The sequence below is a fragment of the Cupressus sempervirens genome, chromosome 7, assembly GCF_028749045.1.
Source record: "Cupressus sempervirens isolate cs-2001-9-10 chromosome 7, ASM2874904v1, whole genome shotgun sequence".
NCBI lineage: Eukaryota > Viridiplantae > Streptophyta > Pinopsida > Cupressales > Cupressaceae > Cupressus > Cupressus sempervirens.
In genome coordinates, this window is record NC_143124.1 from 14543147 (window position 1) to 14687325 (window position 144179).

At 35.3% G+C, this 144179-nt stretch overlaps 2 protein-coding genes and 2 pseudogenes across 3 annotated transcripts; all 4 read left to right on the forward strand.

Annotated features, from left to right (window-relative positions):
- The first annotated feature begins 22391 nt into the window (after positions 1-22391).
- GME (GDP-D-mannose 3',5'-epimerase) lies at positions 22392-27255 on the forward strand. Of its 2 annotated transcripts, none has more exons than XM_089790564.1 (7): positions 22392-22719; positions 23836-24289; positions 24866-24959; positions 25904-26033; positions 26121-26253; positions 26377-26584; positions 26700-27255. In XM_089790564.1, the coding sequence occupies exons 2-7, from the start codon at positions 23874-23876 to the stop codon at positions 26853-26855; spliced, it is 1137 nt and encodes a 378-aa protein (XP_089646690.1). In that variant the 5' UTR covers positions 22392-22719; positions 23836-23873; the 3' UTR covers positions 26856-27255. The 2 variants fall into 2 exon arrangements, with proteins under 2 accessions (XP_089646690.1, XP_089646689.1); XM_089790563.1 differs by having other exon boundaries at positions 22392-22435.
- Positions 27256-33343: 6088 nt separating this feature from the next.
- Positions 33344-34926, forward strand: LOC149545178 (reticulon-like protein B8; annotated as a pseudogene).
- A 2165-nt stretch (positions 34927-37091) lies between these two features.
- Positions 37092-100909, forward strand: LOC149545179 (cellulose synthase-like protein H1; annotated as a pseudogene).
- Positions 49618-76358, forward strand: LOC149545180 (putative pectinesterase 53). The gene is made up of 5 exons (XM_089795129.1): positions 49618-49946; positions 50229-50418; positions 50687-50893; positions 66761-66855; positions 76283-76358. Exons 1-5 carry the CDS (start codon positions 49618-49620, stop codon positions 76356-76358), a joined length of 897 nt encoding a protein of 298 aa, XP_089651255.1.
- Positions 100910-144179: the final 43270 nt, after the last annotated feature.

The following is a 144179-nucleotide window of genomic DNA, read 5'->3' on the forward strand; positions in this document are numbered from 1 at the left end:
TTACCAGAACTAAAGTGCAAGCATTTCTACGCAATGGAGGTTCTTCTCTTCACTACCAGTTTTGTAGCTATAGGGAGTGAGAGAATAAATTTTTATGGGCAGTGATTGTAATGGGGAGGAGGAATAGAAGTTTTATTTTTATTTCTCTGCAACTTGATTGTAATGACAAAGATAAAATGATATTGTTATTATTTTGTTATGCATCTAAAATAAAAGAAAGTTCCATATATCAGATTCTAAAGTTTGAATATGATTTTCTTGGATTGAAAATGGTTATATAGTCATTTATTTCATGTTTTAGGTGCAATTCAACATTATCATGCATAGTCAGTAGAATAAAGTAATGTTTCTTTGCACTTCCCTTGTGATGTGAAAGACTAGATAGATGGTCTTGTGGTTGTTTGTTCGTTTTTCTTTCCTCATTGTCTAGTTTATAAATCTTATAATCATGTTTCTCCCATAGTAATGGGTAAATTCTAGAAAATCTTTGTGTCTTCTAGTAAAAGACATAACCAACCATTTAAATTCTTTGAATATCTTTCTAAGAGGGAGTTGTACCTCTGAATTGAAAGGAAAGCTATTAATATCATGATAGTATTTCCAATTGTTAGTGGCAATTCTCCTTCTATTTAGGCATTTTGAGTCATTCATTGTATTTAATTTTGGAAGGACAAATCTGTTTACTAACATAATGGACCAAGATGATGTGAATGTAGAAGAAGGATGAATGTAGAAGACCTTCCTTAATGACAAGATCCACTATTATCAATGAAGGAAGCTAGATCTTATAAGGTTGAGGCATGAACATGGAAGAGTTGATGAAACCCCAAAATGAACTCCTTTAAGCTCATTGAAAGCACCTTGAATACAAGAGATGTCCTCTCCAATGGTTTGCAAAAGGATATCCTTTGAAGATTTCTTGAATGGTTGAGGCATGAACATGAAAGAGATGATGAAGCCCACAAATGAACTCTTTTAAGATCTTTAAAATCACCTTGAATAAAAGAGATCTCCTCTCCAATGGCTTGCAAAAGGATCTCCTTTGAAGATTGCTTGAATGCTTGAACACTTGAATGTTTGAATACTTGAGTGCTTATTGTATGCGGTGGGTTTATTATGCATGTGAATGATGGATGATATGAGATGCAAAATTAGGCAAATGGATGGGTATATATAGGAATCATAATCAACTTTCTTTCATCGACCAATTGGGCCTTAATTTTAACACCTCAAATCAACAAAATTGGGCCCAAGAAGGGCATAAAAAATGGATCCCAAGAAAGGAAACGTTACATCCTTGATTCCCATGAAGTGCATCCTTGATTGAGTAGGGATACACTACGTCCCTACTAACTAGGCCTAGAAATCCCAAGAAATCCGTTGGGGTCCCAAAATAGGTCCCATTTTCTGAAAATGGGTCCCATTTGCATCATGAAATATGATTACCAAGAATAATCTATTAAATCCTACATTGATTCCATCTAGGAGGAATAAAGAGAGATAAGAAGAAAGTGGGAAACACAAATTAAATGAAAGTCTACCATTAAATATCTCTAAAGAGGCGTTGAATCATCATCTAATTGAAGTTCTTCTAATTTAAGATGGTACAAGTAGATAACATATACAATAGGGTGGGTTTTCTCTCATGTAGTTTATCTTATGAACTTATCATATAGTGATAAAGTAAATAAGTTTATCATTTGATTAATTAACTATGTACCTTTTTACTTTAGTAAATCTAAGATTAATTTATGAGTGATTTCCCTATACTTAATTAATTTAGTCTCAATTCATAAGATGAAAACACTTGCCATGATCCAACTTAATCTTCATGTAGGGTGTCAACTAGATTTATTTTATTTTATAGGCATTCATTTGTACATTATAATCATCCAAGCATTCAATAATCAATACTAAAGTTCATTAATGGAGGTATATTGATACAATGCAAGGTAGGAGATGTCCTAGCCCCCAGTAATTAACCACACAACCATAACACAGAGATGTTGATCTAAAACAATATCAATACCATAATAGAATCATAAGATTTACATACAACATGCCTTGTTGTAAGGCCTTCTATGTTATGGTCAAATACATTAGTAACTAAAATAATACTTTGGCAAGACCTCACAAGATTCAACCACAAGCTGGCCTAGATCCATAATTTGGTAGAGAACTCCAAGAAGAACCTAAACTTGTTCTCACAAGCCACCAAAAAACCTTCTTGTTTCCTAACCACACTTAGCTACTAGTCCTTCCAAACTTCGATCCTCTCAACTACTCCATTCTAATTGAATGACTCTAAACACCACAAAACCCCCTACTTATACTAAACCAAGCCATAGGTCAGCCTAGAAAGTTGCATTAAATAAAAAATCACATTAAATAAACTCTCAAGCCACAAGTCAACTTACAACAGACATTAAATAACTAAATACTTAGAGCATACCCAAGTTTACAATGCATAACTAACTCATATAAATAAATAAGAGTACACACACTTAGACATAAGTCCATGTGCTAGCCAACTATCCAAATCCAAGAGTGTACACACTAACTCCCTTGAATTGAAGCTCACGAATAAAATCTCCCAAAGTCTACTAATAAATCAAAAATAAGTGACCAACTATCACCAAAATGGCTATAATTCCAACACAATTACTCCAAAATTTATGCGCACTTAGGACAAGGTGTTAGAGTAAAGAACTAATTTAATTATATTGATTAAATTAACTTTAATACCTCTTAAGATTTCACTTCATGAACTTGCATTATTCATTTAATAATTAGATCTAATTATTAAATGCCTATTTACCTATTAGGGTTTCCTATTAGGTTTTACAATCTCCTTCTATAAGGATTGATCCATTGTATATTTTGTCATTATTTTGGCTAATAATACACATTCAACATGTTAGAGCAAAGCCCTTGTTAATTTCTTCTCCAAATTTCTTCCTTGTGATAGGTTTTTGCATGCAGGTTTATTAGGCTTAGTAGATTTTATTTTTATCAAATATCAAAGTTGGATCCACTGTGGCTTTGTTTGTGTTTGAAGAAAAATCAAGGAGCAAGGGCTTGACAGAAGAAATCTGGGATTTTTTGGGTTTTTGTGTGGAAATAGGGGGTTATCTAATTTTTGGAGTACTTTGAGAAAAAAATGGACCTCACCATTGCACCTTGAATATGCAAAAAATCCTAAACCCATATATGACACTTCAATTTTGGAGACAAAGAAATTTTGGGAAATTCTTTTTGCATACCAAGGTTGCATGACATCTACATGAATTATGAGGCACACAAATTTAAAAAATCACAAAAGTTAAAAAGGAAAGTTTTTAAAGCACTGCATATTTTTTAAGATACAAATAATTTTTTATAAAGTTTTCAAACTTTATAAAAAAATGTTTGGAGAAAAGTTTGTTTTAATGCATGCATTCAAACAAAAGGACACCTCATGTGCATATAGACTAACATCATCATGTCAGAAGGGTACTGACAACCTTGACAAAAAGTACTGATGCAAGCCTGTAATGTGCAAGTAATGATATCATCTTTGTACAAGCTAAAATTTGGCAGCCATTCAACCATCAAGCACTTGGTTTTCTTTGTCTTCTAAAGGCTTTGTTGGTTTTTTGGTGATATCTAGAGCATACAATATGGTTTTTTGGCAAACAAGATATCATTAGAAAGATGATTCTAAGATAGGCATTAATGAAGGATATTTTGGTTTCTGATGCTATTTGATTACCTATTCTTTCCAGCAAAGTCAGATTATTCTTCTTGCATTCTGGGGGGCATAACTTGCTCAATTTTTCTCTGATTTTTGATATGGAAGAAGAGTTGAAAAGGTCTCTTCAAGAAAATTCCAGATATATGTACCTTTTTATCATAATTTATAAAAGGTACACATGATACTCATTTGAATCCTTTTTTGTTGTCTCTTTCCTGTATTTATATTCCATTGTATTGGGGTGTCATTATCTCCATTTTAAAAAAAAAAATTCGTGGGGGCGGTTAGTTTTATTTTCTTTCTATCATTTATATCAAAAAAATAGCATTCAAAAAAAAAAAACCTTCTGCATCTTCTATCGAGTTCTGAAATATCACATAATAATATTAATAAAATATCTGAGCAATTGAGGTACCACTTGTAGCATGGAAGATTCCACTTTAGTTGAGCCACTTACTCCACATAACTACAATCTCTGGAAAGCCCATATGATTCACCTTCTTTGATCATGGGGGTTATGGTCTTATTTGAATGAAGTACAACTAATGTTGACTTGAGTATTTGAGGTCATGCAATATACAAACAATATGTATGAGGCCATCGGGCTAATTTTCATATAGGTATCTGATAGTTTGTAGTTTCACGTTGATGACTACAATACTCCTCAAGAGATGTGGGTTAAGTTGCAATGATATTTGGTATAGTTAATGAATTCAAGGCACTTCATATTGAGGCATATCTTACCTGTCTTGTACTAGATCATTCTCCATTCTTGAGGACTTCCTGATGGAGTTCAAGAAGCAGAGATCTTTGTTACAAGGATGTGGAAAGGATAAGACTAACACAAAGTGTATCTATCTAATTCTATCCAAGCCTCAAGGAAACTCTTAGATTTTATCCTCTACCTTTCACTCGACCATGGATGCATTGGGTTCGAGATTTTAGATGCCCACTTTTGAGGTGTTCTATGATCAGTTGACTAGAGAAAAAGCCAAGTTTACATAGTTGGATTATTTATCTAGATCTAAGAATCAAGTATCGGTTGCTCAAAATTCCAAGGGGAAACAAAAGCAGAAGAAGAAGCCTAGAATAGATTTAGTTGGTAGTGAGCATTCCTCCAAGCCACCTCCAATATAAAAGTCTAAGAATTTCACTCCCAAAGGTAAAACTTCTAAGTCCAGTGAGTCTTCCTCCAAGACTAGAAGAAGTTCCTAGGTGAACCTTGCAGTTTTTGTGGCAAGAGAGGACATCTAATTTCTAGGTGTTGGAAAGATCTAGAGGCTTTAGAAGAAGCCTTGGAGTAGCACAATATTGTTTCTCCACAACCTTTACCTTCTCCCATAGGGGAAAACCATGCTCTTTCTACACGAGCATTATCTTCCACTACTACATGGATCATTGATTCAGGTGCATCACACCATATAACAGACTCGCCTAGATTGGTTGCCTCACTTGCTCAGAGTGCTACTACACATATTGTAGTTGGTGACTTAGCACAAATTTTAGTTATAGGTTTTGGTACTATTTAATTGGAGGGTGGCTCTCTACAGGATGTTCTCTTGGTTCTTTCCATTTCCATGACCTTCTTGTCTGTCTATCAGATTTGCCATTCTGGTTTTGGTAAGATAGTTGAGTTCACACCACATGATGTGATTATTCAAGACCTTCATGATTCTAATTTGGTTCTTGAAAATTCTAGTATTGATTTAGAGTCTCATTTATACTAGTTTGATGACTTCAAGAGCTCTGATTATATATGTATTTCTCTTGTTGCTCACATAGACATAATGAGCAAGCTTTGGCATGAGTGTTTTGGTCATGTCAACTAAAAATATCTATAGCAGATGAGTAAAGAGGAGTTAGTGATTGGACTTCCTCACATCTACTGGAATAATGGTGTTTATTGAGGTTGTGCACTTGGAAAACATCGTAGAGATCATTTTCTAATAGGTCGATGCTCACATGCTAAGTTACCATTGGAGTTGATACACAATGATCTCATGTCATTTCCCACTACTTTTGTCTGGTTCTCATTATGTAATGAAGATAATATTATAAATCAACGAATAAGTGGGATACATGCTGATACCTTCAACATCCATTAAATAAATTCCATTTTTAGAGGCATCTCATTAGGCAAAACAAAACACTTTCCAACTTAAGTTTATCAATATATCTCCATTCACATAGTCTGATTTCTATATCGGATTATTTTATTCATAACTAATTTTCTCGACATTTTCTTGCAAAATTATTAGGGAAAGTTGTTCCAAATTAACCCTTATAAAACATATCCAAATATAAGACCAATCGAACAAATAAATTACAAATTATGTTCTATGAACCAAGACCCATATTTACTATAAAAAAACCAGAAGTAAACCTAGTAACCCTACCTAGGGCATCAAATAAATTTATCAAGAAAATTCCAAATAATACCAAACTAATCTCCACTCAACCTTATATGAGTCTAGTTTTTGAATCTATAAGCCATAATTTTTTCCAAAGCATAGATAACTACAAAAACACCAATCTTTGCTTGTAACTTCAATGGAGATCCTTAAAAACTAGTGTTCACTCCAATACACATAACTTACACAAGTGTGAATAAAAATGAGTTAAACCAATTGTTAATGAAATTTAGTTCACATAAAATTCCATTGAATACAATTATAGCTCCAAATTCATCCAAATATTTTTGTACCAAACATTTCAATCTAACTATAGTCGGCTATCCTCAAATCTACACAAAATAATGTTTACCAAAACTTCCATAAATTATTCATTTCTCCATGAAATAAACTAAAACCAAAGCTAAAATAAAGGTTATTCATCCTAATATCAAACTTTATAGATTATAAATGGTTTCTAGGCTATACATAAAAAATAGAAAAATCAATCAAAATGACAACTTAGAATCACTCCGGATTTGTTTCAAATGTAACTTTTTCCTTCCATTATGATTTGGTTTGAACATACATAATTTTTTATGGAAAACTTAGTAGTTTAAAACTTCCAAAATAAATTTTGAGCCAACTCCTTACATTCTTTTAATCATGATGCATTTTCATGACAACATTTTATGTATTTTGCATTACAACTTTTACAAGTTTAGCTCTAAAATTGACAAATCTTTGCATGGACATTTAATCACCCTAAAATAGACTTAAATATAAATTTTACATCAATTTTATCCTTTATAAGGAATTCTTTCATATTTTTACCTTCTTGACCACTTTAAGACCTCCTTGCACAATTTTGACAACTGATTACAAATGACAATTCTAGCCTTTACATCTTAACTTAATAGACTCAAACACATCATAAATGATTAAAATAAATTTCATTATTTCATATAAGATCTCTTATCCTCCTTGTGTTCTTGTTCTTAAGGTGCCCTTGCACCATACTCCCAACCTTGAAAAGTTTCCAAGTCTCTTGGAAACGTGGAACCAAGAACCTACAAGAAAAAAATTAGACCAAAAATCCTTGTCTTTACCTTCATTTTCCTTTGCCTCTTCATGTCTTTATCCCCATCATCTCAATTTTTAAGGCACAAGATTGTTCTCAAAATCATCTTCTAAATACTCCTATTAGTGGAGCATTAATGGTTACAACTCCATGGTGCCTTATCAGTTAGAGATCCACCTTTACAATGCTACTTCAAACTCACCACAAACCAACTCTCCATGTGCTTCACCTAGGAGTCCCATCCTTCCTCTTTTCCCTAGTCTATTAGCACCCACTTGGACCTTCCCATGGCCCTGAAAGAACATCCATTTCTATCAACATAACAAACAAACACCTTCTTTATGCAGCAAGATGGATGAGCACCTGCAACCAAAAACTCATTAACAAATCAAAACCAAATCTTCAAGGTCTTGGTGTGTATTGCCTCATTCAGCTCTTTAGCCACACACTCAAGATCTTCAAGCTCTGATACCAATTTGATGTAGAGAGAATCTTACAAAACAACCAATACATGGGATTTCGAAGTTCGAGAAATAATAATTACTACCAATAGTGGTCAAATGGGTGTATTACCCAATCATATTGCAATTGTAACAACTTTGGATACATGTTGATCCCTTCAACATCCATTAAATAAATTCCATTTTTAAAGGCATCTCATGAGGCAAAACAAAACACTTTCCAACACAATTTTATCAATATATCTCTATTCACACAGTCTGATTTCTATATCAGATTGTATTATTCATAACTATTTTTCTCGACATCTTCTTGAAAAATTATTTGGAGAAGTTGTTCAAAATTAACCCTTATAAAACATATACATATCTGAGACCAATCTAATAAATAAATTACAAATCATGTTCTCTAAAACAAGACCCATATTTACTGTCAAAAACTAGAAGTAAAACCAGTAACCCTACGTAGGGCATCAAATAAATTTCTCAAGAAAATTCTAAATAACATGAAACTAATCCATTAAATTTTTCAAATCATAGATAACTATAAAAACACCAATCTTTGCCTATAACTCCAATGGAGATCCTTAAAAACTAGTCTTCACTCCAATACACATAACTTACACAAGTGTGAATAAAAATGAGTTAAACCAATTGGAAATGAAATATAGTTCACATAAAATTCCATTTAATACTATTAAAGTTCAAGATTTATCTAAATGTGTCCATACCTAACACTTCAATCCGACTGTAGTTGATCATCTTCAAATCTACAAATAACAATGTTTAATGAAACTGTCATAACTTATTCAATTCTCCATAAAATAAACTCAAAACAAAGCTAAAATAAAGTTTGTCCATCCTCATATCAAAATGTACATATTATACATGGTTTTTAGGCTTTACATGTTCATACAAGACTTGAAACCAACACAAAAACTGAAAAATCAATCAAAATGGCAACTTAGAATCACTCCAAATTTGTTTCAAATGTAGCTATTTTCTTATATTGTGATTTGGTTCAACCATGCATCAATTTTTATAGACTCTTTGGTAGTTCAAAACTGCCCAACTACCTTTTGAACCAACTCCTTACATTCTTTTAATCATGATGCATTTTCATTACAACATTTTATGCATTTTACATTACAACTTTTACAGGTTTAACTCTAAAATTGAAAAATCTTTGCATGGACACTTGAATCACCCTAAAATAGACTTAAATAGACATTTTACATCGATTTTATCTTTTATAAGGCATTCTTTCATATTTTTACCTTCTTGACCACTTTAAGACATCCTTGTAGAATTTTGATAGCTAATTACAAATGGCTTTTTTGGACTTTACATCTTGACTTAATGGACTCAAACACATCATAAATGACTCAAATTAATTTTTATATCTCATATAATATATCTTATCATCCTTATGTTCTTGTTCTTAAGGTTCCCCTTCATCATACTCCCAACCTTGAAAATTTTCCAAGTCTCTTGGAAACATGGAACCAAGAACCTACAAGAAAAAAATTAGACCAAAAATCCTCGTCTTTACCTTCATTTTCCTTTGCCTCTTCATGTCTTTATCACCATCATCTCCGTTTTTAAGGAAACAAGACTATCCTCAAAATAATTTTCCCAAATACTCCTAGCAGTGGAGCATTAATGACTACAACTCCATGGTACCTTATCAGTTAGAGGTCCACCTTTACAATGCTACTTCAAACTCTCCATAAACCAACTCTCCATGTGCCTCACTTAGGAGTCCCATCCTCCCTCTTTTCCCTATTCTTTTGGCATCCACTTGGACCTTCCCATGGCCCTGACAGAACTTCCATATCTGTCAACACAACAGAAAAACACCTTCTTTATGCAACAAGATGGATGAGCACCTACAACAAAAAAATCATCAACAAATAAAAAACAAATCTTCAAGGTCCCAGTGTGGATTGCCTCCTTCGGCTCTCTACCCACACACTTAAGATCTTCAAGCTCTGATACCAATCTGATGTAGAGAGAATTGTACAAACAAACCAATACATTGGATACGTGTTGATCCCATCAACATCCATTAAATAAATTCTATTGTTAAAGGCATCTCATGAGGCAAAACAAAACACTTTCCAATACAAGTTTATCAATATAACTCCATTCACACAGTCTAATTTCTATATCAAATTATTTTATTCATAACTCTTTTTCTCAACATCTTCCTACAAAATTATTTGGAGGAGTTGTTTGAAATTAGTCCTTATAAAACATACCAAATTTGAGATCAATCCAATAAATAAAATACAAACTATGTTCTTTGAAACAAGACCCATATTTATTGTAAAAACCCAGAAGTAAAACTAGTAACTCTAGTTAGGGCATCAAATAACTTTCTCAAGAAAAATCCAAATAACACCAAAATAATTTCCACTCATCCTTATATGAGTTTAGTTTTAGAATCTATAAGCCATAAAGTTTTCCAGAGCATAGATAACTACAAAAACACTAATCTTTGCCTATAACTTTAATGGAGATCCTTAAAAACCAATCTTCACTCCAATACACATAACTTACACTAGTGTGAATAAAAATGAGTCAAACGAATTGAAAATGAAATATAGTTCACATTTAAAGTCCATTTAATACAATTAGAGTTCTGGATTCATCCAAATGTGTTTGTACCAAACATTTCAATCTAACTGTAGTCGGCCATCCTCAAATTTGCAAATAGTAATGTTTACCAAAACTACCATAACTTATTCATTTCTTCATAAAATAAACTCAAATCAAAGCTAAAATAAAGTTTATTCATCCTAATGAAAAAATTTACAGATTTTACATAGTTTCTATGTTGTACATTTACATACAATACTTGTAACCAACACAAAAATTGAAAAATCAATCAAAATGACAACTTAGAATCACTCCAAATTTGTTTCAAATGTAACTATTTCCTTCTATTATGATTTGGTTTGAAAATACATCAGTTTTTATAGACTCTTTGGTAGTTTAAAACTTCCCAAATACTTTTTGAACCAACTCCTTACATTCTTTTAATCATGATGCATTTTTATGACAACATTTTATGCATTTTGCATTGCAACTTTTATAAGTTTAACTCTAAAATTGATAAATCTTTGCATGGACACTTGAATCACCCTAAAATAGACTTAAATAAACATTTTGTATCAATTTTATCCTTTATAAGGAATTCTTTCATATTTTTACCTTCTTGACCACTTTAAGACCTCCTTGCACAATTTTGACAACTGATTACAAATGGCTTCTCTAGCCTTTACATCTTGACTTAATGGACTCAAACACATCATAAATGACTCAAATTAATTTCAATATCTCATATAAGATCTCTTTTCCTCCTTGTTTTCTTGTTCTTAAGGTGCCTCTGCACCATTATGTGATCACCTTCATAAATGATTTCTTCAGATGCACATGGGTGTACTTCTTGAAGTACAAGTTTGATTAAGATATTTATGGAGAAACAATTTGGTCTTTATGTTAGACAAATACACATTGAAAATGGGGTCAATATGTGAATTAGTATTTTCATGATTTTTTCACTAAGTAGGTTATATTGCATCAACATATAGTTCCCCATGCTCCTTAGCATAATGGAGTTGCCGAGAGAAAGAATAGAACACTTCAGGAGATGGAAAATTGTATGATTCTATCTTGAGAAATGCAACCTTCTTTTTAGGAAGAGGCAGTGAATTGTGCTAACTAGATTCAAAATCAGATGCCTTATAAGGAATTATGACATTTAACTCCTAAGGATGCTTGGTCCCATGTCAAGCCTAATGTTTCTACATTCCAAGTGATTAGTTGTGAGGCTTGGGCATTTATTTTAGATGGCCAGAGAAAATCCATGGAGAGGAAGAGTCGACCAATGATATTTTTTGGCTACCATAAGGATATGAAGGCATACAGGTTGTTTGATCTTGATTCTAGAGAGGTCTTGTTTCAATGAGATGTCCAATTTGATGAACAATATCCTTAGATGGAGACTCCATCACCAGCTTCTCCCTCACTACCTAGTACTTCCTCTTCTCCTATTTAGAATTTTGTATCCTTTGAGAATGATTTAGACGATAATCCACATTCCTCTCATCCACCTGATATTTTGTGAGTGCCCAAGTGGGCTCATGATACTATCAGTATAGCTAGCTCTTTGGTTGGAGATCCTTTAGATACTTGTCATACTTGTGCTTAGCAATCTGGTACTCGTCTTTTGATTCATGTTGTTTTTGACGATCCTTGGAAGTTTTCAGAGGCAACAAGACATCTTGAGTGGGATAGGGATATGGATGAGGAGTACTCTTCTTCGATGAAGAATCACACTTGGGATCTTTGTGCTCTTCCAAAAGGAAGAAAGTTGGTTTAGTGCAAGTGGGTGTACCATACCAATTATGTTGTAGATGGTTCTATTGATAGGTATAAGACATGTCTTACTATGAAGGGATTTTTATAGGTGGAGGGTATTGATTACTCTGAAGCCTTTTCTCCTATTGCCAAGATGAATTATATTTGTGTGGTACTTTCTCTTGCAAATTCACAAGGTTGGACATTGTATTAGATGGATACGAAGAGTCTCAAATAAGCCCCTTGAGCTTGGTATGAGAAGATGAAATCTTTCTTGCTAGCCTCACACTTCATCCACTATTATTTTGATCCTACAGTGTACATTCAATGTCATGGGGCTGATCTTGTGATACTTGTGTTGTATGTTGATGATCTCATCATCACAAGTAGCTCATCTTCTATGATTCAAAGTGTTTAGAGAGTATTGACGAAGTAGTTTAAGATGAAAAATCATGGACTTCTACACTAATGTTTGGGCCTACAAGTTATTTAGTCTTTAGATGAGATTTCCATACTGCAATAAAAGTATGATCTTGGCATGCTTCAAAGGTTCAACATGCTTGATTGCAAGCCTGCCCCCACTCCTTTTCAATCAAGTGTTTCTTTGTCTACCACTTGCTCTACTCCTTCAATAGACTCCACCTTATACATGCAGCTTGTGGGTAGTTTGTCATACTTGACACACACTTATCTTGATATTTCCTTTGTGGTTGGCATTGTCTCTAGATTCTCACATGATCCTCATGAGATTCATTGACAAGCTGCCAAATGTGTCTTGAGGTTTATTTAGGGCACAAATTCATATGGCATTCACTATACAACAAAAGATCCTCACATTGTTGGTTTCATAGACTTAGATTGGGGTGGTGATATAGATGGTTGGAAGTCTACTTCTAGCTTTGTTTTATGTCTTAGTTTTGGTCCTATCACATGGTCTTGCAAGAAGCAGATAACTATTACGTTATCATCTATAGAGGTAGAGTATCGAGCAACTATGTTAGCTAGTTAGAAGGTTTTATGACTTCAATAGTTGATGACAGAGTATGGGTTTCCTCCTAATAGTCCCACTCTTATTTGGTGTGACAACTAGAGTGCCATTCACATTTCTCGCAACCTAGTTGAGCATCAATGAACCAAGCACATTGAGATCCTTATGCAGTTCATTAGGCAACGGTTCTCTTAGCTTGGAGTATGTTCCCACTTGAGAGCAGGTTGCTAACATCTTCATTAAGCCATTTGCATCTCTGCGGTATCTTCAATAGCATTCTATGATTGGGGTGAAGGAAGTTGTCCTTAGGGGGGTCTCAGTGAGGCCTACCTTCCTTTTTTTTTAGTGTTCTACATCTTTCTATTTCTCTTTGGAGGAGGGTTTTTCTCATGTGGTTTTCCCCGTTTCTCTATTTCATAGAGATTTGGTTGTGATTGGGTACCTCATCAGGCCATGTTGTTGGGACCCAAATTTGCATTTAGCATTATAGTTCCTTTGCTTCTTTCTTGCATGGTTGCCCATCTTAAGGGGGGTTGTTAGAGTAAAGAATTGATTTAATTACGTTGATCAAATTAACTTTAATACCTCTTAAGATTTCACTTTATGCACTTGCATTAGCCATTTAATACTTAAATCTAATTATTAAATGCATATTTACCTATTAGGGTTTCCTATTAGGTTTTACGATTTCCTTCTATAAGGACTAATCCAATATATATTATTAGTCCTCCTTTTGGCTAATATTACACATTCATATTGTTAGAGAAAAATCCTTGTTATTTTCTTCTCCAAATTTCTTCCTTGTGATAAGTTCTTGCATGCAAGTTTATTGGGCTTAGTAGATTTGTTTTTCATCAAATCTTACACAAGGTTTCCTAATGTTCCTCAAACACATCCCCAACTATACAAACCATAAGTCAATGAATATGAGATTGATGCTCCTACATATAGGATTGCTAACTACCTTAGGGTGCTTGTGCATCATATATTATATCAATTATCTTCTTAAGATTTCATGAGTAGATTAATGGTTATTTCTCTTTTCATGTGATAGGAGCTTTGGTTGCATATTATTCTTAGAGCTGACGAGGTTCAATATTATCTCCAATATCATATAAGAGCACAACATCTATGAATCTTTATCTTAGTTTTGAGAGATATGACTTTGAGCCATTATAATTAGATCTAGAACTCTAATTTAACCCATAAGATCACTTGTTAATTTTTCAAAATTAAATGAGCTGAAAAAGGCAAAAAGCAAATAGTGTAGACACTAAAAAATGGTCAACTCATGTGACTATCCTTAACTTCCTTTTATATTGTTAGTATTTATGCCATTTATCTATTATTTAAATAATGTTTATTATTTAATTAATTTTTGATCATGTCCTCTAGTATCATCATATCTTATTGATTTTTTCCTTGGTCATTAAGTAAACCACACATTTTTGTTAAATTAGTTAATTAACGTCCTCTTGTCTTTAGTCCATCTTAGGGAATATAATAACTTAACTATTGGACCTCCTTGTCCTAACACGTCTTCTTTAAGATAAATAAATATATCATTTATTTATCTCATTTGTCCTTTTGTCATAAATAAATAAATATCATTTAATTGTAATAATATTAGTATGGGAGTGAATTAATAAATTAATATCTAGTTTTCATTTAATTAAATATTCTTGATTACACTTTAATTAGCTTACATAGGATAGCACATGTACATAGTATTTTTCATTTGAGATACTTAGTTGATTGCACATTTATTTGTACATGGTGTAGGAGAAATCTCATTTTAGGCAATGATACTTGTTATCACATTTCCACTTTATTTATTCTCTCTGCCTTTATTGCACTTATCACTTATCATCCTCACAATATTGCACATATTTACACATACTTTATTTCTCAATGGAGGATGATCCACCTTTGGTGGACATGTGATTTCACTTAGTGTGACTAGTAATTTATATCTTTCTCATATCCTAGTTATCATCCCTTGCCTATATAAGCATATACTTCTACATTGTATCCATTTATTGAGTTCAATTATTTTATCTATTGGATCCAATTAGTCGTATTGTATTGATTTTTTTGCTTGATCATATGATAAGAATAAAAAAATTTCTTGTCCATTTTCTCTTTGTTGTTTCTTCTATTCATTGGTCTCTAGATCTTAGGTTGTTACCTTAGGAAAGTTCTTAAATGGTATCACATAAATTCTTACATTTATTATTTTTATTCCATTTTCTTGTTGCACTTTCTATATCTTCATTTTATTTTGTCTACTCTTCTACCTTGTCCTTTTGGCTCCCACTTGACTTTTCCTTTACGTTTCCCTTGCCCATTCATATTATTTTGGAAATACACAATTTGGGTTTTTAATTTTCATTTTGGGTAATCACGGGTCACATTTTTTTAGTATCTTTGCCTACACTCTATCAAATTATCCTGGATTTATCATATTTGTGCACTTGTCTATATTGATAGAAACATTAAATTAGAGGAGAAAGAAAAGAAATTGAGTGGGATGAAGGTTATTTTTTATAAAATTTGTTTGCTTTTTGTGTTTATTTTATGCAATATTGGTTTCATGGCTTAAATAAAAAGATGAGGATGTTATTTGTATGGTAGATTAACATTTTTTTGTTGGATTATCATGTTTATTTCTATCCCCTCTAATTTTCTTTATCTACAATTAGTAGCAAGGAATTTCACACAAATACATATGGTCAAGTACAAATTTGTATGGTCATACACTTGCTACCATTTCTCCTCCATTACACATTCAAGTATGAGGTTCTACACATTTTGTTTTTCAAATTTGAAAACTAAATAATTAATAGAAAGGGCACCTTTCCATTTGTGCCATTTACTATTTTTTATCTCATTATTTTAGTAGGCACATCTACTTTTGAAGATAATTCAACTCATTACTGATATACAATTCAATGTTAGACCTCTACACCAATCTCTCCATTACTAGCAACACTTCGCAATCATCCTAGTAAAAAAAATTTACATGTTTCGATGAATTAAAAATTCCTTTGATTACTTAGATTTGGTAATTTTCACTTGTTTCAATGAATTAAATGTTGAGAAAATATTGATACAAGTATGAGAATGTGTTTTGTTTTGTCACTGATGTCAAATCTACCACTTGTTGGTAAGACAATTTCTTAGTTGATTTGAGTACTATCATTTGTTTGATTGATGAAGAGGATTTGATCAAATGTGATAACAAGAGCACCTAGAGGAAAGGTTGAGTTATGATATGTAAAAGGAGTACAAAGATCAATTAAGATAGTGATGATATATATAGTGCATTGTTTATCTACTTAAGGCTACAAAGGATGGATACACTGATTAAGTCTAGAAGAACAAGGAAGAAGAATTGTGTTTGCTAAGCTTGACCAAATGCATAGTAGGTACCGAGCAATGTTAGTGCAAGATGAGTAGAAAATCAGGTGGAGCTAAGAAAAGTGAAGATTCAGTGTATGTCGAGTGAATATAGTGTAAGCCAAGTAAAGTTTAGTTGATGTTGAGTATTAGTAAACTTTAATATGTGTCGAGTGAACTACTAGTGGATGTCGAGCAACACAGTATGTGCCAAGCATCAGAGGTTAGTCAATGTTGAGTGACAACATTATGAGTTAGATCATGAATTTGACAAATCTAAGCCAACAAGGTTGATTTCTTGGATTATGTGAACCATGTGGAAGATAAGCTCAATGAGTTGGTGTCACAGAATTCAAAGTAAACCATTTTGAGGTGAATTCAAGGAGGATTGAAAAGGAAGTTTCTAGAGGGAGCAAAATAGAAAGATGGTTAGATTTAATGAATCCTACCTAAACCTAAAATGGATGATTGTGATTAAGTAGCAAAATATCCAAATTCTCTTTATAATGGAATACAAGGCATGGAGCAATGGTTGGCATGTGCAAGAACCGAAGGAAGACAAGGAGTCTAGGGTATTGCTTCATATGGAGATTGAACTATAGGGTTTGTAGTTGGCATGCAAAGCAAAAAAGCTTAAGAGGATGAATGCTTGAAGGGTGAACAAGCTATTAGAGCTCAAGTGAATTAAGCCAAGAAGAATAAAGGACTAAAACAAAGATCTGTAATCTACAAGTGAGTTGTGATTTATTATTAGATCAAGCTTTACTGTTATTCTCTAACCATTGTATCAATTTAGGGTAAATCCTTTGGATTATGGTTGACCTAATAGTCATTTGTAAATCCTTTAACCAAGTGGCATTCTAATGGAATAGCCTAAAGTCCTCTAACAAGGCTCACTCCTAATAGGGTGATTGAGATCATTTAACTAGGTCACATTTAATAATGTGTATTGTAACCATTAACAGGGTTGGTCTTTCATAGGGCATCCCTTTAGAGGAGTGAGAATTAGTAGCATGTTACTAGTGGTTTTTCCCAAATTAAGTTTCCACATAAAATCCCTATGTCATATGTGTGAATGATTCTATTATGTTTCATGTTTACATTTTCGCAAAGTGATTTTGACCTAGGACAGTAACCTACAAGTTTAAGTTTTGAATGATATGATGGATGTATGCAAGATACATGATAAGGAAATATATGTATGAGTTTTTTTAAGCACTGTAAAGTTTAATTAGGAGTTTTTCGACCTTGGATAATTGATTCACCCACCCCCCCGCCCTCTGTTATTCTAAACTATTCCAACATTAAAAATTCCTTTGATCACTTAGTTTTAGTAAATGATATTCTAATAGTTTTGGTAAATGTTATTCTAACCCATAATTAAAATATTTTAGATAACCAATTATTTCAATCATTGAGATTTTTTTGTAGCTAATAAACATATTTGATCTTCAAAAGTATAATCTAGTTGCTAAAACATATTGAACCCAAAATGATGTCACATTAACATCAACATTGTACAAACACCATTGTTAGAGTGATTACTTGTCTAGTACCTAGTCAAGGTATTGTACCTTTTAATTTTCTAGTGATGTTAGACTTACATAGGTCATAAGTAGAATTGTAGAAATTGGATATAATAGGGTCATGTTCACCTCATTTACATTTAGTTTCTTAGGAATTTAGTATTTTCATCATTAATTCAATGTTTGTGTCGTATTAGTTGTTCATACTACATATCACTTTGCCATTATAAGTAAGGCTATTGCCCATTGATAACATTATTTCATATATACCATATCTAATACATCTCAATATACTTGCAATATTATTATGTTTGTACCATGTAATTACCTAATGACAGACATATTCTACATGTTAATTTTAGGTCCTAAGAGACATTTTATAACTAACACACATAATATGAAAATCAAACAAACAAGATATCATACAAACATATGGTTGTGTATACCTTTAAGGATGCAAGTCTCATCACCGCATTTTGCTTTTGTGCCCCATATTACTTGAATTGCATAATCATAGATATGAATTGACCTATTAATGTAAATAATTAATTATTATTACACCTTACTTAAGTTTACTTAGGTTAATGCATTATTTTATTATTTATTAGTTAGACACCTAGGAGCATGTGTACTCATATGAGTCGTCTTGTTGACAACACATGAGTTAGCAACTCTAATTTAGCACATGGTGTCTACAACACAGGAGTTTGCATATTTATCTGAGTTGTTATGTAGACAACACAATTGTTTGCACTCTAATTAAGCACACGGTGTCTACAATATCTTTTTAGGTGACACACCTATGTAAGCTTATCCTCTCATCATCACACCAACTTCTGTGCTCAATGGAGGATAATCCACTCTTGGTGGACATGTGCTTAGTTGTGAGTCTTATCATTATGCTGACTCTTAGCCATTCTAGAGGCCTTTATATATAGGCACTCCTAGTGTGTATGTACATCAATTCATTTTCATATTGTTATTCAGATCATACTTTATTGGTCCATATTGTGCTAATGTTTGAGCTTCTTGATCTTGGGTAATTTTTCCCTAAGGCAAATTCTTACATGACTAGATGAAAAAAATTAATGAAATTTCCATCAACACATAATCACTTTAAGGTAGCATTTGAACCCATTAACTTCATTATCTATTGTCTAGCTCCATGCCCTTGCCATATATGGAATAGAAATGAGCAACAATTCACACTAAAAAATCCTTCAATTCATAACAATGAAAGTGTTGTAATGGTGACATAAAAAAGTCACTATCTATCTACCTTCAAAACCAATACTTGGAAATCCAATGAAATTTCAATATAAAAGAGAAACCTTATATCAACAACAAAGGTGGGTGATGAGTGAAAACTACCCACAATGTTTGTCTAAACATAAGCCACTCCTTATTGAAGCCCAAACATATCTACATTTTGTAAATCATACATATCTTTACAAACCTTGATGTTGAAGATAATTTATTCCATTCATATTCATATCAAGGCAATTTTTTTGCCAATTATTCAATTGATTAATAATTAGCTCCAACTTATATATAATACTCCAATTTTTCAATTAAATGTAATTATTGAAAACAAATTGTACATTTTAATTTCCAAAAAAGAATAAGTCTCAAAAAAATTAACAACAATACCATTAATCAAACATGCCATAACTAAAACCTCGTCTCAATGTAATTATACAATTTTCTTAAATCATTTATACAACTCAAAATATTACATAAAAATAAAAATAAATGAATCTTAAAAACTAGGCCTTAAACTAAATACAAACATTAAGATTTCCCTAATGGTAAATTATACATGTTTTAAAAATTTATCATTATATAAACAATAACCTTATCCTTTTATTAAGGGAATTTAAATTCTTGATGAAATTATCCAATCAATTAAACTAACTAAAAATGACATTTACATATAAATCAAAAAATAATAGTGGGAGGAAAAGTCACTCTCAAAGAGTCACAAGGGCAAAGCCAATATTTGAAACTACTTAAAATCATATGGGCATAGCCTTGAAATAGAAACATCATAATATAAACTGGGCATAATCGAGAAAGAAAGCATCGTCAAGCAACCAAAGTTGTAGGGAGGTGTAGGGTTTTGTCTATCATTCTTTCCCTATCCTAACTCCTAGTTTGGCATAGGGTCTGACAATGTCCAATCAATTGATAAGTAGGAGATAATTTCCATAGCAAGTCAAATTGTGATATTGCTATCAAGATTTAACTATGTGATTTTGAGTCAAAATCCTTGACCCATGTTTCTTGAGTAGTGATTCAACATGAATCCATCTCTCAAGATAATAAATGGAACACTTAGCACTCATTGGATCGAGGTGATGCTCAACATGAATCCATCTCTCATGATAATAAATGGAACACTTAGCACTCCTTGACCCATGTTTCTTCAGTAGTGATTCAACATGAATCCATCTCTCAAGATAATAAATGGAACACTTAGCACTCATTGGATCGAGGTGATGCTCAACATGAATCCATCTCAGCACTCATTGGATCGAGGTGATGCTCACACTTGTGAGCATCACCTCGATCCAATGAGTGCTGAGTGTTCCATTTATTATCATGAGAGATGGATTCATGTTGAGCATCACTATTCAAGAAACATGGGTCAATGAGCTTGACTCAAAATCACATAGTTAAATCCTGATAGCAATATCACAATGTCCAATCATTTGTATTTTCTTCTTCAATGTTCTTTTCTTCCCATTGTGGGGAAATAACTAATCCCAATCTAGGGAAGCCTTTGGAAGACGAAGGTCAACTTGAGCCTCCACTAGACCAACCTAAAGCTCCACCCATAATAGGCTAACATAAGGGTGTTGAAGTAGTATCATTTGGGGACCCATGATGACATGGGGGACCAACTGAACTGTGAGGTGAAATTGACAAGGAGCTTGTGAATGAGAACTATCTAAACAATGACAAGAAGAACTCTGACCATGGTGATAGCCACAGGAAGGAGAAAAACCACTAGAAATAGAAGCATCTAGAGGAACTCTAGCTCTTATGCATGGAGCATTTGCCTAATGTTGCAATTATTCTTGCAAGTGGGCCACCTCAAGGGGTACCTTATCAACTTGAAGATGAATCTGTAACATCACATTATTAGATATGCAAGCTTTAACAAAGATAGAAACATTAATATCAATTGAGGCACATGAAAAAAATTGCTGCATTTCTGCATTTCCAAATTGTATAGAGAATATCCATTATGAAAGTATGCCAAAACAACAAAAACAAGGATAGGAAACCTATGGTTATCTCAAAGGAGAACCATATGCCACGGAGCAAAATGGAGAAAAGAAATCATGGATCCAAATCCAATAGTTTCGAGCCCTTCTATAGAACCAAAAAAAAAAAAAAAAAAAAAGACTCGAAATGACCACAAAAAGGATACAAAATCAAGAATGTCAAAATGATAAGGACATAATCCTAATGTCAAAAAGTGAAATATATACAATTTTTGTCTTATCTTCAACTATTTAAAAAATACACTTTAAAAAAATTGATGCTTTAAATGTTCTCTATATTTTCAACAAAATATTGTCAATTCACATAGATAATTCATATACATTGAAAAGGGCAATTTTTTTAACACATAATTCATATACCATTAAAACAAGCGGATTTTCCATAGCATAATTCACTTACTTTCACTATTATTTATAAAACAAAAAAGAAAGAAAGACAGAGAATAAAGAAGAAATTTTTTTTCCTCTCATTCATATGCCTCCAACGGAACCGGATTTTCCATAGCATAATTCAATTAACTCGTAAAAAATAAAGACTCAATCTTTTCCTCTCTAATTTATTTATTTACCGAGGAGGGACCCATTATTAAAATAAAATTCAGCTACTCCCATATAATTAAGGCAATTGTGAGGCCTCCACCAAGGATCAGAATATTCTAAACACCAAATTCCTTACAAAATTTCAGGTCTTTGAATGTATCAAGAATTCTAGTCATAATACAAGAGAACACCGAGTTGACACGTGAGTTTTTTAATTTTAATTTTACATAATTACAAAGAAATCTTGTAATTCAGTTACTCTACCAATAGCCTATCATTATTTTGTCGTATTAATTCGACATCCAAGTGTTCGTTGTGGGCCTGGCTGCTTCAAATCCAAACACCGATTGAGAGAGAGAAAAATAAAAATTTAAACTCAAATCCATGTTTTTAAATTGCAAATTAAACAGATACCATGCAAGGCTAGGTGTTTCATAACAGATCATGTTTTCCTAATCCAAATTAAGACCTTAATTCATGTTTTTAAAGAAAGACTCATGCCAAATCTAAGTTTAATAGTTTTAGTATTATTTTAATACTAGTACCGACTAAATCTATGCAGTCCACCAATGAGATCAAAATCGAGAGGCCTATATTAGATGTGCGCGCTGGGAAGAATACGTGAATTCTTCAACCGGATTTGAGGATTGTCTTCTTCATTCGAGGTTTGTATTCCGAATTGTGGTCTATGGACTTCGATAGTTTTTTCATTCAATACAGCGATAATGCTTGAATTCACCTAGTGGTTAAGATCATAGGAAGCCATAGCATGTTTATGGGTATTATGGTTTGGGTATTTTTATGGGTCTGTTCAAGGGGAGTTCATGCATGTGCCTGAGCTGTTTTCCCCTTTTCATGGCGGGAATGGGTTTCCTTGACTCATAGCATGGTTTTGTAGATGCAAGTTACTGATTCATAATCCAGTACGTATTTTTCCTTGGATTCGAAGGTGGGTTTAAGGTTTAACTCATTTTCTCCAGTTCAGTTCACATTACTCGTATACCCAAATGCGTTTTACATGTATTCAGAGGTGGGGATTTAATTGTTTTTTTTGTAGCTCAGTGCTAAGTTCAGCTAAGTTATTTTTTTCTTTTCCATTTTTTCTTCATTCTGTCTTGTATCGTGATCTCTCTGCTTTCTCTTGGTACTGAGTTTCGTTGAATTGGCAGAGGGTTTCGTTCGAATGAAGCTGATTTAGGCTTTACTTGACTGTTTGTAGCAGTTCTCATCTGCTCCTGCTATTCGTTCCATGCATTGAAGTATTTTGACCGTAGGATGGGTTTCTGAGTTGTTCGTTCTTTGTGTGATTGGAACTTTAATACTGTAAAGTGAATAGTAACCACTAAAGCCCTTCTTTTAAAAAATGAATCTTTGATTTAATTCCTCGCTGTAGAGGTGAATTTCTGTGAATTATAGCAATATTAAGTAACCTTTGATAATTGGGTCATAAACAAAAATGGTTATAGTCATGGTTGCAGAGGCGAGTTTTGGTGAATTCTGGTAAACGGTTACTCGTGTCGTTTTAGGATTGGGTTTCTCTGACATTGGCAGATTTAACTTATGCTTGTCGCTTTTAGCATCTGTTCTTTTGTCATCGAGACAGGTTTATAACAATTGTTACTATATAATCTCACTGGAGTGCTTTTCAGCTCGTTTCGCTTTGCGTAAGTTACTTTGTGGTGCGTTCTTTCATGCCTGCCCGGCTTTATGTATCTGCAGATCCTGGAATCTTACTGTTAGGGTATATCTACCTTAGGTTTTGCTCTAGCATCCGTTTAGATTTGAGTTCGAGTACCTGTATCTCAAACAATTGGGTGTTCTGTATCCTATTGATCAAGTATGGTCTCTGGTATAAAGTCATACCTGATATATTTACCTCTTGAGCTAATTATGCATCATTTCCTCCTCTTTTAGCTAGATAGATATGTTTCTATCCCATTCTCATTTGATCTGTCGTTAGGACTATTTTGAGACCACTTTATTGGAGTAATTGTCTTACTGTATCTCTCAAAGCCCACCTTAATGGACTAATATCTTACCGTAACTCTCCAATCTGTTATTGCAGAATTGTGTTGTATCTTCTTTATCTCCGCGATCATCATCATGGGCAGCACTGGAACTGATGGAGTGACCTATGGGGCATACACCTACGAAAACCTGGAGAGAGAACTGTACTGGTCTGATGAAAAGTTGAGGATTTCTATCACCGGAGCAGGAGGCTTCATTGCTTCTCATATTGCTAGGCGGCTGAAAACTGAAGGGCACTACATTATAGCCTCTGACTGGAAGAGGAATGAGCACATGAGCGAGGATATGTTCTGCGATGAATTCCATCTGGTGGATCTTAGAGTAATGGATAATTGTTTGGCTGTTACTAAGGGTGTTGATCATGTTTTCAACTTAGCTGCCGATATGGGCGGTATGGGATTTATTCAGTCCAATCACTCTGTTATCATGTACAACAACACCATGATCAGCTTCAACATGCTTGAAGCTGCTCGAATCAATGGTGTGAAAAGGTAAGGCCTTGGTTTTCTTCGGGAGTCATTCAATTTCAATTTGTGCTGTTCTGCCTGTTTGAATTTGACGGGACACGTATTTTAAAACAATCTCCAAAGGGGCTACATGGATAACCATGCTTACTTATGGCTAAATCTGCCCAATGCATACACCTAGCTTCCCCCTTGCATACATCAAGCCTTAGCATTAATTACATTGGAGCGGATCCATAGTAGGCTTTATAACAGTTGGCTTTGTTTGTTCTTTTTTCTTGCTCATTTAAAATTACATTTTCTATTTTCTATTTTCTTTGCTATTGTTGTTGCTCTTTCATGAGGTAAGTGAAATATAACCTTTGTACATGAAATTGGTAAATAGCTTTAGACTGAAAGCATTAGGATTTGAGTGAGAATCTAATTTGTATGATTCTGTGTAAATTTGAGGGTACAATTATCTTTGACTGATGCTGATATTTGAGTGGTCTGAACTTGTGGCTACAATCATCTTAAATTTATGCTGATCGCTGAAGTTGAAATCCTCCAAATTTATTTTAAATTTTTCAACTGTCTCATTAACAAGACCGGATTGCTTTGCAGGTTTTTCTATGCTTCAAGTGCATGCATTTACCCAGAGTTTAAGCAATTGGAGACAAACGTGAGCTTGAAGGAGTCTGACGCTTGGCCAGCTGAGGTATGGAGTCTGTTGCAATTTATTATATATTAGTAATATTGATTGAAGTTGTACCATGCAAAATATTGGACCAGAAGTCCAAGGCTTTTAGGACCGAAATCTGTATAGAAATGCAATGCCAAGGTTTTAGAATTAGAAATGGAATATATTTAGAGTACAAGTTAGATTTGATGATAAACATAAATGCTTGGTTGTATTTTGACTGTGTCCTTACTCATTTCTCAATCTAAAGAGCAAATAGTAGTGAGCCACGGCATCAGGCAGGCCCTGATTTTAACTTGATGTTCTCTATATCTAACAAGACATCAGGGTCTCTGTACCTCTTTTTGTATTTTTATCATTGGGTGAAATTATTTGTGATGGCACCTCCCTCCCTCAGAAAAAATATTCTTCTCCTAGAAGATGACTTAGCTCTTGACAACAAATTAGGCTGCCCAATCTAGGAATATCAATAACTCCTTTCCAGCAATTAATTAATATTAGTGAGCCATCCCAACAGGACAGGGCAGTGCCCAGTTCTAACTTTTCACCCCTACTCAAACAGTACATCAATACCTCTGTAGTTTTCTTATTATTAGGGGAGATATTGGGGAATGCTACCCCTTCCCTTGCTGTATAAATTTTTAGGCTTGAAGGTGTCTAACACTTCACAACTCCATTGGACAGCTCAATTAAGAAGTTACAACAACTTGATTTGCCACAAGGCTATGATATACCAAATTTTGAATTGACAGACAACAAGGCCTTTGTAGTCGGGAGCATGGATGTAATCCCTTAGGAGAACTGATTGTTTAATTTGTAGTTTGCAAATAGCACACTGTACGCTAGATGTATGATGCTTTCCAAAGAGAGAAACAATGAGTTACTAGTCAAAATTGAGTTTGGAACTTATAGCCAAGCTCTCATGAAACTGTTTACTAATTGTTGGATCTGTTCATTTCTAGCCTCAAGATGCATATGGCTTGGAAAAGCTTGCCACTGAAGAATTATGCAAACACTACACCAAGGACTTTGGCATTGAATGTAGGATTGGGCGTTTCCACAACATTTATGGTCCCTTCGGCACATGGAAGGGTGAGTTATGGAAGTGACTGACTTTGATGGTGGTAACTATGATGGATTGTAGAGTAATGCTGATTATTGTGGTTACCTTGCCTATAGGCGGACGGGAGAAAGCACCTGCTGCTTTTTGCAGGAAGGCACTCACATCCACTGATACATTTGAGATGTGGGGTGATGGCAAACAAACACGGTCATTTACATTCATTGATGAATGTGTTGAGGGTGTATTGAGGTATCCGTGTCATACTTCTTTCACCATGGGCATTGGACACATTAATTTTGTCTAATTTTGTAATATCAGATATTTCCTGTTCTTCTAATGATTGTGGAATCTTTCATGTTGGGATATTTGCAGGTTGACAAAATCAGACTTCAGAGAGCCAGTGAATATTGGTAGCGATGAAATGGTTAGCATGAATGAGATGGCTGATATGGTTCTTAGTTTTGAGGACAAAGCATTACCAATTCATCACATTCCTGGGCCAGAGGGAGTGCGTGGTCGGAATTCTGACAATACATTGATAAAGGAAAAGCTGGGCTGGGCTCCAACTATGAGACTGAAGGTAAAGTTCTAGATCAATTAAACAAATAAGTTTTTAGATTTTTTTTCACATGCAATAAAGCAACTTGGTGTAAACTACTAGAAAATGCAATGATGTTTGCTGTTTGCATTGACAGGATGGCTTGAGGATTACATACTTCTGGATCAAAGAACAAATTGAAAAGGAAAAGGCTCAGGGCATTGATCTTTCCATCTATGGATCTTCTAAGGTGGTTGGTACTCAAGCCCCTGTTCAACTTGGTTCCCTACGTGCTGCTGATGGGAAGGAGTGACAGAATCTTGATATTGAGAAAAATAAGTAACTTGCTATTATATAAAAGCACTAATGGAAGGGCACTGGAGGAAGATGCAGCAGTTTGAGTTGGTATTCACATAATTATATGGAGGTGGTCAGGGCTAGAAGCAACTGTGTTAGTTTTCTTTCTGAAATTAAGCAAGCACACTGTGGTGTGATGGTGATGATCACATAGTTCCTCTAATGTTCAAGATGACAATAAGTGTTGATTTCATGTCTTGTGGCATGCAATTAATCATGCTATAGGACTGCATCGTTCTGGCTTAACTAGAAAATAATTTCTTGAGTTGTCAAATAATATTCTGAGAATATTTGCATTGTAGAGCCCATCTTTCCATTTAAAGTTTTCATTTATGATATAAGCCTGTTTTACTTAACAGTTCTGTTGCTTCTGTTGTGTGATGATATTTGCTTGGTTGCCCATTTATCTACCATATCTTTTGCTAAGCTGGAAGTTGTCTCTATCTGTTTTGATGAGTATATTTTAAGTAGGCCCATGGAATAGATAGCACATTGCTTCCATAAAAGAATAGTTCAGGGAAGTAATTAACTGAAATTTCCGTTAAGATCATCCATAACAACTTTTGCTGTGCTAAATTTCTAAGGTAAAATTCGAAGTTCAATTTGTAAGCTTTGATAATTTTTTCTATTACATTTTTAAACTTATAACCCTTAGCTCATGTGTAATATGTAGCTTTTATGCTTGTCCTACCCATTCTCTAAAACAATTTGCTAATTTTCAATTTTGTCAAAATACATGTAGTAGTCAATAGAATGAATATTTAGTGCCCTTTATCTCTGTGAGTTGGGGAAGGCAGTGGCAGTGGCAGTCAACTTGACTGAAGATTATTCTTCTCCTATTCCTCCTGTAAAATAATTACTAAATTTTAATTTAAGCAAAATGCATGCAGTAAACTAGAAAGGAGAACTAGTGTTAATCCATGTGATTGATCAAGGAAGGTGGTGGCAATCTACTAGACTGAAGACTTGGTGTTTATATTTTTGGGATTTATCATAAATGGCAGTTGCAGTCAACAAGAATGAGGATTAGTGTTGGTTTTATTTTTGGGCAATGACAATTCAATGTTTAAATTTTCTGGTTAAAGCTGAGAATAAAATCAGCATTTCATACTGGTCACCATTTTTATGTGATTTTTATTTAATCCTCAGTCGACTGGACTGAAGATTATTCTTCTCCTATTCCTCCTGTAAAATAATTACTAAATTTCAATTTAATCAAAATACACGCAGTCAACTAGAAAGGAGATCTAGTGCCATTTATCCCTGTGATTGATCATGGAAGGTGGAGGGAATCTACTAGACTGAAGACTTGGTGTTTATAGTTCTGGGATTTATCATAAATGGTAGTTGCAGTCAACAAGAATGGGGATTAGTGTTAGTTTTATTTTTGGGCAATGACAATTCAATGTTTAGATTTTCTGGTTAAAGCTGAGAATAAAATTAGCATTGCATGCTGGTCACCATTTTTATGTGATTTTTTAAAACCTTTTCAACTACGTTGTTGCATGAAACTTGTCGGCCAACAGAATGTCTTGAGATGCTATATTCCAACAATTATTCCAAACATGCTGGAGCTTTTTTGCCCTGGAAATCTAATCTACCTTATTGGAGTCACCTGGTATGATAGTGAGTGGAGATTAATGGAGATTGTAGGATTGTAGCAAACGAGTATGCTACATGCTGGAGCTTCCTTGCACTGGAAACTTTTCTTGTATATGTCATTTCAGTGACAACTTAAGATGATCGTAAGTAATCTATTATGCAGACTTAATCTGTCTTGTCAGATTATAAGATTGTGGCAAACTACTATTGTTCATGCTGGAGCTTTCTTGCACTTCAAAGGTTTTTTTGTTTATGCCATTTTAAGTTACTGAATCTGATTGCAAGGGAAGGTTGTAAGATCGTATTAAATAAATATGTTAAGCTTTGTTTTTTTTTTTCACAGGAAGCAATCTATTGTTTCCTTCAATGTTGAATTCGGTTTTAATCCTTATATATTAAAGGAGTGGATTGTGTTATATTTTCATCTGCAAGTTGGAGTTCTGTGCGTAAAGGCTTCACCATATGGCTTATTCTACCAAAGAAAATAGGCAACGAATCTGATCGTAAAGGAAGGTTGTAAATTGTAGTAAACAAATATGTTATGCTTTGGTTTTTTGTTTTACAGGAAGCAATCTATTGATTTCTTAAATGTTGAATTTGGTTTCAATCCTTGTATATTAAATGAGTGGATTGAGTTATATTTTCATTTGCAATGTGGAGGACTGTGCATAAATGCTTCATCATATGGCATATTCTACCATAGAAAATAGGCAAGAATAGTAGGGACCTATTAGGATTGTTCTCCATGAAATTAATGCATAGTAACAAACCAAATTAAAAGGAGATGCTTCCAAGTCCTATGACTACCAGGCCCCATGAAGTACTTCACAATAACAAACCAAATTATTATGAAACAAAAGGTTCCCAGACCCCAGATGTATGACTCTTTTGGTCAGATTTGTGCCACTAGGTCTATGATTCAAATAGTCTACTGATTGAAATCAACAATAAATTTGGTCAGATTTGTGCCACCAGCTCTATGATACACATAGTCCTCTGGTTAACATCAACGATAGCAATTCTGGACACGCACAATCAGATTTGCATCACATAGTCTACTGGTTAACATCAATAATAATTGTTGACATATCCAATGGAACATGTCCATCTAAGTTGTGAGAAAGATGGTTTGGATGTAAATGTGCTGATTGGTGCTGGTTCATGAATAGATGACTTTTTCTGAAAAGAAAGATAAGTGGATTGAGTTTTATTTTAGTTGGTTGCTTTGGTTTCAATCCAAATAATCTCAAAAGTGGATTGAGTTTTATTTTCATCTCCAATATTGAATAGTGTACATAAGGCTTCACCATATTCTGCCATAGAAAATAGACAAGGAAAATATGGGCTGTTACCTAGTGCCCACCATGAAACTAAATCACAGTATGTATGACTTATGGTCAGATTCGTGCCACTATGAAGCTTATGATATAAATAGTCTACTGGTTAACATCAACAATATTTTTGGTTAGATCTGTGCCACTAGGTGGTCAATTATACAAATGGTCTACTGCTTAACATCAACAATATTTTTGGTTAGATTTGCGCCACTAGGTCACTGTTACCTATCGCCCACTCGCCCACCATGAAACTAAATCACAATATGTATGACTCATGGTCAGATTTGTGCCGCTATGAAGCTTATGATACAGATAGTCTACTTTGTTAACATCAACAATATTTTTGGTTAGATTTGTGCCACTAGGTGGTCAATAGTCTACTGCTTAACATCAACAATATTTTTGGTTAGATTTGTGCCACTAGGAGATCAATAATACACGTAGTGTACTGCTTAAGATCAAACAATAATTCTGGACTCAGACGCAATCAGATTTGCATCACATATAGTGATGTAGGAGCATCCAGAGGTATAAGGGCAATCCTGTGTCACCCAAAAAAATGTACTTAGACTTAGTTTCTGTTTCATGTCTTTACATTTTTGGATACCCATTTGGGTCAAATAAAGGTTCCAACTCTCACAGTTCAACTATCAGTGTGCTAGAAAATCTCGAAAAAATAGGAGCATGCAATTTGGCCATCATTTTGGTGACCCAGAAGGTGTGAATTGGCCAGATGAATGTAATTGTGATTTAGAGCATTCCAGAAAAAGAATCAGGTCAAAAGGCCCCACGGTTTGAAAGTTATTGCAGTTTTTCGGGTTTTGGAGACCTACTAAGAATGCTTCAAAGTCAGGTTAGGGGCATTAAATGACCTCGAAAAGGGCCGAAAAATGGGGGATGAGCGAAGCTGGTCTATAAAGCTATAGAGCGCTTCGAGAGCTTTCCGAAAATGTAAATGGTTCGTCAATCGGAGCTACGGTTCAAAAGTTATGCCTTCCGGAAGTTCGGTTACCGTTTCTGGATTCTTCTAGATTTGCACCGACTTCTAACGCAGCTTCCGGTACCTTCTATTTTGTCGGTGGATGCCTACTAGCACTTTCTAGAATGTACTCCTAGTTCTTAACCCTCCGGGGTCTATTTAAGGAGATTTCTGGCATTGTAAAAGACAGTTCAGAGTGGAGTTTGAGAGGAGGTACTGAAAGGAGAAATTATCTCCAGATTTATGCTATTGTAAGCCCTTAGGGCATGTTTTGAAGTTTATTTTCTTGTACTGTTTGAACTAGCTTATTTTCTCAGTTAATATAATTTTCCCTTTTCTGTTGTGTCCATTTTGTCTTGGGTTGTGTCCCCATCATATAGTCCTACCAGTGAACGTAAATAATAGTTTTGAAAATATCCAATGAAACATGCCCATTCAAATTCTAGAAAGATGTTTTGGATGCAAATCTGCTATTGGTGCTGATCCATAAATAGATGATATCAGAAAATAAAAATTACCAATTTTTTGTGCAAATTTCCTCTTGAAAGGTAAAAGCATTGGAACTTGATGTTTAGATAAGTCGGCTCAGAAGCTTATCTGTTATAGAGGCTAACTACATTTACTAAGATATTTTGGGGATTGAGTATTTACTGTAATGGTTAGAAGGCTGACTGCATTAACTGATATTTTGTGAGCTCGCTTTAATATGTGATCTTAGAAACGGTAATTTTTGAGTTGAAATTGGTTATTCGGATAAATCAGAAGCCCCTTTTCTACAATGAATAGTGGAAAACAATGTTTGGAGATTGTAGATGGATAAACAAAAGTCCAAAGACTTGCCACTATCAACAAAAAGTTGGTGATGTAAGAGATGCTCTGCAAGGTGTTGTTCCTTGGTTGTGGTTTAATGGCAATGTGTAATCTTTTTTGGTACATTTTCCTAAGATTGTGTGGTGAGTGCATAATGGGAGCACTGAAACATGGGACACAGGCTCAATTCCTTTGTCATGAATTTGTAGTATAATCATTTTATTACATATTCATTTTTATTCAAGGAGGACTACCATTTCATGGCACAGGTACAATTCTCATTAATGTATGGTCCAAACAATTGTTAGAAAGAGTTGGAAAAAAGTCTTTTTGAAAGCACAGAAAATACCTGGTTATTGGGTACTACCATTCAATTGGCGAGGACCTCATGGCATGGGATGCAACCAGTACCATGGGTGAGAGATTAGGATCAGGGAGAAGCAGGGATGATGTTTGCATACACATAGTGATGGGAATCTCATCATCTCGTTAGATTAACAGTGCTTGGGCCACCACCACCACCACCAGAGCAGGCATGAGGTAGAGGAGATGGTGCAAGAGGGGGAGATGGTAGAGGAGATGGAAGAGGGGCTAGAGTAGGTAGTGGATTGGGGTGATGAGTTTTCTAGTGGGTAGGCTAGGTGCTACCAATGCCACCACCGATGCCAGGGGAACAACAGGGGTCATAATAGGTACCACCTCCAACTCAACATGTATAGGGCCCATAGGTAACACCAAAAGTGTAGGAACCTCAAGGACCATAGGGACCAACAACTACACAACAAGGGGATTATGATATAGTGAGGGTAGAGCAAGATAGTCTCTAGATTGAGGTGGCCCGATTACAAGGGAAGGTAGCAATAGAGGTTGTTAGGGATGCTAGTTCCTAGGAAGAGATTGGCAGATTACAGGTAGAGGTTTCTTGCCTGTAGGTAGAGGACACCCCCTTACAGGAAGAGGTAAATATAAAGAGGGCTAGAGTGGACAACACTTCAGATGCACTGGGGGAATTGTAGGCCAAGGTGGACATTGTGGAGTTCATCGAGGTCATTACACATGTGGATGTAGAGGATCTAGTAGAGCTAGACACCCTTTGCCAGGAGATGGTCACCCTCCGAGCCAATAGAGAGACCCTACAATGTCAAATGGATGAGTACTATGCACAACAAGAATTTTCCATACAAGGTAGACATAATAGGAGGTTGGTAGCGATGATGCAAGAGGCCTTGACCATATGTCGCCATGAGTCTTGAGCCCTTAGGGAGGTGGGATACATTAGTACATTTGGTGTTAATTTTCAAGCTTAGTTTTTGACCTTATGCCATTTTCCATTTGATTTTAACTTTTTTATTGTTAAGATCTTGAGTTGGTAAAAAAGTTGACCAACATGAGTTTGTTTGGTCAAAATTTTGACCAACATGGATTATAAACAAAAAAAGAAGGAGAAAAGTGTGTTGGAGGAGGGATAACACAAAAGATAATGAGGTGAAAGAAAAAATCCCTAATTTCACCAATAACTACAAGAATGATTTCATTGAGAACTGGCACAGTGATAACACAAAATCTGAGTTCTACTCTATACTTGGTCTCTATACTACTGTACCCTTTTTCAAAGTGATACAATTTACAACTATCTAAGGTATCATTGATGTTGTGAAGCATGGGAAGCGAATTCATGTGATTGATATGGGAATTCAAACTGGGTGTCAACGGACAATGTTGATTCAATCCCTCTCTATGAGATCTTCTTCTTCTGTAGTTAAGCATCTCAAGATCATAGCCATTGGTATGAATTATGATAACCTAGAAGACAACAAAAGAAGACTTACAAAGTTTGCTAAACCTCTAGAAGTCCCATTCTGGTACGACCCAATAAAGATCTCAAAGATGGAGGACATTAATGAAGGTTTGTTCAATGTGAAAGTATGTGAGTTTGTTGCCTTGAATGTTCTAACTATTTTCAGAACTTTGTTATATGAACGTAACAAACAAAGCTCATTTCTCTGGTAAGTCATTTGTTTGGGAGGAGCATTCCCAAAAAATGCTCAGAGACATTATTCGAAAGGAGTGAAAAATCATCAGTTTCTAAGTCATTTAATCAGCTCTTTGGATGCCAGAAACTCGTTCATCATCTACTCGGTGGAGGATAATGTAGGAAGAACTTTTTTTTTTTTTTTTTTGAAGCCCTTTTGTTAACATTTTGAGCAATGGTGTATTTTTACAGGGGGAAGTTTTATTGTTTTGCAATTTAGAAACAAAGTGCCTGAGTTAATCTAGATTTTTGGAATTTCATCATTTTTCTGTAGATTGTAAAAATTTAGATACCTAAGAACTTTACACTAAAAGTTGCTTTATAATAATGCAAAATAAGGGTTGTCATATAGTTGTAAAAAATTGCTCACTTGAAATAGGGGTAGGGGCAAGGGCATTTGTTGTCCCAAAAAATAAATTCAAAATTTTCATTAAGCTATTTTCCCTCAATGTTTGGTTTTTTATATAGTTGCCGATGTCTTATTGTGGAGAAACAAGAAAATTTCTTTGAGCGTTCTCACTAGTGCCACATTTATATGGCTTCTTTTAGAGTGGCTAGAGTACCACTTATTGACACTGATTTGCATCGGCCTTGTATTTTGTATGACAATCTCATTTCTCTAGTTGAATGGTGTATTTTTCCTTAATAGGTTAGACTTGTTTTCATATTGTATTATAGGCTAGGCTAATTTTTCTATGTAGTGGCTCACAATGTAGTCTATCTCTAATGGGTTTTGTGGTTTAAAAAATATTTTAGCTTCATATTTATTTCTTTTAAAGTTTGCTCCAAGTGTTCCCCAAATCTCTCTTCTAGAGAATATCTTTATTGATGTTGTTGTTACTATCAGAAATGAAATTAATTGGTTCTTAAGATTTTTCTACAAGATGTTGTAGTAGGGAAAGACGTCAGGACATTCCTTGTGGTATTTTTCTTTTCTTATATAATGTTCTTTCCTACAATCTTATATCATATTCATCCATTAAAATTTGATTCATTTGGATTCCAAAATACAAATTTTGAATTGTGCAGGTTGCAGGAGGTTTGTTTATTGCTGCTATAATTAGTAGTTATTGCAACATTTTAACAATATTTCACATAGGCAAGTTATTAAGAGTTTTCACTGAGTTTCTTTTTACATCATTACGAATAAGTTTATTTCAATTTTTTTTGAGTTGGATTGGTAGTTGGTCTATCTGGAAAGAGAGAAACAATATGATTTTGAAATATATAAAGATGCCAATGGTGTTTTTCAGGTCCTTATCCATAACATCAAGGAAAATATGATGATTTTGCATCCTTTTAGTCATGGTTGTCCTCTCAAGTCCTTAGATTTGGATATCACTAAAAAATGGGACCTGGTGGAGTGTCATAATAATTACAAAAAGTTTATTGTTAAAATGAGAAGAAATATAAAATGCCCCCTAACCCTTTGTTATTGGTTGTTGATCATATGATTGACAATAATGTGGTGGTATCTCATATTTGTGGAGTGTAGTCTAGTGATATGGTTTTAGATATTAAGAAATAGTTGCTACAATATGACATTTATTATCAATGTGTTGAGAAGGAAATGGATAAGAGGTCATTTTATTATAGGTATGGTCCCTTGCTATCAATTAGATCGAAACATGAATGGAGGAAATTAATATCTTCTACAAATATTGTCTATAGTGACATGCCATATAGTAGCCAATTTTCAAATACAATGTGAGTAGATCAAGAATGATCTTAGTGATATCGATAAAACATATAGAATTATTAAGGATTTGAATGGTGTGTATAGGAAAAGAGTCAATGAGCTATAGATTGAGTTTCTACCTCAACAAAAACAGAGGGAAGACTTGATCAAGGTATTTTGGCTTACAATGGATATGACTAAAGTTAGGATGGAGCAAGTTGCCAATTTATTGGCTCAAGCAAAACCACCTGCTCAACACTATGGTATCAATACAAAACAACAACAAAAACTTCTCAAACTTATCCAAGCAATTTGTTTTGCAAGCACTCGTGCACTTGCTTGTACACAAAGAAAAGTCAAAAAGAAAGAAAGAATAAACCAACCATAACAAAAGAAAAGAGTTTTCATACCACACCACAATGGCACATATATATGTATGAGAGTTAAGCTAGTTTATGTTCGCAAGCAATGGACACTTTATACTATAAGGAAATTAACCCTTCCCTAACGATGAGAAGGCAATGCCTACTTATCTCCTCTTTGTGGATTCATTGAAAGTCTTCCCCTTAACATAGGGTAATGGATGCATAAATATTTTTATACTAAACAAAATTATTCAAAAACATTTCCCTACCATATATATATACACAAAAAACACACACAGATACTATATATATAGTGTCCTTGAGATTGGTCAAGGATAGACGAGTGGAAGAGTTTCCATGGGCAAGGAGTAAAATTAGATTAAAAACTAACGTGAGATTACCATCCCATGCACCTCCAAATGTTCTTGATTCTATCAACTCATGGAATATTTTAGCTACTTGACATGTCTAGTGCAAGAGTACAATGGTGAATGAGAAATCAACATCACCAATTAAGAAAATCCTATGTTATCACAGATCTAACTTAAGTTGCTAAACCTTTTCAAAGGAACCTACATTGATACCAACTATGAGGGAGATAGGGGGTGAAACAATATATGCAATTTTAAACTTAATTTAACTTTAATAGAGCTATTATTCATAAACTATAACAGAGCTATTATTCATAAACTATAACAAATACACAATATGAAATCTTTCACAAGTACACAAGAGTAGTAAACTTATGTGAAAATCCAAGATGGGAAAAATCATAGGACAATCAACCTCACAATAATAAGGAATCACTTATGATAAGTAGACAACAACCAACAAGAGACACCAAGCTTAGATTGAATATATGACTACCAACCAATGGATTGCATTTACATCTTTTGCCTGACAATTGAGTGACAACCTAGTGACAAGGACATCAATATTGTAATATCCCCTTATACTAATTCTTAGGAATTAGGGACAATTAACTCACAAAAATTGACAAGAAAATTCCTTCCAAGAAGACTCTAAAAGTCTTTTACAAGACTTGTAATGATGATAATTGAAAACAATTAATATAAGATTGAAAGATTATGATTTACAATTGATACTGCTTACAATATGATGTGATAAGATATATTACACATCAATAAAATAGAGTACCACAACTATCTCAGATATATTGATGAGATTTATGCGAAGATGATCACGACTATATATTAGACCTTCACTTCTATTATAACAATATGAATTGTGTGAAGTCTCCTTCCAATTGCTGCTATTTGTTTCTAATATATCAATATAAGATATACTACAAGTCTTCTCAATGTGTTGATAGCTGACTCTGATATGGCACTAATATGTTGAAGTCTACTTTTATCTCTTATAGCAATAATGTATTTTGTTGTTCCTGATCTATCTTATAAGTACCTAGAGAGGCTTGTAGAGAGGTAGAAATAAGTTTTGTTCATTTACACATTTGTTTTATTATCATAAAAAGTGGAGGTCTTATATGTTTATTTCTCTATGAGTGAAGGTCATATATGTTTATTCCTCTGTGAAACACTACAAAAACTTGGGTGTTGTGTTATGTTTTTATCTTGTAGATATAGTGGAGAATCTGTTTCCAAGCTTCCTGTTGTGGATGTTATGATCACTACAACATATCTGTTCAAGGAGCCTACATTAATAATTGCCAATACAATTCTTTTTGTTATTACACTTGATTATCCAGTAGAAATTTTTTCTTGTTATATCTCAGATGATGGTGCATCTCCCATCACTTTCTACTCTCTTGTAGAAACTTTGAGCTTTGCCAAAAAATGGCTACCATTATGTAGAAAGTTCAAAATAAAGAACATGTCAACCTTTATGTGTTTCTCCAAAGAAAATGAGTCATTTGATCTTGATTTTGTCCAAGAATGGAAAGATATGAAGGTGATGACGATGTGATTAAAAAATACAAAAATCAATAGTTCTTGTGTTATTAAATCATCATGCCTACTTAACATTGTTAAATGATATTTTGTAGGATGAGTATGAAGGTTGCAAGAAAAGGATAAGCAAAACATTGGAAGAAAAACAAGCTCCACCTGATTTTACTTCTCATCACAGTGTTGATGGTTTTGTGTATGGAATCTTGGATGTTAGAAATCATACAAGTATAGTACATGTAATCAGGAGAGTATTAAGTTAAAATGATTGTTGATTATGTTTTTGCAGTATAAACTTTAATCAAGATAGTAAGAGCTTCTCTAGAGGACGAATATCTCACTCTATTAATTCTTTATATGTATAGGTTAATCATGAAAACAAAATGGTTCATGACAAGAAAGATGATGCTCTGCCCCACCTAATATATGTTGCTAGAGAGAAATGCCCCAAGGTCAACCATTTTTATAAGGATGATGCCATAAATGCCATGGTTAGTAGATTTTTGTTATTTATCTTTCTAGAACTTATTTAGAAAGTTTCTAGTATAAATTGTGTTTGAAAAAGTTTTTGAATAATTGTTTGGAAATTTTAATAGTAATGTCAACTATGAAGAATAACATGAAATATATAATATTATACTGTCAACTATGATAGGTTTTGATGGTATTGAAAGTATATGCTATTTCTTAACATGATTTTTACTGATCTGATGTGGTGTTGGGTTTTCAGGCAAGAGTCTTAGCATTGATGACAAATGCTTCTTTCACACCAAATCTGGATAGTGATATGCATGTTACCGATTGCAGAGCTATACAACATGCTATGTGTTTTTTCCTTGAATGTAAATGAGAGAAAGAATGTGGTTTTGTTCAATTCCCTTAAGCGTTCCATGGAAGTCTCAAGGATGATCCCTTTGGAAACTAGTTCAAAATACTCATAGAAGTAAGAAATAATTTACCATATTTTCTAAACTGATTATTCAAGAGCTCTATAGCATTTTTGGCCAAGTTATTACATGATTATAGATGTAACAATGGAAGTGTTGAGTGTATGCAAACTATTGGGAAGGGATCAAAAGCACTCCAAGGCCCTCTTTATGGAGGAACCAACTACTTTCATAGAAGAAAAGGCTTGTATGGGTTGCCACCTGAGATTGATCAACACCACATGAAATGAAGTGAAGACAAAGATAATGTAATAGCAAATATTTTGCATTAAATTGGTTTAGAGATTGAAGTTTAGTAAATGGCATGTTATTTTACCAAATTCAAATATTTCACATGAAATAATGATATATATGTAAGAATTTGGTATAGCTTTGATACCATGTAAGAATTTGCCTAAGGCAATAATTCAACACTAAGATCAAGAAGCTTAATAGATATCACAAGAGAGACAAATGATGATCAAATGAGAATGGATATCAGATAATTGGATGAATGCATTATAAAAGTGCCTTGTATATAAAGGCGATTGATATGACTAGGAGTTAGCAAAGAGATAAGCATAACAACTAAGCACATGTCTGCCAAGAGTGGATTATCCTCCATTGTCCATGAAGGTAAGTGCAACAATGAGAGGACAAGAATGCAAATTTGTATCTCATAAAGAGATGTAGTAGACAACATGTGCTCAATTGGAGTGCAAACTACTATGTTATCTACATGAAAACTCATATAAATATGCAAACTCTGAGGTGTCTACATGAACACTCATATGAATATGCATTATCTTAAGTGTCTACATGACAACTAATATGCTAATGCATTAACCTAAGAAAACTTAAGTAAAGTGTAATTATTAAATACTTAATTACACCAACACCCCCCCTTAAGTGCAACTTAGGGGAATGCACTTAAGCTCACAAAAGCTAGATGATAACGCAATATGGGTTCCAACTACTAGGCCATGTTAGGTACCCATGTACAAAATTTAAAAAAGAATGCAAGATCTCATAAAGTGGAGAAAGAGAGAAAACCCCATGGGAAAAACCCTCCCCCAAAAAGAGAGATGAAAAAATAAGATGCATGGATGGATGGAGTAATTAAGACCCCCCCCATTATAACATACATCATGTATATACAATAGAGAAGTATGAGAAGGAAAAAACCCCATAAGAGAAAAAGTGCCCCCCCCCCCACAATAAGAGAGAAGAAGTAGAAGAAGAAGAAAAAAGATAAGGTAGTCCCCTCTCAATACATAATGCCCATCAGTGATAGTTGCTACAAGATGAATGTAGAAGTTGATCCATGATTGTTCAATAATATTCCTCCCCTTAGGAAGAAATAATGTCATAGGTACATATGTGATGCTTCCCCAATGTGTAGAAAGAATCCTAAAGACAAATGGTATCATTACAAATTTCTCAACTATCACTGTGTTGATACTGACAGTCACCCCTTCCAATACTGCTGAAAAGAAAAAGTTCAGATCTAGAAAGGATGGATGTAGAACATATCCTAAAGAATCAACTGTCGCCTTGAATGATAAAGAGACCTCCTTCAACTATTGTACATAAGGATCCACAATCATATCAACCTTGTAAGATGGATAATGTAGAGAATGGAATAAAGGGTTAGAGTGTTCCCTCATAAAAATTGAAGAAGGATCTTCTTCATCAAAGAGAAGATGTATATCATCAATAATGTTTGCTAGATCTGCTATGTAGGACTCCACAAAAAAACCTAAAATATCTATCAAGTAGTCATCCCTTGATGCTAAAACTGTAAGACAAGGTGTACCCAATTGTACTAAATTACATGGACCTATCACTGTGGCAATATATGCATGTGGAATTTACTTATGTTGTGACCTCATCCTACATCTATCAAAAGGATCCCCCACATCTGAACCTGTTGAATCACTATCAGTTTCCACAATGTATGAAGTATAGAGAGTATTAGAGGATAAGCTAGGTGAACATTCCTCAAAGTGAACATTCCTCTCTATGAATATCTCGTGAATCTCAAGATCCATAAGTCTATATGCCTTAACACTTTCTTCATATCCAATGAAAGTACAAGGCCTTGGTGGTGGTGCCTTGCATTCCCTTGAAGATATGTTTGCCCATGTAGGACAACCAAAAACTCTATAAATATTTTACAACTAGCTTTCTTCTGCACCATGCCTCAAAAGGAGTCATTCCATCTAAGACATTATGAGGAGACCTAATAAGGATGTGATTGGCACTACTTATAACTTCTACCTCAAGTGATGGATCAAGAGATTTAGCTTGAATCATACAACTTACCATTGACTTAAGAGTTCTAATCCTCATTGCTGAAAAACTTGTCTTTTGTGGACTAAATGCTACAAGATTTTGAAAATTGATACCCTCAAGTTCACAAAAGTATCTAAGTCTTGAGTTCACATATCTACTTTCATTATCCATATGAAGAACCTTGATGGCTTTACATGATTTCTTCTCAACATGACTCTTGAAGGCTAGAAACTTATCAAACACTTCATTCTTGTGATCAAGAAAGTATACCCATGTGTAGCATGAAAAGTCATCAATGAAAGTGAGGACATAGTGACCCTTGCTAATTGATGTCACTGAAAAAGGGCCTGCTAGAATTGTATGAACCAACTCAAGAACAACTAATGCCCTCGAAGACTTCCCTTTGTCAAACTTCTCTTCTATTGAACAAGTTGAACATTCACCCTTAGAAAAGTTGATTGTAGGTAGACCTTTGACTATATTTTTTGAGCTAAGTTGATGAAGATAGCAGAAGGCAAGATGTCCATACCGCTTATGCCATTATTTACTTTGTGATTGTGAATGTGTCAACAAGGCACATGAAGGAGACTTAAGCACAAAGTGGAAGAAAGAATAAAGCCTTGTGTCATGATTAACTTTACCCAATACAACCAATGAATCATCCTTAAGATTTCACACCATTATTGAATTAGGAAGGAACTCAACTTTATTTCCACCTCCATAGTGAGTGATTTGGTAAATTGAAAGGAGATTAGCGCTAAGGTTAGGAACATAGAGAACATCTTTGAACTCTCCATTTTCCATCTCAACTTGTCCTTTCCCTCTAACTTCAACTTGTGTATCATTCCCTACAAATATGTGAGGTACCTTAGATTGCTCCAATGAAGAAGAGCATCCTTTTGAAGAACCCATATGATGTGAGGCACCCGAGTCAAGAATCCATTCCCCTGAAGAACTTGAACTTGCCATAAGTGCTTTCCCTTTTCCCTTTGAAGTGGATGGATTTGAATCCTTGGAAGCATTTGGCACATTGATTTTGTTCTTCCTAAGTAAATTTTCCAACTCATCTATTCTCTTAGTCTTGCAATGATGCTCATCATGATTTGGTTTCTTGCAATATGCACAAAATTGTTTATCCTTCTTCTTGTTTTTTCCCTTCTTGATGGAAGAAGAATTGCCTATTGTTAGGAGGAAGATTGTTGTGTCTCTAATTATGATTTTGGCTTCCACTGCTTTTTCTTCTTGTTGGTGAAACTTTTTCCGCCTTGATTTGTTTGGTTCTCATTACTAGCCAACAATGCTTTAGACTTTGATGACTTGAGAATTCCCATATCTATCAACTTGGATTGTTCCAACATAAACATTTCTGCAAATACATCAAATGAAGGCTTAGTGAAGGCACTTCCCATGGTCAACTTGTGAGTGTTGTAATTGAAAACAAAAAATGCATACTCTAAAGGTAGCCTCTTCAACATTTGATGAATCAATCTATCATCCTTCATGGGATTACCACAATCCTTAACTAGTGCTCTCAATTAATTGGCTTTGTTGAGATAGTCTTGAATTGTGTCAAAGTTCTTAGGATCCAATAGAAGTAGATCATCCTCAATTTGGAATCCCTTTTCCTCATCCACCTTACCATACAACCCTTCAAGTTTGTCCCAATCAATTTTCCAATCAACTTGTGCATCAAGATCAGTGGGTTTTACAATCGTACCATCGACATATAGATTTAAACTTTTTTCCATTAGTCTACTCCATACAATATCTTTCCATGTGTAGACACCAAAATTTGTCCAAAACCTGTTCCTAGCCTATTAAATAAATATTTAATATTTATTTAATTCCCCTACCTTAATTAAATAAATTTTACATTTATTTAATTACACTCGCCTTACCTTGATTTAAATAAACTAAGGTTTATTTAAATCCTAACCTATTCCCACTTGCATCTAACCCCTTTCACTTTAATTAAGTATGTCACTTAATTAATTCCCTCCTAATCCCACTAGGAATTAAATATTGCATTTAATCCTATTTGAGCACATGGCTACTACATTTAACCCTCACCTAACCTCACTAGCCTACCTAACCCATCTTGCTAAACCTACCCACTTCCTAATCATGCTTTCTTTTCATAATCATCCTAGCTAATCACCTCTTGATCCTAAGTGTGTTCTCACACATGTGTGAGGAATCCTCACACATGTGTGAGAGATGTTCACACTTTCCTTATCCCTCATATCTTGCATGCCTCTTACAACCTTGTCCCCCTTCACATATGAATCAAGTTGTCTCACACATGTGTGAGAAGCCATGCTTCTCACACCTCATTGATCATGTCACTTTCCAAGGTGTCTCACACATGTGTGAGGAAACATGATCTTACACACCTCTTACATTTGTCATTGACATGTCACCATCAAAGGTTGCTCACACATGTGTGAGCATATTGCCCCCTTTGAATGGTCAAAACCCTAATCCATATGGAGTCTACTTGTCTTCCACCTCATTGACAACTCATTGATCCTGAGAGATCTTAGCCCTCCATCTTGCATTCAATCTTAGCCATCCATTTTCTTATAAAAGGAGAGCCTTCTCCTCATTTCCACAATCTACCATCTACCTCATTGTTATGCTACTGGATTTGTGAGCAACCACATCCCACAACAATGAAATCATCTACACTTGATGATTTCATGAGGTTTGCATTAGTAGTTTGAGTCATTGTAATTTCATGTTGTCTTTATGTTACATGTCTTCTTTCATATTTTGAGGTTTGCATGATAATGTAGGAAGATGTATTAGTTTCTTAATGTGTTTTCCTTTAGTTACATTTTTATGCAACACACCATGTAGTATAATTGTGTGAAGTTAAAAGTGGAGTTTTAGGTGAACCCATGATGCAAAAAATTAAAAGAGAATAAGAAAGAAAGAGAGAGACAAGAACACAAGACACAACCCCCCTTTTCACTCAATCAAAGAACCCCCCTCAAAAGTGATGCTTTTGGCACTTTATATTTAGTGCAGGTACAATAGCCACTTGTCAAAATAGACCAAAGTAGACTTCTAGTTTTGAAGGTTACAAGAGAAAAGATGAAGCTATGACAGACTCAAGTACATAAGACACCAGATCTCCCAAGGATCTAAATTAAGTACAATTGAAAAAATAGGCCAAAAATGACCAAATTTTGAAAGTACTATGTCTACCCAAAATTACTCCAAACTGATACCAGATCTAGAAAGTAGACAAAAACTTATACACTTTCAAAAAAATTGCACCTAAATATGTGTCCATATGAGCCCCAATGAAGCCTCTAAACTTGTAAAAATTGGGATTGGCAATTTTTAGTAAAATTCAAGGATAGAGATCACAAACAACCTGCACCAATGTGTAGATCATGAAATTCTTCCCCAAAATGAAAAATAAATTGCTTGAAAAAAGGAGTCCATATGAGGGAGATATCGTTGTTTGAAAATCACCTTTGTAATTATTTTTCCTAAATCACCACTACCACACCTCCAAAAATCAAATGACTCTAGATTTCACCTCAGATGTCCAAATTTAATGAAACAAAAGTCGATTTGGGGTTTTTTTGAACTTCTGAATGTAATGCTAATATCTAATTTGCACTAGCAAGCTCCAATCTTGACCTGCAAAAAAAAATCTCTCCAATGGTTATGCAATGAAACTCCTATGGCTCTAATACCATGCAAGAATTTGGCATAGCTCTGATACCATGTAAATTTTTTCCTAAGGAAATAATTCAACACCAAGATCAAGAAGCTTAGTAGATAGCACAAGAGAGACAACTCATAATCAAATGAGAATGGATATCAAATGATTGGATATCAGATAATTGGATGAATACATTATAAAAGTTCGTTGTATATAAAGGCAACTAATATGACTAGGAGTTAGCAAAGAGATATGCATAACAACTAAGCACATGTCCACCAAGAGTGGATTATCCTTCACTCTGCATGAATGTATGTGCAACAATAAGAGGATAAGAATGAAAAGTTGTATCTCATAAAGAGATGTAGTAGACAACATGTGTTCAATTGGAGTGCAAACTACTGTGTTGTCTACATGACAACTCATATGAATATGCAAAATCCTAGGTGTCTACATGATAGCTTATATGAATATGCATTATCCTAAGTGTCTACATGCACTAGTACATTTGACCTTATTTTTCTACCAAAATTTTTGACCATCAACTAAATTTTTTTAGGTTGGTTAGAATGTAGAAGGCAAAAAATTCATTTTTTTACATCTAAGCCCCATGTTGGTCGAAATTTCAACCAACAGGGGGCTTAGATGTAAAAAAAAATTAAACATTTCATGTTTGTTTTTTTTAGCGTGTGTAGGATCATTTGCATTTTTTTGGAGTTTTTCGTGCACGCAAAAGAAGATAGACTTGTACATGCAAAGAAGTGGCTTGATTTTGTTCTTCCACTGTCAAGCTCTATAAATCTAGCTTGAAGATTTGTAACCTTTTGAAGGGATTTGAATCTTTTTCAAATTTTGTGTAGTCCATTTAATTCTTTATCATAGGAAATTGCATACCATTAGCTGATATGTGTTTGGGAACGTTTATACATAGTATCAAATTATTGCTAGGTCAAGGTGCACAGTTGTGTCGAGCTGCAGGAACCTATGCTAAAATAGTGAAGAAAAATGAAACTCATAGTCTTGTGCGGTTGCCTTCTAATGCTGAAAAGGTCTTAGACTCTCGATGTAGAGCCACTATCGGTATGGTTTCCAATCCCAACCATGGAGCAGGGGAGCTTTATAAAGTAGGACAAAGCCAGTGGTTGGGCAGACGTCCTATTGTTCGAGGTGTTGCTATGAATCTAGTGGATCATCCTCATGGAGGAGGTGAAGGAGGAAAAAAAGGAGGCCGACCTTTAGTTTCACCTTGGGGAAAGCCTACCAAATCTGGATATAAAACTAGAAGCCCCAAAAAAGCTCCATCTTTTATAAAATCATTTTTAGAATCAACAGAAATGGGTTACACCACCTTTTGGTATGTCCAATTTGACATCTTTTATTTGCACATTCAAAAAACCATGTTTTAAATAAATTAGGTGATTGCTTGTACTCCCTTCTTCGTCACCAAAAACAATTTTGCAGTTTCTGGAAGAGACACTATTTTCTTGGCTTATTCTTGATTCAAAAAAATATAAAGGGATTGGCTTGATTGCATCATCAACATTTTTTGAATACTTTCCTTGTAGAATTGTAAAATAAATCATACTTTTAATTTTAATTTTTATCTAAATTGAATCTCAATTGTAATTTTTTATGTTGTATTCAATTGAATCTAATAGCATATTGGTTAATATTTCCTGATTGGCAGTTAATTAGCTATCTCAGTTATAATAAAAAATTAAAAGGAAAAACATTACTAAATTTTGTTCTTGATTTTTCAAGACTGAAGCTTGTTAGGCTTTTATTGTGAGCTTGTCGGCATGCCTGTCTCTTGATTCCAAACCAACTGATATATGAATGAAACATGTTGGAGATACCTACAAACCTCTTTCTAGTGTAGAATACAACTATTTTGGGGCCCAAAAATATCTGTCGAACATTGCTCAGTGTAGAATGCGTAATCATCCACACAAAAAATTATGGCACATATTTAGTCAACAAATGCCTCATTGTGCCAAATGTAGAAAACTCTATCTTTATTGCAAAAAATTAAGGAACTCAATGTGTCAATTTTGCATATGCAATAACTTTGTCTTGTTGATTCTGTTGCTGCCTTCTACAACAGCTTAAGTTTTGCATTAATACTGCACACTATACTCTTCAATATACCAGCAACCAAGCAACCTTACACACCAATAGGTATACACTATACATAGTCTTTATTCAATCGTTCACATTAATTCAAGTAGTCTGGCATTGTTGAGGAGTTTCTGTCTAAAGGCATGTCTAATAAATTTGAATCGAAAGACCATTCTTTCTCATTAATACCATTTATCAATAACAAACAACTGAGCTTGAAGTAAATGACCATGTAATATTCTTCTTACATTTTTTTTTAGCTACGAGAGCTATAGAGATTTTTGTTATTGCAAGAAGCATTTTACCTTCAACCTGATATGTGCATCCAGGGAAGAAAGATATTTATCTCTTATAATTTCAACTTGTGAAGAGAGTTTGGTTAAATTAGGTTCACAAATCATCTCTGCATGGTTAGTCCTAGAGTGTGGTTTAAGATTCTTTCAAATCACAATTATTGTTCTTGTCAAAAGATAGAACATCCTCTTCTTGTAATTAAACCATAACTTTCATTCTAAGTTGCATATGCACGCACATTAATTTTACATCAAAGTATGGTCACACTTTTTCAGCAAAAGCTTTCCATGCATATAGTTATTAAGAGGTGTTACCTCATCTTTAAAATAAAATGATTCCCAAATAAGATTATTACAACTTTTGGGATGTAAAGAACCATTTTTGTCTATTCTTCCTACAAAACCAAATTCTCATATTCTGGTTTTGCACACAAATCTGAAAAATATTTATTATTAAACCTTTTTGGAATAAGATGGCTTTCCATACCTCTAAGATTAAAAATTTCTACCTCTAGAGTGAAGAAAGACTATAGCAACTCTTTGCCATTTGAACTCTCGTGATCTTCAATGTTGTCTTGGCTCTTTTTAGTTGCTGAGGTCTAGTTTTCTTGAGGTGGAGTCATTCCTTTCTGAACTTCTTTCTCATCCAAGATTTTGTAATTGCAAGAAATAAAATTTGATGAGATTACTAGAGCTTCATTGTCGTCAACTTCCAGTTCTTTCTCAAGTTGAGATACTTTATTTTTATATTCTTGCAGATTTTTTACCTTATGAAACCTGACACACAAACTACTACAATAAAGCATGGATGCATGGTCATCTTCTCATTTCAAGCCAGTTCTCACAGCATGAGAGATACTATCCTTGTCATGATCCATAAATATTATAGCACATTATTGTTGATCTAAAGGATTTTGAAGATGGTAGGAATTGGTGTTATCTTTCTTGCAATCTTTCTATTTGCAATGATTTTTAACAGAACTGTGAAAACGAAAAAATGGGAAGAAGAGTGTTAAGGCACATAGGGTGAAGACCTCAAGAGATAGGAGAAAAGATTTGGATGAGGTTTCAGTTGTTTGTTTGGTTTGTGAGGGCTTGGGAGAATTGAAGTTTTGTGATCAGTGCAAGAAAGGGTTTCATTTGAGCTGCTTGGAGCTGCAGGAGGTGCATGGAATCGATCCTTGGAAATGCCATGATAGAGGCCATGTATTCACTATCTTAAATTACTTCAATCCTCCCTAATCAATCATCGTGTGATTACTAGAATAGTGAATCATGGACATAATGAATTTTTTTCAAATTGCACTTAAACATATTATTTGTGTACAAGAGACTTTAACATTCCAACATTGGTGCAATGCCAGCAATAGCTCCAGAGGACAACGCCTTTCCATGTTGTGGACATTTTGCCTATGTTGTGTAATGCTTTTTCTCTTTTGTGTGTGTGTGTGTGTGTGTGTGTGTGTGTGTGTGTGTCTATATATATATATATATATCTGTGTGTGTGTGTGTGTGTGTGTGTGTGTGTGTGTGTGTCTATATATATATCTCTCTCTCTCTCTCTCTCTCTGTGTGTGTACACATTATATTCAGGATGTAGGAACTTGAAAGTTGAAACTGCTCAATTTAGGGACACATCTCTCGAATTCATTGGGGAAAGGGATGCGATTGTTGGGGAGGGAAGAGGGGGTGGCATTGGATACATTGCATTTGACATAGCATTTTCTTTTTGAAAATATGGTTTGTTATTATTCCACAAACATCCTAAAAATTCCTGTCACCAAAATTTGTTTACTACTATACCCATAGATTTCATTAGTAAGACCTAGAAAATGGTAATATATGAGATCCTCGATGATAGCCAACATCACACCAATGTAAGCCCATAGAATAGTCAGATGCTTTCTTGATGTTCAAGCTCTCCATGCAGGTAGAAATCAGCAATAATTGCATCCTACTTAGATTGCAAAAAAGATTGCCCTCCTATTATGGGGTTCCTTAAAGTTCCACATGTTAGTGAATATTTGATAATTCCTTTTTGATACTCTGCTCTCCAATTGGAATGATAATCCATATCAGTCTGATTCATTTTGATGTTGTATTATTTATCTTATTCTCTTCTAGCTATGCCCTGGTACTCTTGAGTTCATGTAAAGATTTATAGAACAAGTGGAGCCTACCCTGCACAAATCATCTACCTTTGACAAGTAATAGATAATCAAGTCTGAAGCAAAAGAGGCTAGGAGCATGCTTTTGACAAGTAATTTTTGAGTGAATTTAACATGTCACATAATTTTTTTTAATATTCCACCAAATTTGAACCAAAAAATTAAATGCTTTTGACCCAAAATCTGAAAGATTTCTAGTAGAGAGAAGATTTAGTCTTCACATGAACTCAATAGTGACAGTGAACAACTAGAGGAGAAGAGGCTGGGAGCATCCTTTTAACTGGTAGTGGTAATAGATAGCCAAATCTGAAGAAAAAGATGCTAGGAGGATGCTTTTGACAAGTAATGTTAAACTAAATCTAACACGTTACATTAAAACTTGTAATATTTAATTAAAATTGAACCAGAAAATTAAATACTTTTGCCCCTGAATCTGGAAGATTTCTAGCAGAATGCAGTTTCCCCCCAAAAAATTCAATTCAATTCAATTGAGTTTCAAGACTGAAAAATGTTGAAACAACAAATTCTGATTGTTGTTGTTCTTGGTTTGTTATTCACATCTATAGTGGAAGGCGATGCAAGAGTGCACAAAGAAAAGCCTATCCATACAAGGGCATTGAATATAGAGAATGAGTACACCAAATGGATAAGATGGATGGTTACTCTGAGCCATTCATTGTATAAACCAGCAAAGAACAAGCTTCTACCTTCCTCTTACCTTGTGGTGGATCCTATAGATGGAGTAGGGGACTTCACTTCTGCTCAGGAAGCCATTGATTCTCTGCCTCTCTTCAATATTTTTAGAGTTGTTATCAAAATCAATGTAGGAGTATATGAGTAAGTATGTTTAAATTAATGTGGCTTCAAAAATAATTGTGTGAGTTTCTTTGCATCAATGCTTGTGCTTAGTGATATATTAATAAGATGATGAAATATAATTTAAAGATTGAAAAGTTAGCTGAGTTTGAAGATTGAAGAGTTGGCTTACTTCAAAAAGGATAAAATGGCACAATTTTATCTTTTGATCTATTATGATTGTAGTTTACAAATTTGGATTGGATCAACCTTGTGAGTTAGCTAAAAATAATTGGTTTTGGTATTTATTTTGGTGTTTGATAGGGAGAAGGTGAACATATCGATGACAAAAGCATTTGTAACCCTTGAAGGGGGAGGGGCAGATTCTATTGTCATACAATGTGGAGACATGGAAAGAACGTTAGGGCTAGATGGAAAGCCATTGGGCACATACAATGGTGCCACTGTAGCAGTTAATTCTCCTTATTTCATTGCCAAGAACATTACTTTTAAGGTGAGATTTGGGATTTCTTACTTCAAATGCTTTCTATTCAGAATTGGCCTGTATTTTTTGTGCTTGGAATCTTGGATGATTTTGAGAAATATCACAATGTATAATTGATTCATAAGTGATAATTTTAATAGGTATTTGAATATATGTGTGGGTGGTCAGTTTGATATTAGTATGGTTTGATGGCTAAATTGTAGTGTTGTTCTTATTAATAAAGTTCAAATTCTATGAAAGAACATTTTTTGATGTTGAATTTTTTTTGAAAACATAGAATACGACACCTATTCCTCCACCAGGGGCAATAGGGAGGCAAGTAGTAGCTCTGAGAATAACAGGGGACACAACACCTTTCTTTGGGTGCAGCTTCCTTGGAGCTCAGGACACCCTTTATGATCACACTAGACGCCACTATTTCGAAGACTGTTATATTGAAGGCTCTATGGATTTTATCTTTGGGAATGGCCTTTCACTCTATGAGGTACATACCCTTTTTGGAATTTGTGAGAAATATTCTTAAAACAATTTTTCATATTGACCATTTTAAACAGTAGATTCTAAAGTTTCATGAGGTATACTCAAAATATTTTATTTGTTTTAAGTGATTCATTTGAAGTCATAGTAATGATGAATCTTATTTAAAAAGTTTAGTGATTTCTTATGAACATCATAAATAGATTAGGTAGTAAACCTAAAATAGTACTAACTATTGTGATTTATATGAACAACACACTAAGTCCTATCTAGAAACTATTATGGTTTATATGAACATTATACTCTTTATGGACTATCTGAAATTATATTAATAAATAGGTCTTATTGAAGAGGTTATACCAATAAATGGATATTATTGGAGAAGTTAAACATCATACTCTTTAATTAATTAGATTAAGTAGAAATCTGAAATTATGTTAATAGATAGGTCCTATTGAAGAGCCTAGACCAATAAATGGATATTATTAAGACCCTAAACTGTATATCTGATTCAATTAGGTATATTCTCTAGTTTTGTATGGGTGTTTGTAACTTCTGTAATGGCAGTTGTATTAAATATTGGTCCAAACAAGCTTCTAGTTGTATCTTTGTAATTCCTCTTTCAATTTTATTTTGAAGTGTCCATGATAGACTCATGGGTAGAATAAAATCTTATTGAATCTCTTATGCTTGAGATGATCAAGTGATTGATATTGTTTTCAATTATTCCTGTGTCATATTATCTAGAGCATCACACAAGATGGACATTAATCACATAGATAATGTTGCAAGGATTATATCCTGTTTTAAGGATGTCCACTAAGAATTTGAATGTGATGCTAAATGAAACATAGGAATTCTGGTTTTGAATAAATCAAATTACAATTTGTATAATGATGTTTGTTAAATTTTATCTTTTCTTTTAATAGTATATCTACATTTTATGTTGGTACTGTAGACACCTAAATTTGATTACACCACTTTGGTAATCCTATTTAGTTATCTCTAAAGGCATCATTAATTAAATTCCTATTTAATTAATCCTTTGCCATCCCCTAGCTGATTAATTTAATTAATCATCTATAGTCCTAATTGATAAATCAAATAACCTATTATTTATCAATTAAATCCTTTTCTTCTATCTAATTCCAAAATTCCCATTAAATCCTTAGGCAAAGTTTGATTTTTGGACATTTAAGAAACTTCGTTAAGTTAAACAAAAATTTGCAAAAATCAATTTGAGTAGTTCCTTGGACTCACCTCTTTTCTAATCACCCATCAATTTAACCATTGGTTGCAATCTCAGTGCCATTTATGGGGATGGGTCTACTTGAAAAAGGTGTTAAATATTCCACAATCTAACTCACTCACTTGGTCTTTGAACGTTTGCTTTAAACTTTATCAAAATTCTTAAATGACCAAAAACTCTAGACTAAATAGATCACATTTCAAAACTTGGATTCTAAAATTGAACAACTATTGACGTGGAGGGCCTCCGGGCGCGCGCTTGACAATCGAGTTTCACATATCTTTGTTTTGGGCTTAAAACAAACTCACACTATATCTTGAATGCCTAACAATCAATGAACATCACATGGTTTTGACGCATTTTCAATGACGCTCGCATTTCTTATGTTGATGATCTCTCGACTTCCATTATGTTGATGATGCTGTCAAGTTGGAATGAACATTGTATGCCATAATCACAAGTGTCTTCAATCATAACTTGAAAAATCTAAATCATCAATTGGAATGAGTGCGTGTCTTTTAAAACCCAAGATCATGTATGTTGTCTTGTTTTACACTTTTTAGGAGGCCTGCTTGGGGATTTCATCACCCCTTGGACAACCTCAACTCCAGGGTTTTGGTGGAGTATAAAAATCGGGAGGTGAATCCAAAGACACCTCTCTTGGGATCAAAATTCTATCACTTGGGCTAAGCCTCAAGGAACTTTATACCCTTGAGAAGTGAAAGAGGAGAAGTGGGTTACCGCTCCTCTCGGCTGTGTGAAAACTTTTTAGTTTCATCTATGGATTTGGGCCTCACGTACCTTGCGTATATCGAGGACTCCCTAGCTAAACCAAATTTCATCCTTGTAGAAAGCTTTCGAGGATGCTGGTGTGTTTGACATGCTTGCTCCAAAATTTTGTCTGCTTATTTGTTCATAGCTTTTGAAAGAATGTTTTCCAACTTTGGTCAAAATCCTAGAAAAGAAGAAATCTCCCAGCTCAAGGCATACTTAGCATAGTCACTACCTCATCAGAAAATCATCCAAGCTCCCCCGCCACAACTGAATCTATCTAGTTCTTTGCTTTACAAAAATCCCAAATCCAAAGTCCATCCAAATTATCCCCCCAACTAGCTAGCAACCCAATCTAGAATCACACCCAAGCCTTTAGAGAGTTGTTGTCACTCTGCCAGAATTTGCTATCCAAAATCCTACCAATCAACCAATCTCACCAAGGTTATCCCTCTGATAGAGCATTATCTAGGGTAATCCAGCTTTGTCACTTGTATCCCTCATCACCTTGAGCTAAAGGTTGGGATCCACAAGTGGTCAATCTCATGTCATGGCCATAGGATCATTAGTCTATCCTTAAGTTGACACAATCTCCACCAATCCAGCGCATAGGAAAGAAAAACTCTCACTTTTTGACAGCATGCCCTTGAAGTCTTCCATCCACAGGAAAGCCAAAAATCTCTAGCCAATCCTCCTTAGGTTTGTCATACAACTTTGACTCTCCCTAGGAAATCCTTCATCAGCCAATCCAAAATCTGTGCCCAATCCAAATCCAACCATGAGCTTTCGTGCTCATCTATATGCAAGACCCCATCCCCATCTGACTCATCATCAAAACATGAAATCCCAAACCTATCATGATGTGTTCGGTCGTATTGTCCTTGCTCCTGCCACCTCCTATTCCAATGATGATGAAAATCTTGTTGACTATGATGGGTATATTGAAAGCCTTAGAAACATTCCCCCAAGCATCCCCCAAAATTCATGTATTCTTCCAAACTATCTAGTCATGCCATCTGATATCCCAGCTTCTCCTCCATCACCCAATCAACCAAGCTTCCAATCTTCCACCCCCATCACACTAGCTATTCTTGTGAATCCACCTCCACCTCTGACACACGAGTCTTCAAGGAATCTCCTAGAGGAAATACAAGAAAAGCCACCTCCAGCAGTCGATAAACCATGTCATCTAATCCAACCATGTGAAGTAGTCAGTGATGAAGCTTCCCCATCTATAATATCACCTCCATCTCCCATTACTATCATCCCCATACCATCCATCAAATTGCTTAAAATCCTTCCACTTCCCACAAGCATCAAAATCCCAACACCTATCAAATCCCTTCAAATCCTATCCACATCACCTCCAAGCATTTCCCAAATCTCCCGTAATGAACCTTATGCATCCATCTTCTACTCACCCATCTCCACTACCGAATCTCCCATCTATCCATCCATTGCCTTTGAAGAATCCATCCCCTCACCTCCTATCGCACCATCCACTCCAATGCAATCCTATCAAGATCTTGTCCAAAAGCATGTTGACATCCCCCAAAGCATAAATGAAGATATAATCATACCATGTCTTCCATCCATAGTGCGGTCACCATCTCCTCCATCTCTAAAACCTCAAGCCATACCTCCTCTACTGCAGGATATCTTTTCATCCCATCAGCAAAATCAAGATCCTATCCTACCATCTCCTCTGCTCCATGCTTCCATCTTACCACCTATCCAAGCTATTCCACCGTCGATAATCTACCCTCTTGGTTCACTTACATTCATCCATGGTGGCCTCCTCTTACCAGAAGAATTAAGAACAGTATCTCCCTATTGCAGTACATCTGATAAAGAACTTCCACCATTTTTTGCAAACAAAAAGTATCCTTAGCTAGTTCAAATGCTCAATCAATGGCATTATCAAGGTCAAGGTTTAGGAATAGAAGAGCAAGGAATTAGAACGCTTATTATTGCACAAAAGAATCCAAGATTTCATGGTCTTGGATATGTATCCAAAGGCTCACCATCTAAAGGTGTTGGTACACCACACCCTCAAACCAAGCCTATCTCTAGGCCCACCATGCCAGCCTCCCATCACTCCTTCATGGAATCTTATGTCATCCCCCCTCCACCATCTTTGCAACCCAAAACAGCCTACCATATCCCCCCTTCATCCGCTAAATCCATTTTGGGTCCCTATGTCCCAAAATCTACCATCCTCCATCCTCCTATCAGCCATCATTCAAATCCTATTCCCTCCATTCCTACGCAAGATCAAAAAAGGCACATATCGAGGCACATCATCCATCATCATCCCTATACATGCTCTTCCATATCCTCTCCATCTCACAAATCTTCTCCTAACCATCTTCCCAAAGCTTACCACAACAATGTGAATGCCAACTTCAAAATGCATAAAGCTAAAAATCCATATCCTAGGCAATCATATGTCTATTTTAAAAGACATACTCCAAAAAGGAAAAATCCAATCAAAGAATGCTAAACAATGCAAAAGCCTATGAAAAGAAAATCCAAAACCATGTGGATCCCAAAGAAAAAAGTTAAAACCCAATGCATAATGGCATTCACCATTGCTAATACTCCATCTAGTGACTCATGTCCCCCATCTCCTAACTCCATCTTAGGTGCCTATATCCCTAAGCGCACTTCCACAAATCCTCCATCAAGCTCGCATCTACCATCTATCCCCCATATGCTCTGTTCACACCCGTCCCAACATGTGCCAATGTTGATCTTGCAAGCATCCCCATCTCATGCTCCTTTCCAGCCTTTTCATCCCTCCATCTCCTACCATCAATCCCATTTAATCCAATCTATTGCATAAATCACACATCCGGCGTACCAACAGCTAGCAACAAAATTGAACATTCCAACAGCCAGTGAAAAATCCAAAAAAGAAGAAGCCAAAAATAGGTGAAGAAAGCCAAAATCATTCCAGCTAAGTCCAAAGTCAAAAAGTCAAAAAAGAAAAGAAAAATAAAGCGTCCACTGGTGAAAACTTGGCAATTCAAGCGCCTTGGAGAAGTACCATGATGAAAACTTGGGAAACAAGCGTCATGCATAATCCAACCATCCCCAACTTAGCCTATCATCCTCATGCTTTTGGTCACATCTTGTCATTTAGCTCCATCTTCCAATCTATCCACCTATCCTCCAGCTCCATTTTCCAATCTATCCACCTATCCTCCACCCTCCAACTTCCATCTCACACCATCCACTTATTTCCTATAGCTTTAGCCAACCATCACAGCTATCATCCATCTCCCTAGCCCCTTCAACATTTTCTATCCTAGTTTCAATCCTATCACATCCATCATAAGACCTCCTTCCACATGTCATCTTCTAACTGGGGGCATTGTATTCCTTGGAGATCTTGTCTTGTCCATCTTCCCTTGTCATTGGTATCTAGCTCTAGGCTATCCTCATGCAAAACCAATGTCTTCTCTTTATATCCATCATAACCCTAGCTATCTACCATCCTATCCAGCCATCTCATCCTGCTCCTCTAGCTATCCTTGGTCACAAAATATCTCATCATCATTGGGATGCATCCTCCCCAAATCCATATCTTCTACTATCACCCCATTCTTAGCTTTCGCATCTTGCACAACATCGAACCATCCCACTATCCTATCATCCTGAGCTTTTTCCTACTTGTAACTATCTTGGTTAGCTTTAGCTTATAAATATCTTGGTCCGTCAGCTTGTACATCCTCTTTAGCTTAGTACCATTGTATCTATCCAGCTTTTGTGTCAGTTCCTCCTTGATCAGCATCTTGCACACATCGCACATCTTGGTTAGCTATTGCTATCCTTCTTAGTTTAGTTTGCTAGATGCATCATTCAAATCCACCAGCTTAGGTGCTCTTCGATAGATCCTTGTAGGATATAGCTTTCCTCATGTCTGATCTTGGTCTGTTAGTACCTCATCCTACCCATCTCGTTGGCAAACAGTTCTCTTTTGGATTTTCACTTTCTTTTGATTTGGAATCTTCCCTTTTGGGTCTTGAAGTATCTTTTCCAAGCAATCTTTTGTTCCCTCCTCAAGGTTGCCACGATCTTCCATATCATGGTATACTACGACTGGGGAAATGTGAGCGTAAGGTCTTGATTAGATCTTTTGTTTATTTTTCTTTTCTGCTTGTGGGTTACCCAGTGTCGGTTCCACTCTGATTCTTCTGAGATTCATGTGTGATGCTGGGGCAATCCTTGTGTGTTTGTTTCGAGTTAGTCCGTTAGTCCTCTGGATAGTTGGTGAAAATACCTTGATGTTCTTGGTAACCTTGGCAATTAACCAACAATCCTATAGAAAATTTAGTGCTCAACTACATGGTGGTACTTCTCTTTGAAGTATCCCCCTGCTCAAAAAGCTTCAATGGATTCCCTTCCTCTCCATTATCCCCCATCGATATCCAGCATCTGTCTCTCCTACCCCAGCTTATGCATCAGTATCTGTTTGAATCAATCATCACTCTTAGCTTTAGGGATCCATAATCCTAGTCTTAGGGATCCACCAATCCAATCAATCCACCAAGCCTCATCTTTCGAGATCCACAATCCTAGTCCTAGGGATCTCCGAAACCCATCTTCTGCCAATCTGACTCTTTGAAAGCCTATTGCATCAACTTTATAATCCCCTCATCCATCTCCCTATCCTAGATTCTTTTTTATAGCACTCCACTCCTTCATCCTCCCCCCAATCCTGAAAGTCTTAAGCTTGCTTCCTCTTGTGCCTCTGATTCTCCCTTTATCATTCTCTCGTCGTGAGAGTTTGGGCTAACTAAACCTCTTCGCTTAAGTCAATCTGAGTCTCCTTGCTCATCTCAAGTTCTTGTACTTTTCAAGAAGCCGTCAAGCCTCACTTTTTCTTCTTGCCACCTTTTTGAGGGGGCATCATCTAAGTCTAGTCTCTCCTCTTCTTATTCAAGACTGGGGCAACCTTGTTGCTAAAACATCTTCCTCATGTCGTCTTCATTTGAACTTTTTTGAAATAATGTTGTCTCAACACTATGTCAAAGAGGGGCAAAATGTAGACACCTAAATTTGATTACACCACTTTGGTAATCCTATTTAGTTATCTCTAAAGGCATCATTAATTAAATTTCTATTTAATTAATCCTTTGCCATCCCCTAGTTGATTAATTTAATTAATCATCTATAGTCCTAATTGATAAATCAAATAACCTATTATTTATCAATTAAATCCTTTTCTTCTATCTAATTCAAAAATTCCCATTTATCAAATAAATCTATTTGATAAATAAAGCCCTCAAATCTAATAGCCCCTAACTTATCCCTAACCCTCCATTTAGCCTAATCCACCCCATCCACCCATACTAACCAAGCTTAGCCACTAACTCACCCAACCTGTTGAGATAATGGGTGTTGCACACATTGCATAATATTGTTATTTTATTATTTTTATTTTTATTATGTAATGTTGTACCTAGATGGACGTGCAACATGTAAAGATTCCCATGGAATATTCTTGATGAGTTGTATTGTAACATTGTGATAATATTTTATGTAATTATTTAATATTGGAAACAAGAATTAAATGTCCAATATTAAATGTGGGGTCAGTGGGTTAGGTAGCACATGGTTTTAGCACATGGTTTATGTAATACCACTTAGTGGTTTTGTGGGACTTGCTACTATATAGGCAGCCACAAGGGTAGTTGTTGTAGAGTGACGAGGAGAAGATAAAAGGAAAGAGTCAAGTGGGACAAAGCTTGACAGGTTAGCCAAGGGAGCATTTGTGAAGGTTGAAAGCATGGCATGGGATGTGTGGATTCATGCTTGTTCACATAGTTTGCTCGGTTGTGGCTATGGCCATGAAGGCTTCCATGGTTGTATGGCAATGGTATTTTTTGCTGAATAATACATGATGATGGATGCTTTTGGAGGTTGGGTTTTTTCCTCAATGAGGGTTTCCCAGGGTATATCTTGTGTCACATTTTGTGGGTATGTTTTCTATTCTCTTGCATGTGGATTTTAATTCCGTGTTTATTTTAGATCTATTATGGGTTATGTGGAAATGGTTATATTCTTTATTGCCAAGTTTCCTTACAAGTGGTGTCAGAGCTATGGTTTTATTATTGTAACCCTAGATTGAATCCATGGGAATGCATGAGAGGATAATAGAAAGGGCAAGATATATGAATGATTTATTGCAAATCTAAGAGTTTTGGATTTGCTGTTATGATGGGATGTTAAAAGATTTGGGCATGTGAAATTTTTTGGACAAAACAATTTTTCGGATGTTTCATTTAAAATGAAGGTTTTTTGGGGGTAGCTTGCAGAAATGACCTCCTGGGTAAAAATAGACCTCACCATTGGATCCGGGTCGATATTTCCATAAAATTTGATATATAATATGCCCTAGTTTGGCCATGTTAAGAGGAAATGAAAGAGTTTTTTGGTTTCAGCCCATGATGGCCGTCAAATTTAATCCCTTCGGAATTTTCGTCACTGAAAAAATAAAAAATGAAAAATGAAAAATCGTACTGAAAATGGTAAAAAGACTATCTTAGTAAAACGGCCATAACTTTCTCTCTAAATATCAGATTTCAGAGTTCTTACAGGCGTTGGAAAGCTAATTCAGAGCACTACAACATGGTGTAGGTTTGGTTCTATGATTTTGAGATTTTGTTAGGTTTTAAGAGCCCTAAAGTCAGATTTTATTTATTTTGAGCACGAATTGGGGCATAACTTGGGCATACGGAGTCAGATTTTGGACTTCGAGTAGTCAACGAAAAGCTCTTGGAGAGCTCTACACATTGGTTCATATTTGGTGCAAGTTTGGCATGATTTATTTGGTGATATATTGATCTGAACAGTTTATTAATATATTTTGACTATGGTAACATTGTGAGTTTATGGCATTGGAGATTTAAGATTTGATGTCATTGTATACTCAGTTCATATTTCAGGTTGGTCTCATGATGATATGGTTATCAGTGTTTGGTTTAGATATGTATGATGACTCGTTGGGTCTACAAGTTGTGCAGTATTGTAAGCGGTCTATACTTACAAGTTGCATTTATAGCTTGGTTATGGGCTGTCTTTGCCCATTGATCTTTCATTATTGATGCATATTCAGATTGGTGGCTTGGATTTGGGTTGTCTATGCCCTAAGTCACATGATTTTATCTTCATGTAGAAGGGATGAGATGTTGTTACCAGGTACAGTCATGGTGGAGGATTGCGGTTGACTATTTTATGCTGACAGGTTGGACACTTTGAGAGCTAGATGCTCGGTTCATGGATGTGATCATGGTGTCATGGATTTTTGGCATGACATGATTGGTTATACAGGTACATCCTTGATATTCATTAGCTTGGATTTTCTGATTCAGTTATGGTGGTATATCTTCTTGGTTGAGGATCATGGTTATTTGGTTTCTTTTGTGGAGCTCATGATGTGCACTTTGAGTTCTTTGATGGTTTGATGCCTTGGTTGATTCTCATGGTTAGAGGATGGATGTTTTCATCATGATGTCATGGATAGCTTGGATACACGGTTTAGTGGGAGCTTGTGACAATGATGAGGTGACAGTGCAGGATTAGTTCCTGGTTTGGTTTATATCTTCTTGGTTTGGAGAGGATGGATTTTATGATGCCATAAGTGACTTGGTACCACGGTTGAGTGGGAGTTGTTGGCATTGATATATTTATTGAGTGTTTGTAGATGTTGGAGGTTTGTCTTAGATCCTGTTGCTGTAGAAGCGTCTTTGACATTTGCATGGTGCACTTGTTATCTTTATGGTGTATGAAGATGGTTAGATCTTGAGGACTCATGGAGTTCTTGGTTATCTTCATGGTATGTGAAGATGGTGTTCTTCATGGTGTATGGAGATGGTTGCATCTTGAGGACTCACAGGGTTCTTGGCAAAGGTGTGGTTTATGCTTTTATTTGGCATGTTATCCTTGGTGTGAGGATGGTTTCATTATTATGTCATGGTATACTCTTGATACGCGTTTAGAGTTGTGACATGTTATAGTGTGTTCATATGGAGCATGTTATCTCTTTGGTTGAGATGGTTAGATCATGTTGTCATGTTTATGTTCCTGAGGCCATGGTTGGAACTTTGACATTGATCTTGGTTTAGTTTCTTGGTATTGAGTACACTGATCATAAGCTGGATACTTCATGATATTGCTATGTTGCATTTGGAGTTGGCATGGATTGATTGGTTACAGGTGCTCATGGATACTTAGAGACGGTGGTGATGCTGATTTCTCTTGGATTAGAGAAGTATTTGTTGGGACAGTTGATGGTTTCAGCAGGAAGTCCGAGGGATAGTCACCTGATATGGACTTGAGAGGAGATTGTTCTTAGATGAGTCTTGGTTGGAGACTTGGATATCTTGATGAGCATTCTCATTCCCCACTCTTGGTCTACTCGGCGGTTTGCTACTTGAGAGGTATAGCCCATTGTTTCTCTCAGTTGCATTATATTTATGCTTGTCTTTCATGGAAATGGATCTTGAGCTATGGTACATGAGTTAGTTCTGGAGGGTTCATTTGAGAGATGGTTTAGCATTGGTTATCTCCATGTGCATATGTTTTTATGCTGGTTGAGTTTGGGAGATGGTTTTATATTGGGCATATTCCTTGGATTAGGAATGGTTATTCCTTGGTTTAGGAATGGTTTTATTGAGTTTGATCTTCTTGTGAGAGGCTTACATCCATGATTAGTTATATGGTATGGTTTGGGTGTTGTTGAGGCTTCTTGTTGGGGTTTTATGGAGGAGATCATACTTGCACAGTTTACATCTAGAGGTGTGTGTAGAAGGACATGATACAGGTTATGATTTGCATGGTTTCTCTGGTCTTGGTTATCTTCCTGGATGTTCAGTTTTGCTTACATTGGATTTGAGATTGGTTGGAGATTGTGATCACTGGTTTGTGCTCATGCATGTCATGTGAGAGATGACGTGGTTATTCCTTTATCTCTTTTCTCTATTGGTTGTGGTGAATTTGGGAGACTATTGGAGACTTGTTATGAGAATTTTTTTTCTTGCAGGATATTGGTTTATGTATTGTGGATGTATTTGATACTAAATGGATTCACTTCTTTGAGATGTGTTGAGTGGATTGGTTATAGATTTGACATTATCTTTTGCAGTGGGAGCTTCTTGGTATATATGTGGTAGGTATTGCTCTTGAGGCTTGTGATTGCAAGTTATATATTGGATATGTTGGTGATATGAGATTCACTTGTTATACCTTTTGGAGGTATGGATAGTTGGATGGGTTTGGCACTTGCTGTGGGTGCTATTTCAGCTATGGATATTTTGACAACTACGGATACATGTGATTACCTTTGGATCAGGTTTTTTGTGCTTGGAATTTCAGTTGGTACAAGATTTTATGATCTTCTAATGCAACAGGTTGGGTGGCTTTCTCTTTGGATGGCTTCTATGTATGTCCAGTGGGAGTGGCATAATAGGAGGTGAGACCATTCATGTTCGAGATGCTGGATACTTTGATTTTGTTGCGGGTACCAGGATGGAGCACTTGGTGTATTTTGATCCATGATGGTGGATGTGCTGGGAGGGATTGTTCCCTTATTCATTTATGTGGCTACAGATTGACCCTATGCAATGTATACAACAAGTGGGAGATTTTTGAGATAATGGGTGTTGCACACATTGCATAATATTGTTATTTTATTATTTTTATTTTTATTATGTAATGTTGTAGCTAGATGAACGTGCAACATGTAAAGATTCCCATGGAATATTCTTGATGAGTTGTATTGTAACATTGTGATAATATTTTATGTAATTATTTAACATTGGGAAAAAGAATTAAATGTCCAATATTAAATGTGGGGTCAGTGGGTTAGGTAGCACATGGTTTTAGCACATAGTTTATGTAATACCACTTAGTGGTTTTGTGGGACTTGCTACTATATAAGCAGCCACAAGGGTAGTTGTTGTAGAGTGACGCGGAGAAGATAAAAGGCAAGAGTCAAGTGGGACAAAGCTTGACAGGTTAGCAAAGGGAGCATTTGTGAAAGTTGAAAGCATGGCATGGGATGTGTGGATTCATGCTTGTTCACATAGTTTGCTCGGTTGTGGCTATGGCCATGAAGGCTTCCATGATTGTATGGCAATGATATTTTTTGCTGAATAATACATGATGATGGATGCTTTTGGAGGCTGGGTTTTTTCCTCAATGAGGGTTTCCCAGGGTATATCTTGTGTCACATTTTGTGGGTATGTTTTCTATTCTCTTGCATGTGGATTTTAATTCCGTGTTTATTTTAGATCTATTATGGGTTATGTAGAAACGGTTATATTCTTTATTGCCAAGTTTCCTTACACAACCTCATTAATGCCATCCACTTGCACATCTCTAACATCCCTAATCTAATCCTAAACCCAAGCCTAATCTACCCCCTAATCTTGTCACATTCCCTAAGTAAGCTGAAGACTTTCCTAAGCCAAGCAAAGTCAACAATCTCAACTCCCTCCAAAATATCCCAACCACCCAAACATAAATGCTCTTACAAAGGCAATAAAGACTCTTACAAGCTCTTACAAGCCATAATGAAGGGTCTTTATGAAGATATTATCCCTTGAGCCTCCTTTGTTGACTCATCCTTCCCCTTTCCTCCATCCACTCACCTTATGACATGTGTCACTCCCTGATTGGTGGTAAACAAGCACAATCCATGTGCTCCCCTTTGAGTGCATTCTCAATCCTCCTTAACCATTTGCCCATCCTTACATCTTAACCCTCCATCCCTCAAGCCCTTAGCCTATAAATTGAATCCCCTCCCAAGCCATTTCATCACAACTTTTGAGCTAAAGTTATAATGCCATTTTAAGACCAAGTTTTATACCAATCTCATAAATCCACACCAAAAATCCCAAAAATCTCCATTGAAGCTAGTTTGAAGCTTGAGCATACATCCCATAATCCTACCAAACTAATCTATTAGACTCATCCATACATCAAGAGAATAATCTCATTGAGAGAGCCATTCCATGGCTCATATTCTCATTTGAGGGTTTCTCTTTTAGTCTCTCATTTATGTTATGGTATTTTCGTTTGTAAATGCTTTTGATTTCTTAATTTAGTGTTTCTAACATACTAATATAGCATATATAGGTACCTTTTTACAATTTTCAATATGGCACACTAGCGAAATCTGTAAAATACATTATTTGGGAATTATTATTTTTCATGGTAAGATGTGTTGTTGAGATCATTGTGAAGGGAGAAATGGTCACTATCTACCACGTCTTGGTGAGGTCAGTACTAATAGGATGTGCATGCTCAATTCTCCCTTGCTATCCCTTTTGGTTTGGTCAATACTCTACAATATAAAAGTGAAACTACTGAAGTATGAGCCTTTAGCCTTTTGCAGCTCACCTCTTTTTTCTCACAATCCCCATTGTCTTATTGCTTACTAATTATATATATTTTAATGATAAAAGGCTGAAGTCAAGATCAATATTATTATGTGTTGTGATCAATACTCATATAAGATACTCACAATTTACCATTGTGTTGTAGGATCTTGCCTTATATATAATGTATTGTTATTTATTATCACTACTACATTTGACCTTATTTTTAGACCAAAATTTTCAACCATCTAATAAAATGGGGTCAAATTGGTCAAAATATGGAAGGCAACATATAGATTTTTTTAAAATACAAGCCCGTGTTGGTCAAAATTTTGACCAACACGGGCTTACACTATGTCAAAAAATATTAAAAGTGTTGGAATTATGATATATTTGTCATTAGTCACAACACTTATTCGATTCTGAATGCTTACCGAGCTCATCACCTAGTCTACAGTTCACACCGAGCATTCAGTGGTTACCTTATAAAATCCGCAGGTAAACAATTGATACCAAACAGATAGTGATTACCGAGTAGAATAGTGTTCTCCCAGTAGATAGTGATTACCAAGCAGAATAGTGTTCTTCGAGTAGATAGTGATTACCGAGCAGAACAGTGTTCTCTGAGTAGTTAGTGATTACTGAGCAGAATAGTGTTCTCCAAGCAGTTAGTGATTACCAAGCTTCGCAGTATTTACCAAGCAGACAGTGCTCACCGAGTCATCAAAGGAATCAGTGTTTACCGAGTAAAACAAGGTAAATGAAGGAGTCAATGTTTACCAAGTAAACAAGGTAAATGAAGGAATCAGTGTTTACCGAGTAAACAAGGGAATTAGTATTTACCAAGTAAAGAAGGTTATCAATGGATTTAGTTTCTACCGAGTAACACAACATTCACTGAGTCACCAATGGTTACTGTGTTCCAAGCTACTCAAAATGATTAGTATGGACCGTGCCTCTACTCTTACTGAGTGCATGATGATGCAAAGTATTGAAGTAGATGCTGAGTTTCAGAAGGTCACCGAGTCAGTTTGTGGAACCAAAGTTTTCTACCACCTGGCCGACTCAGTAATGTTTGTTCACTTGTGTTTTGGCCGACCTTGCCAGTGTAAATATTGGAATGGTATATATCATTTGAAACAATGATATGCTAAAAAGAGTCATCATTGGTTGTGGTGTGTTGCAATATTTTAAGAAGGAAAGCGAATCACTAGCAGAATAGAGGAATACGGCAAGGTCAACATTGATGTAGAAAAGATATATTTGTCACATCAGGTGATCAGAGCACAAGGATCTTATCAACAATTAGTTGCAATCAGATTCAATGCTTTATCCTAATAGGTGAATCGATTTTCTAAATCCTTTAACCAGGTAGACTTAACAATCTTTTGTAAATCTCCTAACAGAGTGCATACTTCATTGTATGTTTGAAAATCCTTTAACAAGGTGGATCTAACAATCCTATTTGCTCCTAATAGGGCAGATCATCAGAAGTGATCATTGTAAGCCTTAACTGGCCAAATTTATACTGCAGTATTGAAGTTTTGTGGGTATCATCCCCACCCTAGTTTTACTTTCTAATTGGAAGGTTTTTGGGTCACCAAAATCTATGTGTTCATGTGTTATAGATGTTTATCTTTTCATGCATATAGTAGATTAGATGGATGAATGGTAAAAATATTATTATGCAAAAATTGAATTAAAGTTTTAGAGTTACTGATTCACCCCTCCCCTCTTAGTAACCTTGTCAGTCTTGATTATTTCCAATAAAAAGCTCTTTGCCACCCTAATTTCATCCTTACATGACCGAAAGATAGCTTGTGTGCATCTTTATGGCTTTGGTCGATCAAGTTATCTTACTCAAGTATTATAAACTAGCTTTGGGTCTTGGTCACATTCTTCCTTCCATTCTCAGTGCTTCCATCTTGAGGTGCCCTACTATTCTATAGCAGGGGTGCCCGTTAATGGTGCCTAAACCTACTCATTCATTCTGGCTAGCTACTCAGATCCGTAGAACAAGTGACTAGGCATCGAAATCCATCCATTGGCCCTATAGGGCAAGGCATGACCACTTGAAAGGATTGGACTACGATTAATTTTTTCCTCATTGCATTTTGTGGTGCCAAGATTACGTGCAGAGGCAGTGTTTAAGGATTACATGCCAACAACATTTTATAGCTTTAGAGCTTCAGAGTGTTTTACGTGCATAGAGGCAGGGGTTTGAGAGCTTCACTGATGCAACCTCCATAATAGTAAGGGTTCTTACCCTTCGTTTCTTCATTAGAAACACAAACATTTTAGTTTAATCCAATGGCTTTGCTCAATCGTTTAATGCTTAATCATTTAATGTTAGCATACATTTTATATTCCATATTTCCCATAGTTTGGCAACTACATTTGGATACAATGGGATAATATGTTACTTTGTATATGAATTTGAATCCTATTTTAATGTGGAATTCTACAGATTGGTTTAGCGGGAGAAAAGAAAAATATCTTTACTAAAGATGGTTTGTCTACTATGAAGTGGACTGCATCAATTTCAAATCAGCATTTGATGTGGTATAAGGCAATTCATTTTGGTATCAAGTACACATCTCAGTTATCATTTTCATCCTAAGATCACATAAAATTGAAATCCATATAGAATTGCATGAAAAAAAATATAAGGGAAGTTCATTTTGTATATAGATTGCCTTTAAAATTCATGGAAATAAAAAAAACATGCATAAATATCTAGCCTTATTTGTGCATGTGTATGTGCATATAAACTATCAAATATAATGGTTGTTGGACTGATTGAAAAAATACCTTATATTTTTCAAGTGACATTTTTGGGCAAATTTAAATATGTGTGGAAATCTTTTTTTCTTTTTTTTGTACATTAATTTTTCAAGCCTTTTTTATTTAGAAACATATCAGTTAGTCTATATCATTAGAAAAATTAATAAGTTTTTGGCCTAAGTTGTCTTATGCATAGATTAGCTTCTAATTTTGAGTAGTAGGCTTGGAATTATTATCCCAAAAAGTAGGGCTGCCAATTTCAAATAATTTCATCAAACACTTCAAATTTTTTGAAATATGTTCATATTTGGATGTTCATCTCAACTTTCAATGAGTACATGGAACACTACTAGGTTAGGTGACTCTTTAGTTCCTTTTCACAATCCCTAAAGACACTTTCTTCTATCTTCTTCTGTATTTGTACTTTAATCAATTTGAAAATGGTAAGGTGCAAGAATCCAAGAACACAAAATATACTATTGTTGAAGAGAGGGATTCCCAATAGTAGACCCAATGTTACCTTTGCATTCTTGACCGTGGGGCTGGTATAGGGGATTTGGCCAAATATAAGTATATTTCTCATACTTGTCTATGTTAGGATGGTCATGTTTGGTTGTTATTTTGGATTGTGGATGATAAAATTTCTAACACAATTTTTTTTATATTAAAGTTATAGTAAATAAAAATTGAACTTTTAAGCCATGATAGTCAAGTGTGAATTGTTTGGTAGGTTCCCATCTTCATGGTACCAAAATCAAAGAGGGGTGAAGATGAATATATTACAACTCCAAAGGAATTCCTATCATACAATTTCAATAATGTAGCAAATGTGAACACTCTATGGGAGACTTTCTAGAACAAGCAAAGAAAACTATATGAACTATCCAAATGGTGTGGACTAGGTTGCAAGAAGACACCAACTGCTTGAAGCAAAAGAGTATTAATATGTTGGATGTGGAGGAACAATGAAAGACAATTTTGGCAAGTACTAGAGAACAAGAAAAAATTGTCATGCAACTAAACCATCATATAGTAAAGGAAAAACTCTGAGAAGCTAGAGAAGAAGTAGAGCAAGCAATGCCAAAGGAACGAAGAAGGACCAAAAAAACTATAGGATCATCATCATGATTGGAGTTGGAAAAGGATGTAGTACACTAGGTTCTATACACAACAATACCGATCAAGATGACTAACCTTCAAACTTCATCACAATTGAGAGTGGCAATCACCAACACAGTGATAGGAAGACCCAAGTAAAGACATGATAGTAGAGACATGAAAAACCAAGTGTTGTTGTATGAATATTCAGAAGATGCCAATTCTAGTTCAAATGGAGATCATGGAGACAAATTTGACCAAATCCATTGTGAGAGATGAGTGGGAGTCAAAGTACTACCCGAAGGTACATGAAAGTTACATGGGAATCCAACCCTCTAGCTACCAATATTTCAATTATTAGGCACTGACTAGCATAGAATCAAACTATTGGGGTTACTGATGGAACAAGAGGCAATGAGTGGAAGCCAACAATTCTCCTAAATTTTGAGGCCATCCCATTCCAGAAGAAAGCATACAATGAATTAGTTAAGAGAGTGTCAACTGGATAATAGAACACAAAATATATTTAAAACAAGGGTTTGAAGTATGTAATGGATTTAACGAACTAAGTTGTCACTGAGGAAGTAGTTTCCTTAGATTTTTGAAATTTAGGCTCCAAAGAAGATAGATGAATAGTCAAGGTCAAAGAGATCAAATGATGTAGAAAGTTTCTAGTCATGCTCAGAGGATGAAATAAACTTTTTAGATAGCCTATTTCATCGGCAAGTAGAGGACTGTAAGGTAATTATGTCAATGTGTAATTTTCTCAAAGTCACAACTCTCTATGAAGAACAATAGATGAAAGAATGCAATTTGCAAATGATATATCTAAAAGTATAAAGAGAAAAGTTTTAATATAGGTCTTGTCAAGAGAAATCAACTTTGACAAAAATTTACTAAAAATTTTAAGAAATAAAGTGATTATGCATTATGACGAAAAAGATAAAAGATAATATTAAGGGGAAATTATAATGAGGTCATTCGTAATATACGACCTCTTCATTTTCAAATTGTAAAACATAAAGAAAAGGTGATTTCCAAAAAGGGATAAAATGATAAAGTGCACCCAAGTCAACCATATGAACTATATACTTTGCATGGTTTCCATTTTACATATCACGATATACTATATTATATATGTGACCTCAACATTGACCGAAAATAGCGTGAATCTGGAAAGTTATTATAACTATATTATTGGCAAGTGATTACATGATACATTAGTTTGGTCCTTGTTTGGAAAGAGTCAGGAAATGCAAAGTAAATTTCTGATGTAGCCAAACCATTAAAATGCATGTAAAGTTCAGTTAACATTTTGGGAATGCTGCACTAATGGTTAACATTATATATATCATCTAGTAGTTGAAAGCCACTTCAGAAAATATTTATTGCTATGGAAATGACACACTGTTACTTCAGAATTCCTGATATATATTGGCAATACTAACATATTCTTTCTGTTGTACTATCAGTGGAGGGGAGGACAAATGCAGTACAAGGAAAATGAGGTGCTTGGATTCATCCACTGTGATTCAAAGAGACTTATCTGATTGAAACTAAGTAATGGAGTTTCATAGCATGTTTCATAATTTTAAATTATTGGTATTCTTTTTCTCATAATGAAGTTGTAAATATCCTTGTAATGTCTATTTAAAAAGATAGTTTGTGGAGAGGAAAAATACACTCTTGATAATGAAGCCTTCAAAACAAAAGATTGTATTTCATTGCATTGAGTTAATTGAGCAAAGCACAGTTGTACAATTTTATATTAATGCCAATCATATGGGCCTTGCCCTACTATCTAGCCAACCTTTTTCTTCACTTATGTTTTGTTGGATCTTATGGCATTATGTTGACGAAAAACAAGATCCCTATTTTCTAATATCCATGGCTCACATGAAGCCAAAGGACTCAACCAAAAACTTTGTGGCTTCATCTTCTTGGCCTTTGATATGATTCAATACATTTGAAGGAAATAGTCTACCTGCGTGCTTATCCTTTGATTAAAAATCAAATATTTAAATAAATATAATAATAATGCACACGGTCGCAGCTGGGGATTTCATCAAAAATCTGCATCGCTCAATTTGTAATGACTATGAAATGAGCAATGGCATTAGACAGATATTGTGAGAGCACTTTCTTTGTATAGATGTATGGTGTATAATTCTTAATGATTGATAATGATTATATGAGACATACCATTTAAATCTAACTACCAAATGTCAAACTTCTCAAGACATATAGCTTGCAAGAAATTTTGGTTTTTGTCTAGTTGTATTGGTGCACACCTGTATTTTCTTATAAGAAGGTGGTGGTTGGTTGTCCAGTAACTCTGATTTGGTTATGATCAACAAATACATTCCAAAACATTGTCATAAGATATGGTCACAAAGAGCATGTTGATGTTGGAAAACTATGTAATGTCATGCTCACCCAAGTGTTAACTCTTACCCTGCTCTGATATTTCTACCATAGGATTAAAAGTTATATTAAGTTCATTCTGATATGATGTAATTGTAGGATGGATATGTGCCTTCTAGATTGCAATCACCTGTTCACAATATTATGATAGTTTGATTGTGATTTCAATTATCGGATTTGATGCTTCACCTCAAGTGTGTATAATGTATATACAAGTTTACAATTAATGAATGTATATGGAAAGGAATGACATGGGTTCACTAACCCTTCTTACTATACCTAGTCTGTGTGGTCAAGTTAGTGACCCTGTTACTCAGGGTATGTTTCGTTACTTCACCCATCATGTTTGGATACAAATAAAAGGATGTTCTTTCCTAAATTTCCAATAATCTAAATTGTTTGTTATTTTGAACCCATGTGTTGTGGATGAACATGCAAAATGGTTGTTTTTGTTGAATTTGTAGCATCGTTCTTATCTGATTATTGCTCTCATACATAAATGTGTGTGTACGTGTGTGTATATATATAAATTGACTATACAAATTGGTTCGATCTGATTCAAATCTCTATTATAAAGCAACGAGCATACTATGAATATGATTCCATTATTTACTATTATTGTGAACTACTTCATTTTTCCATATCATCGACTGAGATCGGGTATTGTGAAATATCATATGCCAATCATGATTGGACTTTTGAAGCACATAACAACCGAATGTGGTTAAGGATAACAAATAATGGTTTAAGGATAGTCTCATGTAGAGACATGACCCTACGTGCCCAAAGGGCATGTAGATTCACGTCTCTACATGAGACACAACAATTCAATATTTATATATATAAAGTGATATGCTCGTTTGGAAAAACATCACACAATAAATGTTACTACCAGTGATCTGCACACACACACATACACACGCGCGCGCACACACACATGTGCGCATGCGCGCGCGCGCGCACACGCACACACACACACACACACACACACACACACACACACACACACACACACACACACACACACACACACACACACACACACACACACACACACACACACACACACACACACATCACTCTACAAATACTAAAGTAGCATAAGTAATATTCATTCAAAGTGCAAAAGACAAGTAAGATATTAGGAATTTATACAATGCATTTAATTTATACCTCTGATGTGATCAATATCAGAATTAAAGCAATCGGATCTATCATTGTCTGGAAATTACTTATAAGGCAATCTTCTACCTCTAATCTAACATTCCTTAACAGTTTCCTTTGTGTGTCTTTATTTTACTTGAGCTAACTTTTGTGTGCACTTACTAGGTTTTTGAAATGCTTTTTTTAGTGTGTTTGTGAAGCAATTCTAAATGCTTGGTCAAAAAATTATGAATGGCTAAAATGGGACTGATGGAATGTAATAGTACCAATGTGAGAGGTTATTATGTATGAATGGCTAATAGTGCCAGTGTGAGAGGTTAGAACTTAGTATAACCCCAAAAATGGCTAGATGAGAATCATGTAATCTCGATGTGTCAACATAAGCATATGTGATGAGCTTTGGATAGGGGATGTCCCTTCCAAGAAGAAACCTTAGGGGGTGCACTCCAAAGAAGACGGTGGAATAACTAAGGTTAGAAAAATTGATCTAGAGACATCTTTAAGGTTTGGGGTTAGAATTGGGGTAGCACTTGCACCTAGAATATTATAGTTAAGCTTGTTATTATTTTCTAATAGGGACATTACACCCTACATAGAGCTTCATGGTAATGCACCTTGTTTATTTCTTGTTAAATTTTTTAACAACAATACAGTCTATAGGGAGCATTCTCTTCCTCTTTGGTGACTGCCAAAGAGCATAGGCTCATGTTTTATAGGTTTTCTAAAGTGGAGAGCCTTGGAGGAGCCACCTTTTAAGTTTGGGGGAAATCTTTTAAGCTTGGCTATTTTTCTTTTCCTTAAGTTTATGATTGTGATTTTGCAGTACATTGGGACACCCTAAAATCCCTATGATAAGCAAGAGTACATCATTGACCTGCTCAAATACAATAATGCAAAATTCATACATAAAACCTTGAAACTAATTAGAATGGCATTAGAAGCGATCAACTTGCCCAAAAAAAGGGAAAATATGAACTCATCGAGAAGAAGAAGAAACACACAAATCTCCACACGTAGGATAAATAGAACTGAAATAAAAAAAATTTAAAATGGTAACAATATGCGTGGGATAAATAGAACTGAAATCAAAACAATTTAAAATGGTAACTATGCATATTGCCCTTTCATTTGGTTTTCTTTTTATATACACATAGCATTTCCCAACAAAGCATAATTTCATAAAGATGCTACAAGTATCTTAACATACAAATTTTGCATTTATACTGCTTCTATTGAATTTATTGTCATTGATGTCAAAGGTTAATTCAAGCTCATAGGAATTTTATAGGATCATGTAATGTATTAGAATATTTGGTTAAGCTGCTTGCTTGGCTAATTGAGTTGGTTGCCTATCTCCGTCAGTTGGCTACTTGTCTGCTTCTTGTGCCATGTCAACTTTTTGAAAAGAGGATTGATTTATAGGAAGATTTAAATATGGTTTCAAATTTAAGAGCAAAAGGTGTCATCTCAAATTTTTATAACGGCTTCAGATTTCTTTGCCATGCTGCTACTCATTAAGCTTTAACATCTTGGAAACAAGTCGCATGTGTCAAGTTACATGGTACTGCCATCCTCATATGATGTAATTTTTGCTAGCTTTTGGTAACACTTGAACCTTGAGAGGGATGGAACACTTGGATCATCCCATCTATATTGGAGGAACCCATAAGAAAGTCTTAAGACAAGGCCAAAATGCTTGATGACATGGTACGATGCACTATTAGCATAAGTACCTGTGCTAGTCAATACTAATGAGTTCCTTATCAATCACCAGAGATCCAAGTGTGCATTATCTTTGGTATTCACAAATGCACTTGAATGCCCATATATATGTTGTTTTCTTTTTTACTAAATTTAAAACAATATTTATTCACAAGAAATTTAAAAAAAAATCCATTTGATATCGAAACTCCAAATTAGTTCAATGACTAAAACAACTACAATCTGAGTGCACTGCATTATTATATATTTAGAATACACAACATCTGTTGAGAATAAAAATTACATTCTTCGATGATAGATATTTTTTTGAATATCATATGCAAAGAAAAGCCTTTCTATATTTGTTTCCAATTACTGACATGTCCTCCTTGATACGTATTTGGCACGAGAATAGAAATTGGTGTTCTAGTAGTTTGACCTATAGAAAACTATAAAGATGATCAAATGATCAACACCATAAATATTATACAATTTTATGTAGAACAATTAATTAACTATTCTTGGGAACAGGTTATCACATTTTCCATGCTATTTACTAAGAGATTCATTGTTTTTTGTTGAAATTATCTTTAGATTCTCAAAATCAAAGTGTCGTGAAAGGGTCTGTGTGTTGTAACATTTGGGAGCATATCTTACTTTTTGTACTTTATAATATGAGGGTAGATTTTTGGATTAAATATCAACATAATGACTTTCAAGGACATAAAAAAAAATGAATATGCTCATACATGCATTAGTAGTATTGAAGCTATTTTACAAGGCATAGATTTGTAATTGGAATAGCTACAATATGCAGGGTCTAAAGTAGGAAGTGATTATAGATCTTGTTGGACAATGTCATACTTACAAGCAACGCATGATGCATCTTGTCAATACAACTTCATAAGTTACATTTTCTATTTATGATTTTCATTTGGAATCCATTGTTTTAGTTCTGAGATGAATTTGGTAAAATTCTTTTTGAAATGAGTGAAAACTCTAAAATACTGGGATGTCCTTTGTAAGTTATTATGCTAAAACATTGTAATCATTTTAAATGCTAACTTTCATCGGAGACACCAATTCTAGTTTGGGTAACAGGGTCTGGTAGATAGATTTGTTAAAAAACTGGGATTGAATTCATTTTGGATTTTGCATAATTTCATATGACAAATTAAATTGCTATGAAAAGGTCATGTAATTTGGCACAATATACTCCCAGCAACAAGTCTAATAGCAATTTAATAACAATGACAAAGCATGAAGGTAAAAATATTTATCTCATAGATGATCAAAAAATCAAATGACACTTATTTAAATCTTAAAATAGGACACAATGCCAACAAGAAACAAACTTACATTCCAAAAGGAGAGTTTCTGTCAAGAAGCAGCTTCTATATGATGGAAAGAGACAGAGGAAAAATAATAGAGTTGAAGACAACTCTTCAATTTATATATTGCATATAATCAATAGATACAAAGTTATCTTTAAAAAATAAAGCTGCTGCCCTACACATCAAATACAAAAAAAAATAGTCCTCTATTTCAGTTGAATATTTTGTTGTTACTACAGAAACAAATAATTTCTTTTTAAATTTTCAAATTGTTCTGCTCTGCTATAGCAAAACCCCTATTTTCTAACTTTGTTCGTTACATATTCTCCACTCCCTATACATTCAAGGAAAAAAACCGTAAACATAGCATTACAAAGAGAAATATATTAAACACATACTATAAATGTTTGAAGTCCATTGTAGAAGTCTCCAAAAAACATAATAATAATATAGTAAGTACAAAACTTGTCTTAGACAAAATGATGGGACAACAAACAACAAAATGATAGGTAAGCCTTGGTAAACGAAATTATTGGCACTTTAAAATCAAAGTTCCCTACATGAGTTGGCTTAGCTTTGGGCTATGATATTATGTGAGGATAAGTATTCTTCACACTAGTTAACTTTAGTCTCTTTCTCTTTGAATGATAAGGGCTCTTTTGGCCCTAGGAATAGGAATCGGGTATAGCTATCTATTATTGTGTATTTTGTTATTCTGATTTGTTATTCCACACCAAGTTTAGTTCTAAAAAATGAAATTAGAATATGAGTGACTTTGAATTGAAATTAAATTAGAAATTAAAATTTGAATGTGTGAGATGAAATTTAAAATTTTATTGTAAGCTTGCATAGTCAGCACATAGCTCTACACAAAAGGCATCCACTCTGACTTTGGAGGGTGCAAGGTGCTAGTTCATTGTTATCAAGCCATATGAGTCATTCACATGAGCGATGAAATTGCAATTTTCTTAGTTAATTTTGTTTCCTCCTCTCTGCAACTTAAGTTTCTTTTCAGATTTCCCAACTGGGTTTTTTTAACAAAAAATGGAATCCCCAATGAGCTTGCATAATGACAGAATCTTCAAGCTGTGTGTTGGGAACAACATGGATTGCTACAATAATCACTCCATTTGATGACTATCTTTGAGATGATAATTAATGTGAATCTCAGTCTTCAGAGCTTCCACTAATATTGGCCAATGCATCCCAAACATAATGTCAAAATCAGTTATGCCAATTTCTTGAGGAAGCAGTTGCTTGGACAGTCAATGTGGACCACCCATTGAGGTTTTTAGAATAGAGGGGTTGTCTAGTATGACCCATTTGATAGGACCCTAGGAATCTCCATGGTTGAACTAACCCAGAATTTGGGTGTGTAGGCTAACATACCATTAATATAGTTTTTAATGCATCTCACTAGCAATAAAGCATGTTTTATTAGCCCATTATCTAGCTGTTTCACCTTTATTTGAAATTTAATGCAGGGATGAGGAGCTTGTTGGTCAGGGTCTTGCATTGAATGATGAATTGGATCATTTTGTCCACTATAAGTTTAAATAGATCTTTCTTCTATCATCTAAGCCACATATTATGTTTGGCCTATTATTATTTTGTGCTTTATAACTTGAAATAGCTCTTTCTCCTCTATATAATCTTGTGTTTACACATTTGCTTTATATTTTTAATAGTGTGTTAAATAAGCCTATCAAAATAGGGTCACCCTCCACATTCCAAACTAATGACCAAACACATTCCAAATTTTCCTTGTATTATATTAGATGGGTTTATCATAACTACAATCCTATCTTTACCTTACTGTCAAATCTGGACAACGACTCTATGCATAAATCTTTGTTGCATAACTTTACTTTGCACATTCTGATATATTAAAATTCAATAGCAACTTTATAAAATTACCTTGGAGATTCCTACACTTCTTTAATTTCATTCCCTATTCATTCTTGGAGGACCTTCACAACAACTTCTATATTGAGGAGAAACTCAACACGTAGAAAATTTAAGGCAATTAAAAATAACTCATTCCTCTTGTACTTTGGCAAATAGTTTGTCACTGAGCTCCTACATCCCATTCAAAGATACATCAATCTGCATGGTAAAAAATAAATCTTTTTCATCAAACCCTCAAACAATGTCTTTCAGTTCCATGTAGAAAAATCTAACCATTATTCATTTGGTCAATCTGCACAAACTCGACACTAATGATATCTAGCCCCAAAACTTGGATTATCTTTTCCAATATGGAAATCTAAGGCAATTAGTTATCTTGACCCTTGATTGAACTTTGGAGTACAATCTTCTTCAACATGCATTTTTTTTTTTAATGACACCATGATTCGACTGCATTTAACTATGTATTTTTTGATCTTGAAATGAGATGAACATGATTGTGTAGATGACTTGATTATTTATAAATTTGCTAGATTTGATACACACTCTTTGTTGGATTGCAGTAGGAGGCAAAACAATTTTGAGCAATCTGAGATTGGTCCAATGGAAAGTCAATTGAAGGAAGAAAAATAAACTAGAATTCCTTGTGCCGTGGTGGGATCTATAGCTCGGACTCTCAGTTAATCAGTTTTTATTGATTTTCTTGTCAAAAAATTTAGATTTTAGGTAGAGAATCTGTAATCTCAAACATAAATTTGAGTGTTATAAAAAATAGTCATACTATGTACTATGATAATTATATTTTCTTATCAATAATGTATTCATGACACTCAATTGCTTTAGCTCAGTGGGGCTGACTGTATACTAGTTGAAACATTTAGTTGTACTCCAATGTAGTCCAGTCTGGAATTTAGTCAAATATTCATTGTTCAAAAGCTATTATTATTCTATGTAATATCATATTTTTTTAATTCAAGTGCATTTAATATCGACTCAGTCTTCATGCTTATTAGCCAGAAATAATATTAGAAAGAAATTGTGTAAAATCTGGTAGCATGGAGTTCCTGACATTTGCTACAATGAATGTTTAAAAGAGAGAAATTCTTATGCAATAGCTAAATGGTTATATCTTCCAGATCAACATGGTTATATCTTCCAGATCAACAAGACCTGAACATTAGTAATGCATTTAAGCACCATACTTGAAAAGGGTTGTTCATTTGTCTTATCAAAAGAAGTTTCCTTGAATCTAAGAAAAGGATTTGACAAATGTTTCTTTTGCATATGGTACCCATGTGGTGATACATAACATAATTAATTATACTTGGCACAAATACAAATGTCAATTTCATTGCCATTTCTATGAACAATATATTTGTTGTGCTCACAATCAATGTCCCTTTCTAACTTTAGATCCAAAAATAAATAGAAACCCTACTGCAAACTTGGTGATAGAGAAAGTGCTATTAAGGAGTGGTTAAAAGGCTTGGTAGTGATTTGATTTTGATCAATCATGAGTCCAAAATTTTTCTACTTAGAATTTAGCTCTTGTTTATGGCCTATTATTATGAGCTTTAAAAGTTTATATAGTTCATTTATTTGTTAAAAATTGCTATTACATTTTTGTTTTCTCTATGTTTTACATAATCCAAATTAAACCCATTTATTTCTTATTACAGGGCCACATCAGCCTTATGCTTGAAAAAAGAAGAGAAAGCCTCATGTTATAAGAGTAGAACCACAAGAGCCATAGGAGAATGTCGAAGATAGTCATGATGTGCCTATTAACATCACGACTATCTTTGGCATTCTCCTATGGATCATAAGGGAGATCAGCTAGCGAAGATGCTCTATTAGCTTTTAATATGCTTCATAGATGAGATTGCATTATATGAGATTCATTACTACACTCGGGAATGGGCTCATCTTCAGTCTTCAGAACATTGAAGATGAGCCCATTCCAAGTGTAGTAATGAATTTCCAAGCTCCTTCAACCTGAGCATATGATATCTTTTGGATGATCTTTCTGAAGCTGCATGAACATTGTATCCTTCAGGTGTTTGATTCTTCATCTTTCTTCTTTATTATTCTACAGAACAATTCTTATGGTTTAAGTTTTTTAGCATCAATTTATAATTTCAGTCAGAAATCTCTATATATCTTTTCTTTCCAAATAGGGTTTCTTAGTTTTTATGTAAATGTCTTTGCTTTTGTAGCTTGGACTTGAATTCACCACCAATGTTCTTTATACTTAGCCAACACTATATTTATACCAAGTATAGTGCATTGTAATGGTATTGTTCATACAATGTTGATGTTTACTCAAGAAGGCTATTTTTATTAAGTTTTATTCGCCAAGTTTCCTTTTCAGTTTGATTGTGAGTTGGTGACGCTTGAGACTCAAATGCCTACAAATGCTTCATGCAGTGTCCAGTCTCAAGCCTTGATCACTAGGCAAGCTCCTAGCTCTTATTATAGTTTTCTTACTACAATGTCACATCTAGTTTGCATGTGATTCTACTGACCTAAAGGATCCTTAACTACAAACAACAGTAGTCTCCTCTGTCCAAGATAATACAACTTTGTTTGGATGTAAATAAGAAAATCGCAGTAGCATTATTAGTGAGGATTTGTGTCTACTTAGAAACTTCTTATCTAAGAAAGCCTTCCTAAGGGCTGTGAGCTTGTGTACTTCTTCTTTACATCAAAGGTTCAATGCGAGCATGTTGCTAAAACCCTGCCCAAGGTTACAAATGCAAAGTGAACTAGTTTTTAATGCTTCTCACTAGAAATAAAGCATGTTTTATTAGCCCATTATCTAGTTGGTTCACCTTTATTTCAAATTTAATGCAGGGACAAGGAGCTTCTTGGTTAGGGTCTTGCATTGAATGATGAATTAGATCGTTTGCTAGGGAAACACAATTCCATTACTACAGGGTCTCCTGTTACGTGAAAAAGAACAAAAGAGAGTAAACTAGAATAAATTTGGCAACTTTCCACATTTCAAATGTGGATTATACCTCTGAATTATTGCATAGAGAGAGAGAGAGGGGGGCAGGGTGTTGCAGAACTATTGCATAGCCAAGGAGACAACAAAGGAGCCTCCTTATCTCCCTTGCCCCCACATATGAGAGAGAACACTATTTCATAGAAAGGTACATAGGCAATAGAGCAAGAACATGTACTAGAGTTTTCCCTAAACTGGGTGTTCCCAAAGGTAAATAACTAAGGCTATTCCACTTGTTTATTTTCATATTTTCCATTTGAATGTATGCATTAGAATCTATTATCAATAACTCGGCATCATATCTATGTTGGTGACTTTGTCCATTGGAATTGGAATGCGGAAGACAGGTATGTGCCAACATTTTATTCTATTTGAGAGCACATGCTTTTCCCTCTTGTTTTATGGTCTATGGCAATCCAAATGACTATTAGAAAAACCAATCTCAAAGTTCAAAATGGTAGAATGATAATATCTTCATGAGTTGATTTATAATATTGTGTCATTTACATTGAAATATAAGTATAATAGGTTAATTGTAGTTTTAGTTCAGGGAGGGGTTAGTGTACATCCTGTTTGTGAATTCTTGTAATTTCTAAACATAAAGAATTATTTTCTAGGTAGATTTTTATTCATGATCTTTGCCTTTCCACTAGTCTATTGGCAGTTGCTTTGCTAATGTGGTGCTTCAGTGCCTGATATACACAAAACCTCTTGCAACCTATCTACTCCATGGATCACATTCTCAAAAATGTATGTTATCATTTCTCAGTAGATTTATCCTTAGACACAGGCATTGCAATATTACTTGCGACTTGCAAAAATAATAACCTATACTATTTGTTGGGTCTGCTCAGGTTAGAAGACAGTCTGGTGCTTCATGTGTGAGCTTGAGTTTCTTGTCTCGAGGGTGAGAGGAGGAGATGGTGCCTTATCACCAATTATAATACTTTCTAGAACTAAAAACATTAGCAATCACCTTGGATATGGAAAACAGGAAGATGCTCATGAGTTTTTAAGGTAACATGAATTACAAAGTGCTTAGAGTCTTTCAATTTTTAAATCATACTGATATATATCAAGATAGAAATGATCATAGAAAGGAGTATTTAAGGATATGCTACAAATTGTGCACACAAAAATTAATCTCTATTGATGCGCTTAAACATACTTGGCATTGTAGAACCAGAATCAGTATGCAAAGAACATTAACAAATGAAGTAAACATTCACAAACCAAAAACTAAATTCACATATATGCTTAGACTAAGAAAGAAAATAAGAAGTGCAAACCTCACAAGAGAAAACACTCCATGCTTTCTTGATTCTGTAGATGTGTCCTTTTGTTGTGGATGTATGCTCAAGATGCTCAAAAGCTGCTTCAATGGAGATGGGTAATGGCAAATTGGTAGCTTTGTGAGCTCTCAATTTGGCATTATAAGGGTATGGTTGATGGCTTTGGTTCTCAAAATAGCATGGTAACTTTAGCTCAAAGATTGTTGATGAAATGGCTTGGGATGGGATTCAATTTATAGGCTAAGGGGTAGAGGGATGGAGGGCTTAGATGCAAGGATGGATGAAGGCTTAAGGAGGGCTAAGATGCACTCAAAGGGGAGCACATGGATTGTGCTTGTTTAGCACCAATGGGAAGGTGACACTTGTCACAAGGAGGATGAGTGTGAGAGGGTAGGGTTAAGGGTTGGTTAAAGTCATGATGAGTGGGGTTGAGTATGTAAGAGGGATGTAAGAGGAATGAGTGTGGAAGAGGGAAGAGTGTGGAAGATGGGTGTAAGAGTCATGAGTGGGTTTGTAAGAGTCTTTTATGTTTTGTAAGAGCACTCATGACTTAGTGGTTGGGTTTTTTGAGGGGAGACTTTGTTTTGGATTAGGAAAGTCTTAAACTTGTTTAAGGAATGTGACAACATTAGGGGGTGGATTAGGCTTGGGTTTAGGATTAGATTAGGGATGTTAGAGATGTGCAAGTGGATGGCATTAATGAGGGTGGGTGAGTTAGTGGCTAAGCTTGGTTAGTATGGGTGGATGGGGTGGATTAGGCTAAATGGAGGATTAGAGATAGGTTAGGGGTTTTTGAATTTGAGGATTTCATTTATCAAATAGATTTATTTAATAAATGGGGATTTTTGGAATTAGATAGAAGAATAAGATTTAATTGATAAATAATAGATTATTTGATTTATCAATTAGGACTATAGATGATTAATTAAATTAATCAACTAGGGGATGACAAAGGATTAATTAAATAGAAATTTAATTAATAATGCCTTTTTAGATAACTAAATAGGATTACTAAAATAGTGTAATCAAATTTAGGTGTCTACATTTTGCCCCTCTTTGACATAGTGTTGTCTCAACACTATTTCAAAGAAGTTCGAATGAAGACGACACGAGGAAGATGTTTTAGCAACAAAGTTGCCCCAGTCTCAGATAAGAAGAGGAGAGACTAGACTTAGATGATGCCCCCTCAAGAAGGCGACGGGGAGAGAAATGAGGCTCGACGACTTCTTGAAAAGTACAAGAAATTGAGGCGAGCTAAGACGCAGGTTGGCGAAGAGAAGGGGCTGAATTAGCTCAAACTCTCACTACGGGAGAATGACAAAGGGAAATTAGAGGCACAATAGTAAAGCAAGCTTAAGACTTTCCAAGATTGGGGGGGGGAGATGGAGGAGCGGAGCGCTATAAAAGGAATCCATTGAAGCTTTTTGAGTGGGGGGATACTTCAAAGAGAAGTACCACCATGTAGTTGAGCACTAGATTTGCTATAGAACTGTTGGTTAATTGCCAAGGTTACCAAGAACATCAAGGCCTTTTCACCAACCGTCCAGAGGACTGACGAACTGACTCAAAACAAACACACAAGGATTGCCCCAGTATCACACATGAATCCCAGAGGAAGCAGCGTGGAAACGACACTAGGTAACTCACAAGCAGAAAAAGAAAACAAGCAAAAGACCTGATCAAGACCTTATGCTCTAATTGCCCCATTCGCAGCATACCATGATATGGAAGATCATGGAAACCTTGAGGAGGGAATAAGGAGATTGCTTGGAAAAGATATTTCAAGATCCAAAAGGGAAGATCCCAAATCAAAAGAAAGTGAAAATCCAAAAGAGAACTGTTTGCCAATGAGATGGGTAGGACGAGGTACTAACGGACCAAGATTAGACATGAGGAAAGCTATATCCTGCAAGGACCTTTCAGAGAGCACCTAAGCTGATGGATCGGGATGAGTAATGCATCTGGCAAGCTGAACTAAGAAGGATAGCACTTTGGTGACATGAGATCTAGCTAAAGGATGCATTGGAATAGCTAACCAATGTGTGCGATGTGTGCAAGATGTTGACCAAGGATGAACTAACATGAAAGCCAGATAGATACAATGATACTAAGCTAAAGAGGATGTACAAGCTGACAGACCAAGATATGTTACAAATGTACAAGTTTGTTCATGTTTTGGTTTTTTTTTGTGAGATGGAAATGTTTGTGAAGGATGGGGTGTCTATAATAGTTGATAGGTGGATAGGTAGATGGTTTGTGAAAAGCTTAAGGAAAATGGGATTCTGTGTGTGCATGTGATAGGATACAAGCTAGGATACAAGATCATTTACAAGCTGGAATATGGTACAAGCTTTGGACAAGATTTGGATATATACAAGGTATGGTACAAGATTTACAAGGTATAATACAAGCTTTGGTACAAGATTTACAAGCTGTATAGGAGGTATTGACAAGCTCCATCAGATTTTGGATATTTGATTGGAACACCAAGGGAACAAGCAGGTGTTTTATGGGATGGTGGGTGGATGGATGAGGGATAGGATAGTGATAGATAATGGATTAGTCTTTAGCACACAAGGCGCCTGAATTACCAGGTTTTCACCAAGGTACCTATCCAAGGCGCTTGAATTGCCAAGTTTTCACCATTGGACGCTTATTTCTCTTTACTATTTTTTTCTTGTATTTTTCAAAAGCTAGGTATACCAAGGATCTTCAAGCATAGAACTTCTTGAGATGAATGATGTTAGTGGGATCATTTAAGAGTTCTCCTTCTGGTGTAGATAATTGATAGGCTCCGGAGCCAAAGGAGGCAGTAACCACATAGGGACCAAGCCATGTAGGTTCAAACTTTCCTTTCTTTTCTCGATCTGCTTGGACTTTCATATTTTCTTTGAGGACCATGTCACCTGGCTGAAAGTGTCGTGGGAGCACCTTCTTGTTGAAATTCCTTTTGAGACGAGTTTGATAGACTGTGAGATGGTCATAGGCTTGTTGTCTCTTCTCATCTAAGAGATCTAGCTGGGTGAGTCGAGCTACTCTGTATTCTTCATCTGAGATTTGTCCTCGCAAAGATATGCGTAGTGAGGGAAGTTCAACTTCTATAGGTAATACCGCTTCGGCACCATAGACTAGGGAGTATGGAGTTGTGCCTGTGGATGTACGAAAGGAAGTTCGATAGGCCCATAGAGCTGGATTTATTTGAAGGTGCCAATCACGGCCGGAATCATTGACAACTTTCTTTAGGATTTTGAGGAGGGTTTTATTAGTTGCCTCTGCCTGGCCGTTACCTTGTGGGAAATATGGGCTAGAAAAGCGGTGATGGATGCAGAGGGAAGTGCATAATTCTTCCATGTTGAGATTTTCAAAATTACCTCCATGGTCAGTGAAGATGGTGGATGGGATGCCGAAGCGGCAAACAATGTGGTACAAGATGAACTTGGAGACTTGAACTCCTGTAGCTGAGACTAGGGGGACTGCTTCCACCCACTTAGTGAAATAGTCTGTAGCTGTTATTATCCATTTATGTCCATCAGATGAGAGAGGGGTGATAGTTCCAACTAGATCAAGGCCCCAACAAGCGAAAGGCCAAGGTGGTGCAATAGGCTGTAGATCCTGTGCTGGAGCGTGCACAAGATTTGCATGCTGCTGACATGGGAGACACTTTCTGACAAAGTCACAAGAGTCTTCTTCAATGGTAGGCCAATAGTAGCCTGCTCTAAAGATTTGTCGTGCTAGGACAATACCACTCGTGTGGGCACCGCAAAGTCTGGAATGTACTTCTTTTAATGCCATCGCGGCCTCATTTTCATCTAAACATCGAGAGAGAGTATCGTGATAACCCCGACGATATAGGGTATTGGCTATGATAACATAGCGGGATGCTTTTCGGATGAGGTTCTGGCGTTGGGTACGTGTGAGGTGAGGGGATATGATACCATCGTTAAGGTAAGCATGAATTTCATGGTACCAAGGGGATTGGGGACCAACCAAGATACAAACACGGTTTGAATCCTCATTCGCATAGGCAGGTGTGAGGAGCTGCTCAACTAAAAACTCATACTGTGTAGCTTCTTGGGGAATTTCCAAGAGCGAGCCGATAGTGGCCATGGCATCTGCTGCCTTGTTCTGCATTCGAGGCACTTGTGTAAACTGAAGCTTTGTAAAATGCCGGGTCAGCTGATCAACTAGCTCTTTGTAGGGTAATAGCTTTTCATCTTTGGTTTGATATTCATTTAATACTTGTTTCATGATGAGTTGGGAATCACCAAAGACTTGTAACTCGGTGATATTCCATTCTGTAGCTATCTTTAATCCTGCTACAAGAGCTTCATATTCTGCTATATTGTTGGTGCTAGGGAATTGTAGCTTGAAGGCTTTTGGAATGTAATCTCCTTGAGGTGTAACTAATAATATTCCTGCCCCTGATCCATGAGAGGTGTATGAGCCGTCAAAATAAAGCTTCCATGGGGGCTGTTCTTCAATTAGGCAAATATGCTCATCTGGAAATTCTGTGAGCAAAGGATATGCATCTACTAGAGGTGCATCAGCTAGGTGATCTGCTATAGCTTGCCCTTTGATTGCCTTTCTGTCCACATACTGGATGTCAAACTCACTTAGTAGCATAACCCATTTGGCCAAACGGCCTGTAAGTGCTGTTCTGGAGAGCATATACTTGAGAGGGTCAATCTTGGAGACTAGTTGGATGGTATGACTTAGCATGTAGTGGCGAAGCTTTTGAGTTGAGAAAACAACTGCCAAACAAGCTTTTTCCATAGGAGTGTAATTGATTTCATAACCAACTAGGGTTCTACTGATATAGTAGATGGCTCTCTCTCTGCTATAATCATCATGTTGTGCTAAAAGTGCCCCTAGAGCAGTAGGTGTTGCTGATATATACAAGATCAAGGGACGACCAGGAACTGGTGGAACCAAGATAGGGGGATTGGTGAGATACTGCTTGAGCTGATCGAAGCTGCGCTGACATAAAAGATCCCACTTGAAGTTCTCATTCTTCTTTAGCAAGTGTGAAAATGGTGTACACTTATCTGCAAGTTGGGAGATGAAGCGCCGAACAGATTGAAGTTTCCCCTGAAGAGAGCGAAGCTGTCGCAGTGTCTGGGGAGGAGGCATGTCTAAGATAGCCTTGACCTTTTTGGGGTCAATCTCTATACCTTGTTTAGAAACTATGAAGCCTAGAAGCTTGCCAGATGTGACCCCAAAGACACACTTCTTGGGATTTAGCATGAGATGATATTGGGCCAACCTATCAAAGACTTTTTCCAAGTCAGCAAGATGATCCATGAAGGTGTGAGATTTGACTAGGATATTGTCCACATAATCTTCCAAAATGCTATGGATAAGATCATGGAAAATGGCTGTCATAGCTCTTTGATAGGTAGCCCCAGCATTCTTTAGGCCAAAAGGCATCATGGTGTAGCAAAAGGTTCCCCAAGGGGTAGTGAATGCTGTCTTATGCTGGTCCTCTTTTGCAATCTTGATCTGATTATACCCAAAAAATCCATCCATAAGGGACAGAATTTCATGTCCAGCTGTGAGATCTACAATCATATCTATGTTGGGCAAGGGAAAATCATCTTTTGGACAAGCTTTGTTAAGATCTCTAAAATCAGTGCAGATTCTGATGTCACCGGAAGGCTTAGTGACAGGGACCATGTTGGAGATCCATTCTGAGTAGTCGATAGGTCGGATAACCTTAGCAGCTAACATTCTTTCTAGTTCAGCTTTGACTAGTAATGCCACCTTGGGGTGCATTTTTCTAAGCTTTTGTCTGACGGGCTTGATCTTTGGATCAACTGCAAGATGATGAACTACAAGCTTTGGATCAAGTCCTGGCATGTCCTGATATGACCATGCAAATCGGCCAATGTTCTCTTGTAAAACCTCAAAGAGGAGGTCGGCTTGGTCTTGTGATAGGGATGCAGCAATTTGAACAATTCTAGGGATCTCTGAAGAACCAATGTTGACTTCTCTAGTATCCTCTATTAGAATAGAAGACACCTCTGGTCGATTATCTTGAGGAGGCAATACTAAATCCTCATGTTCTGCTTGTGGCTTTGGATTTTCTTGCTGAGGGGTTCTCTTTGCTACCTTAGCTAGTCCCGGTTTTACCTTAGTTCCAGTTTTGGGTGTATCGAAACTAGGTTGGGGATTTTCTCCAAAATACCCCTTGGGATCTAGCTTGTAGATGTAGGTAGAATTTGGCTTTGTCTTCTTATGAGGAGTTTCAGCTCCCATGAATCTTAGAAGCGCTTCCTCTGATGCGAACTCATCAATATGTATGACACTTGGTTGGTCCCAATCTATGAGTTGTGGATGAGCAAGTGATAGGTCAATGAGATGGATGGATAGTTCTCGGAGAACAGAGTCTCCTAGGAAGATTTGGTCTGGGATATTGTCGTAGGCTCTCTTTTCAACTTCCTTAGGAATGTCTTTGATTTTGACAAGGTTGCGGTGGATGTTCAAAAAAGCGTGACCATTCTCGTTGGTGCCCCTAGTTGTGGGTATGCCAAAGCCAAGACCTGACTTTATCTCCCAATCATGTGCTTCGATGGGACATTGCATGCCCCTTTCTTCTGGTCCTAGTCCACCTCCTTGATAGTTCCATTTTTCAGTGATGAGCTTATGTTGTTGGGGATACTTTTGGCTGAAGTGATCAAGGCGTGCTTGATTTCTTGGAGGTGCATCCTTATGTAGCCAATTGTTGATATCTGGAGTGAGCTCCTCATGAAGAGGGGTTTTTGAGGACACAAAGGTCGTTGGGCCAAACTGTTTGTATCAAGGAGGTGGAATCTCCTTAGCTTTGTGATATGTTGGCCATCCATGGGTATGTGGATCAAGTGGGATTGCTCCGACAGCAAATGCATCTGATAGACTATATTCTCCACATTTCTTTGTTGTTGATCTTTACAGTAGATAGGGTAGAGGCAAGGATGGTTTCTGCGTCATTACAAGTGTGGGATGAGCTGGCGATGGCTGTACCGATGTCTATTCCAGGGCAATGGTTTGTATATGAAGCTTCAACTGCATTGCAGTAAGCAAAGGGTTCTGGATAGGCATGGATGGTTACCTCAGTGCCTTGATGCAGAAATTTGATGCACTGATGGTAGGTGGATGGAACGGCCTTCATAGCATGAATCCATGGGCGACCGAGGAGGATGTTAAATGGTAGGTTTAGATCAACAACATGGCAAACTGTCTCTTGAATGACTGGCCCAACCTTGATTGGTAGCAAAATAGTCCCTTCTGTGGTCCTTTCCAAGTTGTCATAAGCTTTGATGGTGATAACCTCACTGATCATATCTGCCTCAGTATACCCAGCTTGTTTTTATGAATTTTAGGGTGCAAATGTTCAAGGCTGATCCATTATCTATCATTACTCTTTTCACGGCAAAATTGGATACCATGATGGCTATGCGAAGTGGAAGGGTGTGATCTGGCTCAACCGCGGGTATGTCGGTGGGTTTGAAAGATAGGGCACATGAGGATGAAAGGTGTCCAACAAGATTACGAAAATTAGTAGCATTGATATCAGAAGGGACACGGGATTCTATGAGAGCACTGTCAAGGATGTCTTTGTACACAGGACTAGTGCGGAGAAGGTCTAAAATGGATATTTGGGCTGGCATGTTCCCAAGGTGTTCCAAGATATTGTACCGGCTTTTTGATGGAGCTGATGGTGTTGATGAAACTGGTGGGCCTGCGATGTTAAATTGCGCTCTTCGAGTGGTGACCGCACACTCATTGTCTGGTCCTCGGATATTGATAACATTGACTGAAGGCTCTTTCTCAGATATACAACCTATAAGGCTACCATAGTCTATATAGGATGAAGTGTGGTCATTGTTCTTCCCATGCTGTTGGTTTGGCTGGCGGTTGTTGGTGTTGTTTTGGATAGGTGCTTTTCCAAGATTTTGGTTGTTGTGTGGAGGAAAAACATTTTGATAAATTTGTAAGCCTGCATTGGGAGAGTTTTGGGCACCAACAGTGATTTCCTTCTGATCAATGAGGTCTTGCACATAGTCTTTCAGTTTCATGCATCTAAGGGTGGTGTGACCATTTACCCTATGGAACTTGCAATACTCATTGTCCTTGTACCATGCAGCTTTGGATTGGCTTGGATCAATTTGCTGGGTAGGAGGAAATTTGATAAGGTTTTCCTTAGCCAATTTCTCAAAAGTAACATCCAATGGCTCACCAAGGGGTGTATAGTTTCTAGGTGCAGGTTGGAATCTGGGCTTTTGCCCTGCAGCTACATTGATGGCATTATCTTGATTGTTAGACCCTTGAAAGTTGGGTCTTGCATTGTGGTTTTGATAGCTTTGGTTATTTCGTTGTTGGTAATTGGTAGCTTGTTGGTTGTTTGTTTGATATGGTGGGTTAGACTGGTTTTGAGAAGGACCAACGATATTCACATGTCTGGTGTCAGTAACCCCATCTGTTGCAACATGCTTGTTTTTGTTCCAATACCTAGACTTGTCATTGGAATGTGATTGATTTTGGTTGGCCTCTTTGTAAATCTTTACCACACCATCTTTGATGAGTCCTTGCTCAAGGATCATTCCTTTCTCTTTAATATCCTTATAGGTCTGCAAACAGTTCATGGTCATGTGGTGAGCCAAGCTGGGATGTGCATTATCAATAAACATTTTCACCACATGGCGTTCTGGCAAGGTGCAGGATATGCGGGTGGTAAGGGTTTGCCATCTTTGTAGGTATTCGGAAAGGCTTTCTCCACCTTTTTGCTTGGTGTGGACAAGATCAACTATTGATAGCTCTGTTTCAACAAGATGGGCATATTGGGCTACAAATGCCTCAGATAATTCAGCAAAGTTTTTAATTGTGCCATAGGGGATTCGATAAAACCATTCAAGAGCTGGTCCAGCCAAGCTTTTGGGAAAAAGGCGCAAGAGGAAGACATCATTGTATGCCACGTCCTGGCAATGCATGTAAAATTCTTTGATATGTGTGACAGGGTCTCCTTTTCCTCTGAACTTGTCAAATTTAGGTACCTCAAAGTGTTTGGGAAATGGTGTCATGGTAATGGCTCTGTCAAATGGGTAAGGACACACATTCTCAAACTTGAATGTCTTTGGATCATTCCCTTCTTGGATGGCTTTCAAAGCTGTCTTCATTTGCTCCCACTCTGAATTGATAGGTGATGGTTGGGGTGCCCCCAATGTAGGAGTGCCTTGAGGTAGGTATATGCTGGATGGGGCCACTGAATATGGATGGCTATGAGGGATTTGCTGATAGGGATTGTACATTGTTTGGGCAGCTGCATGGTGGATGATGGGTTGTTGAGGGGGAGGTGGCGCATATTGTTGCATGTGCTGCGAGGCTTGCTGTTGATATGGGATTTGAGGTTGGGATTGAGGAACATAAGCTGGCTGTGGGATAAATGGATTGCTTTGTGGAGGTAAGGTATAAGGTGGTTGTGAGGCTTGGGGAAAGGATCAGAGGGCTTGTGGGGTTTGACCAATGTATGTGGGTTGTGCCCCCATTTGGGATGGCATCTGCAAATAATTGGTGGTTGGCTGGGGTGGTGGATTACCTCCTAGAAGTGGCATTGAAAAGTAGTTGGTAATTGGAGGTAATGGATTAGTTGGTGGTGGAGGTGGTGGGAATTGAAAGCTTGGGAATGGAACTGATGGGGTTTGATAGCTTTGTGGGTGGATTTAGAAGCTTGGTAGAGTGGTGGTGGGAGCTGGGGTCACTTGGGAGCTTGGTAGAAGATTGGCAGTAGCTTGTGGGATTTGATAGCTTTGTGGAGTGAAGGTAGTAGCTTGTGGATTTGTGGCTGCTGGTATTGAGCTCCCGAGACCTAATGGAAATGATGGGATTGTGCTTTGGGCTGTGGTGAACAAGCTGGGGTTGATAAAAGGTTGATTACTTGGCCCCATGGGTGGCATCCCTGTTGTATATTGTTGAGGTTGGCCAAAGATGCTAGCATTGATTTGGGAGATGGGTGGATTTGGAAGGCTAGGTGTGGGAGCAGTAGCAATAGTGAAGGGGGTGAACGGTAAGATGTTTTGGGTAAAGGGGGTTTGGAGTGGAGAGGTATGAACCAAGGATGGAGTGGTGTTGGTTGGGTTGGCTTGTGGCATGGAGATTTCAACTTGGGTGGATGATGGTATGTTTGGGTCTGTTGGGTCATATGGATTGGCTGGAGGCTCTTCTTTTGGAATAAATTGAGGATAATTTGGATCATAAGAACCTATGGGTGGTGGCAGCTGCCCAAATAATGGGTGAGATGGATCTGATAATGGAGGGGGTCTTCCAAAGTCAAAGGTTCCTACATTGTCCCTTCGAAAGTTAGCCATGATTGTCTCTTTGTTTTTGTCTATAATGGCGTTTACCAATACTGCATTTCCTGGTTGGTTCATGAAAGCTTCAATGTCAGTAGTTGATGGCATAGATTGCTCTGGGCTGAAGGATGGCTGAGTGCTCAAGGGGGGTGAGGCTGTTCGATCCAAATGATAGGGCTCCATTGTTTCTTTCTTCTTGGCTAAGCGAGTGACGGGTGGCATGAAAAATGCTCCTAGGGATGAGATGCAATAATGCTGATGGATGCAAAAGGGGGAAGGCTTTTCTATGCAAATGATTTCCTAGGTTGAGGCAAAACTATATGAAAAAACCTAAGGAGGATTGGGTTGGGGATTCTAACTTGAAAGATATGTTGTCAAAGTACAAAAGGTCTGCTTTCCTATGTGCAAGCTTGGTGGTGATTGTGTCAACTTAAGGATAGACTGATGATCCTTTAGGAAGAACACAAGATTGACCACTTGCGAATCCCAACCTTTAGCTCAAGGTGATGAGGGATAACAAGTGACAAAGCTAGATTACCCTAGACAAAGCTCTATCAAAGGGATAACCTTGGTGAGATTGGTGGATTTGGAAGATTTTAGGAATGGCAAACTTTTAGCAAGGTGACAAAAATTTTGAAAGCTTAGATGTGCAGATTTTTGATTACTAGCTAGATGGTATGATTCTAAATGAGATGGATGAGCTAATAATGCTTAAGGGGATAAGCTAAGATGGCTGGCTTTTCTACAAAGATGGCTCTAAAGTGAAGCTTATCCAAGAAGATGTGGAGAAACAAGGGTGTCTAATCATAGAAATCATGCCTAGTTGGTAAGGCATAAGCAAGATTAACTCCTGGATGTTGGCTAAATTTGATGGTGCGCTCTAACCAGGCCTCTTGAAGTGCTTCGTCGGTAGCTTTGTCCTCTGCTTTATGGAGTTTGGAAATTTGTGGGCTTGGTGTTATTGCTTTTCTCTTGGCTGAAAGTTCTTGGTATGCTAGAGATGGCTTGAGTTTGACCTTGTGAAACTTCTGTTTGGGTTTGGGTTTGGGTTGTTCCGACATAAATTCCTGAATCTGCTTGGCTTTGGAAAAAATCTCAGTTGTTTTGCTTCAACTTGTTCAACTTCCAAAATAGGCAGTGACTACGCTAAGTGTGCGCTAAGCTAGGATTGACCAAGTTTGGCAAACATTCATTCAACAAGTAAAATAAAAACAAGCAATAGATAGGAACACCCAGATAGAAGTTTGTGGTTCTCAGAATGTGGTACTTGCGCCAAGGAGTGTGTATGTTCTACAAATGTTTCGATCAATCACTCCAAACACATTAACATCCTAGATGGTTTTCTGCAAGGCAGACAATTAGTTTAGCTAGGGAGTCCTCGATATACGCAAGGTACGTGAGGCCCAAATCCATAGATGAGACCAAAAGGATGTCACACAGCCGAGAGGAGCGGTAATCCACTTCTCCTCTTTCACTTCTCAAGGGTATAAAGTTCCTTGAGGCTTAGCCCGAATGACAAAATCTTGATCCCAAGAGAGGTGTCTTTCGATTCACCTCCCGATTCTTATACTCCGCCGAAACGCTGGAGTTGAGGTCGTCCAAGGGGTGATGAAATCCCCAAGCAGGCCTCCTAAAAAAAAAAACAAGGTTTTGGATCCTAATCTTATGCACCCAAGATGGCCTCGAAAGACGACAAGGGGAGAGAAGACTCGGATGACCTTGGGCTAAAAAACACGCTTGTTCTTTTACCAACTGACTCTTATGTGTGCTAATCTAGATTTTGCAAGCACTTATGTTTAAGAGACAATGTTCAATTCCAACTTGAAGCGCCAACAAAAGTAAATCGATCGAAGAATGCACACAATAAGAAGAGTTAGGGTCAACAAAAGAAAACTCGCGCGCCCGGAGGCCCTCCACGTCAAGTATCGATTAATTTTCTTTAAGGCATTCAAGATTGAGTGTGAGTTTGTTTTAAGCCCAAAACAAAAGTGTGTGAGATTCGATTTCAAGCGCGCGCCCGGAGGCTCTCCACGTCAGTTGTTGTTCAATTTTAGTGCCCAAACTTGAAGTGTGATCGATTTAATCTAGAGTTTTGACCATTTAAGAATTTTGATAAAGTTAAAGCAAACGTTCAAAGACCAAGTGAGTGAGTTAGATTGTGGAACATTTAACACCTTTTTCAAGTAGACCCATCCCCATAAATGGCGCTGAGATTGCAACCAATGGTTAATATTTGATGGGTGATTAGAAAAGAGGTGAGTCCAAGGAACTACTCAAATTGATTTTTGTAAATTTGTATTTTAACTTAACAAAGTTTCTTAAATGTCCAAAAATCCAACTTTACCTAGACTGCATGTGAAAAAGAGATTTGTAATGGTTAATTGATCCTTGGCATTCAAGATTGCATTTTTTTTGTTTTAAGCATGCATTCCAAAGAAAGTTGATTTTAACCCATTACATTCAAGAGTGTGTTTTTGAGCAACATTCATTCAATGAAAAATGTGTTTAACCATTCAAGTTCATTTTTTTTTTTTTTAGCAACATGCATTCAAAGACAAATGGTTAAACATTCAAGTTCATTTTTTTAGCAACATGAAAACCTGCAAGAAACATGGTTAGTGGTTCCATATGTGCTCCAACCTGCAATGAGACAAAAAAAAGCAATTTTAGTTAGTTAGCCAAAATCTTCAAAAATGAGAGCTTAACTATGGAAAAAATTTTTTAAACTTTTTTTGTTGTTTTTTCTACGCGTAAAAATGCTTAAAATGGTCTAAATCCTATGGAACCACTAAAAGTCAATTTTTTTTTTTTTTTTTTTTAGCTACAAAGTGCAGAAATAATATAGCAGAAATGGAACATAAGCAAGCAGAGAACACAGTCTGCCAAAATACAAAGACGTTGAACTACAGAGGTGCCAAAATAGGAAGAGGACAAAATAAAGATGTCAATTTTCGCAGACACGGATTTTCGCAGACGTCGATTTTCGCAGACGCGGATTTTCGCAGATGTCGATTTGCGCAGACGCGGATTTTCGCAGATGTCAATTTTCGCAGACGCGAATTTTCGCAGAAGTCGATTTTCGCAGACAGAACAGGTTGCAGACGCCAAAACTGCGCCAAAAAAAGCTGAAAATGCAATTTTTTTTTTTTTTAGATGGTATTTCTTCTTCCTAAGTGCGTTCTTTAACCTGCAAAAACAAGCAAAACACCCTCACAACACACTCAAACAACAGCAAACATTAGATGGTTAGAAAAATGACATATAGATGATTAAATGACCCATAGTGGGGTCCCACCAGGCGTGCCAAAATGTAGAACCAGAATCAGTATGCAAAGAACATTAACAAATGAAGTAAACATTCACAAACCAAAAACTAAATTCACATATATGCTTAGACTAAGAAAGAAAATAAGAAGTGCAAACCTCACAAGAGAAAACACTCCATGCTTTCTTGATTCTGTAGATGTGTCTTTTTGTTGTGGATGTATGCTCAAGATGCTCAAAAGCTGCTTCAATGGAGATGGGTAATGGCAAATTGGTAGCTTTGTGAGCTCTCAATTTGGCATTATAAGGGTATGGTTGATGGCTTTGGTTCTCAAAATAGCATGGTAACTTTAGCTCAAAGATTGTTGATGAAATGGCTTGGGATGGGATTCAATTTATAGGCTAAGGGGTAGAGGGATGGAGGGCTTAGATGCAAGGATGGATGAAGGCTTAAGGAGGGCTAAGATGCACTCAAAGGGGAGCACATGGATTGTGCTTGTTTAGCACCAATGGGAAGGTGACACTTGTCACAAGGAGGATGAGTGTGAGAGGGTAGGGTTAAGGGTTGGTTAAAGTCATGATGAGTGGGGTTGAGTATGTAAGAGGGATGTAAGAGGAATGAGTGTGGAAGAGGGAAGAGTGTGGAAGATGGGTGTAAGAGTCATGAGTGGGTTTGTAAGAGTCTTTTATGTTTTGTAAGAGCACTCATGACTTAGTGGTTGGGTTTTTTGAGGGGAGACTTTGTTTTGGATTAAGAAAGTCTTAAACTTGTTTAAGGAATGTGACAACATTAGGGGGTGGATTAGGCTTGGGTTTAGGATTAGATTAGGGATGTTAGAGATGTGCAAGTGGATGGCATTAATGAGGGTGGGTGAGTTAGTGGCTAAGCTTGGTTAGTATGGGTGGATGGGGTGGATTAGGCTAAATGGAGGATTAGAGATAGGTTAGGGGTTTTTGAATTTGAGGATTTCATTTATCAAATAGATTTATTTAATAAATGGGGATTTTTGGAATTAGATAGAAGAATAAGATTTAATTGATAAATAATAGATTATTTGATTTATCAATTAGGACTATAGATGATTAATTAAATTAATCAACTAGGGGATGACAAAGGATTAATTAAATAGAAATTTAATTAATAATGCCTTTTTAGATAACTAAATAGGATTACTAAAATAGTGTAATCAAATTTAGGTGTCTACAGGCACATGCATGCATGCTCGCGTGTGCACGCACACACACAGATTGATATCTTGTTTTTCTTTTCTCTTTTAGATTTGCAGTTGATAGTATGCAGTCAATATGCCTTGATGAAACTGGTGGAGAGGAAACCATTCATCTAATAGCACATGTGACTATGTTCATTCAACAAACATTTGGTGGTTATCTTCAGTCAAAGGTGGTGCTAGTATTAACTTTAAAATGCAAAAATGTCAATGAACAAATACACGTGATTTGTAGATTTTGATTATAAAATTTATTTCTAGATAAGGAGTTCAAATTAGGGGAGTCGGCCTGGTGAACTGACATGGCGAGTCGACTTAAAGTGGCCAGTTGGTGGGGCAAGTGGGGGTGACTTGGTGAGCTGACTTGGAGAGTTGGCTTAGGGGGCAGACTTGGTGAGTGAACTTAGAGAGTCAACTTGGTGAGCGTACTTCAATTGTTAGCTTGGCGAGCTGACTTAGGGAGCCGACCTGGTGATCTAACATGGTGAGTGGGCTTAAAGTGGCAACTTGGTGGGGCAAGTTGGCGAGCTGACTTAGTGAGGCCACTTAGAGATGCGACATGGCAAGTTGAATTGGTGAGAAAGCTTGATAAGCTGACCTAAACAATGACCTTGATGAGGCACTTTGGTGGGGTAACTTGATGACCAAACTCAAAGAATCAACTTGGCGAGCATACTTGAACAGTTGACTTGGTGGGGCAAGTTGGTGAGCCGACTTAGTGAGTCCACTTGGTGAGGTGAGATGGTCAGCCAACTTGGTGCGGCAAATTGGCGAGCTAACTTGGTGAGCAGACTTAAAGAATGACCTTGATGAGGTGCTTTTGTGGGGTGACTTGATGAGTGAACTTAAAGAGTCAACTTTGTGAGTGTACTCAAATAGTCAACTTGGTGACATGACTTGGTGAGTTGGCTTGGCGACTTGACCTAGTGTGCGTACTTGAATAGTAGACTTGGTGAGCTAACTAAAAGAGTCAAATCATTGAGGTGACTAGGTGGGAGTGACTTGGTGAGCTGGCCTAGTGAGTTGACCTAGGGGATGGGCTTGGTGAGAAAACTTAAAGAGTCGACTTGGTGAGCACACTTGAATTATCATCTTGGTGAGCAAACTTTGGGACTTGGTGGGACATGTGGGCGAGCTGACTTGGTGAGGTAAGATGGTGAGTCGACTTGGTGAGGTGACTTGGTGAGGCAACTTGGTGAGCTAACTTGGTGAGCGGATGGGGGGCCGACTTGGCAAGTTAATTTGGTGAGTGGATTTAAGAACTGACCTTGATGAGGCACTTTGGTGGGGCAACTTGATGAACAAAGTCTGAGTCAACTTGGTGAGCACACTTGAATAGTCAACTTGGTGAGTGTACTTCAATTGTCAGCTTGGCGAGCTGACTTGGGGAGTTGGCCTAGTGATCTAACATGGTGAGTGGGCTTAAAGTGGCAACTTGGTGGGGCAAGTTGGTGAGCCAACTTAGTGAGGCCACTTAGAGATGTGACATGGTGAGCTAACTTGGTGAGTAAGCTCAATGAGTGGACCTAACAACTGACCTTGATGAGGCACTTTGGTGGTGTGACTTGATGACCAAACTCAAAGAGTCAACTTGGAAAGCATACTTGCACTAGTACATTTGGGTTCATTTTTTGACCTTTATTGGTCGAATTTTTGACCCAATTTTTGACCAAATTCGACCAACCCATTGGTCAAAATTTTGACCAACCCATTGGTACATGATTTGTCTCAATCATATAACTAATTATATATTCTTCATATTAGTTACTGTTGGTGTTTTTCAGGCATTCTATATAATAGTTCACATGCCTTGCATATGATATGAAATTTTGCATGCATCCTGCACTCTCTCTCTCATCTAGCTGATGATGGATTATGTAGAGTCCTCTGAAACCATGATGCTAAAAAAAACACAATAAAATCCAAAATGAACTTGCACTACAAATGGATTGTGGAAATCTGATATTGATAAAATTGCATGCATGTCTATCCGGACAATCACAACTTAAACATACATTTGTCCTAGTAGACATGCATGCAAAATTAACAATATCCGATTTCCACAATCCATTTGTAGTGCAAGTTCATTTTGGATTTGATTGTGTGTTTTTTAGAATCATGGTTTCAGATCACTCTACATAATCCATCATCAAGTGGATGAGAGAGTGTAGGATGCATGTAAAATGTCATATCATAAGCAAGACATGTGAACTGTTTTATAGAATGCCTAAAAAAAATTTACACCTAGTTGTTGGTGGAAATTTCCACCTTCACTGGTCAAAATTTCCACCAATGCCTGGGCTTTTTCTACCTTTTTTGGTGGAAATTTCCACCAACGCTTAAATTTTTTTCTACCTTTTTTGGTCAAAATTTCCACCAACACTTAAATTTTTTTCTACCTCTGTTGGTCGAAATTTCTACCTTCATTGGTCAAAATTTTCACCAACGCCTCAATTTTTTTCTACCTTTGTTGATTGAAATTTACACCTTCATTGGTCAAAATTTCCACCAATGGCTAAATTTTTTTCTACCTTTGTTGGTCAAAATTTTGACCAATTCCTGTTTGAACCGACATAATGGCTTTGGTAGGTTTTTGACCAATAGATTGGTCAAAATTTTGACTAGAAAAATATCAACCAACAGGTTGGTCAAAGTTGGTCGAAAAATGGGTCAAAAATTTGACCAATAAAGGTCAAAAAATGAACCCAAATGTACTAGTGATGACAACTAATATGCTAATGCATTAACCTAAGTAAACTTAAGTACAGTGTAATTAATAAATACTTAATTACACCAATAATATATTACTAAATTTCTTTTAATATCTTAATTTTCATAATATTATTATATATTAACAATAAATGTTTAATTATTTTTATATTTAGGTATAATCTTGATATATTTGCTGATTTTTTTTGTTATTGACTATTTGTTGTGTACTAACAACAATGTAAAATAGTGGAAGTCCATTGGGAAACTCCATCCCAAACCTAATTAAAAATAATAAATTATAATTTCAATCCTATTTGAAGCAAGATTTCTAGAACTTAATTTTATATTTGTACACCACTTTGTTTTTAGGTGCACACCAAATGTAGTGTCTAGTAGATGTTTAAGGAAATTATGATAAGGACTCCTCTTTTTGACTTTCTTTTATTTACTAAGATTTTATTGCATTTGATCCCATTTTAATTTATTCTTAACCGATAATGCATTATTATCTTTTATTAAATAAAATCTATTTATGGAAAAATAAACGTGAGGAACAATCATGTTGATTTTTGGGATTCATAACAGGCTTATAAAATTTGTTTTTATAAACCCTTTAAATATTCAATCAATAACATGTATGATGTTGCCTAAGTAGAGATTCTAGACTTTGCATCATCTTGTTCATCTGAGGCATTGAGGAAAGCATTTGGAGAATTCCATGACCTAGTTGAAGTAGGTCAGGCTATACTAAGTGACATTCCATGCAATAGCCATACCTTTCGTTCCTTGGTTATAGAGGAAGCTTTGAAGGTTGCTAGTTGTAGCTATGAAACCAAAACTGCTTGGGGCAAAATGGTAGAAGATGCATAAGCTTGTTTTTTTTTCTTAAAAATAATTACTACTAAAAGATTGCCCATCATCTTATAGTAATCTTATTAGATGTCTACTATCCATTTGAAATGTAAATTTTTGTTTTTGGATTTGATCGTGTATGATTTTTTAGCATCAATTTTTTGGATCATACTCCGCAATCCATCATTAGGATAAGAGAAAGAAAGAATGGAAAAAGTGAAATATGTAGATCAATCCTCTCTTTCTTTTTATTTCTCTTTGGTTGGGCTTGGTTTTTATATTTCACTTTCCAATTCATTCTCTCATCTTGATGATGGATCATGAAGTGTGATCTAAAATATTGATGCTAAAAAAAATTACACAATCAAATCCAAACACAAAAATTTACACATCACCTTATATATATTAGATATTTGATGTAACTGGCAACAATTTTCCATAGCATAGATGTTAACTCACTTTTGAATGGTTGTAGGTGGGATGGATGTATGGATCTACAGTTGAGGATATTATGACAGGAATGGAGATTCATAATCTAGGTTTGGATTCCATTAGTGTCCAACCAAAGGAACCATTTTTCATGGGATTTGCAAAAACTACTAGTCAAGATACCCTTATTCAGCATAAGAGATGGGCAATAGGACTATGTGAAATATTTGTACAAAAACTATGTCCTTTCATTGGACTCGAAAGAGGAATTAGCTTGAGCTTGAGTTGGTGCATCTTTAATCATATTCATAACTATGTGATTTCAGATAAACCACCCAAACAAGTCAAATCATAGAATGCATTGCTTAAATTATATTATAAAGATGGGCGATGAACCACTTGAACAAGTCAAATCTTAAAATGTGTTGTTTAAACTATATAAAAAAGATGAACTCATTTTTATTTACAGATTTGTATACCATAATTTTCATTTTTTAACACTAGCTTTACTCCTAATGCAAATTACAAAGGTTTTTTTTCCAGTTGCGTTGGCAATGTTCCTTTTAGTCTATGGATATCATCTTGTGCAATACATTCTTCTTGGGTGTTCTGTGAGAGAGTGGTGGAATAACCAATTCATGTGGCTCATTGTGTGTACATTTTGATGGTTCATCACACTATTTGATGTTGTAGTGAAGTTGTTGGATTTTCTTAGACAATATTTGTTGTGACTCAAAAGGGGTCAAAGGAATAAGAGAGTGGTGATAAGGGTGAGTTTACATTTGATTCCTCTACATTATTCATCATATCAGCTACAATATTATTATTAAACTTAGTAGGCCTTTCTTGGAACATTGTTTCAATTATGGGTAGTTTTGGTGAGATCAAAGAGAGGCTATTTCCAAATTATTTGTGCAGTGTTTGGGTAGTCAAAAATTTTTTTCCGTTTGTGGAAGGATTGGTTAGAAAGGGAAAGAGAGGCATTCCCTAGAGTGTTATCATGAAATCTTGTGCTTTGGCTATTTTTATATACGCTACACTGGATTATTTCAGCAAAGGGTGTTTTTCCTATCTACCAATCTCACTTATTTAAATTGTATGAATCTTCCTAGAAATATTCTTCTATCACGGAATGATTTATCTATCATCCTTTCTAGTGATGAACTCTTCTTTTGTCAACAACATGTCTATAGTTCCATACTAGTTCTAAATATATATTTGTAGTCCATTGAATTCTTTGAATAAGAACAATTAGAAAATGAAAATCTTTAGAATTCAAATTTAAGTTGGAGAGATTCTAGGTACTTGATAAGTATGTTGTGTGTGGCAATTACAATTGATTGTCACTTTCCCCCTTGTGAACATTTCTACAATTCCTTTCTCAATAGTAGACATGTAATATTATTTTTTGTGTTACTTGTGTAGGTCTCTTGTAGGCATTTCTTGATATGCTTGACATGATTTTTCATTTTAAAATATAAATAGCTTCTCTTGTTTTTTTTTATCCATTCTAAAATATTTTGCTACTTTCAATATATAAAATGTCAATAGTTTAAAAAGTAAAATTGAGATGATAAGTTCTTTTCTTTGAGTATTTTGTTAATTGTGAAGTAATTTCATAAATAGCTTTTAAGGATTTTTTATAACTAACAAACCGTCTTCCTTTTTCTATTCAATTACAAGGAGGTGACTTCTTAAAGAGAGATGATAAACACTTGCACTATACTATTATTTGATTACTTAATAGTTGGTGTATCTCTTAGTCTCATGTTAAAACATACTACCTATAAAGTACAATATGATCTAAATCTAAAAACCTTCCCCTTTCCTTATTCTAGGTTGGGATGCTTGTAGGGATGTTGAATTCAAAGATAATACTCCTATGACTTCAGGATTGAGTGCCCTATTCTACGAAGTGCATGTACATGCAATAATTGTAGACGCTTTACCTAGAGTTCTGTTAAACTTTTCTAATATCTCTGTTTGGTATATGAAGATACCCATGGAGCTTAATGCTTGTAAGAAGGCCTTTTTTTATTAATGATTCTTGATGCAATACAAATATACTTGAACTCTTGAGATAACTACCTAATATAAATTGTAGCTATCTTATTATTCTCAAGAATACTATAGGCATTTAGTGTATTGGGAATTCAATGTCTAGTTAAAAGATAAAACTATATGCATGGATATTTTTAGGTGCATTGCATCCCTTAATACTATATTATTAATGTAAATTATAAATCTGGATCTTTACCGAGACATTTTTTTTTCTTTAGTTTCCTGCAATAGTATGATTTCAATTCCTTTTAGATCAACAACTTTTTATAGAAGCTAGATAAGTCAATGTATATACCAATCATGTTATTTAGGAATCATGTCTAAAAAAAGATAGAGATAGAAAAACTACTGACATCAACAAGTGAAGAGGCATCATAGAGTATTAGGCTCTAGTCTGCATAATTTTGAAGAACACATTGAATAACCTAGGTATAGCAGGATACTTCTAGTAGTTTTGTTTCTATGATTTAAGTCTAATTATCCTTACATGCAAAAAGAAATTGGTAACATGCATTTTCTTTAATGTCCAATATAAAATAACTCAAATTATGCCCTAAGTCCAAAAGATCTAAAAGGATCCAAGGTTGCAAGCAACCAATAATTTCTAAAGGTTATTTAAAATTATATAATTGGTTACAAAAATTTGATAGTGCACCCTTGGTTTTATTCAAATTTGAACTCCTTTACACTAGAATTTATTAATGAACACCTTATATGTTGATAGAGAAAGGTAATCGATATATTATCCACACCCAAGTCCGCACCCTTGGTTTTATTCAAATTTAAACTCCTTTACACTAGAATTTATTAATAAACACCTTATATGCTGATAGAGGAAGGTGATAGATAATATTATCCACACTAAAGTTCGATATTCTTTAAGGTAATCTGTTTTGAGCACAAGTTCGATATTGAGAGTTGACAAGAGTATGAAGTTGTTGTTCTGGATATATTTTGATGTGTATAAGATAATACTTATCCAATTTCTATTTTCTAATTAAACCTCTATATTTTTTAGTGGCCTATTGATGATTTGTCTGATATAATATCATAGTACTAGTGCATGCTTATTTTGGTCATAGGTGGGTCATGTACACTCTTCATTGAATGTGTGCTAGGTTATGAAGCCTGTCCTATTTGAATTCTTCAAATGTTTAATTGATAATTCTCCTCCAATTCGCTAGCTTATACATACATATAGATATGATTTCTTTGTCTTTCCTCCTCAATATATTTTAATAGACTTTTTCTTGATAACATTAATTGAACCATAAAACACATGAGTAGATGTGTTTTGCACTATCACTGCCTTGTATAGGTTACATTAATTGAAGTGTTGAAGACATGAATATTGTAACCCTCATTCAAAAAAGAATCGGTGAGTTCACATGAAATGCTAGATTTATCTTTATTTTTATATTTTTAGGGGTGGATGGTGTAACTCACCTGGACATTGTGGTTAGAAATTGTGTAAGCATTGGCCACACTAATTTCACCAAACATTCAACTGATGCTACGAAACCCTACCTTGACTTCTTTGTATGTTTCTTTGACACCCTACCTCACTCAAACCATCAAATAAGCATTGTAATCCATCATTCTACATTTCTTTTTACCATTAATGAGATTTATTTTGCATAGGCGCATTAGAAACCTCAATTGATAGAAATGTTGTTTCTTTGTTTGATGTTTCATATACCGCTATAGTTATAATGATTAGGCTTCATGAGTCAAGATATACTATAGTGATCCTAGTATGGTCAAAAGAGATTTTGGGTACTACATCGCTATAGAATATAGTGAACTCTTCTATCGCTATACGGAGAAGGCCTAATCCTGACATAGCAATGATCAATGAGGAAAGTATATCACTATGACATATAGCGATCCCTTTTATCGTTATGCAAAGAAACTAAAAAAAATTATAGAAATGAGTGATAAAGGAGGCTTATCGCTATAACATATAGCAATCATCAAAATATGGAAAAAAAATATAATTATTATAGTGATGAGTGATAGAGATGATGTATATCTATAAGTCATGGTGATGAGTGTTTTTAGAGATTGAAAATGAGGAGATATCACTATAGAATATAGAAAACTCTTCTATTGAAAAGAAGAATATAGCTATAAGTCATGGTGATGTGTATTTTTGATGATTGAAATTGAGGAGATATTGCTATAAGTCATGGCGAAGAGTGTTTTCGATGATAAAAAAGGAGATATCACTATAGAATATAGTGAACTGTTCTATAAAAAATGAGGAGATATCTCTATAAGTCATGGTGATGAGTGTTTTCTATGATAAAAAAGGTGGAGATATTGCTATAGAATATAGTGAAGTATTTTATCGAAAAGGAAGAGATATCACTATAAGTCATGGTGATGAGTGTTTATAGTGATTGAAAAGGAGGAGATATTGCTATAGAATATAAAGAATTCTTTTATAAAAAATGAGGAGATATTGACATAAGTCATGGTGATGAGTGTTTTCAATGATAAAAAAGGATATATCACTATAGAATATAACAAAATCTTGTATTGAAAAGGAGGAGATATCACTATAAGTCATGGCAATGAGTGTTTGTGATGATTGAAAAGGAGGAGATATTGCTATAAGTCATGGTGATGAGTATTTTTGGTGATAAAAAAGGAGGAGATATCACTATAGAATATAGTGAAATCTTCTATCAAAAAGGAAGAGATATTGCTATAAGTCACGGTGATGAGTATTTTTGGTGAGCAATAAAGGAGGCTTATCGATATAACATATAGCAATCATCAACAATTTGGTCAAAATTTTGACCAAAGCCAAAATTGGTCAAAGTTTAGATGACAAAAATAGTGACAAAATTGTTTGTTAAAAATTTTACCAACATGAGTAAAAAATTTGATCAATTTTCATTAAAAAATGAGTCAAAATGTACTAGTGATACTACCAAACACTATACTATGAGGTTGTGCTGATGGATTAATGACAACCCAATTTTTAGGAAGCATCCAATTATTGGACCATTGGGGGCCAACATAGGTCAGAGAAATTAGTTGGATAGTCAGGGTCTTCACAACAAGGCAGTTGATCCATGGAGCTAGTAGCTTGACATAGTGATAGATATGCATGCATGTGTAGATGCATATATTTTTGTATTCTGGATTTAGGATGATGTAGTACATGATTATTTTGGATTGTAAATGGAGTGTACATGGTCACTTATTTTTTCATATATATGATGACATGATTGGATGGTTCTATATGTATGATTATGGTATAGATGTTTTATGCATTGATGGATATGATCTCTATATGTTTATGCATTATGATGTTTCATGACAATGCTATTGACATTTGTGATGCAAGATGTGAGTGATGTGATTTTATATGATTCATATATCATGTCTAACACATGTATGATGCTGAAACTATATATTGGTGATTATGAAAGGGATATGTATGATGTTAATGGTATGCCATGATGTATGAATGTATGATGCAACTATTTGATATGTAATGTTATATGGATATATATGGATATGTTTTTATTATACACAGGGATATTGACTAATGAGTAATGATAGACAATAATGGTAATGTGATGGACTAATAAGATTTAATGAGTAAGGTTTAATGATTAATGAAAATGTTATGATATGTGATAAATAAATAAATAATGGATGTAATGAATGCAAAATGTGAGGTGAATGCAATCTAACAAACTATGAAATGTTAGTCGTTGACATATTAGTCAAGTTTGTTATTAGTGACACACACTTATTTAGATTGTATATAGCTATCGAGCTCTTTGAATAGTTCACATTGTTTGCCAAGTATTTTAGTTGTCACCAAGTTCTTCAATTGCTACCGAGTCCTTTGGACAAATTCTAGTGGTTATTGAGCAGTCATGGTTACAGTGAAGATCAACAGTGTAAATCATGCATCTTAGTACATGCCGAGTTTACCAGTGCAAGACAAGCTGTGCAATATTCACCAAGTTCACAGTTTATGTGATGCGAGTTTAGTGTTAACCGAGCCACTTAGTGTTAACCAAGGGAATTAGTTTATACAAGCTCAAAGTGATAGTATTTACTAAGTCATACAATATAAATCAAGAGACTTAGTTTATATGACAAGTTTCATAGTATCTATCGAGTTACCAATGCAGATCAAGTTCAAGACTACTTGCAAGTGATTAGTATGGACCGAGCTTCTACTTCTACCAAGTGCATGACAATGCTAAGCATTGATAGTGGATGCTGATTATCAGAACCTTACTGAGTCAGTCTTCAAAACTTGAGTGTCTTCATCTGGGCTAACTTTGTAATATTTGTGTTAACTTGTATTGTGGCCGACTTAGTAATTTGTATAATTGGATTGGTATATATGAAATGTCCAAAAGAGTAAGGAATGTGAATTTTAATGCAATGTAATGTAATATAATTAGAGAAGAGTAGAAAGAGAAAATTAGAAAGGCTACAATAGTATAAGGAGTAGAAAAGAGATATCTATCAAAGCCAGGTGATTAGCACATAAAGGAATCTCATTCAACAAACCAAGTTGTAGATCAAAGATCATCTATTATTTCATCCTAATAGGTGAATCAGTCAAATCCTTTGACAAGGTAGACCTAATAGTCTTTTTTCAATCTCTTTACCAAGTGCATACTTAATTGTATGTTTGAAAATCCTTTGACAAGGTGGACCTAGCAGTCCTTATTGCTCCTAACAAGGTAGATCATCAGAAGTATCAATGCAAGCTTTCACAAACTAACTTTATACTGCAATACTAAAGTTTGTGGGTATCATCCCCACCCAAATTTTAATTTCTATTTGGAAGGTTTCTAGGTCACCAAATCTTTGTGTCACTATGTTATGAATGCTGTTAGTTTCTTATGCATGCAATTAGGTCAGATTATATGTGATTGATTATATGCTAATTGGATTGTTGGATTACGAGTCAAAATTGTTGAAGTTTTAGAAGTTACTGATTTGCCCCTCCCCTCTCAATAACTTAGCATAGTCTTTAATATTTCCAACAATTGGTATCAAAGCATTGTGGTTCTCAAGAGAAAGCTTAACAACTTGAGCAAAGATTAAAGCCATGGAGATATTTAGACTTGACAAAGCTATTGATAATGAGAAACTAGATTTGGAAATGGCCATTGCCCAACTCAAGAAAGAAAAGGAGCAACTCCCTCAATCCCTAAAAAGAAGAAAAGAACTTGTAATTGAAATGAATGATCACCTATAATTGAAGACCTTCATTCAAGCAATTTAGATGAAGCTAATGAAGCAATCAAAGAACTCTTAGAAAAGAATGGTTCCCTACAAGAAGAGGTAAGAAACTTAAGAAAGAGAAAGAAATTCATGTAATAAGGTTATATGAAGTCATGGAATAGAAAAACAAGATAAAAGAAGAGATAGATGGAAGGAACAATGAAATCTAGAACCAATCCCTTTAGCAAGCACACCTTATTGATCAGCTCTCCAATGCAAATGAGGAATCTGTGAGCCTAAGATTTGAAAATGAAAGAATGAGAAATGATCTAAATTCTAAAAGGAAAATCAATGAAAGATTATAGAAGGATCTAAATTCTAAAAGGAAAATCAATGAAATATTATATAATGATCTAAACTCTAAGAGGCAAATCAATGAAAGAATGATGAAATCCCAAGCGAACATGAATCAATTGAATGAAGAAAAAATCTATAGGAAAAAAATAAAAGTAGGAATTGGATATACAAAAGAAGGAGAATCATCCAAGTAAGGAGCTCAAAAGAACCAAAGACCTACTTGTAATCACTGTGGTAAGATAGGTCATACATCAAACAAATGTTGGAGTAATGGAAAAGCAAAATTCAATAGAAAGTGCTACAATTGCAATCAGTATGGTCACAAGGCTAATTAATGCAAAGAGAAACCAAGATTTGAGGAAAAATGTCACAAATGTAAGAAACATGGACACATGTCATTAGAATGCAAAACCAAGGTATTGAATCCAACAGGGCAAATTGTGAAAGCAATATTTGGTTAGGACTACAATACCTGGTGCATATGTCATTATTGTGGAGAATTTGGACACATTGGTATAATTGTGTAAAGCATCATTTGAGGAAAAAAGACACTACTATAAGATGTTTCATATGTACAAAACTTGGACATCTTGCCAAGAAATACATGAATACTGGTAGAATTAAAGATGAGTAAAAGGAAAAAGCTGATAACATCCAAAAATAGATGAGAAAAAAATGGATTCCTAAGTCTATTGAGGATACAAGTCCAAGTAATGATGATCAAGTCACTCAAGAATTAGGCGACTCTATCATTTCTACTTGATTTCTCAAAGGAGGAATTAGAACTATGCTATCAAAGAAGACATCCAAAACAGTTCTAGATTGAAAGAGAAAATTGATCCAAATTAGTATTTAGGATACAAAGGGATCACTAAGTATAGGTGTCTACTAAGTTATCTTCTCTACTAAGTGAGGTTGGGTCACAGACTCTACCGAGTAAGGTCAGGAGTGATAAAGATGCTTATGGTTACTGAGTCATGAAGACTTCATCGAGTGCTCAATGCAAGTGTAGTGGATGATAGTCTATCAACATGATGTCAATCAATCTACCTTTTGTACTAAGCATTTATGGAAAAATTTTAACAGAAGGCATGAAATTGAATTTATTTCTTACCATGAAATTTCAAGTGCTATTATGAAAGTGCAATCTTTAGAGCTTCCAAGCAATTTGAGTGAATTTCTAGTGAAAGTTTTTGAATTCTTTCAAACCCTACCAAGTGAAGATGACATCTAGTAGTAGGAAGGTTAAGTGTGGATTTGACATGTTGGTTCATGGAGTGGAGTTGAAAGCACCAGATTTCAAGCTCACTCCTATGATCACCAAAACCCTAGATCCGAGTAGAGCACAATCTCAACTCCCTCCTAAGGTACTTCTGATCAATGATATTCAAACTCATTTCAAATGTGCTATTCAAGAGATTGGTACATTGGAAATGGATGATGTCCTAGGTCAGTTGTGTGTAAAAGGAGTTTTGAAACCCAAGCACCAACGCTTGGAAACAAAAGGGTTAACTCACATCCCTCACATGCCCCATGAATTTCAAGTTAAATGGATTAGGTTTATCCTTAGTCAAGTGCATAATGGTCAATTTTGGTTAGAACAACCAGTGTTGATCACAAACAAGATGATTCATTGAATCATTGACCTCCCAATGCTAGCCAAAGCGAAAATGACAAAAACCCTAGGCTAGGGTAAACCTAAAAAGAAAACCTTAGCAAAATGGGATGGTAGAGGAATGAAGATTAGAAATGTTTCAAATATGGAATTGAAGTTTGGTATTCACATCATTGGGCACAAAATATATAGCTCTAGCAGGTTGAACAGTGTGTCATGTGAAGCTATGGACTTGACATACAAGGTGGTAAAGAAAAACTTATCATTTGACCTTGCTGAGCTATTGTTGAAATAGTTCAAAAAAATATGGAAAGCATAAGCGTAAAAATTTTCGTAAGGGAAAAATTCACCCAGGAACTAAGAACTCAAACACAAGCACAATTGTAGACTAGAAAGAGAGAGTATGATCATAATGACGATATATTCATTCAATATGTCATGTTGAAGTACACTAGGAGTGCCTACATATAAAGCCCTTTGAGATACATCTAGAATGCCTTGAAATCAACTACATGATAAGTCATACAACTAGGCACATGTCCACCAGATATGGGTTATCCTCCATTAAGCACGGAAGTAAGTGCGGTGATTAGAGGATAAGCCTACAAGGGTTTGACACACGAATTAGTGTTGTGGACACCATGTGCTAAAATAGAGTTGCATACTTTTGTGTTATCAATATGACAACTCAAAAAGGTGCACAAACTCCTAAGTGTCTCACAAAATAAAATAATAAAATAATGCAAAATAATAAAATAATGCATTAACCTAAGTAATCTTAAGTAAGTGTAAATAGTAAACATGTATTTACACCAACACCCCCTTAAGTGAAACTTAGGGGAATGCCCTTAAGCCTACAAAAACTAGGATGAAGATGCATGATGGGTCCCAGCTACTAGTCCATGTTAGGTATCCATGTACATAATGAAATGCAAATCTCTCATAAAGTGGAGAAAGAGGGAAAACCTCATGGGAAAAACTCTTCCCCAAAAAGATAGATGAATAGGGATGCATGGATGGATGGAGTAATCAAGAACCCCCCATTATGACATACATCTAGTATATACATAAGAGAATGATTAAAGGAGGAAGAGAGATAGAATAGGCTCCCCCCCCTAAAGAAGAATGCTGACAAGTAAAACTACCTCCGATGAAGAAGCTGGACCAAGAGTGCTGGATGGCATTCCTCCCCTTAGGAAGAAACAAAGGCTAAGGTACAATCGTGAAGATGTATGGTGGCCCTGAAACCTACTCAAGTATCCCAGTGCTAGTGCTGATGCTCATCCCTTCCAACTATGCTAAAAAGAATGAATGCATATTTGACAAGGATGTCTGTTGAACCTATTCCAATGAACCATCTATCTCCTCAACTGACAAAGAGACCTCCTCCAATTGCTATAAATAAGGATCCACAATCACACCAACCTATGAAGATTGATCATATAGAGAATGGACATGAGGGTCAGAGTGAACCCTCAAAACAACTATAGAAGGATCATCATCATAAATGAGAAGATGTAAGTGATCAAGTCTTTCTCCCAAGTCAATTGATGTTGGAGATGGAAGATGAGATGTACCATGCTGTGTTGGACCTTTCACTATGGCAATGTAAGCATGTGGATTGGACTGATGATGTGACTTCTTATTGCAACTGTCAATAGAACCCCACATGTTTGAACCTGTTAAAACACTATCACTAGTGTCACTATCAGTTTCCACTATGTATGATGTGCAGAGAGGATTAGAGGATATGCTGGGTGACCTTTCCTCAAAGTGTACATCTTTCTCAACAAAAATCTCATGTGTCTTGGGATCCATAAGTCTGTAAGCCTTCACATTGTCTTCATAACCAATGAAGGTACAAGGCCTAGGTGCTGCTGCCTTGCAACTCTTGGAAGATAGGTTAGCCCATATTCTACAACTGAAGACTCTAAGGTGACTCACATCTAGTTTTCTACCACATGATGCCTCAAAAGGAGTCTTTTTGTCTACAACATTATGAGGAGACTTGTTAAGTATGTGAGTAGCATTGCTTATGGATTTAACTTCAAGTGTAGGATCGAGAGACTTGGTTTTTATCATGCAACTTGCCATGGTTTTGAGAGTCCTAATCCTCATAGCTGCAACATCTGTCTTGTGTAGACTGAATGCTAGTGGGTTTTGAAGATCAATCCCCTTAATTCTGCAAAAGTCTCTAAGTCTTCTATCTACATATCTGTTCTTATTGTCCACCCTTAGTACCTTGATGGCTTTCCTAGATTTGTGTTCAACATGAGTCTTAAAGTCTTGAAGCTTATGAACCACTTCATTCTTATGATGAAGGAAGTAGACCCAAGTGAATCTTGAAAAGTCATCAACAAATGTGAGTATGTAGCGGCCTTGGCTGACTGAAGTCACTACAAAGGGTCCTGCTAAAACCATGTAAACTAACTGAAGAACAACTAGAGCTCTAGAAAACTTCCCTTTATTGTACTTCTCCTTGAGATGCATATCCACTAAACATGATGAACACTCTCCCTTAGAAAAGTTGATATTAGGTAGACCTTTGACCATGTGTTTTGAGAAAAGTTGCTAAAGAGAGTGAAAGTCAAGGTGACCAAACCACTCATGCCATAGATTAATTTGTGAATTAGAGTGAGTCAACAAGGCTCGAGAAGGAGACTTAGGCACAAAGTGGGAGAAGGAATAAAGCCTTTTGTCATCATTGACTTTCCCCACTGCAACCAATGGATCATCTTTGAGACTTCATACCATCATTGTATTTGGAAGGAACTCAACTTTGTGACCATCTCTAAGGTGAGTGATTTGGTAAAATCATAGGATATTCAAGCTAAGGTTTGGAATGTAGAGAACATCTTTGAATTTCCTAGTTTCCATTTTCACATGCCCTTTCCCTTCAACTTCCATCTAAGTATCATCTCCCACGAAGATGTGTGGTACCTTTGACTACTTCAATGAAGAAAAGTATCAATTTGAAGAACCCATATGGTAAGAGGAACTTGAGTCAAGTATCCATTCTGAAGAAGAACTTGTGTTTGCCATAAGTGCTTGCCCTACACCCTTTGAAGAGGTTGGAGTTGAATCCTTGGAAGTACCTGGCACTTGAATTTTGTTCTTCTTGAGAAAATTTTCTAACTCATCGATTCTTTTAGTCTTGCAATGATGCTCATCATGATTTAGCTTTTTGTAGTATGCACAAAAGAGTTTGTCTTTCTTTTTATTACTTCCCTTCTTGTTGGAAGAAGAATTGCCTTGTTGAGAGGAGAATTGTTGTGTCTCAAATTGTGTTTTCTACTTCCATTGCTTCTTGTTGTTGTTGTTTTTCCCTCCTTGACTTGATTGGTGCTCATTACTAGCCACCAAGGCTTTGGTCTTTGATGACTTGAGAAGTCCTACATCCATCAAGTGAGATTGTTCAACAATCAACATCTCTGCAAATGCATCAAATGAAGGCTTCTGGTAAATAGATCCCATGGTCAACCTGTGAGTATTAAAACTTGAAACAAAGGAAGCACACTCTGAAGGTAGCCTCTTTAGGATATGATGAATCAACATTTCATCCTTTATGGGATTTCCACAATCTTTAAGAAGTGCCCTATACTCATTGGCTTTGATGATGTAATCCTGAGTTGTGTCAATGTTCTTCAGATCCAAGAGAAGTAGATCATCCTCAATCTAAAATCCCTTTTCTTCATCCACCTTACCATACAATGATTCAAGTTTATCCCAAGCTTCTTTAGATTTAGAACAATTGGTAATGTGAAAGAGGAGATCCCTATGTACACAACTCTTAATAACTCCTAAAGCCTGTTTGTCTTGTCTTTGTCATTCAATGAGTTCTTTAGCATCAATAGGTGTAGGAATTTTACCATCAACATAAAGACTATATCCTCTTTCCATTAATCTACTCCATGTAATATCTTTCCATGTAGAATAGTTGCATGAAGTTAGAGGAGAACATTTAAAACCCATGATGCATAAATGAAAAGAGCACAAAAGAGAGACACAGAAACATAGTACACACCCCCCCTTTTCAATCAATCAAAAGACCCCCCCCCCCCCCCCCCCCCTCGAAAAAAAGATGCTTTTGGCACTTTATAATTAGTGCATGTACAATGGGCCACTTGTCAAAATGAACAAAGTGGACTTTCTAATTTTTCTTTCACAACTACCTTATGAGGCCCAAATCTGTCACTAACAACTGTAGCTTAGATTTACACCAATTTTGAAAAAGAATCAAAGCTTTATAATGCAGAAAAAGGCCTAATTTTGAAAGTGATATTTTGGTCCACACAACCCTAGAATCTAACTTCAGATCTAGAAAGTAGATGAAAAAATATGCACTTTCAAAGAAAACAAAACCTGAAAAGTGACCAAATGTGTTCGTACGGAGCATTTGAAGTTGTAAAATGCAGGATTATGTAGGTACAGTTGCCAAAAAATGGAATTTTTAAAAATCTATGTACAAAAACTAGAAAACAACATAAACCACTAGAAAATTAGGAAATTCTACCCAATTTCAAAAAAATTGTACCTGAATTGGAGTCCAAATGTCTAAGTTATGGGCTCTCAAAGTTAGGCTACCAAATTGAAAAGCAATCTAGAGAGGGGTTTAGAGAAAAAATTGTAAGTCTAAAAGTGATGGTCAAATGACCATCACTATAGTTGTAAATGGCCTAGTTTTGATGGTCAAATGGCCATCAAATTTAACCTAGTTGTATGACAATCAGCTTGACACGTCAACAATGGTTTTTTTTTTGCTAATGTATGATCAATCTTCATAGGTTAGCATGATTGTGGATCTTTATGAATAAAAATTGGAGGAGGTCTCTTTGTTAGTGAAGGAGACAAATGGTTTATTGGAATAGGTTCAATAGAAATCCTTGCTACATATGCATTCATTCTTTTTAGCACAGTTGGAAGGGGTGAGCATTAGCATCAACATAGGGATACTTGAGCAGGTTTTAGGGCCACCATTCATCTTTAGGATTGTACCTTTCACATTGTTTCTTCCTAAGAGAAAAATTCACCTAGGAACTAACAACTCAAACACAAGCACAACTGTAGACCAGAAAGAGAGAGGATGATCATAATGACAATATATTCATTCAATATGTCATGTTGAAGTACACTAGGAGTGCCTATATATAAAGGCCTCTAAGATACATCTAGAATGCCTTGAAATAAGCTACATGATAAGTCATACAACTAGGCACATGTCCACTAGATATGTGTCATCCTCCATCAAGCACAGAAGTAAGTGCGGTGATGAGAGGATAAGCCTACAAGGGTTTGACACACAAATCAGTGTTGTAGGCACCATGTGCTAAAATAGAGTTGCACACTTCTGTGTTGTCAACATGACAACTCAAAAAGGTGTACAAAATCCTAAGTGTCTCACAAAATAAAATAATAAAATAATGCATTAACCTAAGTAAACTTAAGTAAGTAAAAATAGTAAACATGTATTTACACCAACAATAAGGACTTCAAAGAATAACCTATGTAAGTTTGGTTCCTTGTTAACTTGTCTATTCTTTTATGTTCAGAAATTCTTCCCTTCAAAAGGCACTATTGTCTGGAGAAAATATGTGCCTGTTCTATATCAGATAAATGAGTTTATTGTTGAAATCGGTGAAAATTATAATAGTATTACGGATAATTATTTTGATGAATTCAAAGAGAAAATGAATAATAGGTTCTGAATCCCCAAGAAACTAGTTGAAGATTATAAGGATGATGTATGTTTTATGGTGGATTATGACAAAGTTTACATTCAAGTAGTTACGTGTAGAATTTCATTGGTAAAACCTTTTGGTTATGAGGTTAATATTGATAAAACTAAAGATATCATTGAAGCTCTTGTGAATGAGCTAGTTGATCCTAAGGCTACATATTTTGGCACATATGATGAAGCAAAAGCCAAAATTGAACTTGAAGTAAAGCTCCTTTAGGTGGTTAACAAGGGAAAGAAATGAACTGCAAAACTAAAATCTAGTTCAACCCTTTTGTTGACCAAAGGAAAAGGTGAGGCTGAGGAAGAAAAGGATGAAGAAGTAGAGGATGAAGAATTTGAGGAAGAAGAGCCATTAAGGAAAAATGGCAAGGTGATTATCACCAAGCCACAAAAGCCATCCATTGTAGTTTTCACTAGGAGATGCTCAAGGAAGAAATCTAACAAGGAAGTAGGAGATATTATATTTAGGAAACCTCCACCTACCTTCAAAGATAGATTGAAAGAACTTTAAGAAGAAGCATGCATAACCAACTTTTAAGTATTAAAATATGAGACTAGGATTGAGGAAGAAAAGAAGCAGATTTAAGACCTGGTGATGAACAAAATGGGTAAGTGGAAATACTCACCAGACCAGCTTACTTCTTAGCTCCCTAATATTTTGTTGGAAAAGATAAAGCCAAGATGGGATTTTTCCATGCAAACCATCAAAGACATATATGGGAAAACCTTGAAGAATCTAATATCGAGCATATCAAATTTAGAGTTAAAAGAATCATTGAAGAAAAATGAGGAAAAATTGACTCTAAAGTTCAATACTTGTCTGGTTTTGATTAAAGACATTGAGAATGTTGTAAAGAATGCAACAAACACTTGGAAAAATATCAATCTATTACATAAACCAAGTGATTTTCTAGTTGATGTTAAAGGTGATGTTGATGAAGAAGATAACGAGAAAGATGAAGAAGAAAATGTTGAAGAAGCAACTCATTTTGACAATGAAGAAGATGAAGAGGATCAAGGATAAGAGGCTACCAAGGAAGCAAAGAAAGATGATGAGGAAATTGATCTAGTTAAGATAGTTGCAATAGTTATTGCCTCACTTCCTCACTCTCCAAGAAAACTAGTGACAACATCAAGCACATATATAGCCCCAACAATTTTGATTGTGACCACCAGTGCCAATCTAAACATCCAATCACTCTTTGCTCCTACTTAGCTCAACACATCACTAATAGAAGTGACCTCCACTTCATCTACTAAGATGCATACTCTTCTTTCATCAATCAAGTTGAGTACTTCAATTTTGAGCACACCAGATTTGACTACTTCAATTTTGAGCACATCAATTTTGGATTCTTTAGGTATTTTTGTAAATATTCCTTCAGTAAGCATAGTATAAATTTTTTCAGCCAATACTAGCATGTTTATTATTATTTCTATTCTAGGTACAAAAGCAATAAGTGTAAGGACAATTAAGCCCAAGGTTCAACCGAGCACAAAATGTTTGAGTAAAGGAAAAGAGCTGGAGGAAGAAATTGATTTAGATGAGGAAATTGTAATCCCAAATTAGGACATTTCCAAGCTTACTCTAGACCAAATGTAATCATTTGGTGAAATCCTCCAAAAGAAGGCTAAACAAAAAAGACTAAGAGAGGAGAGATATAAGGAATTTAAAATAATTGAAGATGCAAATAACATTTTGGTAGAGGCCATAGGTATTGAGGTTAACTCTTCTCAACCAATTTTCTATCAGCTAGCAAAGGTGGTACATAAATTTAATGAAGATATTGAGGGACAAGATAAGTTAGTGCAAAAAGTAGAGAAGAATTTTGATAATAAAGTTCTGGAGCACATTGCTCAGTAGATAGCTATTTATCAAGTAGAACTTTCTACAATTTTGGGCAATTTAGATTCATCTTGTACAAATGTGTGATCACTTTTTGGAAAGCTATGTGATGTTTCTAAGTTTACTAAATAAATAAAGGACAAATTGTCCAAAATAGATGAAGATTTGAAGGCTAGTGCTCAGTAGCTACAACTTGACCCTAGTTCAAGCTTTGCACATTTTCAAAAGATAAGATTTTTTTCAGATATGCAAGCAGAATTGCTTAGAGAAGAAGCAAGGATTAGATCCACATTGATAGATATACAGAATATGATTCTTCCCATCATGGATGCACTACAAAAACATATTGTACTTTCAAAAACTCTCATCTATGACAATAACTTCTGCATTGCGGATCATATGATATAATTATCAGCAGAAGTCCAAATTGTACTTCACACATGCAAGATCTTGCAAGACAATTGAGATAACACCTTGGCGATCATTCTCAAGGTACATTCAATTTTTTAAATCTCATTTTTAAGTTAATATGTAAATGAAAAGAAAAAATCTTTGGCATTAATGTCAAAAGGGGGAGAAAGATATATGTATGGAGAAAAACATATGTTATGGGGGAAAACATGCAATAAGTTGAAAAATCAATGGGGGAGTAAAATATGTACAGTAAGATATGTTGTATATAGCAAGAAGATGTACTGTTGCAACTCCTATGGTAACTGGTCACAAGTTATCAAGCAAGGATGAGATACCTACTATTGAACAAAAGAAGTACAAATCTATGATTGGAGGATTGTAGTATCTAATTGATAGTGGACTAGATATAGCTAATGCATTTGGAATTGTGGCAAGATTTCAAGATGATCCTAAAGAATATCACTACATAGCTATAAAAAGGATATTTAGATATCTGAAAGGGAAATCTAATTATAGTATTTGGTATGATAGAAGTAATGATTTTACTCTTCTCACTTATAGTGATGTTGATTGGGCTAGAGATATGGATGATAGAAGAGCATGTGTATCACCATCATAATTAACTTCTAAAGTTTTCCAAATTTCATGAGATGTTTTGAGTTGTTTTACCTAACTATACTCAATTTTAAGTAGAGCTAACAATATTGCTTCTCTTGCCCTTATGTTGTACATGAATAGTTCTCTCTACTGCTCGGTATAGCTTTCAAGATTGTCTTCTTCCATAATATTTTTAGATGCCTTGGTTACAAGCCAATATCCTGGAACCATGCACAAGAGATGAGTCTTCATCTTATCCTTCTAGCTATCATAATTGATGCCATCAAATCTCAAACTTTCCTTTCTAAACATCATCTTCACCATGGATCTGCCAAAGTTGTAAAATATTTTCTTCAAGGACATGATGCTCTGATACCAATTGTTAGAAATAATAGTCCACAAATATAATTGAGAGGGGAGGGTTGAATCATTTATATGAACATTTAGAACATTTATCCTCTTAAACAATCTTGACCATTCAACCAAAGTAAGAAACAACCATAAAGAGATGAACATAAATAATTACACCAGATATGTTGACTAGGGAAACCCTTGATTAGAGGGAAAACCCCAGTGGGAATGATGCCCACAAAATGATGTACTAATATGAATATTTTTTGTTAGAGGATGGACCATGTTAGGAGTCTGTTACAACATTTAGTACAAAGAGTACTTGTTAGGAGGCTTTGAATCCCTATTAGGAGTTGTGGAAGGCAGTTGAACCCATTGTCCAAATAGCTTTAGGATTAGATCAATGAACCCACTATCCAATTGACCTTGATACCATTCCTTTCAAAATAATAGATGTGAAACAAGCTTTTAATTCTTCCTCTATCTAGTATGTCAAAATCCTTCACCTTTAGATGATACAATCAGATCTAGAACTTTGTACTTAGTAACAATAACCCTTAAGGTCACTTACATGCATAGGTAGGTCACTCTACTTTTGTATTACTTTGCTACTCATTAATTTGTAAGTCTTTTCACTTCACTATATGTAAAACATGAAAAACATCTTTCCTTTATACCATGCTCAATAATAAATCCTTGATTCGGCTTTTTGCATGTTAATTAAATGAAATACACATTTAAATAATGTTGTCGACTCATAGTTATACACAAACTTTCACATGTGCAACTTTCGTACATGCGCACTCTTTGACATTATCAATAGTTAGTATACTACTCCAGTTAATTATGCAACCCTTCGCTACAATTGTAATGAACTATAACAATCATATAATAAGAACTACTTTCCCAATACTTTGTTTCCATATGGTTCTCTTTAAATCAATCATATCTTCTGTACACTATCAATTCAAGTTCTACACAGTTATCCTTGTAACAAATACACACTATAGTATGTGCTGGAAACTATGCATCATCAGATAGGTAATATAATGTTCTCAATACAAAAATTACAGTCTATTTCTCTATTAGTCTTTTACAAACTTATTACTATGTTGTCATCAATGACAAACACAATCATGAAAACATCATATCAATGTTCTAAAATGCTCCCCCATAGCATCAACATTCATGCTAATAGGAACTTCCATCAACTAGGGAATAGTGAGTCAAGTTTTAGGATGGGGATCTAATAATGCATCCATTATCATTTTAACATTTTATATATGAAAGCTAAGATGGACATTTAATTTATCAATTATATATCTTATTATACATGACCATTAGATTGGGATCATGAAAAGGTAGACAAATATCCATCAAAACAAACAAAATAGCCCCTCATGTCCATACATCTACCTTAGCACCATCATAGGCTTTTCTTTTAATCATCTCTTGTAAAACATCTGAAGGAGTACCAAAAATTGTATGTAATAGACCATCATGCTTGAGTTGTTGAGTCATTGAACTTAATCCAAAGTCTAAGACATTTAGATTGGTGCTTTGATCTAGACTCAACTTTTGTAGTTTCAAATCTCTACATTAAACTCCCATGCTATCACAAAAGTCCACTGCATTGATAACTTGTTGGAAGTATTTTCTTTCTAAATCCTCCTTTATCTTTCCTTTGGAAACTTTGTTGAAGAGTTCTCCTATAATATAGTCCATATCAAATACAAATTTTGGTATTTCTTTCCTTGATTTAAAATAGTTTTACAATTTTGGGATGCTTGACCAGTCTAATTATACTTGTGCAATTTTGGGATGCTTGACTAGTCTAATCTTAATGTACAACTTTTCATTTTTCTTGTAAGTACATTTAAAATAGTTGTTTACATGACTAGTAGATGATAAAATGAAGTGTTAAAATGAATAGTGATAATGTTGTTATCATAGTCATGAGTCATGGAAGACTGTGAGTAGTAGTGGAGAAGGACAACCAAATAATGAGAAAAAATGATTTTCCTATTTATAAAATTAAGTAACAGTGTAAAGAAAACTAAAAATGGTTATAAGTCATTGCTACAGGACAACAAGTACCATATGAAGTTCAAAGCTAAATGAGAAAATGATTTCAAATAAGAGCATTTAAGTTATTCAAAGGAATTCTTGTTATAGAGAGAGAAGTCAAAAAACAATCAAAAATATGTTTTTTTAATACATTAAAAACAGTGAATGCATATGATAAAACACAAATTATTTTCTTAGAATTTGACAATAATTTACCTATCATAATTGATGTCACTATCTATTTCTAATAAACTAATGGAATAAATGATTTCACATTGCACAATATGTTGCTTGGTTTTTGACTTATCCTTGGTGAAATATGGCTTGCAAAGCTACTACCAGTTCTTACATTAGGTGTTTTTGAATCCTTCTTTTTAACTGATGAACCATATCTATTTTGCAACTCACTTAGATTTTCCTCTACAAAAGCCTATACTCCAAGATTTGTAGAATTCATTTTGGGGCTCGCCAAAGCTTTCTTTTTTAATAGATTTGGTCTTTTTTTTATGGAGCTCATAATGATCTTTTTAAAGAAACTTCCAGTTAGAGGAGTAACTATGGGTGAATTATGTTTTGTTGATTCTGTTAGAATATTCTTGGTAGTGAGAACATTTTTATTAGTCAACGAGCTAAATCCTTTTCACATTTTATTCATTGCAGTATAATAATTCATATTCTCCTCCTTAATTAGGCTTTCCTCCTCAATAGGAAAACATCTAGTATGCTCTTGAATTTTCTTTGCAAACAAGTTGGAGTTTGTGTCCAAGGAATTTTTGATAGTTTTGTCAAATAATATTCCACCTGTAGGGGTCAATGAATCTGAATAATCAATCTTTGATGGATATCCCTTCCCCCATCATTTGATGGAGTTTTTTGAGTGATCACTAGAGTTTTAGGAAAGATAAGCCCATCATGCATATGATAGTGTGTAATTTCTACACTTCAACATTTGATTTATTGGAGTGAATGAGTAAAGAGCATTGTGAAAATCTATAGCTTCCTTATTCCTATTCACAAGGTTATCCATTTCTCAGAACTCTATAGGCTTTCTTTCTATTGTGTAAGTCTTCTCCATTTTTAATCCCTTTGATATTTTTATTTCATGTAGGGACCCTAATCTTATTCTTGGAAAAGGATTTCCATGAGTAGTTGAACCAACAACATTTCTTGTTGAGGAAAACCTATGGTAAGAATCCATCATTTGCAATTGAAACATAGACAATTTGCTCCCAAACTAGACTGTAGTCCAAATAGATTGGAAGGATTCTTATTAACTACAATTGACTCACTTAACTACAATTTAATGAAGAGCTTGAAGTCTCTCTAACAATAGAAGTATCCTAGGCATTACAAGCAACATTTAAAAAAAAAAAAAAATTCAACTAGCCATCGCAATTGCAATGACATGTTCTGATGGCTAGTTGTCACTTGCATAGCACAATTGTTGCAAGAGCATTGCAATTATGATGGCTAGTCATAATGGATTAACGCCACTTCTAAAACATAGCTATTACATGGATACCACAATAAATATGGTGGATTGGAAGCTTATAATGTTGTAATTACAAGTGTGTATTCTTACAATTACAATGTTGTCAACATGAATTCTTGTCCCTTCCTTCTTCAAAGTTACGATAGTTTAATCCATCATAATTGTGATAGATGCTCTTTCTATCACAATTTGTGACAAAAAAAGTATGGTACCCATCTAATGGGAGCCAATTTGTGGTTCTATCGCTTGGGCAATGGGTATCTATTATAATTGCAATGGCTTGTCATTGTAATTTAGGTCCATATGTAGTAGTGTGATAACCATAGAGTTAGGATAAAAAAAGACACAAATAAGAAAGATATATAGCAATCCAAGTAGCAATATAGAGGACCATCCAGAGCCTTAATCTTATCAACACTTGTGAATTAAATAGTAAGGGCTCTAGTACACTTACTACTTGGTTTAGGTTTAGGTTGAGTATTAGATGTATAAGCATAAGTTGAGCACTCAATTTTAAAACTTCAAAATGAACCCCATAAATCAATCTTCGGTTGGTTATTGTTATGAATGACCCCTTTGTAAAATTTGAACTGTGTAGAAGTAGTGTCCTATACTCATGATTGAACTTGAACTTGAACTTGAACCTAAAAGTTAAAATGTTCAACGTTCAAAGCTTGATATGTAGTTTAGATATGTATGGTGCATGGTTCAGAGTTCAGGTTTAGTTGCAAAAGTTCAAGGTTCAAAGTTCAAATTTTAAAATGTCAGTCTTGGTGTAGGGGAAATATCTCCAAATTCAACTATTGGATTTTTCTCCATTTTGGGTTTGTTGGCAAGAGACAAATTTTCCACCTTCTCATTGGAATGATTGGAAAAATTTCATCATATGTAAAAGATATTGATGTTTTAGGTTGAGCCTATAAAAAAAAACATATAGCTTGAATTTCATGTTGAGCTCAAACCTTGAACAACCAAGATCAAGTTCATTGTTTGAAAAATGATGGTTTAGAGTTGCAAGCAACCTAGTGGTTCAATTTTTGAGGAGAAACTAGTTCAAATGGTTTAACCAATTCAAGTGTTTAGACAATTTAGAATTGTCTAGTTCAAAAGTTCAAGTTTGTAAGTTGTCATGTTGAACTTGAACCTTGAAAAAATAAATTCAAGTTCAAAGTTCAAGTTAACAAGTTCAAACTGTCTAGTTTTTAATAGCAACAACATGTAACTATAGATTTTCTGATAGGGAAAAAAGGGTCTCAGTGAAGGAATCATAGCTTTTAATCCAACCATTGGAAAAATTAATTCTTTAAATACTCTCCAAAGATCTTGCTCATATTCTTAATAGAACAAAAGTTACACATGTTTGACTAGAGAACTGTCAAAATTATCTATGACAATTACAAAATGCTGTCAAAAATATCAATCTCAATGCGGGGACCATATCGCCAAATCCCATTGTTGGATCAACCTTATTTTTGGATATGTTTGAATAAACCTAATTTTCTACTTCCTCTCAAAATATTTGTGTCATATTCTCAACAAAACAAAAGTTACACATGTCTGAGTGCAACATTGTCAAACTTATCCATAATAGTTACAGAATGATGACATAAATATGTGTCATATTTTAGGGGGCATAGATTTAAATCTAACCATTGGATCGAGCTGATTTTTAGAAATGTTTAATAAATCCTAGTTTTGTATATCCTCTCTAAACAGTTTTGTCAAATAAATTACAAACTAAAAGTTATGAGTATTGGCATGAACTGTCAAAACTATCAATGATAATTATGAAATCATGACAACATCTCATCACCAAATTGCATATTTTGATAGATGTATTTTATAAAGTAGAAAAAGGAGAAGAAGTTGAAAAGAGGAGGAAGAAAAATGAGAGGTTTTCCAAGAATCATTTATGATAACCTAGAGGTCACCTAAAAGCTAAGAGGATAAATATGCAACAAAACATCAAAACTAGGGTTCTTCTTTTCCAGAAGTCATGTGGCTGCAGGGAAGAAGCAATTTATGGATTGTAATAGGGGATAGAGGAATTAGCTTGTTATTCTATATTTCTTTATAATTATAGGGATATGTTTATCATAGGATTACCTATTATGAGTACATAATAAAAATAGTTTATGTTCATCAGATGGTGTGGTCTAAAAGTGTAATTCTGGGATTGTTTCTGATCGCATGGTCATTTATCTCATAATATTATGTTTTCTCTATTTCTCTAAGATGTAAAGGGAGTTGAATGATTAGTCATGTGTCTACTCTCTCTCTCTCTCTCTCTCTCTCTCTCTCTCTCTCTCTCTCTCTCTCTCTCTCTCTCTATTCTTAATCTGATAATCACATTCATTCCATGTTGATGGGTGAATATAAGAAAACCTTCGTGTCTTCAAGTAAAAGACATAACCAGTCATCTAATTCATTATAAATATTTCTAAGAGGGAGTTTGAACCCTCAAGTTAGAGGATAGTTATCAATCAATGATAACTCATCCAACTTTTAGTTCTACACTTGTTCTTCTTTCTAATTTATTTCATTATTGTTGAAGGACAAATCTATTTACTAACAAGATGCATAAGGAATGTCTTCCTTAGGTGGAGGTGGGGGTTGAACTAAAAATTCCATAATATTAGTAGTATTATCATTCTCTCATCATAAGGTATTATAAGAAACATTCACTTCAAGATGGGTAGAAGAAAAAAGATGTTGAAAAATAGTATTAGTAATATATACTGAGGAAAATGGTTAGTGTGATTTTGAAGGATTTGATTAGAAGGATAAAATGATTCATTCACATTATCTTGAACCTCCTAGATAAGGAAATAGCATCAATCAAATCCTGAATCTTATGTTTCAAAGAATAGCATGCCTTAGTACCATGTCTAGGCTAGTGATGAAATTGACAAAAATCTTGAGGATTTAAATCTGGACTTGATGTAGTAGAAGGAAAATAAGTTTAATAGGAGGAATTATAATCATATTAACACTAAACAACCTAGTCATAATAGAATGTAAAGACTTAGAGAGAGTAGTAAGTGTTGGTGTTTTTCAACTATTGAGCAACAAAATACTTAATATCAAGATAATAAAGAATGCAATGACCTAAGAATAAGCTACCTCCCATAAATAGTTACTTGCCTAAAAGATTTTCTACTCTTTAGGCTCTGCAAAACCAAGGTGGGTGCACCTAAGGGATGAAAGATTTTCAAACTGATATTACATACATATTTTATTTATTCCATGAATTTTCACAACAATACACATCCCTTATAGTAGATTTGGTCATAGTTCTTCTTAGATTTACAAATAATTCTAGGCAATAGTAGCTGACTAAAACACAAGGATTACATGTAAGCAAGTTTTGACCAACATTGACATTCTTCAAACAATATAGTAAAATTGATTTCAAATTAAAGCTTGATTCTTGTTCATGATCTTTCCACCTGAAAACTAGATCAATAGATCAATGTCTTATCCATTGGGATTTAGAGTCCATTCAAATTTTAGATACAATTGATTGCATTACAATCAATACCATCAACAATTCTCTCTGAAAATCATTCTTACAGATAGCCTTCCTATTACCATGGAAACCATATCAAACTTAGTGAAGCATATACTTAATTCATTGAATTAAAAGCAATAGTGAATTGACATACAAATTGATTTAATTGCAATCAATTGAACAAGCTTTTCTCATACAAATTCAAAATGACCAGTTAATAAAAATGGAGAAAAATTTCAAAAAAAACAAATATGGGGATAGTTCATTTTTATATTAATTTCCTTTGAAAATTTTATACAATTGAAACAAAACTCAGAATGACTCAAGATAAGACATCAAGATCCTACAAGAAAAATCTATTCTTAGATATTTGTAGAGAAAGACATCATGAAGCTTACACCAAGAAACTAGACCAAACAAGATTAGTAAAACTAAAATATGCAATAACTCGGACCCTTTCTCTAGCCCTAGAATCTAACTTATATAGTGTGAGATGCAACAAGCTTTAGGCATAGAGAACTGATAGCTATCCTCTAGACAAAAGATTTTTACAATTGTTATTGTCATAAGAGACAAAATTTTGTGCAATAGAAAAAGCTTTACATCATAGTATTCTTTTGGTGGGCCAATTTTCTGTTACACTTTCAAATGCTACAAATTCCATGATTGGCGTTTTATGTTTCTAAATCCTTAGAATATGTAGCCATTAGGTTTGTCCATGATGTGTCTAGCTCTGATCTCTACAAGGTCACTTCAACTCGAGGCTTTGCACTTTCATCACCACAAACTGTTAAAATGACAATTATTTTTGAGTCCTCGACTACCACATCATCAGTTTGGTCCCTTGGGCTAGTAGTTATGATTGGTTATTCTGTTTCTATCACTGAGGGATATTTTTCTATTTTGCCTTCTTCTACTGAGGTGTCATTTGTGTAACTCTCCTCCTAGCTCACACCCTCTTCTTTTGTTTCCATTTGTTCTGAAGACACAATCTTCCCTCCACTTGTTGAAAACAATATCATAAAGTCAATCAAAATTTAGGATTTCACACTGCTTTTTGATTACAAAGCCTCCTAATTTGTCCATTTCAACAAATTCTTTTCTGATGGCATTGTAGAACAACTATATTTTTACATATTCTTCATTAGTCATGGCCCACAACACATGTCCTTTTTCATTAATAACTTCATTCATTCTAAGGAAAAGCAAATCATCCAATTCCTTCCCCCACTCTTCCTTTTCTTTTACCTTATCAATCTTTTTGAGTGCACTGGGGAAAAGAACAACAGTTTCTCCTATATATTGTGAGAAACAAATTATTATTCTTTTTTGGATAGAAACCCTTTTCTCATCAAATTCTGTAAAATTATTGGCTATATCAAAAGGCTTCTCTATTTGTTCAGAAGATAATTGGATAACTAAGATACACATGAGAGTAATATCTTTATCTTTCTCACTCCATTTTCAAACAATGGACTTTAGAATGTCTTCAACACTTTTTATTTCATCCCACATATTAAGGATCCCTACCAACTAGTCATAGAATGCTAGCTAGTCAATCTTATCTACTAACTATAAGATTGGTTTTCTGAGTTTTTGGTGCAGGGTCAACTCCCTCTATTAATTTTATATTGTTTACATTCATCTCTGAAATGATTTATTTATTAAGTCATTGGAACCATAATGTGAAATGGTCTATTTATTATGTTATTGTAATCAGGATCATATGAAATTTGTAATGAAAATCTGAATATGGATAGGAGGGGACACAGGAAGGTAAATGGTTGTAACCATTTTAGGTTGTCTTTAAAAGAAAGACATTATTGTAATAACAGAGAGAGATCAACAAAGTGGTTAGAGGAATAAGGAATAAATTGGGCTCTCTGGTTTTAACCAGAGAGCTATTGATGTTTTGTTGACTTTGACATTAAATGAAATGTATTTTTATTAAGTCTTTATGTTTCCTTCTATCAGCTTTTGATCTCTGTCAGAAAGGTTATAACAGTGAACATAAATTAGTTTCTCTCTATTGTTATTTACAAGAAATGTAAATGATTTGCTTTATGTCATGACAGTTTGAAGGAATGGTAACAGAAATGGTTTTATATAAAAAGATAATGTGATAAATAGATTTGAAGATTACAATATGCCCTCTCCTCATCAGTTTTTCCTCATATTGATTATTTAGCTCAACTTGCAATTCCCATAACTTAGTTTTTTCTTCTTCAAATTCCTTTACAATATACAATTCAGCTCTTTATGGGGGTATTAGGAAACTCAAAAATTGGAAGACTTGAATGGCTCAATAAGGGGGTGAGGGTATGTAACTCGAGGCCTGCTTGGTTCTCCTACCTTCCTCTTTCCTAGCTATTTATCCATTTGGGATACTTGATTTTTCAACAGCTATATGCTCTTCCCTCTTCCCTTATATGCCTTTAGTATTTCTTCAAATTTGGTATTGAGCTCTAGGAATCTACTTTTCTCTTTTCCAACTACCACCATCCCAAAGCTACCTTTTCTTGAGTCATTTTATTGGCTTCCTCACTATCTACTTCATCTATTATATATACTATAAGAGTACCAGTGTGCTTTGTACTTGAGTTCTCTTGTATTTTGGTCTCGTCTCTCTTTTCAATAGACCAAATCACTAGAGCTTGGTGATCATTGCTGAATTTCACTCCTCTATGTGCTTGCAATATTTCTTCTCAAGTCTTATATTGCACATCTTTTTCCCTTCTAATAGAATAAAAAATCATAGCATTAGCTATGTCCCATTTAGATAAAATCAAAACAACTGACTCTTTTACAAGCTGTCTTCGAACTTCAGGGGTTAATTGATCAAAGTCCTCCAAAATTTTGGCTTTAACCTCCTCGTCAACCTTAGAGTCCAACTTATTTGGTTGCTCTATTTTTATTGATTTGCATTTTTCCTTAAAATTGCGAATGTTTTTTCTCCATAGAAATTGTCCAAAAGCTTTAGACTTTACAACATTTTCATCATCAATAAACTTTTGAGAACCTTGTGAAATTATGGGGTCAATCTCCCTACCTTCGTAATTAGCAACAATGAGGACAAAGGATGGCATGGGAGGATCCTCAAGAACTCCCTTTTCTATATCAGAAGTTGTAACAATTATATCTCCCTCCCCTCCAATTTGTCTCAACTGTTCTCTTAGAGATGCCTCATCATCTACTCTGAGTGGGATTTGAGATGGTGAATATTCTCCTACTTGAGAAGATGACCATTGTTCCAACTTTTGTTTCTTGGGAGCATTTACATTAGATGGGTTCTCTGATCTTGGCCTTTTGTAAGGGGAAATGTATTGTACATTTTGAGCTACAACATATCTAGCCCTCCTCTGTAGTGTATACTAGCCTAGATTCACAACCATTCTACTATTTATTCTCCTTTCCACCTCAATAGATCTATCTAGATGTGCCTTTTTCAAAATGTCTTTCTTATCATTCAAAGTTTGAATTATCCCAGGAAAATTTTTCATCAACATTTCCATTTTGGCTCCCCAATATTTCTTGTTTACCAGAGGGTCATACTTAGGCTCAAAAACATTGATGAAATTCAAAACCTTTCTATAAACCACCCATTTTTCTTTTCTAATTTCCTTCTCTTGTAATGAAAATATATTTTTGATGATAGCCTCTAGGAAATACATAATTTGTATATGAGCTTTAGCTTTACTTCTTTCCCTAAGGAGGTCATAAAATCCCTCTAGATCAATGTAGCGAGCATGTGATTGAGCCATTTGATATTTATCTAAAACTTTCTCCAAACATCTCCATCCTTTCTTAACAAAAACAAATTCATGCACAACAATGACCACTGGGAAGAATGTACCTTTGCCTTTTCCTAGCAGACCCCTTTCATTAATTTATCCAATCTACGACAGAAACTTTGTAATTACTATCTTTAAAGGCACATGGTAGAGTAACATTTGCATCTGTAATTCCTTTTTTTGAATAATTCTGAGCCCCCTACTAAAACTTTTGCATCCCTTAAATAATTAGCCTTGTTGTAAAAACCCTCATTGACAAGCAACCTAGGGTTTTTTGGAATGAACTCTCTATCCTTTGTTAATTCATTGATAGAAGTAGGAATTTGTTCAAGAAAATCATCCTGAACTGATCTATTTAGGTAATCGTTCATACCAAAAAATTCCCTATGAGGAGGCATCTTTTCAATTTGATCTAGCACAACTATAGTTTCTCATTTTTTACAAGTTACAAACCACTTACCTACTTATTCCTGTTTGCTTTTCACTATGAATCACTCTTCAAATTGCTGGAAACCCTAGAGAATCTCATGCCCTAGCTTTGGAAACCCTTGCACTCTAAGAATTTTATAGTTATGTAGCTCAATAATGGTGAATTTTCAAGTTATATTGTAGCATTAAGGTCGGACGAAGTGGTCCTGAATGACATTAATGTCTTTAATAGTCAATTTTCATGTCATGCCTCAAATTTAAATTTTCTCCATCAATCTCATAGCATTAGATGACACTATTTAAAAATAGAAAAGCTTCTTTAAAATTTTGAAAACCTTGCCACGCGTCAAGCAGGTGCTTCCCCATTTTACTTAAAACTTGAGCACTTTTATAATGCAGTGAAGCACTAATTGTCAATCTTCTAAAGAGTGATGATCACGAAAGATCACATTACTTTGTAAATAAGGCTTTTAAAAAGTGGCCCCATTGGTACACTCATCTCCAGCCTAGAAGGTACATGTCATACTTCACCAATTACTTCATTCCATCTGATTACCTTTTCCACTGTGGCACAATTTGATCAATTTATCACCAACAGGTCCCACTATGCCATGTGGCATGTAGGCACTTCCCCACTTTTTTTCAAATTTGGTCATCTTGGTAATGTAGGTAAGTTCTATTCATTGATCTATACAAGATCAACGGTGTGATCAAAACATGCCTTTTATTGTTGTGTTAGCTCCACCAACCAATAGATATATTGTGTTTGCGTCAACGTGTCTAACAACTCTAGAAATAGTATAGATTGTGCTATTTTCTTTTCAAATGAGTGGGCCCATGACATCATCACATGCCACATTTTAAAGAGGTGCTTGCCCACTTTGTTTAAAATTCTTTTACTTTTCTAATGCAGGCATGTGTCGCCTGTTGATCTTATCAAGATCAATAGTGTGTAATCTGCATCCTTTGATTTGTGTGAAGTATTCCCTATGATGTTATCAAGGAAAAGTGTCACCAAGTTTCTTCCCCACTTTGATTAATAACCTTGCATCTTAATATAGTGGTAAAGTGCCCATCATTGATCTTTCAAAGATCAATGACTCAATCAACATGGTAGAAAAGAAACTTTACTGCATTGGCTAACCAATGATATTGCTAGGAAATGGAATGTGCATTGACAATTTCTACAAAAGTCCTCAAAATTATTGACAGGCTCTGACAAATTTTTGTCTTTGTGGCACAATCATAACCCATGTCACCAAGGACTACGTGTCTCAAAGGTGCTTGCCCACTTCGCTTAAACTTTGAACATGTTTATATTGTGGGGATGCCCTTACTGTTGATCTTGGAAAGATCAATGGTTAATCAAAATAAAACACCATAGTTAAGATGCTACATAAAAAGGCATAAAGAAATATAACTATGGTTAGGTCATGCTTAACAAAAGGTTTAATTTGTGGAAAGAAAAAAAAAGACCTTGGGAAAAATAAGACATAGGATAAGCATGTCCCATGCAATTTTATTTAAAAATTATATTTATTTAGTTTTGAGGGCTAGGGCACACAAACAAGGGTTTATGAATTTTTTTAGGAAATTTTGCCTATGGTCTTAACAAACTCATAAATTTTAAAACATAACCCTAGGGTTTTTCACTGTGAAGTACAAAATATCACAAAGGGTGAAAAATTAGGCTTAGAGTAAGCTTATGGCTCATCAAAAAAATAAAGAAAGAAGTAGCAACACTTTGAGATGCAATAAATACTTGATCATCTACTGTATTTGTGGTTTATTTTAAAAAATTAAAAGCAACCAAAACTAGGGGACTGGCCCTTAAGTAGTCAAGCTAGCAAACTACCCATAGATTACCAACAACCAAAACTACCCTCTACCACTTAAAATACAAAAACATAGTTTGAAAGTTAACTAAAAGAGTATCAATAGGCATGACATACATACTACCTATAATAAAATTAAAAAAGCTACAAAAATATAAACACAAGGGCATAAAAGCCTTAAACCCAACCAAGTTTAACAACCAACAGAAAAAAAAACATGAAAAACCAGAAGGAGAGAGCCCTTAAGGCATCTTAGCCTCCTTCCTCCCTAGGAAAATATTAGCCCAATCTTCTACAAGGAAGTCAAACAACATTTTGGAATCCTCCTTTGGCAGATTACCCTCCTAATCTTTAATTAGGTGAAGCGTGGTGGTAGCTGCATGTGTCACCTTGACAGTAAACTTTGTCAAAAGGCACATTCTTTCTTCCAGCACATGAATTATTCCCCACACATCATTTCCAGTCATCTTCTTGATCTCCACTATGACCTCCTACTTGTGACTAAGAAAGCTATCTACCTATGCCATAGAAACATCTTGCACAATTAGGGGGTTAGAAAATTCCTTGGAAGAAACCGTAATAGGGGAGGAAATGTTATAAGGGAGGGCAAAAATACCTAACAGGGGAGGTATTTGTGGTTTTTTTTGATCTTGATGTAATTTTCAGGTTTGTGGAATTTTTTAGGATTAGGTGTAGTATCACTCTTACAATAGGGACATGAACCATTAGATTAGTGCTCTCAAAATGACTCACTTGCAATTGATAATTATGAAGTGTTGCATAAAGTTGTAAAAAAGAGGTAAACTCACTCATAATAATCTTATCTCTAATATTTTTTTTGTATAATTAAAATAAATATATGTTGAATATCAATATTAGGAACATGATAAGAAATATGAGAATGCCAATTCTTAAATCTACTAATAAAATTATTCACTTTCTCTTTAGGACCTTTTTTATAATGCATCAAATCCATTAAACAAATAGAAGGACTAACATTATTATGAAAGCATTAGAAATTTTATGAAAAGATCAATAGAATAAGGTGGAAAAGAGTCATACCATTGCAAATCTTTGTTATAAAATGTTTGATAAAAAATAGTTAGCTAAAATCTTTTGGTCATGAGCATAGTCACTACATCGAACTTGGAAAGTCTTGAGTGTTGGAAACATTATGATAGGCTAAGTTACTAAGAAGATAGGAGTTAATTAGTAACTGATAAAACTTAATCCTTAATTAGCAATCAATCTTTCATGAGTATTCTAATCTAATTGCATGCATGAGAAATTGAAAACATTAAAGCATTCATAACACTTTGACACACAATTTGGTGACACAGAAACCTTCCAAATAGAAAGTAAAACTAGGGTGGGGATGATACCCACAAGCTTTAGTACTATAGTATAAAGTTGGCCTATTAAAGCTTACAATAATCAGTTTTGATGATTTGCCTTGTTAGGATCAATAATGACTACTAGGTCCACCTTGCAAAAGGATTTATAAACATAAAATGAAATATGCACATGGTAAAGAGATTTACATGAGACTGTTAAGTCTAAGTTTTGAAAAGATTTGATTGATCCAGCTATTCGGATGAAATAGTTGTTGATCTCTGATCTACAACTTGGTTTTCTGAATGAGATTCCTTTGAGTATAGTAATCACCTTGTTGTGATAGATAAATCTTTGCAACTCCTTATACTATTGTAGCATTTTTAATTCAGTCTTCTACTCTTCTCTTCTTATTACATTACTTCATGCCATACATTGGATGTGATACAATCCATTACATATATACCAATCCAATTACAAATTACGAAGTTAGCCACAATACAAGTTTACACAAAAACCACAATGTTAGCCTAACTACAAGATCTTAGGTTCTGAAGACATGTTTGGTGAGGTTATGATACTTGACACCCACTATCAATGCTTGGCATCATCATGCACTTAGTAGACATAGAAGCTTGGTCCATTCTGATCACTTCTAAGTAATCTTGAACTTGATCTCCATTGGTCACTCGATGAATATTGTGAAACTTGACATATAAATTGAATCACTTGATTCACACTGCATAGCTTGGTCAATGCTATCACTATTACCTTAGTATAAACTAAGTCACTTGGTTAACACTGTGTAGCTCCGTTAACACTAGACTCATATCACATCAACTGCAAACTCGATAAGCATTGCACAATTGAGCTTTTACTGATAAACTTGGCATACAATGAGATGCTTAGTTTATACTACTAATCAAAACCTTGGTAGTAGTTTCTTGGTGCAAACTAAATACTATCCCTTGGAATCAGTAGCAACTATAGAACTTGACAGATACTAAAATGTTTGGCTAACACTATCAACTATACAATGTGCTTGGTAGATACTTACAATCTGAATAAGTGTATGTCACTAATAACAAACATGACTATAATTTCAACAATCTTCCTCTTTGGCATTAGCGACAAAAACACTTATCAGTCAAAACTAAATTCAAAATGTTAAGAAGATCTTTTATCCATTACCTTATGTCTCCATCTCGGTAGAGTATACTATTTTTGAGATTTTTCAAAATTGGTTTTGTAAGAGATGTACCTCTAAGTATATATACATGACTAATATTATAATGCTCCTCCATACATAATATATACTATACTATACATCTTTTCACATTTGATTTATACATTTTCTCCACAATATACATATTCTCCCCCCTTTTGACATTAATGCCAAAGATGTATGCTATATATACTATACAATAATGCCAAAATGTGATAAGAAATCTGAATGTACATTCAAAATTAACATCAATGTCTTGTCCCAATTCTCTTGCAACACCTTGCATTTGTGCAATGCAATTTGCACTTCTAGTAATAGTTCTATCATGTGGTCTGCAATGGAGAATTTGTTGTCATGGATGAGCATTTTAGCATGTGCAATGTGTTTCTGCAATGCATCCATTTTTGGGAGAATCATTCCCTATATATCTATAAATGTAGCTCTTATTCTTGCCTCTTCTCCAAGCAATTCTACCTACATATTAGTTAGGAATCTAATCTTTTTATAATGGGTAGAGCTGTGGCTCAGGTCAAGTTGCAACCATTTTGCACTTGTCTTCATATCTTCATTAATCTTTGATAGTTTATCTTTTATTTCCTTAGTGAAGATTGAAATATCATAGAGTTTACTAAATAGTAAAGATACATTGTTGCAAGAGGTCTCCAATGAGCCTAGAATAGTAGATATGTTTACTTGATGGATAGCAATTTGTTGAGCAATAAGTTCTAAAACTTTATTCTCAAACTTCTTAGCTCTTTGCAACAATTACTATTGTCCATTCAAATCATCTTTGAATTTCTAGACTAAATCTGCTAATTGGTTCAGAATTGGTTGAGAAGTATCAACCTCTATATTTAATGCCTTTGCAAGGATATTCCTTTCTTTTGGTCTCAAATTGGTTTTTACAATTAAGTGTCAACACACTTAATCAATTCTCAAGATGATGCAAAGTATAATATAGATGCCGAGCTATAGTGTGTGCCAAGCTAGAGATTCAATAGGTGTTGAGTGAACTTCAAATGCCAAGTGAAGTTCAAGTGTTGAGTGATAAATAATGCTGAGTCACTATAGGTGTTGAGCAAAGTATAGATGCCGAGTGAAATAGAGTTACTATGGGAGCCAAGTGAGACTAAATTCCTAAATGTGTTGAGCATTAGCAAGTAGTAAGTGTTGAGTAACACAAAATAAACATATGAGTTTGTACCTTCACAAACTCAGATGTAAACCATTTTTGAAGCTGACTTAAGATGAATCTTGAAGGATCTCGAAGATAGATCAAATCTTTTGCATTTCCTATGAAATCTACATGTAGCCAATAAGAAAAATGGAGAAGGCATGCAACCAATAGAAAAAGTGAATTAATTGAGTGGGAAATGAAGAGTGAATATTGATCATATATTCATACCCAACCCTAAGTCTTTGAAGCCTTTAAAAGGAGGAGGAAACCCCATTTGTATGTACGTATATGAGAAGTGTATGGGTGAATTACAACAAATTTTAGAGGGGAGTTTAAAGACTTAGAAACAATAGAGCAACATTGTAAAATCCAATTGATCAAGAACAAAGTATCAGAATTTAAAGAAGAGATATATTAGACCAAGCAAGGATCAAAACAGACAAAGTAGAACAAGGATCTAGAATTAGCAATTGAAGATTGCAAGTCATCAAGTCAAGACTTTCTAATACTCTCTAGCAATTGTATTAGGAATGAAAATCCTATGATGATAGGTTGGTTTAAGAGCCATGTTGTAAGCCTTTAGACAAGGTGCTAAATCCTTTAACATGGTAATATTCCAAGTGAATTTTTGTAAATCCTTTAACCAGATCACTTTTAACAGGGTGTAAAGTCTTTAATAGAACAAGCCTTTCATAGGGCAGACCATTGAAACTGGTCAAAACTTAGTAACCTTGAATAGGTACATATTGTTGTAGTGATACTTTGTGGGTGTCATCCCCACCCTAGGTTTTGCTGGAGTTGATGAAATTCAACTCTGAAGACACCCAAAATCACCTACATGCAAATAACCTATCAAAGACAAGCCAAGGAAGGAAGAGCGTGGAGCAAGGGAAAAACCCTAAACAGACATGATAGACCACAAGATATTGTAAATGAGGAAAAATGTATTTAAAATATGCAAGAAGTGATGTTTACAATGAGAGAGGGATCACTTATAAAGGCCTCAAGTAAGCTTGTAGAACAAGCTGGAAAGTAGTAGAAGATAAGGTTGACAACTAAGCACTCTTCCACAAAAAGGTGGAACATGCTAGAAGGGAAAAAACTCTCGTGTTGTTAACAACTCATCACTACATGCATTAAATACTAAACATTAAATAAATGCATTAACCTAAGTAAGCTTAAGTAAATAGAATAAATAAATAATAAATAATAAATAATAAATTATTTATTCTAACACCCCCCCTTAAGTGCAACTTAGGAAAATTCCTTAAGCTCACAAACTTAAGATGAATGTAGAATGGGTCTTGGAAATGAGGCCATGTTAGGTACCCATGAAAAATGCAATATCTATAACCAGAGAAAAGGAGAAAAGCTAGTGGGAAAAACCCCTCTCCATAAAGAGATAACCTAGGGAAGGACTAAAGAAGCCTCCAACTAGAGAAAATGTCCTTGCAAACAAGAACAAAAAGTGATCAAGAAGAGCATCACTAAAACATGAAGAAGCCACAAATCTGCCAAATTGCTAATCTAAAGTACCACCAAGGAAGAAGATGGCATGAACCAAGCATGTCTATATGGTAGATGATCTATCTCATCGAAATGCATAGGTAGACAGTCATTGAAATTGCCTTGTATATAGGATCAACCACTAAATACATAGTTCACACCATCGAACCATCAGACCAAGGATGCATTAGAACAATAGCCCCCTTAATGTAGATGGGGTGAGATGACATGAAACTGAGAAGGTGGGCCAAAAATCTCCTGTAGACAAACCAAGAATGACGAGAGAGGGAGAGGTACAAACACTTATAAAGACATCATCACAACGATGCTACATGGGGCTACTGTCATGGAAGGGACACTCACTTGACAAAGGGAGAAGGCCTAAAATAGAAAAAAACTATCCCCCCCATGGTGCTTTATAAAAATAGTGCATGTACAACTGACTCATAAACAACATTCACGAACTCGAATGAAAAGGTGACACTTTATCTCAGTGCGTACACAAAAATTCTTACAAATGATGTCTACAATGATCAAAATGGGAAAAAAGCTGACACAAAAGATAGGACAACCCAAAACAAAAGAAAACATGCTAAGAAAATGATCCTTGAACCTGAAACACCCAAGATATCCACCATAGAGAAAAAATGCCAAAAATATGATAGATAGAACATGGGCCAAAATCTAAGGAAAAAGACTACATTTTTGAAAAGATGACAAAACCATCTTTCAAAAAAATTGACATGGGACACAAAAGATATGCATGTTGGAGTCAAAAATAGAACTTTGGACTTCAACTAAAAAAAGAGCAATAAAACTGCATCAAAACTTTAAAATACCTACACTAATGTCTCCATCTTAAAACCAACTTTTCGGTGCTTCTTTCAGATTGAAAAAATACCTCTATATGCTCAACTTATGGCCAAAAAATTGAAGTTAGGTCAAAATGACCTTGGAGAGGTGCAAGGGCTGATGTAGGGATGACATCATGCTGATGTCAGCAAATCACACCATTGAAAGTGATGGCCTATTAGTCATTGAGGCAAAAAAGAAGCCACATGGCACACCACATGGTAGGTCCACTTGGAAGCCACGTGGCAAGGTGTAGAAATGGTAGGGTCTATGTGGCATGGTACCACATGACACCCATGCCACGTGTCTATTGTAGGAACTACTGAGTGTATGCTAACTAGACTGGACTGTTGACTGGACTGGGGCTGCGACTATGTCACACATAAGTAGATGACAGTGCAAATAATGCCATGCATGCTGCTAAGTGGATAGGAGGAGAAAATTGGAGCTAGACACTTGTCAAGTGGAGTGGAGGCTATGGAACTTGGGTGGAGTAGAGGGTTTAGGGGCACTTTCGGCAGAGAGTTGAGGACGGGTGGCACCACGAGGCTGAGCCGTCAAAGGGACTAAGCATGGGTGGAGGTAGAGTTGCTATCTATGGAAGAGTGCAAGAGGCAAGCTAGCAGCCTTGTGATGGCTATGGTGGCGTGGCTAGAATTTTTTTTTTTAAATTTTAAATTGCCTACGTGTCCATACGACCATACGAAAGAGCCCTCTGGCTAAAAAAAATTGTCTCCTAGAGCCCTGTCTCTAAAATTGACAAGTTTTATATGAATCCTAGCTAAAACATGCCTTCTGAATCTAATGGTAGTGTTTGTTTGGGCCCAATGTGCTCAAAAATTTGCTGTTCCCCTAATTTGAAGAAAAATGCACAAAAAAACTAGGATTTGTGACTTCAAATCATAGCTTCAAAATCTTTCAATCAAGTAGGAGTAGGAAGACTCTTATACCATGTTGGAGTTGATGAAATCCAACTTTGAAGATGCCTAAAATGACCTACATGCAAATAACCTGTCAAAGGGAAGCCAAGTAAGGAAGAGCGTGGAGCAAAGGAAAAACCCTAAACAAACACGAGAGACCACAAGATATTGTAAATGAGAAAATATGTATTTGCAATATGCAAGAAGTGATGTTTATAATGAGAGAGAGAGATCACTTATAAAGGCCTCAAGGAAGCTTGTAGAACTAGCTGGAAATTAGTAGAAGATAAGGTTGACAACCAAGCACTCTTCCACAAAAGGGTGGAACATGCTAGAAGGGAACAAACTCCTGTGTTGTCAACAACTCATCACTACATGCATTAAATACTAAATATTAAATAAATGCATTAACCTAAGTATTCTTAAGTAAATAGAATAAATAATTAATAATTAATTAATTATTTACTCTAACAATTTTACCTTCTCATTTTGGAGGGTTTCTGGGTTACCAATTATTGTGTCATCTATTTTCATGCATGTTTTTACTTTCATGTTTATTAGATGGATTAGATGCATGTTAATGATTTTAGTTAACAAGTTTTGAAAAGGTTAAAATTAGTTACTTCTGATTCACCCCCCCTCTCAGAAGTAAAATTTCTCACTTATAAATTCCAACAATTGGTATCAGAGCTAAGTTCTCACAAGAAGGAGCCTTACAGCTTGGAGAAAAGATTTGGAAATGGAAGTCTACAAACTTGGGAAGATCATAGAGAATCAGGCAATTGATATACAACTTGCTCTACATACTTTAGAAGAAGCTAGGGAAGAACTGAGAAAATCCTTAAAGAGAAGAATCTCATAGCTGAGAATGATACACAATACAAGGATATTGACACCTCAAAATTGTTTTCAAATGGGGATTCCAAAGAATTTGATGCAGCAATAGTAGACCTAATGGAGAAAAATAGAGCTCAAATAGAAGAAATTAGAACACTCAAGCTTGAACAAGAATCACAAGCCATGATGCTTTGTGAAGTGACTGAACAAAAGAAGAGAGCCATTGAAGATAGGGCTATGATAGAAGAAGACAAGATAAATCTTGCCAATGGATTAGAACAAAAGTCAATTGAGCTTGCAAGAATTTCAGACATGTAGCTAGACACGCTAAGCCAAATGATGAATGCACATCATGAACTAAATGTCAAGGACATTGAGATCTCTACACTAAAGATGAAAAATGAACAACTCCAAAATGACCTAAAAAGAGAAAAATAGATTGTAGGGAACTTCAACATACCCAATGAGGCCATCAAATACTTCAAGTAGTTACTAAAATCAGTAAGGGCTAGCAATGATACTTTAGGACTAGGATACAACAAAACTGAGCAAGGAGAGTCATCCAAGACTGTAGAAGAAAGAAGTAACAAAGGTAAGAATGCTAAACCTACTTGTCATTTATGTGGTAAAAAAGGGCATACCTCTAATGTATGTAGGAACAAGAATTCCAATTAGTACAAAAAACCTAAGAATGTGGGTTACTATCATAAGTGCAAAAAGTAAGGATATCAAGCACATGCCTACATGATTAGGACTATCAAAACACCAAGATTTGAAGGTCACTACTACAATTGCAAGAAGTATGGTCATAGAGCTTTTGAGTGCATATCAAAGCCTATATGGACATCTAATTAGCCAGAAAGAGGAAATGACCATGGAAACCACTACAATTGGGATTACAACACTAGGTATAGCTGTCATTACTATTAGGAATATGGACACATTCCTAAAAATTGCATAAGAACTCATTTTGAGGGAAACTATAGTAGATGGCTTAGTCAAACCACATGCTTCAGTTGTTTGAAGACTAGTCATATGAGCACGAATTGCCCAACAAGGTCAAAAGCACCCAAACTAGAGATCAACAAAGGAAAAGAGAAGGTGGATGTTGAACACATCAGAGGAGAAATGAATAAGACATGGAAGAAGAAAGATGGGAGTAGCACATCAAATGAAGGGATCACTTTACTTAAAAAGTCAAGTGATCACACTTCAACAAACTAAGCAAAGAGAAGGCATGAGGGACTAATAAACAAAGCTTTATCATACATCAGTTCCTAAAAAAAACAAGTAATGAAAAAAAGAGATCAGCATGAATAAAGAAGCAAAGTTAAAACTTCAAGATTTCATAAGTGTTGCCGAGTTGCCATCAGATGTCGACTAAAATCCCAATGCATGCTAAGTTGATTGCCAAAGATAATAGAAGCCAAATGACTATTTGGAGTTGAGTTGGTAGTGGAATCTGAGTGAAGGAAATTTTTAGTTGAAGTCGAGTGAAGGACACTTCTATGGATGCTGAGTGGTGGAAAGGCAATGGAATTTGAGTAATGCAAAAATGCTTAAGAAGCCAAGTGGATAGCTGTAAATGCACTAAGCATTAAATGCAACAAAAATGAGGTATATTATCATGTTTCAAATCATTTTTCTTCATCATGAGTGAAGAGAAAAGATGAAGAAGAGTGCATAACAACTTCAAAGTAGAGAATCCAACATATTGAGCCAATTTCAACAAAAATTCAACACAATTTCATCAATTTTGAGGTATTTACATTTGTGCTGAGTTACATAGCTTCACATTTTCTTTGTGTTCAAACCCAAGATCACACAAATGGATTCTAGCTCTAGGAAAACATAGTAGAAAGAACCTTTTGAGGTTCAACTAGTTTCAAATGAAGTAAAACAACCTGATTTTTGGCCAATCCTTGAAGTGGCATATAAAAATGACTGAACGGGAGCCCTATCTGTAATACCCCCTAAAGTAGTTATGGTCCAAGATGTTAGAAGATGTTACAACTATAAAATTGGAGCCATAGGTGATATGGAGACGAGGGAGGCATAAGAAAAATTGTGTGAAAATGGAGTCTTGAATGAGGAATATCAAATTGTTGAGAAGAAGGGTTTGATGCATGCCCTAGAATTACCTGCAGTTTTAAAATTTGAATGGATTAGGCTAGTGCTTAGAAGAATACATGATGGAATTTTGTGGTTGGAATATGGTCCAGTGAAAATAAAAAAAAGGGTAGTACATAGAGTGATAGGGTACCCAACCCTAGATTGGCCAAAGACCTTCAGAAGTGATGCCAAGGAAGCAATTGAAAAGAATACTGGTGCCAAGTGGAACAAGAGAGGAATAAAAATTGACACCATTCAAGAACCTCTTGTTGACTTTCCTATTAGAGTCATTGCACATAAATTCTACCAATCCAACAGACTTAACAATGTGCCTTGCATTGTAGTAGACGTGGGTTACAAATTGGTGAAAAAGGATCATACTTATGATCTTGCAAAACTGCAATTGCAACAAATTAATGAGAATTTAGCAGCAATAAGGATAACAAAGGGAGCCCAATGCAAGTTTTGTGCTATTTTGATTTTCATATTCTTCTATGTACAAAATGAGTTCCCTTCTTTTGGTAAAGTTGTGTGGAAAGAAAATAGGTCTATCATAGCTCAAGTTAATGAATACATAGAACAAATGGGAGCTAATTTTGAAACCCTAATGACTAGATATTTTGAAGACTTCAAGAAGTCAATGAAGAAAAGGCTAATAATATTAGTTTCATTGGTAGAGAATCATGTAAATGATGTATGCTTTCTTGTAGATATTGACTACACCTACATTCAAGATGCAACACCAAGAGTAAGATGGTTAAAACCTCTAGGCTATGAAATAAATATAGATGAGGCATCAAAAAATATAATTACACTATTAGCTGAGGAAGTAGACAAAAGTGCACTACATTTTGGTATCTATTATGTGGTAAGGTCAAAGGTGGATATGGAGTTAAAGACTACCTCCACACTAAAGAAAAAGGATAAACTTATATAGAAACTCAAAGCCAAATTTGGTGAGGGCACTACAAAAGGAGAAGAAAAAGATGAAGAGGCTAAGGATGAAGAAAAAAAAGGATAGGATACACTTGCTCTAACCAAAGGCATGGGTGAGGATGCAAAAGAAGAGGAAGGTGTCGAGTAGGAAGCACCCAAGGCTAAACCTAAGAAGAGAAAGGAAAAGAAACAACTAGTTGCTCAGCCCGAGGGGAAGAAGAAATCAATAAAGCCAAGCCCAACCAAGCCAACTACAAGGGTAGACATAAGGGAAACAATGCAAGTGGCTAAGGAATAGAGGAAGCAAAGAGCCATAGAGCAAGGAGGACCTACAGAGCAAAAGAAAAGAAGAAAGTATGTTGCCCCCTAGATTTAGATGAAGAGGCAGAATCTAACAATGATCAATACAGATTCGTAAGACATTCTACCAAATATAAATTGGAAAATGTTTGTAGTAACATAAGAGATAATGAAGATATAATTGGTTTAAAAACCATTGAATTTAATAAATTGTCAATGGAAGAAAAAAAAAATAGTGGAAGAGTCTATCTAAACTATGATGGCAAAGTTCAAGACTACCCCACTTGAACTAGACAATTCTATGCCTAAGGAGCTAAGCCCCATTGCAGAGAAAAAATGGCATTACTACCTTAAAATGGAGAAGGAAATAAGGGAGTCAACATTGGCTCATGTGGTGCTGGACCTTAATAAAGGTCAAATAACTAAGGCTAGTAAGAAACATGGGAACAAATTTGCACCTAAATACAGAACCTTCAAAATTTTGCAAAATCAAATTGAAGATGTGCAAAAGTCGACACAAATGTGGAAATTGATTTATGGATTGAATACTATCAAGGAAGGGTAGGAAGATCCCTTTGAGGGGATAAATGATGAAGAAGAAGAGGAAAATGATAAAGAGGAGGAAGGAGAGAAAGAAAAAGAAGAGGAAATAGTGGAAAAGACACAACAAGGTGAAGAGGCAATAACTAAGGAGCAGTAACCAGAACAAAGTATCTAAGACACCCAATTTCCACCACCAAGTCCTCCACATACAACACCTATAGACACTGTAACTATAAAGGATGTTCCTAACACCTCAAGTTAGAACATCAGTCCACTAACTATAGAGGATCTCAAAATGATCCTTCACCAAACCACATTGCAATCACAACTATGCACAAATCCTATTTTGGTGAGTGTGGAATAGTTGCATAAGGTTGTAGTAGAGATTACTAGGGAGAAGGTGAACACACAAGAACCACCTTTGCAACCTCCCATGGCTATAGAATATCAAGAAAAAGAGCAAGCATCATAGGACACAACTGCTAAGGTTGATTCAACAGTGAAAGTGATAACAATTGCTGAGGAGTTAGCAAAGGAGCAGATAGGACAAGATGTTCCTACAACACAAAGACAAGGTGCACCTCCTCAGATAATTGTAATTGATCAAGGTAGGAGTTGAGAAGATGAAGAAGAGGAGAAAACCCCTAAGGAAAGAGAACAAGAGGCAATACAAACACTGGTGAACTTGCCTACCTCAGGGACTCCTACCAAACAATTGAGCATTGATGCAGTACCACTACAAATTTCAGCACCAAGCTTGAGCTCCACCAAGGTAGCAAGGTTAATTCACTATGGAGACCCTACACTTGATGAGGAAATAGTCATACCTATTTATGACTCCAAGACCATGAACCTAGCTCAGATGAATGAAGTGCAAGAGGCATTGGAGAGAAAGAAGAAGCAAGAGATACTTAGAAATGAGTATAGACAAAAGCAAGCATTGGTGGAAATCAAAGACATATTTCTTGATGCATTCAGCTTGTCTATACCTAATGAAACAAAGCCCATCATGGAGTAATTTTCCAACATAGTGGACCAGGTACAAAATGAAGACCTTGATACAAATGTTAAGTTATTAGAATGGTCTGAAAAGAAATTTCAAATGAAAGTCAATGAAAAGATATCTAGTGAGATATCACTTTTACAAGTGCAATTGGCTAAGAAAATTAAGAAAGTTAAAATAGTACCTGAGAATATATTCTCATTGTACTCCAAATTGTGTGACTCATCATTTTTCTACTAAGAAACTAGCCAAAGAATACAAAGCTTGGAACAAAATCTTAAGATATCTAGCACACAACTACATAAA

What these genes read in the sequence shown, in the direction of transcription:
- GME (XM_089790564.1), top strand. Translation starts at nt 23,874, where the DNA reads ATGGGCAGCACTGGAACTGATGGAGTGACCTATGGGGCATACACCTAC. An exon ending in CTGACGCTTGGCCAGCTGAG is followed by an intron (nt 24,960 to 25,903) that starts GTATGGAGTCTG and finishes GTTCATTTCTAG; the next exon opens with CCTCAAGATGCATATGGCTT. An exon ending in TGTGTTGAGGGTGTATTGAG is followed by an intron (nt 26,254 to 26,376) that starts GTATCCGTGTCA and finishes GGATATTTGCAG; the next exon opens with GTTGACAAAATCAGACTTCA.
- LOC149545180 (XM_089795129.1), top strand. Translation starts at nt 49,618, where the DNA reads ATGTTGAAACAACAAATTCTGATTGTTGTTGTTCTTGGTTTGTTATTC. An exon ending in ATCAATGTAGGAGTATATGA is followed by an intron (nt 49,947 to 50,228) that starts GTAAGTATGTTT and finishes GGTGTTTGATAG; the next exon opens with GGAGAAGGTGAACATATCGA. An exon ending in ATGGCCTTTCACTCTATGAG is followed by an intron (nt 50,894 to 66,760) that starts GTACATACCCTT and finishes GGAATTCTACAG; the next exon opens with ATTGGTTTAGCGGGAGAAAA.